The sequence below is a fragment of the Cnephaeus nilssonii genome (genome assembly GCF_951640355.1).
Source record: "Cnephaeus nilssonii genome assembly, chromosome: 14".
NCBI lineage: Eukaryota > Metazoa > Chordata > Mammalia > Chiroptera > Vespertilionidae > Cnephaeus > Cnephaeus nilssonii.
The window spans coordinates 56624959-56741011 of NC_137085.1; the positions used below are offsets into that span (position 1 = coordinate 56624959).

The 116053-nt window shown below is 38.5% G+C and overlaps 2 protein-coding genes across 6 annotated transcripts; both read right to left on the reverse strand.

Annotated features, from left to right (window-relative positions):
• Nucleotides 1-11685: 11685 nt before the first annotated feature.
• On the reverse strand, nucleotides 11686-81562 carry ZDHHC21 (zDHHC palmitoyltransferase 21). Of its 5 annotated transcripts, XR_013814499.1 has the most exons (10): nucleotides 81268-81406; nucleotides 75361-75493; nucleotides 69302-69499; nucleotides 67937-68035; nucleotides 62789-62900; nucleotides 59192-59330; nucleotides 38997-39113; nucleotides 29926-29969; nucleotides 19717-29376; nucleotides 11686-11869 (listed from the first exon to the last, which is right to left on the reverse strand). XR_013814499.1 is itself a non-coding variant. In XM_079790215.1 (9 exons), the coding sequence occupies exons 3-9, from the start codon at nucleotides 69453-69455 to the stop codon at nucleotides 29244-29246; spliced, it is 798 nt and encodes a 265-aa protein (XP_079646341.1). In that variant the 5' UTR covers nucleotides 69456-69499; nucleotides 75361-75493; nucleotides 81536-81562; the 3' UTR covers nucleotides 17657-29243. The 5 variants fall into 5 exon arrangements, 4 of the variants coding, with proteins under 4 accessions (XP_079646341.1, XP_079646340.1, XP_079646342.1 ...); XM_079790215.1 differs by lacking the exons at nucleotides 11686-11869; nucleotides 81268-81406 and adding an exon at nucleotides 81536-81562 and having other exon boundaries at nucleotides 17657-29376; XM_079790214.1 differs by lacking the exon at nucleotides 11686-11869 and having other exon boundaries at nucleotides 17657-29376; nucleotides 81301-81423.
• A 15756-nt stretch (nucleotides 81563-97318) lies between these two features.
• CER1 (cerberus 1, DAN family BMP antagonist) lies at nucleotides 97319-100267 on the reverse strand (the record flags this gene model as incomplete). The annotated part of the gene is made up of 2 exons (XM_079790494.1): nucleotides 99597-100267; nucleotides 97319-97636 (listed from the first exon to the last, which is right to left on the reverse strand). The coding sequence occupies exons 1-2, from the start codon at nucleotides 100104-100106 to the stop codon at nucleotides 97319-97321; spliced, it is 828 nt and encodes a 275-aa protein (XP_079646620.1). The 5' UTR covers nucleotides 100107-100267.
• Nucleotides 100268-116053: the final 15786 nt, after the last annotated feature.

Here is a 116053-nt window from a genome sequence, read left to right on the forward strand (position 1 = left end):
ATGGAGAGCTGTTGTTTAACGGGTATAGTGTTTGAGTTTTGCAAGATGAAAAGAGCTCTGGAGATTGCAAACCATGTGAATATACTTCACCCTATTGAATTACTAGAGGCCTGGTGCACGAAATTCGTGCACTAGGGGAGTTCCTCAGCTCGGCCTGCACCCTCTTGCAGTCTGGGAGCCCTCAGGGGATGTCCGACTGACGGGGGAGCAGGCCTAAGCCGGCAGTCGGACATCCTTAGTGCTGCCGCATAGGATGTGCTTGCCAACCATGAGCCCAGCTCAGGGCTTCTGGCTAAGCAGTGCTCCCATGTGGGAGCGCACTGACTACCAGGGGGCAGCTCCTGCGTTGAACGTCTGCCCCCTGGTGGTCAGTGCACATCATAGTGACCGGTCGTTCCACCATTCGGTCAATTTGCATATTAGCCTTTTATTATATAGGATACACTTAGGAATGGGAAAGATGATAGATTTTATGTTATATATATTTTACCATAATTTTAGAAAAAATTTAAAATACAAATAAACAGATCAATGGCCAAATTTGTACTTCAGGCCTTCGTTTGCCAACTCCTGGTGTAGAGATCAGGAGGTAACGATTACTCAAGAGAAGAAATGAAAGGGTTGCCTGAGAGCGGTGAGTGCTATGAACAGGTCCTGCTCTGGCTCGCTGCATCTCCAGTGCTTAGTCAGAGATGCTCAACACCTATTCACTGAACTGAACTGAACTGTAGTGTCTCTGTGGGAAACTCCTGGCTCCGGAGGGCTGAGTCTGAAGTGAATCAAATGGGGAGGGAGAGGAGGAAAGGAGTCCAAACTCCAGCCCTCCGGAGGAAACTGGTTTCACTAACTCCCAGGTTCTCCCCAAAGGCAGATGTTGCAGTCGCCTACTTAAAAGTATCCTGTGTCCAGGCCTCTGTAACAAGCCTCCGAAAGGCCATCTCGCCTGAGTCCTCCACAGAGCTGCTTTGTTTCCAGTGTTCTTTATAAGGTGCCCCCAAGAAAAATCTTTTGAGAGGATTTCCAACTGTCCTGCTGTGCTGCAAACGTAAGGTTTCCTGGTTTAAAATAAGCGGCCAAAGTTACTGGTGACCTGCAGGCCCCCATTATAACATCCTCTCGGGAGCGGGTTACCTGAGGCGGGGAGGGTGGGGGCGGGGCTGGCTCCATTTCCCATGCACAGACACTAGCAGCCAGCAGCCTTGGGATGGCATTGAAGTCCCTCCGCATAGGCCCAGGCTTCCCGATTCTCTTTGAACTACTAGTTGCCCAGTAGCTTCATCAAACCCATTTTCCTTACAGGCCACCGTCCCCTGCAGTTTGGGGAAGATTTTACTATGAATGAGAGGATGACATAGAGGCACCAGCTCATCAAGGCACATCCTGCAAAGGCATTTCTGGAGCCTTCAGAACCCAGGCCCAGTTCCTAGCCTTCCTCTGGGAAAGCCAAACCCCAGGCAGGGAGCTGGGAAACTCTCCAATCCGTTGCCAAAGTCCGAAACCCGCTCATATTTTACAAGGTTAAATGTCGAAAGTGAAGGTTTGATTGTTGGCTCTGTACAAACGGGAAAGGAAGAAAAGGGACCAAAAAATGTGGCTTTTCAGGGTAAAGACTTTTATCGAAAGCAGGTACATGGTACGACTCCAAGCCGGGAACAAAGCAAGCCTTGTGGGGCTCCCTCCGCAGGCCGATCGAATGCTGCCCTGGAAGTAAAGGGAGTCGGGAAGGGGCTCTGCGCGCCCTGGAGAAGAAAGAGCGATTCATGAGGGCTGCACACAGGGCTGCTCAGAGTGCGCCTGCCGGCCTGGCCTGGCCACGGTCATGTTTCACCCTCAGGAGAGGGGCCTGCTGGGAGCTGGGCGCTGGGGGAGGCTATGGTCTCCCTGAGGCCAATTACCGCTGACAGCAGAGAGGAGGCAGCCTCCCTGCAAGCAAAACCAGAGCCGGAGCCCCGGAGGCCCTGCCCAGGACTAGCTGGGTGCCCAGGGAGGCGCAGGGGGGGAGACTGGCCACCCCGCCTCCCCGCCTGTCCCGGAGCCAGCCCAGTGCAGCGCACTCCGCCCAGGCAGCCGCGACTGGGGATGGAGGAGGCTGGTCTGAAGGAGGTGTGCTGAGGCTTAGCACAGACACTGTAACTTGCAGAAAGGTGTGTACAAAAAAAGGGAATATAAAATGACTCAATTTTTAAATTAATTCTCAATTCTCAAGTTTTGAATTGTTATGAGGGGATGAAATTTTGAACATACTGAGTTAAATGGAACATGAATTTATCTGCTTCTTTTTACTTTTAAAAACGGGGCCCTGACCGGTTTGGCTCAGTGGACAGAGTGTCGGCCTGTGGACTGAAGGGTCCCAGGTTCGATTCCAGTCAAGGGCATGAACCTTGGTTGCGGGCACATCCCCAGTGGGGAGTGTGCAGGAGGCAGCTGATCGATGTTTCTCTCTCATCGATGTTTCTAACTCTCTATCCTTCTCCCTTCCTCTCTGTAAAAAAATCAATAAAATATATTTAAAAAAATGGAACTGCTAGAAAATTTTAGGTTACCTATGTGGCTCGCACTGTATTTCCTTTGGAATGAGCTACACTCAGAATGACTCCGACATTCTCAACTAATCTGTTTGGTATTGGATAGAGGAGAGGCTGAGGAGGAGGAGGAAATTCTAGTGAAGAATGTATTTATGGTCCTCAGCCTGTAGCCCGTGGGTTGAGGTAGCTCATTCCCATGGCACTCTCCATCCTTTTCCCTTCCTTGCCACTGAAGCGCCTGTGTCGGGTTCACACTGTGGTTCCGACACGCAGCCCGGCATGAGGTGGGCCCTGTGTTTGTATGAGGAAGGGGCTCAACTTAGCTCCTTATGTGTGGTCCCTGCAAGGCAGCTAGGTGGCTGCTTCTGGGACTGAGTGGCTATCGGCGGGGACCACAGAGAAGACTGGACCACACGCCTCTTATCCTCCAGAAGGCCAGCTGAGCTTGTTCTCATGGCACCCGGGCAGGTTCCAACACAGTGCGTGGAAGATGCAAGCCCCGTGTGGCTCAATGAGAACCGTACATCATCTCTGCTGCCACCACCATCACACGCAGCCCAGAGCCCAGGGCTGAGGAACAGACTCCCGTCTGCTGGAGGAGGCTGCAGAGTCACACTGCAAGGCGTGTGCATCAAGGGAGGGAGGGATGGGTCCGTTTTTACAACCGATCTATCATCACAGGGGCCTTGCCTACTTCCCTTCGCTCTCCTGCCCATTTACCCCTTACGCCAGCCAAACGGCAGCCCCCATTTCCCAAACACCACACAAGACCCTTTCTGAAATCTACTGTTTGGACTTACTGTTTCCTCGACCTAAAATGCCATTTTCGTTCCCCCACTAATCACCCTTTAGAATGGAACTCTTGACTCCATGTTAAAAGAGGCGGATTGAAGATGCATTCTCCTGTGCCCTCATGGGAACGCAATGACAGATACCAAGAGGATTCTTTATAAAGATGCATAAGCCTGCAAGGGCAAAGAGAGAAGAACAACACAGGTGAAAAAGTATTCCAACAAAACGTTGGGACGTGGAAAGCAGACACAGGGACCCACTTAGCAGACCAGGAAAGGACTGTGCCGGAAGGTGCTGGGGAGCCAAACAACAAAGTGCATCTCATCCCAGAACCCAGAGGCCTCAGCAACGAGGGGCTGGATGCTGGGAGGCGGGGTGGGAGGAGCTGAACACAGGATTTGTTGGATGGACAACAAGCCACTGGTCCTTGGGTTTCCTCACGCTCTCTGCCCAGCCAGGTGAATACCCGCCTCACTCAGGAGCTGGAGGTTTAACCGTGAAGAGGCTGAGTCTGAGGGTCTCTGGAGTCGGAAAGAGCGGGCATTGCTCATGGTGGGTGCCATTCTGAGAACAGGGAGCAAAGGGAAGTCTAAAAGGTGAGAAATGCCCAGCCGTAGGCCCGACTCAGCTCTGAGGAAGCTGGCCACCAGACTTAAACATCCGAAGCAGTAACAGCAGGGTTCCTCTTTGGGAAACGGACCAACTCAAAAGACTTAAACACCTTGACCTTCGTGAGCTGCCCATAAAATGTCAAAATACCTGCCTGATTCCCCCACAGGGAAGCCTCCAGCCACAGGCCTACCCCTTCCATACACATTGTTCCAGGCAACTTGAAACAAGAACAATGTGCCAAGGTCAAGAAGACCTTGGAGCCAAACCTCCGCTATAACAGGCAGCAACAGAACCAACATCCAACCAAAGAGATGGGCGGCAGAGGGACCAACTTCGCAACCAATACATTAGGACCACAAATACATTCTTCGCTAGCATTTTCTCCTCCTTCTTGGCAATAAGGCACGAGTCAATACACAATACTAACCTTTGAAAAAATAAGTAGCCTCATAAGCATATTATTTAGAAATAGATGGGTGGCAGCCCCGCCAGCATGGCTTAGGGGTTGAGCATCAACCTTATGAACCAGGAGGTCACAGTTCAATTCCAGGTGAGGGCACATGCCTGGGTTGGGGGCTCAATCCCCAGTGGAGGGCATGCAGGAGGCAGCCGATCAATGATTCTCTCTCATCATTGATGTTTCTATCTCTCTCCCTCCCCCTTCTTCTCTGAAATCAATAATAATAATTTTAAAAAAGACCTACAGAGTCAAACTCTCCACTGGAAGTTCTTTAAGGGTGGAGCAGAATGGTACTAATGCATGGCGTGCTGATTCTGGGAAAGAACGAGTCTGGGCTACAAGACATCAATGAAGGTGGCTCTTTAGAGCCTCATTTCCTTTCGTGGGCCTCGCCAAGGACTGGCAATGCAATTGCCACATGCCATGTCCTCCAAGACGCAAGTGTCGGGGCTCTGCAGTGTGTGAAAGTCTGAAGTTACTGAGCACAGACTGTAAGGCCAGGCTGGGCGCTCTTATTGTGCCCACGTAAACCCCCCATGAGTGCCTGCGGCAGACAGAAGGCAATGCCAGGTCCCTGTGACATTCCCAGAATTCAGATGCTGTAAGATGTGCTGCTAGGGAGGGCTGCCGCCATGTGACCCTCCGTCTCCTTGACTGTCTTTTCAGCTTGATGGTGAGTGCTTTTTTGTTGGTAGGGTTTTTTTTGTTTTTGTTTTTAGGGGTTGGGGAGTGGGATGAGAAAGGGTACTCATTTCTACAAAGAGGCAGAGTTGAGGGTAACTGCCAACAGCTTCCCCTTTTTCTTCTTTTTGTTAACTCCATCTGTCTGGACCGATGCACAAGGAAAAAAGACTGACAGAATGGCCCTCCAAAGTTGCACTCTGTTTTAAAGCTGATAAAGGGTATGTTTCCCACAGCTTAGGAGAAAAATATATTACCAAGTGCCCGAGCAATTAGACAAATGGTATTTACAAACATCTGCCGTCCGGTACTGTTGCCTGTGTTCAAACAAAGCCTCACAGTGTCTTTGGCAAACCAGGGCGAGAAAAGCTGAGTGCCATTCGCCAAATGAACTCTTCCAGATTACAATTCTGTGGCCTGAGGGAATTAATTCAAATCCACATAGGGAAATTAATTCAAAAGAGGTAGTTATTCCCTCAGAGAACCAAAGAAACTGGGACCTAGAGTAAAGTTGGCAGTAAGTCAATGAGTGTTTTATTAACCTCTACTAGACCATATTTATTATTTATGTCTGAATCACAGAATCCTAAAATTGAAAAGACCCCCGAGGGGAAAACGAGACTTCTGCTTGAGAATGGCTTCTAACAGTCCTGGTGCTTCCCCTGCAACTTCTCCAATTGATACCCATAAACATTCACCCAAAGATGGCAACTCTAAATAGCATCACTAAGACTGAGCCAAATGTACAATCTTGGAAAGAATAGCACTGTCAGTTAAAAATACAGATTTTAGGTCTGAATTTTGGCTCTACCATTTAATAGCCAAGTAACCCTAATATTCTCACCTGTAAAATGGGGATGTAGGGGACAATTTCACAGACATAGAAAGAAGTAACTTCATAAGATGAAGAAAGTTGTCAATAAAAGTGAATGTAAAAATGACAGAAATGATGGAACTTAACAGACACAGGGCTTAAAACATAGCTGCTATAACCATGCATATGTATTTAAAAGAGGACATACAGGATTCTAAGAGAGCTACAGAGTAGGTGGAAGCTACATGAAACTGCTTCTGCCCCCCAACCCAGATTTATAGCTAAATTATGGAGCAATCAACCTGACTAACCTCCCGAAGACCAAGGATTTACAGAAGAAGCCACATAGAGGCTGGTAAGACGGATGGATACTCTGATGGGGCCAGCCCCTGCAGCCAGGTGCGGCAACAGGGATAGCGCTGCTGCAAAAGTCCCTCCCCCACTAGGAGTGTGGAGTCTCAACCCCACCCTAGGATCATCAACCTAAAAAGCTTCTGCACAGAAAAAGGAACCTTCAACAAAATAAAAAGGGAACCCACTGAATGGGAGAACATATTTGCCAATGATACATCTGATAAGGGGTTAACATAAAAAAAAATACTCCTTAACATCAGGAAGACAAACAACCCAATTAAGAAATGGGGAGAGGCCCTAAGCGGTTTGGCTCAGTGGATAGAGCGTTGGCCTGCGGACTCAAGGGTCCCGGGTTAGATAGATAGATGGAGGTGGGCAGAGGCATGGAAAATGGGAAAGAGAATTTGCCTGTGGCAATGAGCACACAATACAGTGTGCAGATGTTTGAGTTGTACACTTGAAACCTGTATGGTTTTGCAAACCAATGTTACCCCAATAACTTCACAAAAAAAGAAATGAGGTCAGTGCCTGGGTCCCATACTCTGAGCATCTCCTCAGACAATAACAATGACCTCACTTCCTGACAATGGCCCCCAATAGAACTTAGAACCCTGGTAACCAGGCAGCCACATTCTATAACATCCCCTACCCAGCTCACTCAGATAGAGACATTGGAGAGGACACCGTGTTTTCTTGTCTGCCTGTGTCCTGAGGCTGTGGCCTCCAAAAAGGCAACAGTGAGAGTATGTTCTGCCTTGGCCGCCACAGGTTCCAAACTCAGCCCAGAGGCCTGTGGTCCTTTTCACGGCAGGACCCAATGGTAACACAGGGAACCCAGGGTGGTTCTGTATGGGCCAGGCCACCACTGTGATCCCACTTCACCAGCCCTATGTCCCTGTGTGTGTGTGTGTGTGTGTGTGTGTGTGTGTGTGTAGAAGGAACAGCATGGGGGGGGGGGAGGGATCAGATGCCTGGTGAGCTTACCATGGGGCTATCCCAAATCCTGGAGGTGAATCTCATTCCCCCTGGGTGGAAGTCTATGCAGACACATGGCTGGGCCTGACCGAAGAGCAGGTCTAGTGGGCAGAAGCAGCAGTGACTAGAACTGGGCAGAGCTTAAGGACTCCCAACCAGCTGCTGGTCACTGCCATTGCAGAGCTCAACGCAAGACCTGGAGGAACAGCTTGACGAAGACCCCCGCCCCATGTCCAACAGTGAGGGGCCAGTGAACCACACCACCGAGGGCCAGAGCAGGCCTGAAAGTGAGGGAGGCCACCTGGGGGTCTGGGGAGCCAGGGCCCGTGGATGGCACGAGAGGGATTCCTCCCCTGAAACTGCCCAGTTTCCCCAGGCAGCTCATGATTTCTGATTCCAACCTGGAGACCTGTGCCAGTGTTAATCAAACCAGACCAGATGACCTAGAGCCCAAGGAGGCAGAGCCCAAGGGTGAGAAGGTCAGGGAGGTGGGGGTGGAATGGGAAGTGGAAGTGCATGTGGGGGTGGAGAGAGGGGAGCTTATGAGGAAGGGATGGTGCCAGACACACAGGGAGCACCCCCTGAGCCTGGCCGGGAGCAAAGACTGGCCTCAGACCACCCACCTGCTAGACTGTGGGCAGGGAGGTTGTTCTGTGGTGGGTCCTGGACTCTCGCTGTGTTCTGTCTTTGGGGGGCACATGGACATGCAGGCACGTGGATGATCTTTTCTTCTCTCTCAACTCCAGCACCAGCCCAGGAGGCAGAGCAGACTCCTGCTTTAACACTTGTTGTCCAGTCCCAGGAGCCTGATTCAGGGGTAGAGCTGGAGGGGTGTCACCTCAGTGGTCCTGCCACCTCCAGCAGCCCCTCCAGCTGCAGCTCTAGAGCTGGGGCCAGCCTGTGCAGCAGCACCTGACCTAACTGAGGACCCACCATCCCGGCTGAAGAATGCTCTCCGGAACCTGCCGAGGAGCAGCCTGTGGAAAACGCATCAGGGCCGGCTGGAAAATATTCCTCACAACCCAGGGCAGAGAGAGGTGTCACAGCCCTGAGGTGCAGAAAATGCTGGAAAGTAGGGTGTTTCTAAAGGGACACAGGGCAAACACTTGCACTTCCAATGAGAGGCAGGGCACCCATCAGTACATGTCAGAGATGCCCCCCTCCCTGATGGGGACACACGCACTGTCAACACTGGGGGGAGAGCACTGTCACCTTCAGACTGGCAGGCTTCTGGTCTGGTGGGGACCAGCCCTGGGGACATTGTGAGGCAGCAGAAGCCCCAGCAGATCCCCTGGGAAGAAGGCCCCTCCTCTGGGAGAACAGTGTGCTGGACCTGCCAAAGTCCCACAGGTGCACACCTGCACTGACAGGGCTCCCCCAGGAGGTTACCCCACAGAAATTCTTGCACAATTGTTCAAAGATGTATTTTTCAGACTACCCATCAGAGCACTGATGAAATAGCTGGGAATTGGAAAAAACACTAATGTCCATGGAGAGGAGATGGGATCCACCAATCTTGGTCCACATGGATGAGAGAAGCTGAGCAGCTGCTAAAGTGGGTGCAGAGGTCTCTATGTACCTGGAGATAAAGACCTCATGGGTCCTCTCATGTGAGACACGTGGACCCACTGTCTACATCCAAGATCCTACCTGTTAGACCCCATAGATATGATGTCAACAGGCAAAATCGCATATGTGAGAATGAGTCTGCCTGTGACAGAAACAAACAGAATGAGAGAGGCAGAGCCTGAGAAATACCCACCGAGCCACCTTTGCGGTGGGACTTGCAAATCTCTTCTCCTTAAGGTGATGTATATATATTTTTATAATGCATTGATGACTTTGATAGTTCTAAAAATATTAAAATCATACGTTCAATGTTATACATTTGTTGCTTGCCGCAACCTTTTGCAGAGAGGGTTCAGGATCTGAAGGGGCTGCGCACAAATGAAAATACTATACAAGAAATATGAATTTAGAAGGCATGGGGGGTCAGGTGGAAACCTCTCTCTAGTGGAGAAGCTCACTGAAACCCTGGCCTTGTCAGCTTTTATTCACTTAAATACACATTTGCCCTTTAGGAATGCATACAGGCATATCAAAGGTAAAGTTTGGTAAACAGTAAAAGGATTATCAGGTTAGGGCCATGGTCGGCAAACTGCGGCTCGAGAGCCACATGAGGCTCTTTGGCCCCTTGAGTGTGGCTCTTCCACAAAATACCACGGCCTGGGCGAGTCTATTTTGAAGAAGTGGCATTAGAAGAAGTTTAAGTTTAAAAAATTTGGCTCTCAAAAGAAATTTCAATCGTTGTACTGTTGATATTTGGCTCTGTTGACTAATGAGTTTGCCAACCTCTGGGTTAGGGAATTGCCTTGAGCCATTGAGCCCACAGCAGGGCAATATTATGCCGACTTTCAGCCCTGCTGAATATCGAAGTCCATTGGCCTTCCAATGGGTCTTTTGCATTAATATGCTAACTACTGTTGGTTTTAGCCTCCGGCAGTTGCTCATCTATGGAGTAACATACATTAGTTTTTAATTTTTAAAGAACTTAAGAAAAACAAATGTTTATTATAGTATAATAATGAATTCTAAAGCAAGTCAGAATCAAATAAAGAACAAAGTCCTTCCAGGGTGGAGAACTCTGACAGGGCTGTTCACTGTTCCAGTCCTTTCCGTGTGTGTGCACATGTGTTGGCATGTGCACTTGTATGCACCTGTGTTTCTGTGCCCATGTGTAGGTGCCTGTGCATGTTCGCATGTGTATGTGTGTGTGTGTGCACTTGTGGATGTTAGGCAGGAAGGATTCATGGGCATGTGCCCTCCCAGAACTTTATTTCCCTAGAGGTGGACACTGCCAGTCAGTCCTCTTCATCCAGTCTCCCCACATCAGAATTTCCAAAGCCCCTTCTGTGGAACATGAGCCATTTCCAGTTTTTCACTCCCATCATCTTGCTTAAGCGAACATCTGTGACCATAAATCTTTATTTAGGACAGGTATCTAGAAGTGGAGATTCCCAGTCTAATGTAAACACTATTTTAAGGTGTTGAGGGCAGTTCCCTATATCCGAGATCACCTTGTCACTGGGGCTGAGATCTCAGGGAGCGAGGGAGGCAGAGGAGCTGGGAGTGAAGGAGATGAAGGGACCTGGGAGTAACACATCCAGCTGGAAGGTCCAATCCATCCTGCCTGTGTCCTGCCCCATGTCCGGGTCCCCCATCCCTACCCCTAACCCACATCAGCCCCACCCTGCTCCATAACTCACCTGAGCTGAGCAGCACACCCAATGGGACATCTTGGAAGGCACCAGACACTACTGGGCTGAATTCCTCTTTGTGAGGTCAATCCCCACAGAGCAGCTTGTACACTGTGGTAGGTGCTGATCCTCATATTCAGCCAGCCCAATGGTCAATTCCACCCTTGGAAGGGCCAACAGTAATCAAGACTCAACTACAACAAAAGGGCTCACAAGGGACATTGCTGGAGCACCTAGCTCAGTTGTTCAAAGAGACTGCACCACTGAGCCCCATAGGACACCTACTGCCTAAGGCCACCCCACCAAAATGGGGAGACTCCCAAGCTCATTTTGCAAAGTCAGCATTATCCTAATTCCAAAACCAGATAGACACTACAAAGAAAATTATAGGCCAATATCTTTGATAACCATAAATGCTAAAAACCTCAACAAAATATTAGCAAACTGGATCCAATAATATATTAAAAAGATCGTACACCATGATCAAATATTTATTATGGGGCTGTAAGGTAGGTACAGTATACACAAATCAATAAATGTGATACATCACATAAAGAAAATGAAGGATTAAAATATCACATGATCATATCAATAGATGCAGAAAAAGTATATGATAAAATCCAGCATCTATTTATGATAAACACTCTCAGCAAAGTGGAAATAGAGGAACCATACTTCAACAAAATCAAGTCCACATATGACAAATCCACACAAACATTATACTCATGGGCAAATACTAAAAGCATTTCCCTTAAGATCAGGAGTAAGACAGGGTGTCTGCTCTCACCACTGTTATCTGATATAAAACTAGAAATTATAGACAAAGCAATGAAACAAGAAGAAATAAAAGGCATCACAATTGAAAAGAAGTAAAACTGTCATTATTTGCAGATGACATCACGGTGTATATAGAGAACCCTAAATATTTCCACCAAAAAAACTACTAGGACTGATAAAAGAATTCAGTAAAGTAGCAGGATACAAAATAAATATCCAGAAATAGGTTGTATTTTTATACACCAATAATGACCTATTGGAAGGGAAACTAAGAAAACAATCCCATTTACAATTGCATTAAAAAGATAAAATACCTAGAAATAAATTTATCCAAGGATGTAAAAGACAAATTCCCGAAATTTAAGAACAGAACACCTGAATAGAACTGTAAGAACAAATTAAATGAGTAATTGAGAATCTGACAAAGAAAAGCCCACGTCCAGTTTCACTGGTGAAATCTATTAAATATTAAAGAAATAATACCAATCCTTAATACTTCAGGAATTGAAATCAATAAGAATTAAGGATAATTCATACCATAGACTATCATTCATCAACAAAAGGAAACAAATTGATACTCACAACATGAATGAATCTCAAAACACATGCTGAGCAGAAAAGCCTGTTGGAAAAAGAGGACATACTGTATAATTCCATGTAAGTGAAGTTCTGGAAAAGGCAAACCTAATCTATAGTGAGATAAAGCTGATCAGTTGACTTTTAAGTGGAAGATTTAAAATAATAATATAAAATTCTAAACTTATCATATAATAAGTGGGAATGGGGAACAGCAATATGAAACATTTATTTCAAATAAATGAAGGTTATAAAAAAAACCAGGTTACAATTAGAAAAACATAGGTAAATGTTTCTGAAATTTTTACCAATAATTATTAGAATTAAACACATATTATGCCCAGCTGGTGTTGCTCAGTGGTTAAGCATTAGCCCATGACCCAGGAGGTCATGGGTTCATTCCCAATCAGGGCACATGCCCGGGTTGTGGCTCGATCCCCAGTAGGGGGCATGCTGGAGGCAGCCAATCAATTGATGTTTCTATCTATCCCTCTCCCTTCCTCTAAAACCAATAAAAGTATTTTTTTAATTAAATACATATTATATACCTTCAAGAACATAGTGACATTATAAATCAGATGTGAGACAAAGTAAACTGTAAAATATGTGTTGGTTGATAATTTGTACAACTAAATGTGTTGGTGATATTTGTACATCTAAAAAAATTAAAATTAGTCTCCCAGTATACCCTTATTACAAAAATAAAATTGTATAGAAATATACAAAACCATTAAAATTGACTAAATAAAGTTTATAAACTTCAAATGGATTCAGCAACAAGTACAAAAAAATAAGATGATTAAAGTTTTGTTGAAAAGAAAAATACATCATCTTGATTTAGGAAAGGCCTTTTTTTTAACAAGATAAAACCCAGAAGTCTTAGTTCAAGATCACTGAATTCTTCCATAAAACATAATGGTTATGATGAATTTTATTTTCCATAGATGTCCTCAACAATATCTCCCTTGCAAAATGCTTTTCTTGTGAAATTTGGCTTTGACACTCTTCTCAAGATGTGGAGTCTCCATCCTCTTTCACGGAATCTGGACTGGCTTGTGACGACAGCAGGCTGTGGTTTCTGAGACCAGGTCATGGAAGGTGATGTAGGTTCAGCCGGGTTCTCCTGGACCACTCTCTCTTGGAACACAGGCACACATATGGAAAGGCTCATGAAGGTGTTCTTGATGACAGCACCAATGAGGTCCCAGCTGACAGCCAGCATCAGACATGTGAGTAAATGAGGCTTTGGCTGGTGAGTCTCCAGTAATACTCTCCCCTTCACAGTCTTCAAGTATTTCTAGCTGAGAAAAACTATTGTGTCCTTTCTGAATCCCTGACACATAAAATCTGTGACCATAAAAGGTTGGTTGTTTTATATCACTAAGTTTGGGGTTATTGGTTACACAGCAAATAACATGTGGTGATTACCAGAACAATCACCATAAAGAAAAATAAGGAACAGCTAAAATTCAGAAATATATCCAGAAAATATTAAGAGTTAGTAACATTGAACATAGAGAAGTAAATGGCCCAAACAACATAAACAAGGAATCTGGAAGGGGGGGAAAATGAACAGATCCTCATCTCTATTAGATTGGCACAAATTTCTGAAAAATAGGATTAAGTGAGACTGTGTAAATTAAAGAATTTTAGAAGACAGTTTGGTATTTTTTATCAAAATTTAAAATGTCCACATCCTTTGACTTATTAATTTCATTTCTATGAATATACCTACAAAATACTAGCAATTGGCCACAAAGATTTTTGTACAAGAGTGTTTATTATAGCATTGTTATCAATATGGAAAAGAAGTATTTGATGTTTATTAAAGAGGCATGATTAAATTAGAGGATACTGATATGATACAATATACAGAAAAGGTAAAAAGAATGGGGTAGACTATTGTCTTGATAGGGATGATCACCACAATATATTATTTTTTTAAATGCAAATCACACAAGTTAATTTCACTAGAAAACCAAACAACCATGCATGTGACATTCTGAAGAGGAATAATAGATACCAAGTTACTGCCAGTAGCTACCTTTGGGAAGGACAGTGGGAGTGAGGATTTTTCATATTTTATTGTAGATGGTAAGTGCTCTAGAGCGTGGTTGGCAAACTGCGGCTCGTGAGCCACATGCGGCTCTTTGGCCCCTTGAGTGTGGCTCTTCCACAAAATACCACAGCCTGGGTGAGTCTATTTTGAAGAAGTGGTGTTAGAAGAAGTTTAAGTTTAAAAAATTTGGCTCTCAAAAGAAATTTCAATCGTTGTACTGTTGATATTTGGCTCTGTTGACTAATGAGTTTGCCGACCACTGCTAGAGGAAAGAAAGCAGGGAGTGCTATAAAGAGGTTTATATAAATTTTAGATATTGATCAAACTATTTTTCATGTTTATACACATAAAAATATAAATACATGTATGTGATGACACATTCCAAACTTAGAATTGTGTTAACTCCAGTGAGGGAAAAAGGAGAAAATTCTACAAGGGTATGAATATCATGATCATTCAAATTACTGAAATTATTTCCAAAACCAAAAAAAATGCACATGGATTATTATTTTCCATATTGTGGGTACTTTTCCATGTTGAGAATATCTGAAATGCTTTCAAACACTCAAGAACATCAAGTCATAACAAGTGTAGACTACCCAAAAAACTTTGAAATCAGTTACTTCTAGTTGCAATTTAAATGTGAACCTGTTCAATAGAATGAAGGTATTTGGCTTACAGCTACACAGCTTACTGTACAATTTATACAATAAATTTCATTAACTTGATAGTGATCACTTATTCATCAAGGATTACTCATCCATAGTTCAATGTGGAACTATAAAACCTCCACATCATATCCTTAATCATTTAGTTTTTGTCAAAAATCATCACAAGTTAGAGTTAGGGAACACTTCTAGTTATAAGAATAATAAATTTCAGCATTAAGAAGGATATATATCTAAACCATGCCACAGTTAAAGGACTACTGGTGATACATGTGTATATGTACAGTAGCATCTGAATATTTGGATATGTGTACTCGAAGTTTTCTATTTCCTGAATTACTCTGGCCTTTTTATGTGCAAAACACATTGCTATTTGGGTGTTTGGTCTTTAAGCAGAGGTGCTCTTTTGTTTGGAGAAGAGGGCTAATTTGAAAACCATGCGCAACCAGAAGACATACAAAGAATGTGCTGTGACTGATACAAATATTTTTTAAGCAAGCTTAGATCTATTTTTTTCAAACTCACACACATCCTCTATCCTTCCTCAGTCCTGTTTGCTCAGCTGGATGTCCACAGGGTCCAATTTTCCCTCCAATTGCCCTTGCACGCTAATATAATTGCTGCTCCTATGGGTAATTGGTCAGCCTCGAGCAGCATTTGCATGCATTTGTTCTTCTACAGGATCTGGCAGCTTCTCAAATGATTTTGCAGTATTATATTATCATGTATTTTTAGTTTTTGTCTGTTTTCTAATGCTAAATAGATATTAATCTTTAAGGGTGCTATATATTTTAAGTGCTTCAAAAGCAGTAATATACAAATACAAATGATGTCTTTAGTAATCCCCTTGTGAATCAGTATTATTAACTTTATTAAATCTTCATTTTTGAGTATATTTTTAATATTCTGTTTGTCAACATGGGCAGTACACAAAGCGTTTCACCTGCATTCCAAAGTACGATTGTTTATTCTTGAGGAAAAGTACTGGTGCGACTGTGAGCTGTGAGCTGAAGTAGCCATGTTTTTCACGAAACCCCATTTAGTTGAAAGAATAACTGACAAACTATGGTTTTTCACATGTGGGTATATGGCAAATATTTTCTAAAAAAATGAGTGAATATAACACTTCAAGGAAAACCACTGACAGAATGTGGTTGCCAATAATAAGATTCAAACCAAGTGAAAATCAGAATTGTGAAAAATGTAACATGTCATTACAAGCTTAACAGCTTTCCCATACTTACTTTTCTGACAAGATCAGTGGCACTATTAATTTTTTAAATTTAACTTAACCCAATTTAATATGTTATAGAATGAAATGTGTCAACACTTGGAAGATCAGCATTACTCCAATATTTCCCAAATGACCAATGAATGATGTCACAAAACCATGTATGGGTTAAGAGAACTTTCCAAAGTAAAAAAGAGACCAATAGATTTTAATATAACAGAATATAAAAAGTTTCTTTGTATTGTTTCTGGTCCAAAATTGTAACTAAACTTCAAGAAAACGTCACATGTTGAGTTTTTGTTTTGTATCACAGAAGAAGTGCACAGTCACTTGAAAAAACTATGAAAATATTCCTCATTTTTCTAACTACAGATCATCCCCAAGTTAAGGTATTGCAATGGTGCGAAAACAATGTACAGTCAGTAGAAACCAGCCAGGCTAAGCTATGATGTTCAGAAGTTTATGTGTCTTAGATGCACTTTCATTCATAATATTTTCAAACTATGATGGGTTTATTGGAATGTAACCCCATTGTTAAGTCAAGAAACATCTGTACAGTATTTACATGAGACTGGATTTCTCTGGAGAGTTCAACCACAATACCAATGCAACGGATTGAATGCAGAAGCAGTATGCAAATCCAACTTTCTTTTATAAAGGCAGATATTAGAGGTCTGCAAACAATGTAAAATCATGGGTCTCTAAATAAAAATACATTGTTAACATGCAATGGGCTTGTTATTATGTTCAAATAAATTAATAAGCATTTAAAATACTTCTCAGTTTTAATTTCTAACACAGTCAATACTGATCAAGACAACCTACATAAGGAAAAATTCTTTGGGGCCTGCAATAATGTCTATGAGCATAAAGGAGTCCTGAGACCAAAAAGATTGAGAATGATAATTTATCATTATAAAGAGAGCATAATTATTGTAAATGCTGCTTAGAATCAGAGCAAAGGAAACTGGAAAAGGAACAAGATTAAAGTTGTATAATCCTTGACAGTTTGTCAAAAATGCAACAATTTGCTTTTATTTACCAATGCAACAAAGTTTACAGTTTTATATGCAACTCTACCAAGTCATTTTAATGTACTAATCCAGAGTATTTATCAACTTTACTTTTCTGGCAATAAAAATTCAAGAAATTAAAAAAAAAAGTCAAGCCTCTATCAGCCTCAGTGCAGTTTTTATTTCTTCATTGTTTCTAAGATATACTGATTTGTCCTTTCAAATAATATTTTTGACAATTTATACTAATATACACTCCTCTGTGACAACTCCCATGTACAAGCAACTTTAAATTCAGACTTCAGAAATTTGTCAATAAAAAGCTATCCAGAAACTCTTAAAATATAACTCCATTAGACCAAAGGCAAAGTAATTCAATATTCCTAGATCTAAAATAATACCTAGACATACACTAAAACTCTATGCATTTTATGTAAATAACTTCTCAAAGAAAAAATATTTCCATACAAAAGTGGCCCAATAAATGTTCAATTGTGTGATTAAATCTATCCATCTGGATTGTCTCTAAGACAAATATGCCTAATTTGGAATATTGCATTTGCCAATTTCATCCATAGTACGTCTACCTAGTTCTTCTTGAACACATAGTGAATTTTTGATTACGGTAGAACAATATCCTAAGGCTACTAATTTTGAATAGTCATCCAAATTGTATAAAACTTTTAAAAAATTGATCTGTTACACTGATAGTGCTATAGTCTAGAGTTTGATTTGATTTTAATAAATAAAGAAGTGGGGAAAGACAGTCCTATGTTTTTAAAAAATATTTATTTAAAAATAAGATTTCTAAAAATACATTACATAATACCTTTCAAGAGAAGTAAAAATTCCACAATTTAAATTAAAAACAATCTTCAAAGAAAAATAGAACTATTACAAGAATAAAACTAAATCACTAAAATAAATTAAACAACAACATTATTCTTAAGGTAGGTACATAGTTTGCTTTTCATTTTAAGAACCAGTGTAGACTCTTCATTTAAACAAGTATATCTTAAACACATGGCTTACACTTGTCCTCTTTTCCCTCCCTCTTCTCAATCTAGTCTCTTACTTCTCAACTATTTTCCATATTTACCATTAGCATCACCATCAGCACTGGAAATGGTAGTGAAGACTTTAAGTAATCTTAGGGGAGCAGACAAGGTGAAATAGACAACGTGGCATGGCACTTAAATGTAAACATATCCACTGAACAAAATAACTGCCTGAATAACTTAAAAATGGGATCTTTATATGCCAGTCAAAGAATGACAAGTATCACATGATCTCACTCATATGTAGAATCTAAAGAACAAAAATACACTGATGAACAAAATAGATCCAGAGACACAGAAGCATGGAACAGACTGGAATCTCTGAGGGAAGCCAGGGGTGGGTGGGAAGAGATTAACCAAACAACTTGTATGATATATGCATAACCCATGGACCGTGACAATAGAGTGGTAAAGGCCTGGGGCAGGGGGTGGGGGTGGGTTAGAAGGGGTCAATGTGGAAAAAGGGTGGACATCTGCAATACTTTCAACAATAAAAATAAATTAAAAAACAAAAATGGCATCTTTATATGGCATTGGAACATAACATTATTAAAATAGATGTCCTTTATTTTAGGGATATATAATATTAGACACAATTTGAGGTTGATACACAATTTTGGAAGTCTCAAAATATCACAGATTTTGCCTAATCATTAAACTTGCTAGTTAGATTTTTTTTAAAAGGCTAATTTCAGGGACATAAAGCTCATACAAGCACACTCACCTGTGCTCAGTCCTCCCAAAGCCTACCCTGTTCTCCCGTAGACCCGCAGCTCACATCCGAGTATCTCTGCTTTAATGTACCTATGCTACAGTAGAAATTTCTTTTTAATACTCATCTCTGGAAGACAGAGGATAGTGGTGAACTCTCTACTACCCAATCACTTGAATAAATAACTGCATTCAGCCACATTAATTTAAATAATGCTTTAACAAGCTGAACAACTCAGTACTAATATTGTGGCAACAAAATCTAAGAAACATATTATTGACAGAGAGACATATTGTTGCTTCTTCCCATTTTGCTTTCAATTTTGCTTTTGCCTCTAATGACATGTATATCTGTATTTCTACATATCATTCAAATGATCCTAAGTCATGTTTCATATAAGTTTCAGACTTGATTCTTTTTTCCATTTAGAATTCACTGCAAAACCATATATTGTATCTACATTCAATGAGAGAATATTTGTTGAGTGAAAATGATGCAAAACATTCTCAAATGTGACTGTCTACTTTTCCAATACATACATACTGTTATCTTCTTGCCAGAATTTTTAACAACTTCAGCCACAGTTTTAAGGTCACCCAATGAACGTTTTGAAAGTTTTAGGAAACATAGAAAACCAGAATAGTAAACATAGCAATATTACATTTGGACAATTATAAGTACTTTTCTAAGGTTTTTTATTTCTCCCATTTTTTATAAAATGAATTACTGAGAATTAAGTTTTTAAAATACTCTTACTCTTAATTTTTTTTATGTTAAGTGAATAACAGCATAGAGACTTTTTTTTTAAAGTTCAATTTTCTATTACAGTTTTGCTTAAATCAAGTATATTTGCATTTCCTCTTTGGAAGTATTTATATATACAGGGTGTTCCCAAAAATGTATACACACTTAACAGCTGACAGCTCATTTGATTTTTCTTTCTTTTCAGATTTAACCAATTGGAATTAATAATTATTCCAAGTGTGTACACATTTTTGGGACACCCTGGTATATGTATATTTTTAAAGTGTTCTTTAAGTCTAACCTTGTTTACAAAATAGACAAATGACAGTATCACTCCTTAATGGCATTACGGATTACACACAGAGCAAAAAGCAGAGTTCTTCATTTGTAATCAGAAAGGGCCCTTACCTTTTCACTTTATCATTTTGTTTCAGCATTCATTAAAAGGGCCCAAAAGCTAGATAGTTCACTTATAGAAATAAAGGTAGACTTCTTATTATTTCTCACTTTTTCCTGCAGAAATAAAGCAAGACCAAAATATCTTGTGAAAAATGCTTTATCTTTTGCAACTTCAACCTATTAAACTTTTACAGTAGTCAATCTATATTAAAATACAAAAACCATACTAATCTGCCTAACTAAAAAAAAGTTCAAATGAGAAACCTTTAAAACCAATTAAATTGAGGCAGCAGTGTGTAAAAACTAAGATCTATTAATCAAAATTGTTCTTAGTAACATTAAATTTTACTTTATAAACACAAGATGTGAGAAGAAAACTCTCAGTCAACCGAAAAGAAAATTAACTCTTTGGTACAGGAAATAAAAACGTCACTCAATGCTAAATGAGTAGCACCAGGATGTTTGAGTTGTTGAGGTTGTAAAACACTAACTTCAGGCACCAGCAGGTGAAAATGTCACCCAATGAACACTGGCAAGAACACAGAACTTGCAATATGAAGACAACCTTTCCCTGTAGTTAACAGTATATGCAAGTAAACCCTGTATTTCCTCAAACAATCAAGCAAAGTCACAAAAAGAAACATACCTTTTTGTTGCCATTTTGCCCCCATCACTGTTAATATATAAAATATCAATACTAAAAAGATCAGAGTGTTGAACCACTGTGGCAAGCACTACATTACATGTCCCAGGCATTCACAATACTAATAGGTATGGAGACCTTCAAGGTATCAAGAACACCAAATAGCCCAAATTTTAAAGTGAAAAATCATCCCTTATATATAAATTCTTGATTTTTACTTTAGTGACAAAATTTACTATAATACTTAGTATCCTTTCTTTGCAATAGGAGACTTGTGAAAAAGGTCCCAGTTTTTTCAATCAAACTCCCAGGCAATCTATTCATGTCTCCTCAGCATTAAATAGCTGCACCTTTCACATTATTCTTAACACTTTACTGTTTAAAATAACTTCTCAAAGGCATCTGACCAGCTGATGAGAATCAGCAATATAAACTCCTTAGATAAGATAGCTCAAACTAAATGTTCACATACATTAACTCTTACAATACAATGGTTAACAGTGAGAGATAAGGCTAATATGACTGTAGCAGGGGGAGTTTTTGATGCCACAGAACTCCATCCAGTCTACTCTGTTGCTTAGATGCTATTTTCCATGCTCTGCCTGGCTTTCTCACCATCTTAATAAGTACCCGTTTTCTTTCTCCAATTTTGTACTCTATGTCCTCTATGGTGGACTAGAGGAAAAGGACATAATAGTAAAAAAATATGGTAGTGGAAAAACACTGGCAATACCAAATGACTTAATAATTTTAAACACCATTGTTATTTCTGTTTCAAATTAGCACAATTACAACATCTAAAGAACAGATGAAAATATAGTAAATTTTGTTGTTAAAAACTGCACAATGATAATGAAATGGGATGTCTGAGCAAACAGTCACTCTCTTGAAGTTAAACCATCATCATCCTAAAAGCAGAGAATGCTAAACACCACACAGTATAACAACATCGGTTTAAAATACTTTAAGAAAGTTGCTTCTATTACTTTCTCACATTCTACTGCAGAATATTCTAAAATTCAGTTGAGAAGGGCTAACTTCAGAGTATAATGAAATTTGTAATTCTATCTAATAAAAGAGTAATATGCAAATTAACATCACTCCACTACACCAAGTCACGCCCACCAGCCAATCAGGAGCGAGTATGCAAATTAACCCAACCAAGATGGCTGTGGCCACAGAGCAAGCAGGAGGCTGGGGTTGTCCCGGCAATGGAGGAAGCCAAAGCTTTCCGCACACCCTGGCCAGCCCAGGACTCCACTCAAGGCTACAAAGTTTCAATTATAGAAGATAAATAAATCCCAACAAAAATGGCAGCAGCCATGGAGCTGGAGAGAGCAGGAGGCTTGAGTTGCCCCCAGCGATGGAGGAAGCCAAGCTTCCACAGCCCTGGTCTGCCTTGGCCTCCACTCAAGGCTACAAAGTTTCAATTATAGAAGATAAATAAATCCCTACAAAAATGGCTGTGGCCATGGAGCAAGCAGGAGGCTTGGCTCCGCTCAAAGCTACAAAGTTTCAATTATAGAAGATAAATAAATCCCAGGTACCAGGGCCTCCGCTTGGGTCACCGGGGGGCATGGCTGGCCTGTAAACCACCACAGGCCCCTCACCCAGGCCGCCCCACAACCCAAGGGAACCCTCACCCTGATCTGGGACACCCTTCAGGCAAACAAGCTGGCCCAACCCGTGCACCAGGCCTCTATCCTATCTAATAAAAGAGTAATATGCAAATTGACCATCACTCCAACACACAAGATGGCTGCCCCCGTGTGGTCAAAGATGGTTGCCCCCATGTGGACACAAGATGGCCAGCAGGGGAGGGCAGTTGGGAGAGACCAGGCCTACAAGGGAGGGCAGTTGTGGGTGATCAAGCATGCAAGGGAGGGCAGTTAGGAGAAAACAGGCTGGCAGGGGAGCAGTTAGGCATCAATCAGGCTGGCAGGGGAGTGGTTAGGGGGTGATCAGGCTGACAGGCAGAAGTGGTTAGGGGCAATCAGGAAGGCAGACAGGCGAGCAGTTGGGAGCCAGCAGTCCTGGATTGTGAGAGGGATGTCCCAGATTGGAGAGGGTACAGGCTGGGCTGAGGGACACACCCTCCCCCTGTGCATGAATTTCGTGCACCAGGCCTCTAGTTTATATATAGATTCAGAGGATGATTCTTAGAAGGTAAAAAATATGAACATGAAGTAACACATTAATTCATTTGTTAATTATAGGTTAGTAAGTAGCTCTCTCCCTCCCTCCCTTCTCTCTCCTATCCTCTTTGTCCTCTCCTCTTCCCCCTTTTGATAAGAGAAAATGCATTACATTTTTTAGAAATAGTTATATCTAAGCTGGGAAAATCTGTTATTCATCTAAAGGGAGAAACACTTTGAACAGTGTAATTTCAGCCACTAGCGACAAGCAGAGGGGCAAAGAGAGCTGGTTTAGAAGGCCTCTGAAACGGGAGCACGTTAGCTGTCATATGCTTCATCTGCTTAGAACAACTGGCCTATCTAGATTCTAAACATTCCTACTGCTGAACCCCATTAAGAGCATGGGAAGAAAAAAACACCACACCTCTGTGGAGAGGGGGAAAAACTTGATAAACCTTATTTACACATGTGGTTCCAGGATCCTAGAAGTGATGAAATGGTATTTTTAATAACAATAGTAATCATTTACTGCACTCCTAGTATATATGAAACATTTTACATACACCATTTAATTTATACAATCCAACAGTGGATGTCATTTTTATTTTGTTAATGAAGACATTAAAATTTAGAAAGATTATATATAACATCTTAGCAATGTGTACTATCTTTCATGCAACTCTTGAACCTGCTCAGATCGGGGTCTTAAAGAGAAGGTATTATCCTGCATGCTTACACTCCTCAATAGAAATTTGAATATAAGAAATGGAAGGGGTACGAAAAATACAATAATCTCTTATAGAAGGGAATAGCTAACATCTCCTTTGATGTTAAATTTGGTAACTTGTTTAACATCATCTAAGATATTCATGTTAATATGCCTACTGTCAAGTGTTCTTTTTAAAATCTTCAAGTTGTTAAAAAGGGCTCCTATGACATGGTGTCTGCTCTGCTCAAACTCACCACCAGCCTTGATCAGCCCTGTGTCAACAACTGTCGGCCATGCATGAGGCAGCCAAACAAGGCTACAAAGACCTATGCCTGGCCGGTGTTGCTCCTGGCCGGTATTGCTCCATGGTTGAGCATCGACCTATGAACCAGGAGGTCACGGTTGGATTCCCAGTTGGGACACATGCCCATGTTGTGAGCTCCATCCCCAGTAGGGGGTGTACAGGATGCAGCTGATCAATGATTTTCTCTCATCACTGATGTCTCTCTTGCTCTTTCTCTCCTTTCCCCTCTGAAATCAAGAGATATACGTGTGTGTGTGTGTGTGTGTGTGTGTGTGTGTGTGTGTGTGTGCAATATATATACATATATATTATATATTTTAAAAAGATCTCATAGACCCGCTGGCAATGTCACCTGAGACAGTTTGGAGTCACACCATTAGGTGCTACTGCTGGGTATGGTCTCTGTGATGTGCTGGAACATATAATCCTCAAAGATGGTGATGTGTCTGCTTTGGCGAATGATGGGACATTAGTGTTGTTTGAGGCAGCAGGAGGGGACAATCCTGATTGCATTTCTCTCCTGCTGGGATACAGAGGAAGCAGACATGTACCTAACAGAGAAGGACATCTTCCTTTACACCGAGCTGCCTGTGAGGGACATTATCTTGCACTGAAATATCTTATCCCAATAACATCCAAGCATGGAATCTGGAAATGTGAGCTAACACCAATTCACTCAACAGCAGATGGGCAAAAGCACAGTGCCTAATTGGGAATGGTTTTGTCATCAATACTCTGCTTGCTGACCACATTTCCAAAGAGCTATGACGACAAGAGGAGGACTGCACTGGATTTTGCTGTTTCTAATAATGATATCCATTGCACAGAAGTCCTGAATGCAGTGCCTGCCATTCAGTATGCCCTAAACGATGAGGTGATGCTGAGGCTGTTGTTAAATGATGGCTGTTGAGTGGAGCTGAGCTTTGAGTGCATGTGTGGAGACATATTTGGGAATCGTTTATGTGGTCAGAGATAGAAGAAGGAGTATTGCCGGGATGGACATCTTGTGTAATATAGGATAACCTGTCCGTGAGTGCATTACAGTTCCTTGGATGAAACACTTGGTAGCCAGTGTTATTCGTACATTAATAGATTACATGGATTATATGCTTCTGTGTGCTAAACTGCAGTCTGCACAGGAAGTACAGAGAGAATGGCCAAAAATCCAGCACATACTAGGTAAAAACAAGTTTTGCCTAATTTTTTTTAATGAAAAATGTCTATAGGGGAAATTTTTTAATGTCACCTTTGATAGCTTTTCAGTACTACTTTATTTTCAGAATTATGTTTTTTAAAATCATCCTTAATATTTCCTCTGGTTTAAGATACTAATTTCTTGCTTTTCTTGATACTTTCCAACTTTTTAATTATATAATGGGTAATATTATAATAACTATATTAACATTCTAACTAGAACCCCTTTTTTTTTAAGTTGACTTTTATAATATCATACAGTATGTAGACTGTAATCTCCATATGGGCAGGGATTTGTTTTATTTTTATATTCTCAAAGCTTAGCATAATTTCTAGAAGTGGTAAAAACAATAAATACTGAGTAAATAAAAAAACTAGCAAGTAGAACATACTAAATGCACATGATTATTAACTACATTTGCCAATACTTATATTTTTTAAAGCAAGAGAGCTGGGTAAAAATTCCAATACCTGTATCTATTAGTAAATTATTTAATGTTTGTAAGTATAAACTTCACCAAATAAATTCTAGGTAGATCTATGTATATTAAAAGTCATGTAAAAGACTTATTGAATGAAGCAGCAATAGTATAGTAAACTTGAGCTAGGTGAACTATTTCTCCATGAAGCATAAGGGAAGCCATTGGAGACTAGAGAACAATCTAGGGGAAGACTAGCAGCTTTGTTAATATTAATGCCATTGTAATCCAGGGCTGCACACATTGTGATTTTATAGCAATTCATGTGAAAACACTCCAACTGCCCCATGACCTAACACATAAAAGACTGTGTGGCCATAAATTAAATTACTTCACACTACCTGGCTGGAAGTGTTGTCCTAACTTAAGTCTTCATGGTTAGCTTTCAGAATTAATAAGCCCTTTTGGTTGAAACATATCTTCAACTAATTGCCTGTACAGAAGTGGCCTGAAAAGGCCTGATGAAGTATAGTTATAATTAGCTACCATACCTAGAGAAAAATACCTCTAAACATTAGCAAAAATTTACTGATGTTCATTCTCACAGAAGTTTTAACTTCACCATTATACTGAATTTTATGTAGCTTATGTTCTCTAGCACTATTACTATTAAAAGTAAACTATGCTTTCTTCTGTTAAAGAGATTAATACATAAACTAGAAATTTAAATATAGCTATCTCATGTTAACCGCAAATATTTTTAATACAACTCTTAAGCAAAATAGTATTTTTTAAAATAATGGAACATCAATTAACTTAGTATTTTTAAACTGTAAGTCTTCGTTACAAAGTACCAAAAGCACTTTAACTGAATGCCTACTGTTTGGGGAATGTGAACTCAGTCAATTTTTGCTTACAATCTTCAGCCCATAAGTATTTTTTGTTTAAGGAAAAGAACAACAACAAATATAATTGTTCAAGAGGTATAATATATAATATCTATGTAAAACTCATCTCCCGAAGCCCAATTAATGACTTTGATGAGTAAAATATCCTTTAAAATACATTTTGCTTCAAATGAAATGTTTATAAGGAACTACTTCATCCAACAGCAGCTCATAATTATTTTCTAGTGGTCAACATCATTAGTTATTTTCATGGTTATCCAGAATACATAATAAATTGACTACTAAAGCTACAGCTATAACTATGAGTAGGAAAGTTTAAAAAGAATTATTAATCTTATTATTTTAGTGTAAAAGAATCAGCAAAAAAAAAATCATTCCAAAACTGAGATTAAAAACACTAAATGTATTTTTTTAGGTACTCAGTAAAGCACATTAGATACTTGCTTACCACTATAACAATAGATTTCAGTGTTTCCTAATAAATTGATAATTTTAAAGTAATGACTTTTCTAATTCTAAAGACTTAATTTGCCAAAATAAGGTTTAAAATAAAATTCATGAAATGTTTACACTTATTTATCCTGATCTGATATAAACTTGTAAATGACAGCAAATATATATATGTATATAGAAACATACACAAATGAAGCTAACTAGTCATCATTTTGTATGAACTATATGTCATCATAAACAGGAACACATTAATTTTCATAAAATATAACAGCCTTGCACATACACTCCCCTAAGCTTGTACCTCTGCTAGGTTCAGAATTTGGCCATACAATTTACTTGTGGGGCAGTAAGTCTCTAGAGCCAGTATAATTACACCAATTAGCCAAAAGAGGGCGCAGAGAGAGCACTAGAGTTCATGCACTCCCTAGGAAACTACCCGCTGGTTTTTCTCAAGTTGTCTAACAAAGGCTAAACCCACAGTTAGGAGTGCTAATTTGAGAATACTGAAAATTAAAGCACATGTATATATAGATATACCTTAATACAGAATCTTATATAAATATATTGATATGTAGCATTTTTACCATTCAAACAAAAGAAATATATGCCTTGCCTAGTGTGCTAGTTTGTATTCCAGTACCAGGGGAATCAGGTACAGAGGGATCAGATCAGCGAGGGTATAAAGAGGGAAGAGAATGTGCCCTAGAAATGGTAAATCTAAGGAAAACAAAACCCTGTTAGAGTGGGAAAGGGACCACCTCTGGTTCTCATTACGGAGGCAGAAGTTGGCTCTGAATACCTCCCAGATACCGTTCAAGGTAACTAGTACTACTACATGAAGTGTAACTCTGCCTTTAAGGGATATAATGCTCTTTAAGGGATCTTCACTTCATACTTCGCTGTTTTCTCAAGGTCCAGTTAGTAGAGCAATCAATTGATATCTATCTGCATTATCTATACATTACTTCCTTATAACAGTTCCCCCACCAGGCCAAATTTGGTCAATATGTTTTACCTTGCACAAAACCCAACCCATTTCCATGACATGACATACTAATTTTGTGGTTCATTAAGCTCTACAAATAAATTTCTCATATTAAATTTACTATGCATTTTGTCAGCACCAATACATATTTTCATCTGCCACTTCTATACTTTTAAATAATAAAGCATTATAATCAGAACACGTAAGACATGGCACTTATATTTCTGAGAACAGCTAATTCTATTCTTTTGGAAGATAGTTTCTGAAAGAACTAACCACAGTATAGTTAACTGGCTGATATGGCAACTTTCTGTTTCATGATTTCTTAGGTGTGACTACCTACCATCAAAACTAAGTAAAAGGAAACTACTGATATGTTCCAAGAAAAGTAGATCCCTTCAATGTTCTTTAAGATTCAAGAGAAAGACTGTGAGCACATACATTTTCAAAAAAAGATATATGGATTTTGCAGTATTCTAATGGAAAAAAGGCTAAAGCTGATTTTTTTTCTCTTAGTATAATAAAGTTCTTTTTATACAAATATTCTATGCTTTCCAAGAGACCATCATTGTTAGCAATTTAAATTTGTGTAAGGCTAATGATAAATGTAGATCATTATATTTTCTTATTTTAAGGCTATTTCCTAACATTAGCTACACAAAAAAGGTCTCTCAATCCAAATTATAGTTGGCTCATTAAAATTTAAATTCAATTTGGCTGATTGATTGTAGGTACACAAAAGTTATTTACTTTTACTAGTAATTTCCTATAGTTTTGTTTCAGGAATAGTTGGCCAATATTTATTATATATAAACCTTCATTGTGTAATTTTTAGATCTACTAGTAGGTAAATAAAAGCAAAAAGTATATATATTTTTCAAAAGCACAATATTCCTCTTTATACTGTACATTATATATTTTCTAGTTATATTAGCATTTTAAAAACACGCATTCTGGTTTAATTGCACTAGAAAAGCTATCTGTGGAATTATTGCAAATTCTCTATCCATTTGCTCACCAAAATCTTAGGGTAAAATAGGAATACATGCCCACTTAATCAATGTTTTCTCCTTGGAACAAATATATTAACAACAATCAATACTTACAACAGTACAGGGAAAAGAAATGGAAAAATTAACATGGAAAAACATTTAATCTTTCCTTTAACATAAGGTAGATAGTTGGTGCTTTATTTTAGTGGTATTTTTATTTTGTTTTTGAAGAGAAAACATTAGAAAGCTACTAAGAAAACACTGCCCTTTTTCTGTTGTTCAATCCTATGCTGCATTTGCAGCATATATAAAAGTATTAACATATTTTAAATTGTACTTGAAAAAGAAATTTCACATATAAGGTGTAAAACCTTTTGTAAAAGCTGAAGAATTAAATTCAGATTTGATTAGTACTGCTCAAGAGTGAAAATTTTAAATAAACATCTGAAAATTCCCATAAATTAAAATCTGTAATATTGTCAGTGCTAAAAGAAACTATGTACAATTATTTCATCCCAATCACTGCCTTTTGAGTTTAATAACAAAAGCACTTTAAGAAATCCCCATGGAAAGCTAATTTGAAAGTAAACATGCTTTGAAACTTAACTATAGATCTTGTGTTAGTCCCACAACAGGATCAAGATCACTATTAAAATAAAGCCTGGGGCACATTATGATGCCTAAGATTGGTGGGTGGATTTTAATTGACTTGAAGACTGTCATCGTTCTATTATCAGAAAACCTGTAACGCATTTCCAGCATGGAGGACCCATCTGTGCCCACCATCCATCTGTTTAGACGTGATTGGCAAAGTGGTAGGGAACTCGCAGTGGTTGCCTCTGCCTGAAAGGAATAAACCACAGGATCTTCCAACGAGTGCCAAAAACTTCTGAGAAGGTCTGCTGCCACGGCTTTCGGGGCCTCGATCTACAGAAGACAGCATTATTAGTGAAAGACAGCACTCCCATGGTGCACTTCAGTCAGCTAAAACAATACCGGTTGGCTGGGGATCCATTACAGGACTCTGATGAATTGTGTCCCAGCATCACAAATACAGCTTTTCTTTCATTATGGCATGCAGCTGAGTTTTAACTCTGGAGAGCAGATATTGTATCTGTGTCGTCAATCAACCTACGGCAACTTTTGAAGCAGAGGAGAATCTCAGTACTAACAGAATGTGTGTCAACAACACAGTAGCAAATCTCTTTTGATGTACTTTCAGGACAAATAATTTAACTTACTTTAGTGAGACAAGTAACAAGAATGATCAGTACTTATTTTGTATGAAAACTAGCATAGCTAGAAGACCCCAGATGTAAGACTGGGTTATGCCTGCCTAGCTGAGGCCTTAGACAAGGCTCCAAGAAAAAAAAACATCGTTCTATTATCTTTCCTCTACATGCATACATTTTTTCAAATGTGGCCAGTTGTTTCCATTTTTAATAAGAACTCTATAGACTTCACTTTTATACTTACATTTCTTCACAACAGTTTGACATCTTTTCAATAGATGTTGTATCCTATTAAAAATTAAGAAAAATACTCAGAACAAAGTTATTAAGGCTTTATTCTATATTAATTTTTAATGTTTTAAAACCATATCCACAGAATATTCTGAAGATTTAAACAGTTTATACATGAGTAATACGATTTCTAAATTATCTACAGACATTGCTGAAATTCCTTGGAAAAAAACAGAATCAAAATTACATTGTACTCCCACTCCACAAATATTATTCAATTACAAAACCTCACAAAAACTGTAGGAGTATCACTTCATTAATGTAATATTTTTTATTATACTTGCTTCCTTGACAATTCTTTTAAAAGTCCAGTATCTATTTTTAATTCAACTGCCATGAATATGCATTAAAAAATAAATAACAAAAATGACAAATGAAAGGCACTAATGCACAGAGAGCCAAAGAGTGCTGCTGGGCTTGCACTTCTGAGAAGACACAGATTCAACAAGGCCCCTGCACCTGCCACACCACAACACCCAGTGCTCTGAAAGTGAAGTGGGCTCATCAGAGTCCTTTGGTGAAAAAACAATTTCCTTTTTTCCAACAGAAAAATCAGCCTCTTCATAATAATACAATTTCTTATTATATGCTTTATATAAGGCTCTAACGAACATATAAGAAAAACAAGTCAACCAACAAAAGGTAGTTTCCAGACATGCTGGTTCAACTCATGTTAACAGATCTATCATTAGATTGAGAAACTGATTATCTAAATAATAATCAAAACAAAGTACATAATCTTAGTTTAGATATTTACGTTTTAAATATACTTTAAAGTAGTATAAAAGAAAATAGCTTCTTTTAAATATACCAGAAAGTTATAGAAGTTATTCTCCTCTTCCCCTCTACTAGCTTGCTCACATACGGCAGGTGGACTGTACTGCTATTAAGCAGTACTATTCATGCAAATAGTTCTGGTTTCAACTGCAATCCCAAGAACTTTTTTGGTTGTAAAACTTTCCTCCAATGAAACTAATAAAAAGCACCTTCAATTTAAAAGACTCTTTATATAAGTTACATAATTAGCGATAATATTAATTTCTTACACATGAACAGTAGAATAACTACAGTTAGCCCATATACAGAAAAAAAATAATCTTTTTTTTTAAGATGTCTAAGTAACCAATAACAGAATTTTATTTCCAGGTTACCTAGGAATTTGGGACAAGACTGCAGATTAGCTACATACTCTCTATTAATTGGTTTTCCTATTATGCTTTGAAATTCATGATATCCAATGACAATTCTACCTATAATGAACCTTTCTTGGTTCTGTTGCATAATTTCCTCAAAATAATGTTTTACTTTGTGAAAACAGAGTCTGCAAATACATGACAGCATTGATTAAGGACTTAAAGGAAAACTGAGCCTCTGGTTTCACATCTGTACAGAAAGTGACAAGTAATTTTAATGGTGTCTTAGAACTGATGGGTGACAGGTTGTTCCAAAACAACTGAGATAGTTGTGCACAAAAACAAAAAGATAAGAAGTCAAGTGCTATTAGTTAAGGTACATATAAATGGACTAAAATTGCAGTTGTGGATAATACTTAAAAATAGAAACTACCCCTAACCGGTTTGGCTCAGTGGATAGAGCGTCAGCCTGCAGACTGAAGGGCCCCAGGTTCGATTCCGGTCAAGGGCATGTACCTTGGTTGCGGGCACATCCCCAGTAGAGGGTGTGCAGGAGGCAGCTGATCAATGTTTCTCTCTCATCGATGTTTCTAACTCTCTATCCCTCTCCCTTCCTCTCTGTAAAAAAAACACACAATAAAATATATGTTTTTTAAAAAGGAAACTATTTCAGGATAAAAAAGCAATTACAAGATCAGCCTAATATTACAGGAAATTTTTACTATGTAGAAATTTACAACCTGATTACAACTTTGAGGAACTTATTTGTGGCTATAAAAGCATCAACTTTGCCCTAACTGGTTTGGCTCAGTGGATAGAGAGTTGGCCTGCGGACTCAAGGGTACCAGGTTTGATTCCAGTCAAGGGCATGTACCTTGATTGCGGGCACATCCCCAGTGGGAGGTGTGCAAGAGGCAGCTGATTGATGTTTCTCTCTCATCGATGTTTCTAACTCTCTCCCGCTCCCTTCCTCTCTGTAAAAAATCAATAAAATATATTAAAAAAAAAAAAAAGCATCAACTTTGCCTGGCCTGCGTGGCTCAGAGGTTGAGTGTCGACGTATGAACCAGGAGGTCACGGGTGGATTCCCATTCAGGGCACATGCCCAGGATGCAAGCTCAATCCCCAATGGGGGGTGTGGAGGAGGCAGCCAATCTGATTCTCTCTCATCATTGATGTTTCTCTCTCTCTCTCCCTCTCCCTTCCTCCAAAAATATATTAAGAAAAAAAGAAAGAATCAACGTTAAAGACTTTGGATTTAGACTTCATATGGGAAAAGCTTTTCTTTTCAAGTGCTTTTGACATCTTTCTAGAATCTGGTTCAAGAAAATAGTAGACTACTGCCTATTAAGTCATCATAAACAGATGGATATTTTATCAGAGGATGGGACATTTATCATGACTTTATGAACACTATTAGTGAGGGTAGATATAAGGCTATTTTTTCCTCTAGAAATAGCAAATGCTTACCTCTCTGAAACTCAGCTATCCTGAATCATGTTATGATATAAGAAAAAAGTACAGTTTGTATGTGAACAACTAAACATGTCACAAAATTTTTGCACTGACATTTGCACACATACTCAGAGCAGCAGAATTTATTATGCTATCACAGTCATAAGCACAACAGAATCAGCAAACTAGAAAAGAAAGAAGTTACTATTGGTTAGAACATGGAAAACCATAAGCTATTTCCAATTGCCAAATCAGATTTGATATTCTTTTTTCTGCTTATAATGCAAGGAAATATGTAATATTATAGGGAAAAACACACAAAGACTAATTAAAATAGATTTTGGTGCACATAACTAATTCCATTCAATACAAAAGATTCAATGCCTTTGGTGGCCATCAGAAAATGACAAATAAGATAACTGCTATCCTTATGGAGGACTATAAATATAAATTATTAATTATTAGCTATTAGAGGCCCAGTGTATGAAATTCGTGCACTGGAGGGGGTTGTCCCTCAGCCCAGCCTGCACCCCCTCCAATATGAGACCCCTCGGGGGATGTCCAACTCATAATCTGGGACTGCTGGCTCCTAACCGCTTGCCTGCCTGCCTGCCTGCCTGATTCTCCCTAACCGCTTCTGCCTGCCAGCCTGATCTCCCCTGCCAGCCTGATTGACACCTAACTGCTCCCCTGCTGGCCCAATCACCCCCAAATGCCCTCCCCTGCCAGCCCAGTCGCCCCCAACTGCCCTCCCCTTCAGGCCTGGTCGCCTCCAACTGCCCTCCCCTGCAGACCTGGTCACCCCCAACTGCCCTTCCCTACCAGCCATCTTGTGACTACATGGGGGCAGCCATCTTGTGGCAGCCATCTTGTGATGATGTGGGGGCGGCCATCTTGTGAGGGTTTGAGGGTCAATTTGCATATTACCTCTTTATTATATAGGAGAATATGTAAAATTCAGCTATCCAGAAAAATTCATTCTTCAAGGAATAATATGAAACATTTTTATTTTATGCTCTCTACAATCAGAATATCTATTTCCAGAGAAATATTTATGTTTTGATTATGGTCTAATGATCAAATAGCTAAGACTTTCTTCAGCCTGCATAACTAAGAGATATGAGAATGCTTTCCTATTTTTAGAAACTGAAAGTTTATTTTCTAAAAAAAAAATGAATAAACTAGAAAAAGCAAGACTTATAGAAATGTAGGCCTTACTTATATCAATCAATACTATATAATTTTCCTGATGGCTGACCTTACCCTAAGAAATTATCTTTCAGACTCAGCCTAAGAAAATATGATTATTTAAAAAAAAAGCTGTATCCTAACTAATAAGATTATATCTAAAGTGAAGGGGAAAAGTTCCTAGCAGAAAATAAGAGGGAGGTACTCATTGCCTACTAGAAAAGTTAGGAGTGGGAGGAGCAAAGAGGAAGAATTTATCACCAGAATTTTCCTGGTTGACAGACCTGAGAAGTTAGTCCTCTTGAAATAGATACTTGGATGATACAATCCATCCAACTAGCTTATCCTGCTTAGAGTTCATTCTCACCAACACTTTGCCATATATGTTGTCATAGGGAGGAAGAATGTAAAGAGTCCTTTGACACACGTGACAATCTGGTTTATATCTATAACTATCACTTTTAAGTCTGGAAGCAAGAATCACTGCTTCTCGGCCTCATTAACTCTGGCAACATTTTCAATTGTAATAATTGCACCTCGGATAAACCTCATTAGCTATGCTACTACCACTGCGCAAAACTCAAAATGGAGTCTCTAGACCTGCCAAACTGAAGACTTGAAAAAGTAAGAACATTCTATCAGAAAACCTCCCCGAAGACAATTCAATCTTACCTCAGTCATCGCCTGCACTCTTTGCTCTTATTATAGGTCTTGTCAATGCTTTTAACGCTGTTGTACATACCTGATTCTGTTGATTTAAATTGAACTAATAAACTATTCAAAATTTTTTTTCAGAACTAGAGATTGTATACCTGTTTTATTTATTACTAATTTCTACTAATTCTAAGATAAACTTTTGCTTGGCTTTCTAGCACCTCTGATCCACATTCGGATAGCAAAAAGCTCATTTAACTTTGCATCTTCCATAGCATCTACCAGTATATATTGTTCAAAGTGAGTACTGAATATATGTTTGCAGCACTAAACTAACTGAACACAGACAGAAATAGCATGATTCCTTAATTTTAATTTATATCAGCAGTGCAAAGAGAAAGCATTTCCTGATACTATCAGCTCTTTCCCCTCCTCTGAAGCCAGAACTCACGCTATCCCTCATTTGAAATAAATGGTTCTTTAGGCATCCATCTCCAACAGAGGGCCAGCTATATAGTTTATTAGAAATCTGAAATTCACATAAGGATTTAATCAATCATGGAACTAAAGTGAGAGGACAGGAGATCTTACATGTATATAGTCACTGAAAATCTCTTTCCAAAATAATTCCCATACTTCTTTTTGGGCTATATAAAACCTTAGGGAAGTTACTAAAAGTCTGTATATCTCAATTTTCAAATAATAATACTTACCTCATAGGTCTTTTACAGTGACTGAAGGAGTTAATATACGTTAGAGCCCTTAATAACTACTCAATAAATGGCGGTCCTCATTCTTATTTCATATTGCCTACTAAATACTTTCTGAAAATGCTTGGAGATACAGTATCTCAATTCTATCAGGATGCAATTTTTAAAAATTATTTTTAAATAAAAGCGTGGATTTTATCATAAAAGTTAAAATGACCAGGACTGTGGGAGACTATGCTAATAAAATCCAACGTCCGCAAGGGACTTACAACCTAGTTGAAAACCAAGTACTAAGTACATAAGCCAAGATTCATTTACTTATTAACCCATCTATCAAAAATTTACTAAGTAACTATTATGACATAGTCCTTAGCATCAGGAGCTTACAGGCTAGTGAAATCAGTCAAGTTTACAAGAAATAATTTTACAGAAACATGGAGGATGCCAGAGAGGATGATTACACACACTAATATATTGTATAAATAAGCCTTACACTAAGTACTGGGAACAGCTGAAAAATTATGTTTGTGATCAACACATAGGTTAACTACTCTTACATTTTTAATACAAAATTATACTTTCAGTAAGATTTTTGGTTATCAATAGAAGTAAGATGAGCGAATGTGCTCCTTTGGCTGGGACATGGGGAGTAACTAACCTATTGATGGAATATGACAGAGAGAAAATCTACAAGTCACTGTTTTCTCCAATCCTATAATGTTTTAAAGTCATATTAAAAACCAATGTGTGGAAAACTGCAAGTAAAAGGAAAACTCGTAAGTGTTTAGCTTCCTAACCAAATAAGAAAACATCTATTTAATCACTCAAGCAATTAGTAATGCTTTAAGAAAATTAAAATGCACTATTCCCCTACACTATTACACAAATAGATTTAAATTGTTTTCCAAATACGCAATGCTGGTTTGGAGTTGAGTAAACCAAACATAATTTGCACAGAGATTGTACTGAATGCTGCTAATTCGCCTCATTGATTCAGTGGGATACTTGGCAAAATTTAACTATAAGCATTTAATAATCTCAGAACTACATTTCTGGGTATATATTAAAAGGCAGGTAAACCCACTAACTGTCTGTTAATGAGAATGGTATTTAATAGATAATCTCATTTAAACTAATTTAACATTGTGAACATAGATACTTTTCATTGCATAACATAACCAAGTTAAAATTAAGTTACCCCTGCATTGTAATTCTTTCTGTATTTATTTAGGTAACCATGAGCCAGTACTGGGGCGGGGTGGGGGGAAGACATTTTCCCCTTTTAACTGTAAAAGCTTTGCTTTAAGCTACCTTTAGTAATTCAAGCAGAGTCCAACAATAGTACCTGTGAGACAAAAGCAAAAGCTCAATTTTTTCTTTGAGAATTTAAAGCCTTTTACAAAACTGCCAGTAAGTACATCTTCCCCAGCCTACCCCAAACCTCACCACAACTGAGAAAAACACTAAGCTCCAGAGACCCCACCAAAAGCTTAATCTATTATATAAACTCCACGGTGCCCAGAAAACAAAAATGCTTGTATACAACATTCAGAGAAACTGTCAGAGCACTGTCACACGTACAATAGCTCACTGTCAGAACCTCGCCAGAAGAGCTGGGCCAGCTGTTACTGCACTTCTTGATTAACTCTCTCCAAGCCCAGTGACTGGAAACATGACTGACACAATCACCCAGCACCATGAGTATTGGTGGTTGTCAGATGGACACTATTCTTGGCTGTGTGTGAACTACTGCTCAATAAGAAATTCTGACATCAATTACATTAATAACTACCATCACTATCCATTTCATTCAGAAACAGAAAAAAAAGAAGACTAAACAGTCTAAGAATAATTAGAATAATCTGTTCCCTTTAAAGTTGATTGCTTTGAAAACACTTTAACTTCAATATTAATTTTAGTAAAAATATACAAGCACATATATTTAAATCCTGTTTAAAATCAAAACTAAAAATAATCAAAGATAATCCTTTAAAATTGGGCTTAAGATCAGTCTAGTCCACAGAAACATCCGGTTGTGTTGACTTCTAACCTTGAAAATGAGATTAGAAATCCACTATTTTTAAATTTAAGTAATTTCTAATTATTTTATCTTATTCGCTAAATTTTGTTAAAAATAGCAGTAAATGAATAACAAACACAAAACCCTGTTAATTTAATTATAAGCAAATCTTTGTTAAAAGCATTTTAAAATTAAAAGGGTGTTAATTTTCACATATGAACTACAGACTGGAAATTCAGTCCGTTAAATCTGAAGTCCATTAAATTGAGGTCTGCAAAATCGAGGGTTTACTGTAATTGTGAATTACTTTATGATTGAATTACTACTCTATAAGCACTTTATTATGAATCACCGTTTGTTAGTGTATTTTTTATTATAGCCATCCTAGTGTGTGTAAAGTCAAAACCTCATTATGGTTTTGATTTTCATTTCCTTTATGACTAATGATGTTGAGCATCTCTGTATGTATTTATTGTCCATTTGCATATATGCTTTGAAGAAATTCCCATGTAGGTCCTTATCCCATGTTTTAATTAGAATGTCTTTTTATTATTGAGTTATAAGAGTTCTTTATATACTCTATATACAAGTCCCTTATCAGATACATGATCTGCAAATATTTTCCCCCATTCTGTGAACTGTTTTCTCACCGCCCCCTTCCCACCCCCACATTCTTAATAATGTCCCTTGAATCACAAAAGTTTGGAGTAAGTCCAATTTATCAATTTTTTTCTTTGGTCATTTGCACTTTTGGTGTCATATTTAAGATACTACTACCTAACCCAAGACTTGCTCCTATGTTTTCTTCTATGAGTTTTATAATTTTAGATCTTACATTTAGGTTTATGATCCATTTTGAGTTCATATATGTCCATGGCGTGAGGTAAGGGTCTAATTTTATTCCTTTGCATGTAGATAGCTAGTTGTCCCAGCAGCATTTCTTTGAAAAGACTTTACCTTCCCCCATTAAACAGTCTTGGCACCCTTACTGCAAATAATTGTCCATAAGTATATGTGTATACTTCAGATCCTCGATTCCATTTCATTTATCACTATATCTATCCTTATGCCAGTACCATACTTTCTTGAATACTATTGCTTTATAGTAAATTTTGATGTGTTTTTTTCTTACTATACATTTCTTTCACTGAATACATTCTGATAATCACTTAAGTTTTCATATATAATACATACATTATACATAGTATAATAATGAAGATCTTTTTTAAATTACATGTTTATTTACATATACTTAAATAGTCTCTATAGAATAAATTTGTAGAGAAAGGACTATGCATTTTAAATTTTCAGACACTGATAATTTGTCCTTCAAAAAGGATATAGCAATTTACACCCCAACCAATATATGAAAAAGTCTGTTTACCCTACATCTTTTGCAATGCCATGTATTGCCAAACTTTTAAGTTCTTACTCAATATTTCTCACACTTTTTGATCTTTTCTGTTGTGCTAAATCCCATTTAGCTAATATGTACATGCAAAAAAATATTTAATTACTAATAAAATGTTTCTATCAGTAACTCCATTTCCTCAAAGTAATGTTCTTTGTAATATAGAAAACAATAATTGCACACTGACCCTGATCAACAGGGGAAAGATTACTTATGGAGTCTACAGCTATATAAAAATATTTTATGCTAAATTTTAAAGGTCTGATGAAAAATTGTATGTATACCCTGTACACTGATTATAACTAAAATTACAAAGGCTTCTGGAAATGGGGATAAATGACTCTGGGTAATTTTCCCCTTTAAATTCTAAACTCTCTGTAACATTTTAGAATTAAGTTCATACTTAGGAAATATGTTCATAAATATAATATTTTACATTAAAAATATACTTACTGTGATGATGCCAATTAGTTGAGTATAAAAGAGTCCAGTTATTCCAACTAACATAGTAATGCCCATAAAGGCCGCTAGTCTCATTATGGCCAATTCATGTCTAACAATGAAGAGGTCCTATAAGAAGAAAAAGTAAGTCTTAAAAACAATTCAAGAAGTTACTTATATAGTTGCAATAATAATCAAGAATTGAGCCGTAACATTTCCCCCTTATTATCTATGTATTCATTTACTTATCCTCACCTGAGGCTATGTTTTTACTGATTTTATAGAAAAAGGAAGGTAGAGAGAAAAACCTCAATGTGAGAGAAATATGGGTCAGTTGCCTCCCATATGCAACCTGACCGGGGATCGAACCAACAACCCGGCATGTGCCCCAACAGGGAATTGAACCCACAACATTTTGTGTTGATGCTTCAACCAACTAAGCCACCTGGACAGGGCTCTCCTTATTATCTTAAAAGAATTACTCTCATCCCTTTTAAGATGATTTCATTTAATCAATATATTTTGTTTTAAATTTCAAAGCAGCAAGATTAAAAATAGGATTTTACTATTCTATTGTGCCAAAAAACCTCAACCCAAAGGTTGCAAATCAGCCATGCTTGTTCACTATTTATAGCAAAAAACCTCCAAAATACAAAACAGATGGTATAGAATCACTGGTTCCACAAAAGTAAATTTTTCTATTGCACTGCAAAAACCCTTAAGATCAAGTGACCAAGAACCAAGAGATTATGTAACTTAGTCAAAATGGGGGGGAGGGGTAGAGTAAATTATCATATGGACAGTTCTCTTCAACCTCACTTCATTCATTCAACCATCTACTCACCTAACCAGCATTGCAAATACTCTGCTATATAGAAAAAAATGATAAAAATATGGTCTGTGCCCTCAAGAAATATGCAGTTTATTCAGAGAGACAGCCCAACTTTGCAAAACACAGTATGATCTATAATAAAAGTGTAATACGCTAATTAGACCGGATGTCCTTCCAGAGGACCTTCCGGACGAAGCTGGGGCTGCGAGGGAAGCCCGGTTCTCGGGTGCCAAGAGGGAAGCTGGTGCCAGCAGCCAGGGAATTTCGTGCATAGGGCCTCTAGTATACTATAAGAGGAATGCATGCACAGAGGACTAAGAAAACAAAGAAATGCCTCGATGGGAAGGGGAATGGAAATGCTGTGAAATAAAGTTGATTTTCTGTGTGGTTCAAGCATCAACGTAAGGGTCAACGTAAGGGTCTTAAAAGTTACAAAAAACAAAAAACTGGTAAAAAAAACAAAAAACAGGAAAACGAAGGGGTAGCATTTCATGTGCCCGCACTGTTACCAACCAGATATGCAAGAGGAGTGAGAGAGAATGAAAGAACAAGACTTCCCCAGGAAACCCGTTATTGCTAAACTTTGATATAAAACAGCCACAGTGGATAAAAGCAAGAAATGAATGGGTAGGATCCCCCAAACATAACCAACCACACACTTTTATAATATTAGTTCAGGTTATGGTTTAAAGGTATTCTGGTAGCAATAATGAAAGCCAGGCGGCCACTGAACATAATGCACTTGCTTGAAACAAAAGAACTGATGTTTTCCTGTGTATCACAGTGATTACCCACCAGACTTAAGCAAAAATCTGATTCCACTCCCAAGTTACTCAATTCATTAGCCTGGAAAAAACTTAAAATACACCAAGACACTTAACGTGGTATGTAGTATTACATTAGGCAGTCATTTCAAAAGCTCAGTAAAAAGAGCCCACGCAGAATCTTTACAAACATGTGAAGAGAACAAGATGTGGCAACAAATGATTTTTTTAAAATTACATCTAACAAGTTCTGCTATTTGGAAACACAAATATGTTCCAACACGATTAAGCAATAATTTGAGCACATTTTTGTTTGCTTATGCATGATTTTACCTGTAGAAACCCTAGATGAACACAAAAATCACTACGGCCAGCTAAAGCAAGCCATATAGAAATACACAAAACACACACATACCTCCAGTCACTTATCAGCTACCTCAATTTATCATGAGCCACACTCATCTACATCTGTTATTTCAACTTACCCTCCAATTTCAGGTGACCCGCTTCACTTCACAACAACTGACACACTGCAACCTTTCCAATGCCCACTTCTCCAAGAAAACTTTGGGTATCTTTTAGGGTAAAGTGCCATGTTCATTATAGTATTTATGTATTTCTTAAGTATTTAACATGTATAAAACTATGTTGCTGTTTCTATTAGGTTCCTACGCTTTTAAGTGTCACTGACAATGTTTTTGAGTGTTGTGTCTCCAATTGCCTATAAGCCCTGTGGTTTTCACTGCACGATTTTACACAGTGGAGTGGATTTTAGGAATACAAAAACTGTGTTACAATAGAGCTCACTGTAATAAAAATATAATAAATGACCAAATAAAATGCATCCTCTCTTCTCCCAGTGAAACAGACTTAAATTTTTTTTTTTTTTTTTTGCCAACCAGAATTTATAAGTGTAGGGATGAAGATGAGATTAAAATTTCTGCTTATACTATCATTTACTCATTTGGTTATACACTTATATTTAAGAGTATTTATAAAAGATACTTTAATTTAATTTGAAATTGCTGTTTTGTGTTCCACATTTGGCAATATATATGGCCACAGTGTGAGTCTGTTAGCACAGTTCTCCAGAGCACAGCACCTTTACTTCCATGTTACTTGTTGTTTTTTAGATATAGGACTTTTTTAATCCAAAAATTGGCTTGGGAAAATTTATCCAAAATCACAAAAACCCATTTACTATTCAAGATCTTTACTACATAATCAGTGTTGTGGCTGAATTGTGTCTCTCCTAACACAATTCAGAATGTCATTATATTTGGAGACATGGCCTATAAAGTGACGAATAAGTTAAAATGAGGCCTTTAAGGTAAGCATTAATCCAATCTGACTGGTGTCCTTATACGAAGAGGAAATTTAGAAATAGAGACACCAGGAATGCTCATGCACAGAGGAAAGACTATGTGAGGACACAGCGACCTGGTGGCCATCTACAAGCCAAGGAGAAAGGCCCCCAGAGAAACCAAACCTGCTGACACCTTGATCTTGGACTTTCAGCCTCCAGAACTGTGAGAAAATGAATTTCTGTTGTTTAAGCCTCCCCGACTCTGGTATTTTGTTCTGACAGCCCTAGCAAACTGACATAATAACTATTTGTTTTCATTTCTTCTCATTTGTTAAGAAATGTGCTTATATTCAGATAAATGCATAAAACGTAAGTTCAAGTTAGAGGAAAGTGACGCCACCGTTTCAAGAATGAGAACATTTGAAACCACATAGAGGCTTTCCTCTGTGCATTCCTTCCCCATCACTCTCCCTCATCCCTACCCTAAAGGAAAAGGTTACTGATTCATTCTTCATACATTTTGGATACTACAGTGTTACAGCTGCATATTGCAAATATCTTTTCCTATTCTGAGTCTACCTTTTCACTGTCTTTATGGCATCTTTTAATAACCTCAAGTTTCTCACTTTAATACAGTCCAATTTATCAATCTTTTCCTCTAGTGCTTTTTATTTCCTGTTCAAGAAATCTTTCCCAACCTGGAGATAATAAAGACATTCTCCTATATTAACTTCTACAGCCCTGGAAAACTTCATAGCTTTACCTTGCACATTTAGGTCAATAATCCACCTAAGCTGATGTTTACACTTTTGAGCAGTGAAACATAGGGGTCTCAATTTATCTTTACTATGTGGAAACCCAGTTGTGCCAGGTCAGATTATTTAAAAAGCTGCCCTTCCCTCAGAGATCAGCACCCATACATGCATGAGTCTGATGTGGACTCTTTTTTCTGTTCTCTTGATTTATTTGTTTATCCCCGTACAAATGACACATATCTTAGTTACTATGGCTTTGTAATAACGCTTCATACTTAGTAAACCAAGTCATCCCATCTCGTTCTTTTTCATGAATGTCTTGGTTATTCTAAATAAATTATAGTTCCATAAATATTTTTAAATTAGATTTTCAAGTTCTAACACACAATCAGACATGCACACAAAAACAATATCTCCATGAAGCTTCACAATTTCCCCCTAGAGATCTTGCACTTTTTCTGTCAGAATTATTTCAGGAACTTCCTGTTTCTTGATTCTATTATAAACTAGGGGCCCAGTGCATGAAATTCGTGCACAGGTGGGATCCCTAGGCCTGGCCAGTGATCAGGGCCAATCGGGGCCTTTCGGCTGCCAGCTGGGGCCTTCCTGCCAGCTGCCAGCTGCTGGCCAGGGCCTGCTGGCAGGGGCAGGGATCAGGGGAGGTTGTCTGTTGGAGCACACCAACCACCAGGGGGCAGCTCCTGTGTTGAGTGTCTGCCCCATGGTGGTCAGAGCGTGTCATAGCGACCAGTTGTTCTGGTCATTCTGGGCGTTCCGGCGTCCCAGTTGCTTAGGCTTTTATATATATAGATAGTCTTGCTATTAATTTCATTTTTCTAAAGAAGTACATATTAGCACACAGAAATAGAATTTTTTAATACTGATGTGTAGTCACACTTCTTAAACATTCTAAAAAAAAAATCCAAGAAGATCTAAGGATAAATCATTTACATAATCATATCATCTAAGAGTAATGAGAGTTTTATTTCTTTCAGAAGTTATACTTCTTTTTTTCTCTTCTCTTGCCTCACTTCACTTGCTAGAATTCTTAGCACTATGTTTATTAACAATGGTGATAGGGGGCTTAGTGGGATCAATGTCTTAATTTATTACAAGGTTTTTGTGTTCCATTTGTCACTAAAAGCACAGACATATATTGAAACACAGAATTGACAATTGTTTGAACAACAGGGTATTCTTAAACTGTTTTCGCCTACAAATATAAAATAATTATATATCTGACCTTATTCCTCTCAAGCCAAAAATAAAAGGGAAAAATGTTACCAAGGGACAATCTCACTAGCATTTCAGGATACATTAACAAAAAGCCAAATTAACTTCATACTAGCGTTAAAAATAACTTTCATTTCGTATTCATCTTAAAGCCACACTATTCTTGGCTATTCTTGCCTACTATTGTCAAAAATCCAAAATGTTAACTACATATTTCACCAATCACAGCCATTCTAAAGTGACACAATGAATAAATGACCTTAGGTACCAAAAAAGAAAGGAAAAAAAACACACCAAAGGTTATTGAGTAAAGCCTAAAATATTTTTATAAATAGCAATAAATAACAGAAGTATTCAGTATACATTAAGATTGATTATATAAAATATTAAAATAAATTATAAAGGGATTTATCAATATGCAAGCTATCTGCAACCAGGTCTTCTAGATATTTCTATTCTTTATTAGCCAAAAAACTAGGCAAATAATTCTGTGACATGGTTAGATATCTGACATCAAATCCCTAGCAACACTATTAGATATGAGCTCATTGGAATAACAATAATGTATCTTCCTAGCTGAAAAGCTGGCTGTTCTGCTAAATAAACATTATTTATTTTCCTCTTTTGAATATTGGCAGCATGTCCTTTATTGAAATTCTCTCCCTTCCTTCCTCCTTCTGTCACTCTCCCCATAACATTAAATGCAGTTAGTATATTAGTTTTTGAACCTATAAAAGTTGGTATAAGATAATCAATTAGAAATTATCTGAATCTATTTAATCTAAAAACAATTGAAAAAAATGTAACTTTAGAATTAAAATGGTATGCCATAAATGGTTAGTTGCATAATCTCTACACTAACAGCCACAATTAATTCTTTTTAAAAATCTCATTTTCTCATGTGGAGAGACAATATTGCCTATAATATGTGACTGCCAGCAGGTACATATTTTAAAAATATTTTTAACCTACTAAAATGCCTTTATAAGATGTTTACCTTATAAAGTTTATCTTCGTATTAGATAAAGTAGTAAAAATTGGTCACCTCAATAAAAAATGAAAGCAGCAAAGTATAAATTTGGCAATCAGGAGCTTTCTCTGAAGCACAGATTTTATGCTGCTTGAGCATTTTCTAATTTTTTTTTTTTTTTAAAGAACATTGCTACAATAATATAGGCAAAAAAGTTGCCCAGGGGAAAATGCAAAAAGTGGAATAGTAACTTGGTACAATTGAAAGAACAGTAACTTAGAGAAAAAAAGAAATGGGCCTAAATAACACCTCTGCCTGGTGAAAATTCTCTGAGTAAACAAATTATTGGGCCTCTTTGAATCTCAATCATTTATATGTACAATAGGAACCTACTACTTATCCTCTCAGGAATATTTTAAATAAGTCGGCAATTTTCACTCATCAAAGGCTTACAAATCTAGAATAATATAAGGTAAAAATTCTGAAATATATGACTAATGAAATAGTTAGGGAACAACACACTAATTAATGAATTTTAGAAGTATATTCTTTAAGTATAGTGATACCTTCCTTCACATTTAATTAAAAAGCTATAAATTTCTGCCCTGGCCAGTGTGGCTCAGTGGTGGAGCACTGGCCCTGTGCACCAAAGGGTCAAGAGTTCAATTCCCAGTCAAGGGCACGTACCTGGCTTGTGGGTTTGTTCCCAAGCCCGATTGGGGTGCATTAAGGAGGCAACCAATTGATGTGTCTCTCTCACATCAATATTTCTCTCTCCTGCTCCCTCCCTTCCACTCTCTCTAAAAATAATAATAATAATAATAAAAATCAATGGAAAAAATATCTTCAGTTGAGGATTAACAACAACAAAATCATCTCATGGTTTGGGTCTGTCATTAAAAAAAAAGCAACAAAAAAAAACACACAACTTTAGCCTTAGCCAGTTTAGACTTAGGCTCAGTGGATAGAGCATCAGCCTGTGGACCGAAGGGTCACAGGTTTGATTCTGGTTAAGAGCACATACATCGGTTGCAGGCTCCTCCCTGGCCTGGGCCCTGGTTGGGGCTCATGCAAAAGGCAAGCAATTGATATGTTTCTCTCACATAGCTATTTATCTCTCTGTGTCTTTTCCTCTCTCTTCCACTCTCTTCAAAAATCATAGGAAAAATATCCTCGGGTGAGGACTAAAAAAAACAAAAACAAACAAAAAAAACCTTTAAATTTCTAAATTGGTTTTGGTAAGCAATTAGCATGCAATAAAGTGGAATATACTATTATAATTTAAAAATGTATCAAGAGAGCAGGCACTTGCTTATAAACATTTAAAACAACTATGTGAAAAATAATCAAATATGGACCTTGATCAAAGAAAATTCATTTCTTTAATATCTATCTCTTTGATTTATTGAAAATGCCAAATCACTCTCCAAATGATAGGTTTCTGAAATCTTCAAAATGATTTTCTTCCCAATAACTAAGCAAGCATTAGTTTCAGGAAAGATTGTAAAATTTAACATTATATTGGCATTACACATTCAAACAATGGTCAAACTAATTTAACACTTATTATCTGAAAAACTTTTCCAATTATCTCAAAGCTTATGCTCTTTATTGATTTTAGAGTCTGTGATTCTAACAAAAAATATTTAATTTATCCCATTTAGAAAGACAACTACACCTTAAGTTTCTGAAATTTTTGTAGATATGAATGAATTTTTGTCTTATTATTGAGAGTTTTGAGATATTTTTAAGGTACTATTTATAAAGAAAATAGTAATACTAATTCTCCTTAGGTTTGTAGGCCTCTTTTAGTAGAAGACAGAATGTAAATATTTACAGCTTAAAAATAAATGCTTATTTTGGGCACTGATTCATGATGAATAAATTCCTTATCTCAATACCTGCTACTACCTCCTTCCATCATTAAAGGATATATTAAAGTATCTCCTCAAAACTTCACATGGCGAAAACACATATATCCTTAAAAATCCATGATAGGTGGATATTTTAAAAGTACATATTAAGAAAAAAATCTAAAAAAGCATTAAGTTACTCTAAAAACAAACAGTGGGGCAGTTGCAAAGCAATTAAAACAATTCAGCATAGAAAGAACTCGCCTGAAAAGAAAATGCTAAGAGGAGAGACCTAGAAGAAAATCAAGGGTCCCAGACCCGCCTTTCCCAGAGCCTGTGAACAGCCTGCTTTCTTTCAACTTTCTCTTTCCCAGGAGCCTAACCAGAATGTACCAGTTTTCTACTGAATACAGGTTAAGTGTCATTACAACAAAGGTTACAGGGCAATTCATTTTTTCTTTTGTTTAATGAATAAACATGTTCACCTTAAAACAAAACAAAAGTAAAATCTGAGTTAACACTTTCTTTTCCCATCTAGAGAAGAAGCACTCTGGTTTAGAATTTAGAGATGGGCTACAGAAGATACTATGCTGCCATCTACCTGCCTGAGAGGGCATAAAGGAAAATGTAGACGAAAGCTTTCCCTTCCCCGGCTGACAGAAATACACAGGGCAATCCACGACATGCTTTAACTGTGCCATTATTGCCACAAGAAAGATGCACAGTAATCATTAATACAATCTCCAAAGATAGCTAGGGTTATGGGGGAATCTTTATGTCATATCCCAAATAATGAAGAGAGTAACGAGGACAATGAATAAGATTTCTAACACTAAGCCAGCTTTACAAACAAAGCAAAGGGCTGGATAGAGTATTTTGGTCATTTCATTGAAAAATGACAGAGACACAGGCAATGACTCAGAAAAAAAGTGTATGGGGCAGGACTGTTTGAAGACTATTCCAATATAAAAATTTATTTTATTTTATTTTTGTTTGTTAATCCTCACCCGAGGATATTTTCCTATTGATTTTTAGGGAGAGTGGAAGAGAGAGAGAAAGACAGAAAGAAACATCAATGTGAGAGAAATACATCAATTGGCTGCCTCCCGCACAAACCCTGACCAGAGCCCAGACAGGGGATAAACCTGTAACCAAGGTACGTGCCCTTGACTGGAATCGAACCCAGGACTCTTTGGTCTATAGGTTGTTGCTCTATCCACTGAGCCAAACTGGTTAGAGCTAAAAATTTATTTTTAAAAATGTTAATGGTGCCCTAACTGGTTTGGCTCAGTGAATAAGAGCGTCGTCCTACGGACTGAAAGGTCCCAGGTTTGATTCCGGTAAAGGACATGTACCTTGGTTGCGGGCACATCCCCAGTAGGAGGTGTGCAAGAGGCAGCTGATCGATGCTTCTCTCCCATCGATGTTTCTGACTCTATCCCTCTCTCTTCCTCTCTGTAAAAAAATCAAAAAATATATATTTTTTTTTAATTTTTTAAAAAAGTTAATGGTGACGTTTGTACTGAAATTACTGATAATTTTTTGCTACCTTTATATAAATACAATAAATGCCATCCTCAAAAGAACTGCTACTGTAAACACAATGTTCTATTATTTAGTCTTAGAAATATTTGCTACAGTATTATAGAACAGATCTGACCTTAAAACCAGTTATTCCAATTACTGTCTCAAGCCTTTTATTGTTCCCTTATCCAGCAACAACTTCCTTCATGTCTCCATCTGGTTAATCTCTATCTATACTATAAAGTCCATCACAAGTCTCATTCCCTACAGCAAAACAGTTCTCAACCCTGATAGCCAGAGAAGTACTGCCCCGCACCACTCCCCAGGGTACTATTTACAGACTCTGACGGAGTGTTGCCTCCCCGAGTTGTAAAGTTAGGCAGCACTGATTAGAATCTCTTGGGAAGAAATGTTTAAACAAAACGCTAGTGCCAATGACACCTATGAGGGAAGAGATTGTATGAGACTAACCCTCCCAATAAGAACAGTACTAAAAGCCAGATAAAATCTATTGAAAAATAAACTGCTTGACTGAAGACACTGGAAAATAGCCAAACTAACTAGGCCTTAAAGGGCCAAGATCCCAGAGAGAGTAAAAATGCATTAAGGTGATTCATACATTCTGCACTGCTTTATTACCTTAAAGTACTTGGCAATTCATAAGCAGTACTTATGAAAGATTGAGTAAAAATGGAGGCTCAGAGCTCTCTGCACTATCACAGAGCTGGGAAAATAAGAAGGCACAACCTACATTAAACACCTAAGTTTTTTAGCTGAGACTCCTGAAGGATTACATAGGTGTACCGGTTAATAATGGCGGATTTTGTAATCAAAGAAAACATGGTAATTTCAAGAGAAACATCAAAAGTGCTTTATTCAAAGTAATGTCCATTGCTAGCTACACATTTCCCCATCTTTCAGGTAATTTGTGGATACCGTCCCAATAGAACTTTTCTTATTTTGAGGCCAAACCATTCAGAGACCCAATTTTCCACTTCTTCCTATGTTTTGAAGTGCTGCTCAGAAAGTGCATGTGCCATCGATCAGAACAAGTGGTAATCTGAAGGAGCAAGGTCTGGTGAATACAGCGGGTGGGTTAATACTTCCCAGGCAAGATCTTTTAACGTGTCTTTAACTGGTTTTGAAGTGTGTGATGGTGGGTCATCATGAAGCAAAATTACTTTGCCGTGTCTTCTGGAACATTCTGGTCGTTTCAGGATCAAAGCATGGTTCAAACTGACTATTTGTCATCGGTAGTGATCAGTATTAACGGTTTCAACCTCACCATACCTTCCTGATCCCACCAAACTCAGAGCATTGTCTTCTTTCCGAAGTGATTTGGCCTTGCAGTCGATGTTGATGGTTGACCTGGATCAACCCGTGATTTAGGCTTTTGGGATTCTCAAAATAAATGCACTTTTCATTGCCAGTCAGAATTCGATGCAAAAAAGACTTTCTTTCGTGCTGTTGAAGCAACATTTTACTGATGACTTTTCAGTTTTCCATTTGTCTTTCGTTTAGTTGATGTGGCACCCATTTTCCTTCCTTTAAAATCTTTCCCATTGCTTGTAAATGATCGGAAATTATTTGCTGAGCAACGTTTAATCTTTCTGCAAGTTGTTTTTGAGTTTGACAGGCATCTTCATCCAATAATGCTTGTAATTGTTGGTCTTCAAACTTTTTTGGTTGACCTGGATGTTCTTTGTCTTTCACATAGAAATCATCACTTTTAAAGCATTTAAACCAGCGTCACAAGTATCTTGAGATGGAGCATGTTCACCATAAGCTTCCCAAAGTATACGATAACTTTCTGCAGCACTTTTCTTCAAAATAAAATAATGAACTAAAACTTCCCACAAATGCTCTTTTTTTGGCACGAAATTTGACATTTTTTAAATGTAAAAATATCTATGATGTTAGCACCTTCAGCAAATTTGACATATGAAGTTTTGAAGCTTATTGTCAATACAACAAAATAGCATACATATCAAATCGCATATATATCAGAATATGTGTAACTCCATCTATTGAAAAAAATCTGATTAACCGGTACACATAGTATAAGAGAAAAGACAAACTGAAACTAGTCTTTCACGAAAACAAAACCCAATAATCATAATTCCTTACAAAATCTCAATAAATTTAATAAATGTCATCATCAAAAGAACTGCTGTATTAAGACCAATGTTCTGTTATTTAGCTTTAGAAATGTTTGTTATATATACACTGTTGGCTGAATCAAGATGAACTTTCTCCTATTGCTTGTTCAAAAAAAAAGGAGTAAATTAGAAAAAGAAGAACCAAGCCAAAAGTTAGAAAGAAATGACAAAGAGCAGAAGTAAATAAAATAGAGACTTAGCCCTAACCGGTTTGGCTCAGTGGATAAGAGCGTCAGCCTGCGGACTGAAAGGTCCCAGGTTCGATTCCAGTCAAGTATATGCACCTTGGTTGCAGGCACATCCCCAGTAGGAGGTGTGCAGGAGGCAGCTGATCGATGTTTCTAATTCTCTATCCCTCTCCCTTCCTCTCTGTAAAAAATCAATAAAAATATATTTTAAAAAACATAGAGACTTAAAAGATGAGAGAAAAATAAAAGCTGTTTTTTTTAAAAGATGAAACAAAATAGACAAACATTTAGCTACACTCACTCATAAAAAAGAGAGAGAACTCAAATAAAGTAAAAAATGAAAAGGAGACATTACAAATGATACCATACAAATACAATGGATCATAAAAGACTACCATGAAAATTATATACCAACAAGTTGGACAGAAGAAATGAATAAATTCCTAGAAACATAAAAGCCATCAAGACCAAATCATAAAGAAACAACAAATTTAAAAAGACCAATTACTAAGTAAGGAGACTGAATCAATTATCAAAAACCTCCCCAAAAAGAAAAGTATAGGACCAGATGGCTTTATGGGTCAATTCTACCAAACATTTAAAGAAGAATTAACACCAATCCTCATCAAACGTTTCAAAAAAATTAAAGAGGGAATACTTCCATAATCATATTGTAAGGCCAGTATTTACCTAATACCAAACCTACATAACAGAACAAAATAGAGTCAACATTCCTGATGAACAGAGAGGCAAAAATCTAAAAAATATCATTCAACAATACATTAAAAGAATCATACACCATGATCAAGTGGGATTTAATTCCAAAGATGCAAAGATGCTTCAACATCTGCAAACCAATAAATGTGATTTACTACATTAACAAAAAGGAAGACAAAAATCATATAATCACCTCAACAGATGCAAAAATAGCACTGAATGAAATTCAACATCCACTTATGATAAAACTCTCAAAAAACTGGGTATACCAGGAACATACTTCAACATAATAAAGGTTAGATATGACAAGCTCACAGAAGCCTCATACTTAATGGTGAAAGGCCAAAAGCTTTTTTTCTAAAATCAGGAAATGACAAGGGTGCCCACTTTCATCACTTTTATTCAACATAATATTGGAAGTCAAAGCAATTAGGCAAGAAAAAGAAATAAAAGGCCTCCATATTAGAAAAGAAAAAATAAAATTATCTCTATTTGAAGATGACATATTATATAGAAAAAAAACAAAGATTCTACCAAAAAACTCTTTAGCACTAGTAAACAAATTCAGTAAAGTTACAGAAGACAAAACACACAAATATCAGTTGCATTTCTATGCACTAATAACTATGAGGAAAAAATATTAAGACAACAATCCTGTTTTCAAATAAATCAAAAGGAATAAAATACCTAGGAATAAATTTACCTAGAAGGTGATAGATCAGTACAGTGAAATCTATAAGATATTGATGAAAAAAAAAAATGAAGATACTAATAAATTAAAAGCTGTTCCATGGATTATATTAAACTAGAGGCCCAGTGCACGAATTCGTGCATGGGTGGGATCTGGCTGGCCCGGCCCCAATGGGGCAGATCAGGGCTGGGCCTGTCGGGAGGAGGAGATGGTGGGAGGATGGCCTGCTGGCCTGCCCCGATTGGGGCCGATCAGGGCTGGGTCGGCTGGGGAAAGGGACTGTGGGTGATTGGCCAGTGGGCCTTGCCCCCAATTGGGGTTGGGGGGCCAATTGGGGACGGGGCCAGCAATGGGGAGGGGCTGTGGGCAGTGGGCTGGCCAGCCCCACCACTAAATGGGGTTGGGGGTGCCGATCAGGGGCCAGCGGCCTGGGGGAGGAGCCATGGGTGGTTGGCCAGCCAGCCCTGCCCCTGACGAGATGGGGGGGGCCGATCTGGGGTGGGCCAGCCGGGGGGAGGGGCTGCGGGCCAATCAGGGTGGTGGGGGCCCATCGGGGGCATGGCCAGCCGGGGGGAGGGGCTGCAGGAGGTTGGCTGCCCAGCCCTGCCCCCTATTGGGGTGGGGGGTGCAATCAGGGGCGGGCCGGTTGAGGGGGAGGGGCTGCAGGCCTATCGTGGTGTGGCAGGCTGATCGGGTGCGGGGCTGGCAGGGGGGGAAGGGATGGGACGTTTGGCTAGTGGCCCGCTCTTGATCAGGGTGGGAGAGTACAATCAGGGGCAGGCCGGCAGGGGGCAGGGGGCCGCGAGGTTGGCCGGCTGGCCCCACCACCTGATCAAGCCGGTTCACTGGCTACAGTGGGCATCATAGCGACTAGTCATTATGGTCGTTATGGTCGCTGGCTTTTTATATATATAGATACTATAGATACGAATTCGTGCATCTTGAAAAGAACTGTGGGCTGCAAGGCTGCAGCAGGCACAGGGACGGGTCTCAGCCCATCCTCCGTGCCCCCACCCAGCCCCTCCCGCCGTGGTCCCCGGTCCTCTGTCTGTAGGCAGCCCTGCTCCCGCTGCCACCGATCCCACACACTGACGGCGCCGGCCCTACTCGCACCCCGATGGCGCCGAGTGAATGGAGCTGGCACCAGCAGCAGGTATGAGCAGGACCAGTGCCATCAGCGGTGCGAGCAGTGGCTGCTGCCCTGATCGCCCCTCAGGAGCAGGGGGAGGTGAAGAAGCCCTCAGGGGCAATCAGAGTTGGTAGGTGCTGCTCGCACCCGCTGATAGCACCAAGGGATTGGGACCAGCGCTGGGCACTGGCTGTGGGTGCAAGCGGGGCCAGCACTGGCAGTGGGTGCGAGCAGCGGCTCCAGCACCAGCAGCAGGTGCAAGCACCAGCAGCGGGAGCAAGCACCGGGCAGGACCGCAGTGCGTGGGAGCAAAGAATTTTCAGTAACCACCAGAGGCTCGCCCCGATGACAGAGACTGGCAGCCCCTGCTCACCTGCACCACCATCCTGCTGTGGCCAACGTCTGCCATGTCCCTTGGCGGTCAGTGCATGTCATAGGGACCGGTTGTTCGGTTGTTCCGCCATTCAGTCTATTTGCATATTAGCCTTTATTATATAGGATTCCAAAAATGTTCACACTACCAAAGTGATCTACAGATTCAATACAATCTCTGTGAAAATTCCAATGGTATGTTTTATAGAAATAAAACAATTCTAAAATTTGTATGGAACCACAAAAGACCCCAAATAACCAAAGCAATCTTCAGAAAGAGTAAAGCTAAAAGGCACCACATTTTCTGATTTTGAACTATTTTACAAAGCTATAGTAATCAAAATAGTTTGATACTGGCATAAAAACAAGCACATAGATCACTGGAACAGAAAAGAAAGCCAAGAAACAAACCCATGCATATATGGTCAATTAATTTCCAACAAAGGAGCCAAGATTAGTCAATGGAGAAAGGACAGTCTCTTCAATAATAGTGTTGGAAAAACTGTATAGCCAAATGCAAAGGAATGGGCCAGATCCCTATCTTACACCATACACAAAATACAACTCAAAATGGATTAAAGACTTGAATGTAAAACCTGAAACCATAAAACGCAGGGAAGAAAACATACTGGGTAAGTTCCTTGACATTGGTCTTGACATAGACTTGAATTTGACACCAAAAACAAAGCAACAAATAAATAAAAATAAACAAACCAGTGAGACTACATCAAACTAAAAAGCTTCTGCACAGCAAAAGAAACCAAAAATGAAAAGACAATCTATGGAATGGAAAAAATATACTTGCAAATCATTTTTCTGATAATGGGTTAATATCCAAAATATATAAAGAACTCCTACAAGTCAGTAGTAGAAAAAAAATGTTTAAAAAATGGGCAAAGGAACTGAATAGTCATTGTTCCAAAGAAGTCACACAGATGGCCAACCGTTACATGAAAAGGTGCTCAGCATCACTAATCATCAGGGAATTGCAAATCAAAGTCACAAGGTATCACCTCACACCTATTAAAATGGTTATCATAAAAAAGCAACAAGAGGTAAGTGTTGGCAAGAATGTGAAGAAAGGAAACCCTTGTTTACTGTGGTGGGAAAATAAATTGATGCAGCCACTATGGAAGACAGTATGGAGACTCCTCAAAAAAATTACAAATAGAACCACCACATAATCCAGCAATTCCACTTCTGGATATATATATACACACACACATATATATATACAGGATATCAAAGAGATATCTACACTCCCATGTTCACTGTAACATTAATCAAAATAGCCAAACTATGGAAGCAACCTAGGTGTTCAACAGATGAATACATAAGGAAGATGTGGAATATAAATGCAATGGAATATTATTCAGCCATAAGAACATTTGTCACATATGGATGCACCTGATGACATTATATATGCTAAGCGAAATTTGCCATATGGATGCACCTGATGACATTATATATGCTAAGTGAAATTTGCCAGACAAAGACAAATATTTCATGGCATCCCTTAAATGTGGAATTTAAAAACTTTTCTTTAAAAGTTCAAACTCATAGGAACAGAAAGTAAAATGGTTGCCAGGGGCTGGGGCTGCAGGGAATAGGGAGAGGTTGTTAAAAGGGTAGTACAAACTTTAGCTATAAGGTAAGTAAGGTCTGAGGATCTAATGTAAAATATGGTGACCATAGTTCATAACACTGTATTGTATAATTAAAATTGACTAAGAGAGTAGAACTCCAGTGGTCTCTGGACATACAAATTAATTAATTAGTTTTTATGTCTTAACTGGATGAAGGAATCCTTTCATAGTGTATATGTATTTGATATGTATATCAAATCACCATTATGTACAATTTAAATATTTATATTTTTATGTCAATTATACCTCAATAAAGTTGAAATAAAATAAATTAACTAAATCATAAAAGCAGCCAAAGAAAAGATACATTATTTCAATGAAATAACAATAAGACTAGCAACAAATTTTACAATAGAAATAATGGAAACTATGAAACAATGGAATAACACCTTTAATAACAGAAAGTAACTCCAGGCTATAATTCTACTTCAAGCAAATAAGTCCTTCAGAAGTGAAATAAAAACATTTTCAGGTGAACTCAAACTAGGAAAATGTGGTCCAGCAGATTTGCACCAATAGGCAGAAAAAATACTTCCAGAAAGAAGTTAGATATTTATGGAGAACTAGGAGAAGCATTGATATTTGAACAACTCTAAATGAAAATTGACTTCATATAGCATATGCATTATAGCACATAATATGTAAACAATAATAATATCTTGCGTCTTTTAGTTCTACATTTATATTATACCCCAAATTAATAACAGAAAAAATACTTTAAGGAAAGAATCTTTACTACAGATGAAGAGGCATAATTTATAATGATACCAGAGTCAATCCATCCAATCCAGATATTCTAAAATAGCTTCAAATTATCAACATCTAAATCAATAAAATGACTAGAATTTATTTCAATGAATATTAAGTGCCTTTTGAACATTTGGTTTGCTTCAGATCACTAGGATATTTAGGAATATATAAATTATAAAATATGTTCTCCAGGCTTAATTATGTAATAATTCTGGTCCTAGAATTTAGCTTTGCTCTAGTAAACTAAAGTACTTTAGAAACAACAATAATAAACATTCTGTTCTTATGAATTTAACTTAGTCCAATAAAATTGTCTTTTCTTATATTGGGCAACATATGGTAAAGTTCCCCATATATCTAACTTGATAATATATGAATCACTTCATGATTCAGAGAATATATAATAAACAAGGTTAAAACATACTAGATTCTTCAATATGACTTTGGGAATGTCATAACATAACCTCTTTGGGTTTCAATTTCATTATGTCTAATATGAAGGTAATTATGAAAACATCTTATTTAATACAATAAGGATACTTGGTCTAGAGAACAATTCCTGCTCAACGCTTCTAGAATATCTCTGTCAAGTACCTAGAACTATTTATAATTTATTGCTTATTACTTAAGACGCTTATTTACAGCCAACATGAGCTAGCTAATTATTTGATTTCTATTTGATAAACCCATTGGTTAACATTCTTATGATTTCTTAAAATTAAAAATCACCTGTATTGCTTCTATAATTGACTGCTTTAAGGAAAATCTGGTTTGAATTTTCAAAACCCAACTTATACTAATTTTTATCTTTTCCCCCTCGATTTTTAATCTCTTAATAAACTTTTACTATGCTGCTAGTCTTCTATTAACATCCAAAATGAAGGTAAATATATATATTTCTAAGTACTCAAATATTATCACCTATAATCAGTTTTTCCATTAAAAATGTCAATTGGTAGTAATAATTTTCCCAGAGTTTCTACCTTTAATTTGGAGAGAAAATTGTATTTTGTAATTTCAAATGTCTAATCCTTCAATTGAATATTACCATTCTATTCTTATTTGGTATTGGAATTTCTTTAGTCTATGGTAAATATCCCAGTAATGTTTTCGAACAGTCTAAAAATAAGCAAAAGATAAATTGGCCCTTCCATCTGAGAGCTTTCACAAAAATCAAATGTAACATAAATTAAATGTATATTATATACAAGGTACTTTTATACATGTGTTATCTTATTTAATCTCATAATTATTTACATTTTTCAGAAAAAAACACTGCAATTTCAGGAAGATTAAACGATGTGTCAAAGGTTATACATATAATAAGAAATGCCAGGCATTGATCCTAGGTATATCTGTTTACAAATCCAAGATCATTCCAGTACGAGGGGTTGGCAAACTCAGTATAAAGATCCAGATAGTTGCCCTGGCCAGTGTGGGCTCAGTGGCTGGAGCATTGTGCGGTATACCAAAAGGTCATGGGTTGATTCCAGATCAGGGCACATACCAGGTTGTGGGTTTAATCCTGGTTCTGGTTCATGCAGGAGGCAATTGATCAGTGTTTCTCACTCTCTCCATCCCTACCTACCGTCCTCTCTCTTTCTCTCCCTTCTCCTTCCCTTTCTCTCTAAAATCAATAAAATAAGTAATTGTTTTTAAAAAATAGGTGGAGAGTCTAATTTAACCCAAGGCCCACAGTTTGCCAATTCCTCCAAGATAATACAATGCATTCCCTCCTAGAGAATTTCTATTAGCTTTTCTTTAACAGCAATAAATTTTCTCTCTCACTGTTAAAAATGTTATGACTTTAATCTTACTGGGCAATTTTATTTTAATGCTTTCCTTATTAGACTCAATTATTTGAAACAGGTTATTATTGGGAAACTATGCACAACCTTTTACAAAGTATAAATACAGTACCAATCATATCAGAAATTATTCTACAAGATGAAATATTCCTAAAACTATATATAGTACTGGCATACACAAAATACTTAGTGTGAAAATATCAATATTTAAAGTTCCTATACTGAACTTTTTTCACTTACTTGTATATAATTTCAATTGCTCAATCTATATATATTTAATAAGCATAATCACAGCCCAGAAACAGTGACAAATGTCCTTATAATTACATAAAATAATGTATACAAGAAATATAAATATATAGAACTTAAAAGACCTTCTCTCCCTTATTCCAAAATTTAATTATGTGTACCAACACTGAACTTATTTTTAATATAAAAGATTTAAATAATAAAGAAAGAAAAATTTCCTATCAAGATTTTTCTTTCTTCCCTCTCTCCTCCCCCTCTTCCTCACATGCACATTTGCACACTTGTGCATTCTCTGTCTCTCTGTCTCTCTGTCTCTCTGTCTCTCTCTCTCACACACACACACACACACACACACACACACACACAGTATTTTAAAAACACAAAGTCTAAATGACATACAATCTGAGACTTAAAAACCAGCTCTATAAGAAAGCACACAAAGTAAGATTCAGAAAACACAGGATCAGGTTCAAATCCCAGCTCTCCAACTAAAACTAGTTGAATCATCACTTCTTAGCTTTGTGCCTTTAACAACTACTAATTAAAAGTCTGTTATTAGTTATTCTACTTCCTCATCTATGAAAGTGGGCAAAACTGTACTCACCTCAAGTAGTGGTTATGAGTATTAGAGTGAGAACTCAAATGACAAGCCATAGCATAGTGTTGATATATAGTCAAAGACTTAAAACTCCTAGGTGCTGCTATTACCAATACCACCGCTACCATCACCATTTTGGGCAAGTACTATTAACATCGGTTGTTTTTCCTCTACAAAGCAAGAAAAGTACTGCCTTTCCTCAAATGATATAACAACGTTTTGAAGCATCCTACAAATTCTATTATTATATTATATATTGTTCAAAGTTAGGGGGAAATGTCTTTTTTCCCAATAATTTAAAGTTCTTTTGAAAAAAATTAATGTCTATTTTTATTCCTGAAAAGAAATAAGTAGTTAACATTTTTCACTTTGTTTCTCATTATTGTAGATATTTTAAACCAAAACATATACTGTATATCAAAAGATCTATCTATTACATTGCTTTTTAAAGAAAGTCATCCAACACTAATAATCACAAATGGATTTGGTTAAAAGGTAATGTCCGATTTGGGTCTACTTTCTCAATCCCAATATATCTTAAAATCCATTAATTTAGGGTTTATTTTTATTGCTTTTGTTTTCAATCTTCTGAACATAAAGGAAACATGTTGATAAATGTATGCTATAGCTGCTCTAACATTAGTGAATATAAACATTTCTTACCAAGTTACGCTTTTTTAGTGGAAGAAAGTAATAATAGTGGCAGAAAGAAAACATCAGTGCATAGCAAGTAAGAAGTTCAGTGTAGAAACACAACTGCAGAAAAAGCCAATGATTATCTTCACCAACACAATTGTTAATCCTGAAGAAAAAAAAATAAAAAGAAATTAAACTTTAATAAGATGTTAATTTCAGAATTGGTAAAAACAAACACAAAAAACTTCTTATATGGGTAACTTCATGGAGACAGGCTAACATCACTCAAACTTAAAAGCAAACAATACATAGGAAAATATATAATATCTGTAAAGCACTTTGTACTTTACAAAGGAAGTCCATATATATGATCCTTCTTTAACTCACAACCACCGCGTGAGGCAGGAAGAGCAGATGTGAGAACAGGAACAAAGGCGTTAAACTTGCCAGAGATGTACAGTTAGAACTTAAGACACTTGCCAAAGCAAGTACAGTTAGCGATGAAGAGAACAAGAACCTTCTCCTACACCAGTGATGGCGAACCTATGACACGCGTGTCAGTGCTGACACGCGTAGCCATTTCTGATGACACGCGGCCGCATGCCGAGGATGAAACATTTGCTGCTCCTGAGAATGAAACATTTGCGACTAGAGTCTTGGAGTTAGTTTTTTCCTCAAAGTGACACACTACCCGAGTTATGCTCAGTTTTTTGGCGAAGTCTGACACACCAAGCTCAAAAGGTTGCCCATCACTGTCCTACACAGTGCTCTTCTATGAAGCATTCTAGCTTCGAGAGCAATTTGAATGATGTGAAGTAAAATAACTTAATCCTGCCACTCTGACGTAACTGCTAAGCATTCACAATTCTTCTTACTTTTAAAAGCTATCCTTGGTTGCTAAAAATAGACATATATCCAAAACTACTTACAGATTCTTATAGCTACACTTCCAGCAATACAATAGTGAACTATAACTATGAAAAACGATTAATGTCATAATCCCCAAAATTTCAAAGCTAATGCAAGCTAAATGTTTTATAGTTCCAAAATTTACTGTACCCAAATTTTCAAAATATTTTACAATTCCAGGAGAAAACCCTAGTTCAGAACTGTAAGTTAACCTGTACAAATGTTTTTATTTCAATATACTATACTGGCACTGTTTTGTGGGGATTTTTTAAAAAGAATGTTTTGGGGTTTTGTTTTTTTTGTGTGTGTTGTTTTCTTTTTGGTACATATTTTTATTGATTTTGGAGAGAGGAAGGCAGAGGGAAAGATAGAAACATCAATGATGAGAATCATTGATCGGCTGCCTCCTGCACACCCCCTACTGGGGATTGATGCCGCAACCCAAGCATGTGCCCTTGACGGGAATCGAACCCGGGACCCTTCAGTCCTCAGGCCAATGCTCTATCCACTGAGCCAAACCAGCCAGGGCACTGGCACTGTTTTTAAAAAACGATAAAATAGGTTCAATTCCTAATTTAAATTGTTGTTTTAAAAGTGTGTTATTAAAGTATTTTTTAAAATCAGATATAGAACTAAATGGAAAACCGTGCAGAGGCATTCCTTAGACTTAAGAGCTCATTCTTTGTTAATAGAAAATGTCCTGTGTTTTGTTACTCACAAGCAGGGCTATCAGTGTTTATGTATGTACTCTTCAACAGAGACTGCTTGAAAGATGACTTATCCTTGTCCTATCCTTCCTGTCCCCCTAAATTTGAGAACAACTACTATGATACTGGCATTTTTCTTAACCAGAGAGCTCTAAGAAGCACTAAGGTTCTTAGTTTATATATGTAAGTTCTCTTGGTAACAATTATTCTACATAGAAAAAGTGATCAGATTCAGATCAGAGAAAATCTTATGGTGACCTGAGAATGACCTCCAAATCTAAAGCTTTAGGCAGTTAGAACAACGCCATTTCTGAAAATAACAAAAATTCTCTTTGCTTCCAATTTACACTGTATAGTTTCCCTCACTCTGAGTATCTCAACAACATTCTATTAGGAAATTAACTCACGAAAATCCCTAAATTTATTCAGGCCCCTGGTCTACCCTCTTTTCCTATCCTCCAACTCTTTCTACTTCCACTCTTCTTCCCAGTATTTTGAGAAGTTGACTAAATTGGAAGCAAGAGGCCTAGAAACAGAGAACTCACCACAATCTTCGAGTTTAGGCTAAACAGCACTTTACTGTATTTTGTCACTGAGTTAAATCTTTATTCTTTAAAAATAAAAATATCACTAATCTCTATAGTACCAAAATATTTCCTTATTCACTGTTTATCTTTTTAAGCTTAAACTATTGCATTCTTTTAAAGGGAAATATCAATATCCAACCATATATGAACATTTATTATATTTTCAGTTAATCAGAAATATTTCTCTAAAAAGTGTATAAAATGGAGTTTTTCAGTGTGATTACAACTTACCAGTTTACCTAGCTTTTATTATCTATTACTATTATAATTATAGAAGATCAATGAATTGTAGAAAACACTTGAGGATTAACCAGTATAAATTCTAGGCACATTTTTAAAGACTATGTGTTATAAACTATACTATCTTATTGGTGAAATATATATAGTAACAAAGTGCTTTTATCTAAAAGTGCTTTTTATCTACTTAAATAACCAGTTTATAGTAAAACTCAAATTTCCACTAAAACCTTGCTAATAACTTGTGCTATCAAAATAAGTTATCAAAAAATAAGGGAAACTCTAAATTGATTAGCATTACTAGACAAAAAAGCTAAACTCTTCCCTCGAGTCAGCTTTAGATATAAGCAGTTATAAATTTAACAAGCCTGCTATACAGTTAACTTTGTATATATGCATGCATGTATGTACAAACATAAACATAGATATACACAGATATGTTTACAGAATGCTACACTATACCAGTTTAAATATTTATATAGCTATCCCATGCTAGAAAAACATTTAAATACAGTATCTTGTTCACAGATTCTTGTGACAGCTTTGAAATGAGATACAATGCAGAATTCTCACAGCATTTGTTTTAAAAATTCGATTTTTTAAGTAAACATTTTCTTTAAATATTACAAGAGAGCCCCCTATTGACCAAAATTGTTGGCTGTTCAGCAGAATCAGCTGATTTTCACTCACACACATCCAGCATGTATGTAATCTTAATACCTAAAACATGTAATACTGAAAAAGGCTTAAAGGGAGAAGAATGAGGTTAGGGTACCTGAAATGTATTATTCTTCAAACAAATGGAAAGGGAAATATAAACAATGGAATGTATACGGTTTATTACAGTTAGAAACAATAAGAGCTATTGTTTAAGTACTTTCTAAGTCTCAGACACTGTATGTTTTACATACATGCCTCATTTAATATAACCACATTAGTCCTTTGTATATGTGGCTGTATGTTAATTCTTAGCTTTCTATTAGAATATTTCCTTGTTAGAAAAGATAGGATCTCTGTGGGGAAAAAAATGATTCTGGGAGTTCATAGAACCATATAAAAAAATGTATGCTTATTAAAAGGTGTTTTTAAACTACATCACCTTCATGTAACTTTTGTTTAAACCTGCTAAGTACTAAAATTTAGTTTTACTAGTTTTTTCTAAAAGTGAATTATTCATTTCTTACCATGGACAGTGATGATCCATTCTCCTAACACAGTGGCCGCAACGGCTGCAGTGGTGGGAACGCTTTGGTCTCATCAAATTACACTTGTTACATAATTCCCAGAACTCCCTTTCTAGGGAAAGAAATTAAAATCCATTTAATGAAGGTAAATGAGTAATATCGCAATTTAGCAACAACTGTTTAGAGATTTTATAGAAAGTCTTCAATATATATGTCTAAGAAATTTTTCCTCTATCTCCAGTATGTGTTTCACATAACTGTTGTTGCTCTGTTCTATGTATGTCTGATTTTGTATGTTTCTAATTTTCAATACTATAAAAAAATAAGACACTATTATTAGTCAAACTAAGGGATAGAAAGCAATGTATTTGGGTTTGGGACATATTGCTATAAGTAAAATTCAATGACAAACCCCTAAAATACAACCAAATTATTATATTAAAACAGAATTTTATTTAAACAAATTTCTAGAAATTTTGTTATCTAAAGTCTCTAAAAAAGGAATAATGGTGAGTTCTGGTTTCATGGATTAATAAATCAAAATAAATCCTATAATCTCATTAGAGAAACAGAGATTGCATTCCCAACCCTCAAACCATTTTATTTTCTCATATTAACAAGTTCATTGGGGAAAGTTTATGGGGGAGATTTGGAAAAGATTTTCAGATGGGTTTAGGAGATTATTAGAATAGTTTCTACCTACATATCTGTAAATCATGTCTTGGTCTTCTCTCTTTCCTTCTTCAGGTGTATGCATGTGCAAATAGGACCGTGGTGACCAATATATTCTGATGTCTGATAACTACCTACAATACTATTGTACTAGCCATCTCAAAATCCTCTCTAATAAAATGATAATATGCAAATTAACCATCACTCCGCTACATAAGCCACGCCCACCAGCCAAGCCACGCCTATCAGCCAATTAGGGCAAGTATGCAAATTGACCCCAATCCAAGATGGCTACAGCCACAGAGAGCAAGGTTTCCCAGGTCACAGAGCAAGCCAAGCTTTCCATAGCCGTTGCAGGCCTAAGCCTCCACTCAAGCTACAAAGTTTCAATTATAGAAGGTAAACAAATTCAAACAAATGGTGGCAGAATGGAGCTTGAGAGAGCAGGCCAGGGTTGCCGGCGGCAACAGGGGAAGCAAAGCTTTCCGCACACCCTGGCCGGGCTCACCCGCTTAAGGCAACAAAGTTTCAATTGTAGAAGGTGAATTAACTGCCACAGAAATGGCTGCCGGAGCCCCAGGCTTGGCTCCGCTCCAGGCTACAAAGTTTCAATTGTAGAAGGAAAATAAATTCCAGAAACCAGGGCCTCCCCTTGGGTTGCCAGGGGGCGTGGCCGGCCTGCAAACCACCACAGGCCCCTCGCTCAGGCCGCTCCACACCCCAAGGGAACCCCACCCTGATCCAGGACACCCTTCAGGGCAAACCAGCTGGCCCCCACCCGTGCACCAGGCCTCTATCTTATCTAATAAAAGAGTAATATACAGATTGATCATCACTGCAACACACAATATAGCTGCTCCCATGTGGTCAAAGATCCTGCCCCCATGTGAACACAAGATGGCCACCACAAGATGGCCAGCAGGAGAGGGCAGTTGGGAGGCACCCGGCCTGCAAGGGAGGGCAGTTGTGAGGGACCAGGCCTGCAAGGGAGGGCAGTTGAAAGGGACCAGGCTTGCAAGGGAGGGCAGTTGGAGGTGATCAACCCTGCAGGAGAGGGCAGTTAGGGGTGACCAGGCCGGCAGAGGAGGGAAGTTGGGGGCAAACAGGCTGGCAGGGGAGCAGTTAAGCATCAACCAGGCTGGCAGCGGAGTGGTTAGGGGATGATCAGGCTGGCAGGCAGAAGCGGTTAGGGGCAATCAGGAAGGCAGGCAGGCAAGCAGTTGGGAGCCAGCAGTCCTGGATTGTGAGAGGGATGTCCGACTGCCCGTTTAGGCCCGATCCCACGAGGATCGGGCCTAAACGGGCAGTCGGACATCCCTCCAGGAGTCCCAGATTGGAGAGGGTACAGGCTGGGCTGAGGGACAACCCCCCGCCGTGCACGAATTTCGTGCACCGGGCTTCTAGTATAAAATAAAAGCCTATGGGAGAGAAAGTCCAATTTCTAATTTATGATAACTATAAATAAATTAAAAAACTCACAAATATATTTTTTAAAAGAAAAATCAAAACCTAAAACTAATCAGAGAAAAAAAGACAAATTCCACAAATGACTGAGGATTTTAATATAAGTAAACCGCATCACTTTTTTTTTTTTTTTTTTTTGTAAGAGAACATTTATTTGGTAAATCATAGTGGTAGAAAAAGTAATTCCTAGAAGAAATGGACTTAGGAAACAAGTTACCTGGAAGGGCCCTGGAGCTTGGAAGTGAGGAAGCTAATGGTAATGGGCCTGGGACAGGGAGGGGAAGAGGAAAGAGAAGGGGAAAGGCAAGGGCGTGCTCCTGAGGAAGAGCACACGGGTCCTCCCTTAAGGGCTTTCAGGGTGAAGATTTTAGGGGAGGTCCCATGGGAAGATCTCAAGGGAATATTCAGCAGTTTTCCAGGTGAGCACAACACTGTTTAACATGGATCCTTATTAATGCTGTAAATACATGAATGAATATAAAACAAGGTTTTATTTTATTTTGTTTATCCCTCAGAAAGGAAGGAAGCACCTTCTGTTTTAGTCTTTTAAAAGACTCGAATTGCTAAGGGGCCCTCGCTCAATTACTGCATTTCAAATCACAAAGTAATGTTTTGGAGAAAAATATAATTTAAAACTACCAAAATCAATACAAGGTTTGGGTCTTAATAGTGGTTTCCGGCCCTAACCGGTTTGGCTCAGTGGACAGAGCATCAGCCTACAGATTGAAAGGTCCCAGGTTCGATTCCGGTCAAGGGCATGTACCTTGGTTGTGGGCACATCCCCAGTAGGGGGTGTGCAAAAGGCAGCTGATAAATGTTTCTCTCTCACTGATGTTTCTAACTCTCGATCCCTCTCCCTTCCTCTCTGTAAAAAAAAAAATCAGTAGAATGTATATTAAAAAAAAAAAATAGTGGTTTCCTGACAGAACTGGTTGCCAATGTAGGAAATAAATGTTAGTAAGTCTCCTACAGATCACCTTTAAAAAGCAATACAAGCCCTGGCCAGGTGGCTCAGTTGGTTGGAGTATTGTCCAATACAACAAAAGGTTGCGGGTTCTATTCCCAGTCAGGGCACATGCCTAGGTTTTGGGTTCCATCCCCAGTCAGGACACCTATGGGAGGCTACTGATTGATGTTTCTCTCTCACATCGGTAGTTCTCTCTCTCTCTCTTTCTCCCTTCTGCCCACTCTAAAAAGCAATAAAACAGCATATCCTCATGTGAGGATCAAAAATAAAAATTTAAAATAGAAAAACAATATAAGCCTTGGCTGGTGTGTCCAGTGGTTAGAGCACCGGCCACACACCTAAGGGTCATGGGTTCGATTTCTGGTCAAGGGCACATACCTGGATTGCAGGTGTGATCCCTGGCCCCAGTTGGGTGCATGCAGGAGGCAACCAACTGAATTATTTCTCTGACATCAATGTTTCTCTCTCTCTCTCTTCCCCGCCCCTTCCACTCTATCTAAATATCAACAGAGAAAATATCCTCAAGTGATAATAAAAATAATAATAATAATAAAATAAAAATAAAACAATATAAGAGGGAGGAAAAAGGCAAAGCTATGAGTGAATACATGACCCTCAGCATTAACAGCGTGGGTTAAATTTCAAGGAACAATATCAGACAAATTTAAAACATGATATATTTTTTAAAACTTAGAGGGAAGATTTTGTTCTCTAACCATGTGTCAAAAAGTAGCTCTAGTGATGACAAAAAACACTAAAGTCAAAATTACTAGTTAAGAAAGAGCTTGATGATGAAATGTTCTAAGACTGATTGTGGTGACAGTTGCATAACTCTGTAAATATACTAAAAGCCACTAAAGTGTATAATTTAAATGAATAAATTATACTGCATATGAATTATACTCAATAAAGCTATTTTAAAAAGTTAAAAGATTGAATAAAATCATTTCATGAAATTTGAAAGTGACAAAAGTAATATTTCTATATTTCAGACATGTGTGAATAATTTGAATAATATAAAAAGACATTTAATTATTTCACTTGACTATTTTATCTGCATGCCGAAAAGCTTGTAAAATCAAATTCTGGGGCCTAGACAGTGTTGCTCAGTGGTTGGGCATCGACCTTTGAACCAGGAGGTCACAATTTTTTTAATCTGTATTTAAAGTCATAGTAAAAGCTGGTGGAACAAGGATCTGTGCCTCAAATCTGTTCTGGAATATTCTGCCATGTGACCTATAAAGCATAATCTATGCTCCTGATCACGCAGGCTACCTACCTCATGCAATTACCCTGAAGATTATATGACATGAGATAGATATCAAGAGACTTTGAAAACATTAAAATATGATAAATTAACATATTTTTTGATTGGACAAAAAGGAAATCTTCTGAACTTAGTGAAGAAAAATAGGCCAAATGTCAATGGGACCAAATATAATGCAGATATCCAAATAGTCTGCAAGATGGTGTCCTCCGTTGCTACAGTCTATAAGCTAAAGGTAATAAAGTGGTTTCGTGATTCAATTAGGCCCACAGATATTAATCTGCTTGGTATTCATTTAAAAACAATTTTTAAAAATTTTTAGCTAGTTGCCAATATTTTTTTAAATCATGAAATTTCTCATAAAAATTATTATTAAGTAAAAATGTAATTTCTCAAATAATTACATACCACTCAACAAATATTTACCCAGTGTTTACTAAGCGACAGAGACTGTTCCAGGCACTGAGGATACAGCACTGAACAAATGAAGAAAACGAAACAACAAATATTCACCCTCACCGAGGTCATACAGATCTAGGGTGGGAGGACAGGCAAACCAATACACAAACTGAAAGAGACAGCCAAGGAGTGGGGGCATGAGGAGTCGGCTGGGATTTGCAATTTTAAATAGAGAACTCTGGAAAGGAAACATCTGAGAAAAAACTTGAAAGTTGTAATAGATGTCATGCATAACTAATGCATACTAAAGGCAATAAATACATTAATAAAAAGAGTAATTCTGGAATAGTAAAACTGATAAATCTGAAGAGTACCATACCTCCATGTGGGATCTTAGGGTTCTCAGGGAGTCTTCCTGGATCAGTTACTGAGGCCCTTACTAAGGCAACCAGACAAAATATGGCGATGCCATAGAATACTAGAAGGAGAGGGAAAAGGAAAGGTAAGGGGTAGGAGAAGGGCAAAGGGAAAGGGAAGGGAGGAAAGAAAATTAGTCACTTACCCTTAGAAACATTTTTATCAACAAGCAAAGTTTAACTGCCTATTTTAATTAATACCATCCAGATAAATAATTTTCAAAAGACAGAAAAATTAAATGATTAATTCACTTGGTTCATCAAATAATACTGTCAAGAGGACTATCTTAAGTATACCACTTTTAAATGTTACTTCGCATAATAACCAATAAACTTGTTGTAAATCCTATTCTTTATTAATAGAGATTCCCAATAAGCAATGGTATAAATGAATGGGTACCCTACTAAGTACATGTACTATATTTGAAAAAAATTAAAACAGCATTTTTAAGCCTATCCTACAATTAAACTTTTTCATTAATTCTTAACTGGCTATCTTCAAAATTACTTTGAGTTAGTGATGTTCAACTGTTCCTTTCAACAGATTTTAAGATATTTCATTTGAAAATAAAGAATCTAGAAACTTTTTTAAAATGAAAAACTAGATAAAGTAACAGTAAGAGAAAAAAGATTCATTCATCATAATTCAACCTTTTAAATGAAAAAAAACATAGGCATTTTTTGAGGGTGGGGTGGAGGAGAGGGCACTGCACCTGTAATAGGAAATTGAGTTCAAGTGTTAACTACAGAGCTGACTGCATGGCACTGGTCAATTTTATCATTTATGTATCAAAAACCATATTTCTCACAGCTCTTGTGAGGTCAAAATGACATAATGTATATGGAAACTGTAAATGCCATGTACATGTAAAATATGTCATTTCAATTTTAATCATAAGCAAGCCATCATCAATGAACTATAGCAGAAAATAATTATGTAGAAGTTCAAACTGTTATAATGAACATTTGTATCACAAAAATCTTAATTCTCATTAATGTATACCATCTTCATTCTTAAACTCTTTATACATTTGCAGTAAGTACGTAACAGAAATATTAAAAATACACAAATTGACACAATTGTATCTTTTTTTAAAATAAAATGATCTTTATATATTTTGTAGAGTTTGATATCTAACCTATTTATCTAACCCTGCAAAATAGTATATAAAGGACATTATTTTTTAAAATTTCCATAATTCAGTAAATAACAGTATTAATAACACTAATATTAAAAGGAAGATTAATATAGTACCACTATATTCTAAAAACATTCACAATGAAGAAAATCTTTAATTATATAAAGAAATAAAGACCTAGAAACTTACTTATTATTAATATGCCTGGAATATGTCCTTCTTCATAGTGAGGAAAGAGGACAATTTTGGGAATTATAACAATATTGTATAACCAGACAAAGACAATCAAACCCATGCAGCACCAACCATGTGGGTCAACAACAAAGTGAATCCGGAGACCCATTTTGCAGTCCTACAACTGCCTGCCAACCCACAGGAAAGACAATCCTATGGAGAGAGAAAGAAGAAAAAAGTCACTTACTAGTATATAGAAAAAAGTATTTGACTAAAACAAAATTACCTTACTGGCAACTATAACGTAATACTTGTTTACTTTTCTTTGTATATTTTTGACAAAATAAAATACTTTAGAAAAGAAAAAAATGTTTCAGGATATTCAAATTTCACTATAAGCTTCAAATAATTTAATTTTGATTTTCTTTATGAATTGCTATCATGGAATATAAATCGGCACTACCTTCTGAAGTTAAATACAAGTCTGTCCGTAACCCAGAAATTCCATGTGTAAACCCAAAAGAAATGAGTACACATATCCACCAAAAGATATATATATATTATAATTTTTTAGTAGTTTTAATCATAAGACTAACTGATGGTCATCCAAGTCAAAATAGCAGTAATTTTGTGGTGGGAAGGGTGTTTAACTGGAGAGGAACATAAGGGAACCTTAGAGGGGTTAGAAATGTTCTCTCTCTTGACCTGGGTAGGTTACATGGGTATATACATATGTAAAAATTCACTGAGCTGTCCACCTAAGATTTGTGCAATTTAGTTTAATTTTAAACCATAGTAAATTGCTTATAAATCATTTTGAAAAATTATAATAAAAACTGAAAAGCAATTAAAAGTTGCCAAAATAATTAAATTTGAATGAAGACCAATTAATCTTATTACTATCAAGGCTTTTTTCAGTTGAGTGTTAATAAAATAATGAGCCTCAACGTTAAGATACTTCTATACCTATGTTAAAAAAAAAGAAAATGACTTTAAAAATCCATTCTTTAGATGTAACTTATAAGCTTAAACAAATTATAATATAAAATACAATGACATAATACATTAATATACTACGTTGATGTTTCGAAAACCAGAATCAACTGAGATTTTTAAAAATACTATTCTCAGACCCTGATCCAAATCTATGGAATCATAATTCTTTACAAAGTAAAGCTCAAAAACCAACAAAATGTTAAAAATGTTCCCCAACTGTATATGACACAGCTGAGTGATATCAAGGAACCACTAATTCAGGAGCTTCACTCAGACTTTACTGTTACAGCAATGAGTTGAACTCAGTTCAACAAATAGTCACTGAGCCTCCACTATACAGCAGTTACCTGTGCAGACACAGTAATGAATAAGACATGGTCTTTGCTTAAAGCAATTAACAGTCTAATGGGGAAGAGAGTCATAAAATGGTTTTAATATAATATGGTAAGTTCCAGAGATGCGGACAAATTGTTACTAGAGGCACAAAAGACGAGGACTAATTAAATCAGGGCAAGACTTCCTATAGGGGGTGAAACCTGAGTTTAGTATTAAAAAATGAGTAAGTTATTCAAGTAAAGCAAAGTGACAATACTGTAAACAGAAGGAAGAGCAAGAGGTATACAAGGGTAAAAGTTGTAGGAGGTATTACAAATTGCCATCATAAATCACAAATCTTGCCCTGACTGGTTTGGCTCAGTGGATAAGAGCATCGGCCTGCGGACTCAAGGGTCCCAGGTTCGATTCTGGTCAAGGGCATGTACCTTGGTTGCAGGCACATCTCCAGTGGGAGGTGTGCAGGAGGCAGCTGATCGATGTTTCTCTCTCATCGATGTTTCTGACTCTCTATCCCTCTCCCTTCCTCTCTGTAAGAAATCAATAAAATATATTTTAAAAAAATAAATAAAAATAAATAAATCACAAATCTTTCAGTGGAGAGAGAGTCAGTGGTGAGAAGGTGCTATATCAAGATGCCATGTTAAAATATTAAGAGTTCATTCCTGGAAGGTGTGGCTCATCCTGACCAGGGCACAAGGCCGGGTTTCGCAGATCCCCAATAGAGGGTATGCAGCAGGCAGCCGATCTATGTTTCTCTCTTGTATAGATGTCTCCGTCTCTGTCTCTCTTCCTCCCTCCCTTCCTTTCCTCTCTCTCTCTAAAGCCAATAAAAACATATTTAAAAAAAAAAGAATATTAAAACGTCATTCTGAGGCACTGGAAAGCTATTGAAGCAGGGAGTTAACGTAATGAGATAAATACATTAAAATAAATTATTGACACTCTGGTGAGGAAGATGAAAGATCAGTTGGAGAAGAAATCAATTGAAGAAATAGTTAGAATCAAACCAGTAATTTTACTGGATATTAGGGGTCACAGGGGAAAAAGTCAAGGATGACTCCCAGGTTTTCAGTTTATATCCCAGACTACTTAATTCTTAGAATAATTTATCATTAGTTGAAGTGCCTCAGGGTACCAACTCTTAGAGGCCTTGACAATGTTCTTTAAAGCTACCAGAAGAAAAAAAAAAAAAAGATTAAGGATTACTTAATTTTAAAAGGACAACCCTATGCTATCATTCCTAGAAGCTACAAATATCGGGACAGCTAAAAATAAGATGGGAACTCAAATGCACCACCACTCAACTGATGAAATCAGATATGGTCTAAATTAATCCTTATATATGAAATCTAAAACATGAATAACGCCTAGGTCTTTAAAAAAGTAAAAGTTGAACTTCAATACCTTTTAATTAGAAAATTAAAATACCTATCAGTATCCTTTAAGCGTGAAAAGTCAGAGAGGATAAAACATCCTATTTAACTTACTAGGTATCATTTTAAAAACTAAATATGCTCAAATAAAAATGATAAGCTATCTACCAAGCTAAAAAGAGAAACACTAAAAAAAGTTTACATTTACAGTCTTGCCAACCATCGAGTGGTAAAAGAAATGACAAAAGGCTCTGTCTCTCAACACATTCAATATTATTAACTTCATGTAACTTCTCTAAATATTTCAGTTCCATTCAGGACTAAACAACAAATTATGAATTACAATAATTATACAGAACAGAGTAATTTAATAACTTATTTCCAGATTTATTAATATTAGAAACAGAAGAGCAAACAAGCCAGCAAAACAAGTAGCAAAATTATATAATACTCATTAATTTTTTTAACTTTATTTTTATTCTCCTCTACCAGAGAACAAATTTTTTATCACTAGAAAAGAGAGATTCCTCACAACAGAAAATATTAGATAGTGAAAAGTATAGTTACAATGTATCTACTTTCCTGGATGTAAACATATAGGTAGCAAACTCTAAAAGAACAAGCATGCTCGAGGAAAAGTGAGCAAAAGATAAAAAAATAAAATAGTAAACAAATAATATGTTGAATATTTTTAAAATACCTGATTAGTGAAAATTAGTGCCACATAACCCTTACAACTGGATTGTAGAGAAGAAAACAGTAGTCTCCCAAGAGCTCCAAATCAGATTACACCCAGAAACACTTAACTGGTAGAGTTGTAGGATCACTCCACTCAGTTAATGACAACTAGGCGTGGCTTATGACTGAACAGAAACTATTACACATCCTGAGCAACAACCGAACTGACAATGCTGCTACTCCGGTGGCATTTGTAAAATACTTTCATTAGCCAAAGATCCCAACATATTAATTTGTATATTAAATGATGAGCTTATAACTAAACTTTGATGTAACTAGTGGACATACTGGTACTTCAACATTTTTAAAGATTGCTATCTGGTAACTAAATATACTTGAGTGCTGTGTCTACATAATTAATGATGTAAATTACTACAGCACAAACTTTTTTTCGAGAAACTATAATTCAACCCTAATAAACTGGACTGCATAAATATTTACAACGTTCAAACTATTCTGGTAGGAAACCATCTTTCCTTTTTTGCCTTTTCAGATTTTAGAAAATGATAAAAGTTAGCCAACATAATTTACAAGAAATATAGTCAAACATTTCTGTCTAAACTTACAGGTTTAGCCAACTCTCCACATCAGCCAGTGGTCTTATTACTGTTCCATGAATATGGAGAATGTATTCCATCTCCCATTTCTCCTATCTGAAATGTTCTTACCATTCTGCTTACTCTAAATTCAACTCATACTTCAAGGTCAATTTGAATCTCACTCTCCATATAAAAATTTTCCTGGTACCTCAGTTCACAGTGATTTCTCTTTCTCTTCTATTCCAAATAAAAAGCAAAACCAGTAGAACAAAACAGCAAGTGGTTTTATAATTTTGGAATGAGGTAGGCCTTCACAAAGGAGACCCATAAGCCAAGTTTGACCATATAAAGGAAGAAGTTCTGAAGCCAAAGACACATCAAAAATGAAGTTAAATGACAATGCATCCCTGGAAAATAATAAACATATGACTAATAAGCATACAAAATAAATACTTAGCGAGGCAAATCACAGAAGAAAAACGCAATGGCAAATCACTAGTGATTAGGAAAATGTGAAATAACTAGGCATATTTTTCATCTTTGGTACTGACAAATTTTAGAAAGATGACATCCAATGTTGAGAGGACAGAGAGAAAAGGACACACTGGTAGCATGTAAACTGATACAATCATTTGGAGGGCAATTTGGCAGTAAATGCCAAACTCTTTAACCCAGCAGTTTTATTTCTAGTAATACCTAAAAAATACTCATTAGAGTGTACCGGTCTGTGCAAGGATGTTCTATACAGCACTTTTTTAATCATAATAGTATGGCACAAACTAAATGTCCATGTAGAGGAAGAGGAATGAGTAAATAAATTATAACATCCATAGTGTAAACTATTTCCAAGTCACTACAAATTTAAAAGGGAAAAAATGAGGTAGCTCTAACTCTCCATATGGCTACTCACATATAATGTTGAGTTACATAGGCAAAGTCTATGGGGGCGGGGCTTGTCTTAGTGGTTTCCTGAAGAGAGACAAGAAAAAAGGTAGACTAGGAAAGGGCATAGGGAACTTTTGTGGCACTGATAAAGATCTCTATCTTGATATAACTTTGAGATACACAGGTCATGAACTGTCAAAACTCAGCAAATACACACTGAAGAGTGTTGCATTTCATGGTATGTAAATTTACCTTTTAAAAAATCCTGTAAAACAACATTGAACTCTAGTTAATAATATGTTTGCTGAAGTATTGGGGAGAGAGGGAAGAAAGGGAGGAAGTGTACTGATAGCTACAATTTACTTTGAACAGGATCCAAAAAAATTAAAGTCGATTGCTAGATGGACAGAGGGATGGATGAGTATATGATGAAGTTCAGTAAAATATTAGTTGTGAATGTAGGTGATGGGTATTCAGATGTTACACTATAATTCTTTCAACTCTCCTGTTAAATTTTTTTATAATTAAATGTTGAAGGAGAAAGCAAGTTATAGAAAATTGTGTACAACATGATTCTGTTAGAAGCAAAGTATATGTATGAGCCAATTCTGTAAAATTCTGTATATGGATCAGAAAAAAAGTGTGGAAGAGAACACACCTCCAAAACTGTGAACAGTGGTTATCACTGGGCTGAGGAAGGACTGAGCAATGAGAAGGAAGGCTTTCACGTTTCATGTATGTGTTTTGTGTTCTCCCATGTTTATTGGTAAACATATGTACTGCTCAATTCTTTTCAACCAACTGAAAAATAAAGATAGCCTACAGCCTTACAAACAAAATGTTTAAATTAAGCCTCTCTTTATCATTATATAATTCCCTTATCTTAAATGCTTTTAAAATTAATATTTTAAAAAATGCAATGCAGAAGCACCAGGTGTAAAGCCATATAAGATTTATAATCCTGAAAGATGTTTCTGAAACTTGTATTACTTAACAGATTATTTTTCTCTATGGAAAAGCCTAGACATTTTCTTATCCTCTAAAAAAATGTTTAGTTAAAATTTAATGTGAATAATTTTAAATAAACATAAGAAAACTACTTTTTTGCAAATGAGCAATTATTAAATGTATCTAAATATAAGCATTAAGGATACAATGCCACATAATTCAGAAACATATTCCCATGTAAAATTAAATGCAGACTTACCACTTGCAAATTCACTGTGATGTGTTGTAATTTTTCTGGTACTTGCATTTAGAGGTTTTATCTTGATTCATTCTTTTTTTTTTTCACATGCCAACAAATGGATCTCTCTTCAATAATAGTTCTCCATAATAATCTATTAATGATTTAACAAATAATTATCTCTCACAAAGATAAAAATTGTAAGCAGCTAAATAATCTGAGAAAATGCCAATTACAAAATTTTAAATTAGTAAGATGATCCTGTGCTTTCAGATCCCACACCATCCCCCCAAAATGTGCATTTGATTACCATTGTACATGAAAGTTCTTTTTTTTGAAACCACTCAGTTCCCATAAAATCAAATCAGCATTATGTGTACAGCATTTGGGCTTCATCAAGCTTCCTGACCACAAATCACAAAATGACAATCGATTCTGAGATCACTGATGAGACAAAATGCAATGTAATGTCTATCATAATGGGAGGCTGAAACTATGTAATCACAATTGATAAACATAAAATTAAGAGTTTAAAATAGAAGCAAGTTTTAGTTTAAAATGTTGTAAGGAAAGAAGTTATCCTCCTGTAATAAAACCATTAAGAGAAGCAATCATAAAAGTTAGTTTCTACAATTCAAGCTTAAATAATAATACTGTAAAGAGTTCTCGATAACACATACTGATTCAATATTTCATTAATTTAATCAACATCCACTGACTATATACTGTGCTTTGGCACTGGATATAAATATAATAGAGAAGCCCCTATCTCAGTGGAGAAAGACAGTAAACAGACAAGACCAATACCAGGTAAGACAGAGGGGCAGGGGAAAGAGCATCTCATATAGGAAGGATGTTGTTGCATGGCACTTTTTTCACTTATGTGAACATTTACAAGTGTACCAGGTTGTAATACAAAATGTATTTCTCATGGTAAATTGCCATCAGGAAAAGGTTTCTGGAGAGAGTGAAATCTGTGAATTAGCTAAAGGAAGAATGGAGACTCGTCTGAACTAGGGAACAAATAAGCAAAGGTATAAAGGCAGGCAAAGAAAATCCAATTAAGCTGAAATGACAAGAATCACTGCATATGGAAGAATGGAATAAAACATATCTATCCTTTTGACCACAATCAACTCCAAAAAAATATATTTCATAATGTTACTAGTACACACAAATATGTGAGATATGTAAATATATATTTGAAATATATATCTGGAAAAGTTTAATAACATGATTACCCTTACTAGATGTGATGCACTATGATATTATTTCATGACTTACAAGCAGAGAATGATCCAAAAGTGAAAAACACTGCTAAACCATGCCAATGAGTTTGGATTTCACCCTGAACACAGTGGAAACCACCGAAGGATTTTTAGAATGCCCTGATGAACTTGCATTTTGGAAAGAAGAGCAACACCTTGAAGTATGGACATAAGTGGGTGGATAAGGCTCCAAGACTGACCAAGTGAAATAAGATCAGTTTACCGGTTACCCACATAAGAAATTAGGGCACCTGGTAAACAACCCAAAAGTTGTAACTTATAAGAGAAGTGGGGAGGGATGGGGAGAGGAAGGAAAAGTTAAGATAGCAGGCATGTTGGAAAAGGGCAATTAAGAACTTAATGAGGAAAACCTATACGAGCTGGTGAACAAGTGGAAGCAAAGAGCACATGCCAGGATGGTTCCCCAGTTTTTGGCTTAGGGATTAAGTGAATGGTGGTACCATTCTCTGAGACAGGAAATAAAGGACAAGTTATGAATTTGTTAAGCACACTGCTTATCATAGCAATGAGAAACTATTATATACTGAGAATATAAAAAATACATAAAAATCATTATCATTACATTTCCATTCCCCTTAGATACTTATGAAAAAAGAACTATTTTCTCCCAGGGCCAATTTTTCTATGGTCCATGATTGCTAGATTGTCAAAGGTAATTTATTTCTACTCTAACTTTCTAAGCTAAGTTAAAGTGGTCTCCTGGGCTGCACCTTTGTTTCTTAGAGACAAAATATGGAATGAGAAAGTAAAGGAGCTGCTGCTCTAATGGAAAATGGGTGAGTTCATTTTCTAGAAACAAATCTCAAGCAGAATTAAATGTGGTACATCAAAATGTCCTGAAACATGGCCAAGGTCAACAATGCTGTGAAGGCTATGACTCCATGGTGGCTTCCCAATGTTTTAGCACAGCAGTTTCTGTCAGCAGCATTAGGAAATAGCACAAGTCACCCATCCATGAGTCAAACCCCAGTCACTCACTGGCTTAAAATCAAGAAAAAATCCAACTTTATACTTATAGTTGTTAGAGCTACACTGCAGCTAATGTATCCAAAATGACTTGAACATTTCATCTAGTTCAACAACATCACCACCATTGTGGAATCAAATCTCCTCTACGTGGTATAAAAGCAATGTTAGTCTTAAGAATTCAAGAAATTTTTGAGATAACAAAGAATATTCCAAACTCTCATAACTATACAATGTAATTAAATTTGTAACATTGCTAGGTCTAAAAAAATACAATCAACAAGTTATAGGGCATACCAGAGAGAAAAAAAATTACCCACAGGGACAAAAGAAAAAAAAAAAAAAATATATATATATATATATATATATATATATATAATTGCAGCTTAAAATAAAATTTAAAAACGAAGTTACAACTATATAACTTTAAGCATAAATTTATAAAACTATTTTACTTCTGATTTTATCTACTTTGAAAATTGATCAAGTTAAATAATTCTACTTAAAGGATCAAGTATAGCTATCCTACCTAATAAAATGGTAATATGTAAATTACCATCACTTCGCTACGCCCACGATTGGACCAGAGGAAGGCGCAGGGGGCGGGACTCGGGGTGGCCGGGGTAGCCGATTGGGCCAGCAGGATGCTGAGCTCGCGTCGCCAGTGGCGGCGCGAGCTCAGCGTCTGCGCCATGCCTGTGCTGCGGAACAGAAGGGGCGAGCTCACGTCCCGCTGCAGACCATCAAAAGTGGGGGGTGAGGGGGGGGCTGGGTGCCTGTCTGCTCCAGCACCAGGCACCCAGCTCCCCTGCGATTGAAAGCGAAAGCGTATAGGGGACCCTACACGTGCATGATTCAATCATGCACTGGGCCTCTAGTCCTTAAAAATTAGCCAATGAGGTATTCATTTTTTAAAAAACCACATTGGTATTCAATTTATTTCAATAGAATAGGAAATTAATTTTGTATAAATATTAAAGAGAGCCACATTCCAATTATTGACATAGCCTCTTATTAGCTCTCCAAGCTTCAGTTTCTTTTCAGAATTCAGTTAACCATCTGTAAAATGGTAATAAAAATATTAAGTCACAGGGTAATTGTGGTGATTAAATGAGAAACTACAAATGATAAGCACCTCCAAAAATGAGGAAGAGAAACTTAAAGATGAGTTCTACTTCTAGTCTTACAAACTCCAGAATGAAAAATGATTCTGGTTCCCCATCATTAAAGTGGTGGTACAACTTAACCATATGGCAGCTACCTACTTTCTCTAACACTGAAGTCTGAGAACCACTGGTCAGAGATGAAAAACCTCAGATGGTACAGCCTTTCAGCTAATATCATAACATAAGCATGTAGGGAGGTTGCATTCCACATGTTGGCATGAGGTCTCTTCAAGCATAAAACCAAAAACAGAGATGTGATCTAAAATAGAGAGACTGAACTGAAGCCTGTAAACTAATTCTATTTCAGTAAAAGCAGAAGGACAGGTGAGTTACAGAATGAAGCATGGGAGAAAATCAGGACACAATTTTCGAAGATAATGAAAAATGCATAATTAAAGAATCCTGATTCAATTGCTGAGTTCTCCAGGAAGACTTTGTGAAAATGTGAGCAGTGTTACTTCATGTCTATGAAGATGGGCTTTTTAAACTAGGGCTAACTCAATTTACCAATGATTCTTAACCAAAGAATTATTATCGTAACGATAAGCAAGACTGGTGTTTTTCCACTCTTGTGTTTCACCTATATTTTTTACTGATTCAAAAGCAGTTCAAACGTTTTCAACTTAAGAGTTATTAATGTACTGATTACTCTACTATATGATAAAATGCCGTTTATATTTAGTGCATTTGGAAAGTTGAATCTAAGCCCTAATAGTTTACTAAATAAAAAGTCTTTATTCTTTAATATAAAAGTAAAAGTGATCTTAGGGAACAACTTTCTGGTAATAAAAATAGCTTTTCCTCTGCCTTTCCCGATATGCCTGATAATACTGACACCACCACCACTGGCCTTCTAAACTGAAAAAGATTTTATTGACTCACACTCAATTATAATGCCAGAATAAAAGCTCCATGGAGACATTACTAGACTTTTCAATTCACTTCTTCACTAATACATGGCATTGTTTTATCTATACTCTTTTTGAAAGTTCTGAATCAGTCCCCATCAATTAAAGAAATCAGGAAGTGGGCAAATAAGTAACACTTTTATGATTCACTGATTACTGCTTGTTTTAGAACCTACCTGTTGGGCTAATGGTTCTGTGCATGCATTTTAAAATGCTCAAATTTCTTTTACTGAATTAAACAATCCAGAGGTAGACAATGTATCACAGTTATCACCATTTTATTCAAAATATGCTCTATTTCATTTACTCCAACTACAGCTTCTAAGGTATGTTAAGCTTAACAGAAATCACAACCATTTGGAAGGGACCTTATATCATCCTGTTGCTTTACCTCCAAAATGAGGAATTCTGGAAGAGCACTACACCAAACACTACTCCAAAAGTATGGAATTATACATTTTTTTTACTCAAATTGGATATAATTTTATCAATACTTCTTCAAGGAAATGTTTTAAATGTACCTGTAACATGTCAAAGGGTCTCAAATTACTTACAAACATACACATGCCAAGTAAGAATGAAAAAGCGAATGAGCCTTACAGAATTTAGCCTGACTTCTTGGTTGTAGAGATGAGAAAACAACATGGGTCACTGCCCTACCCATGACAGCATTGGGACTGAAATCCAGTTTCCCTTCCACAACACTAAATCTCATGCGGTTCCTCCTTTCTGATTCATTTCTCACATCATCTCATCTTCAAAAGTCTTTTTGCCATTAAGATATAATTAAGGCAAAATAAAGCACCTCGCTAGGTTTTATCTTTAAAATAAATAAAATCTGTAAAAGTTGGAAGAATTTAACTAGATATTACATCAAACGCATTTTATTCCTGGGATGGCACATACTACATTATTATTATTATTATTATTATTATTACTATTACTATTATTACCATCACAAGGAAGGTAGTGAATTTTTTTAAGCACACATATTAGCATACGAAGCTGAGGATCCATTCGACACGTTTTTAATTTACCCTTCATTAGCCTTAGTCCTCTTTACTTAAGACTAACTTTGCACTATGAATTATGACCCGCCCACAATGACCTTGATTTTTTTTCCCCCCCTCCTGGACTTTTATGGGCGACTATATTGCAATATTTTCAAGTAATAACCGGTCAAGTTCTCTCAGCCCTAGAGATACAGACATCCTCCACTGACTCACAAGGGATCATAAAACCGTGACCCAAATATAGCTTGAGAAAAACCACAACTTTAAATGGACTCTCCAGTTAAAACCCAGACCTATTAAAGTGAATGGTAACAAGTGCAAACTGCTGCCATCCCTAAGCCCTTTCCTCCAAACCACGCTAGGATCCCGGGGAGGGAGGCGGGTCAATACAGGAGTAAACTCTTTCTGCTCCTGCTGCTCCTCGGCAGCCCGGCTGCACCCGCGACCTGGAAATGAATGGAAGGCGATGGCAGCCTACACCTGAGACCGGCGATCCCGGGTACACAGGGGGGAACAAGTAGTTCATAAGCGAGAAACTCGGGGCAGAGATTCAATGAATTAAATAACAACAATAATAAAAACGTACCCAAATCCCCTGGACTAGAGCAGGAACCCTCACCAGCTACTGGGAGGAGCAGCGGGCGGGCGGGCGCAGCTCGGGCTGAAGATGCTCCAAGGAAGGCCGGGCCGGGCGAGCGGGGCGCCAGGACCCCCGGCTCCGCGGCGCGGGCGCGGGCGCAGGTGCGGGGAGCCGGGCGCGGCGGGAGCGCGCAGGTGAGGGCGGCGGCGCCCGGAGCGGGCGCGGAGGTCGGGGAAGGCGGGGGCGCGTCGGCCCCGCGCCCGCACACGCTCACCGGCGCTGGCTGCTCTCCTCTCGCCGCCGGTGCGCGCGGGCGCCAGCGGCTCCTCCAGCTCCTCCTCCTCCTCCTCCTCCTCCTCCTCCTCCTCCTCCTCTGGCGCCGCCGCCGCCCAGGCCGGGCCGCGCTCCTTTTCCGCTTCCGGGAGCCGGAGCGCCGGACCGGTGGGGTAAGCCTCCGCCCTTCGCCCGCCGCCCGCCACGCCGCGCCGCCGATGGAGCGGCTGCGGCCCGCGCCGTCCCCCTTCGCCCCGGGGGCCGCGATGGGAGCCGCCGAGGCCCGAAAGACCGCCCATCGCGCGCGCGCGCGGACCCAGGCCGCGAGCGGGCCGGACCTCCCATCACCTGCACACACCTGGGCGCCCCTGCCCTCCCCCTATGCCACCTTCCCAGCTCTGCCCAGGCCGCCTTCCGCTTTGTCCCCACACCCAGGGGGACAGGAGAGAGCCTTCCTTTAATGGTGGCATTTACCCTTTTTCTTTAAGGGGAGATTGCTCAACCGGCCTCTCCCTTTAAGGCGCTCTGAAGGTCCTGCAACCTCTTGCTTCAGAGTGCAGCCCGCAGCATCAGCATCCTGCGGGAACTTCTTAGCTGTGCAGTCTCAGGCCTGCTGAAGGGCATCTGCATTTAACACCATCTCCTGGCCATTACTACGCGTGCACCTTAAAGACAGAAAAGCACTGGACTCTAGTTAAAGGTCTTGCCCACTGCGGACACTCTGTGGGACAAGGGCCAATGTTGCCCCAGCCATCCAAAATTTTTCCTATTGCTGTCAGCAGCCTAAATGGAGACCCAAACAAATTTTACTTAATATCTCAGGATATATCCAAAAGTTGCCGGCTTTCCCGTCCTGCAACCTAGGAAACATAAATTGATTCAACAGCAAATAATCCACCTCCCAATCTAAATTGGTTGATTCAACAGCAAATAATCCACCTCCCAATCTAAATTGGTATCTTATCAAACACCAGGGGTACCCTAAAACTCTCCTCCCTCAGCTCAACTGAACAGTACTTTGGGAAGGTTAAATATTTGCAATAATCCGGAGCTAAATATTTTTTGTCTGCATGCCAGCGGAGATAACGTATGAATGGAAGAAATATTAACCTGCTGCATAAAATCTGAACTCCTTACAAGGACGGGGTGTCGTCGAAAGCCCTTCACAAACGGGTCTCTACCTTCCTCTCCAGTTCTAGCTCTAACTACTGACTTGGTTCATTTACCCATCGAGAATGCTCTCCATCTTCCACTCCGATGATCTTAATTCTATCCAAACTTACGAATTAGCTCAAATCCTGCCAGCCCAGAGTTCTCTCACTACACTTATATCATACACACTGTAGCTTATTTTGGGCCCTTACGTTACCTTGTATTGCTTGGTATTTTTAAATGTGTTATGGTCTAGTTTCTGAATGGATTACAAACACCTTGGGACCTTAAAGACCTAGTCAGTGGTTATCAAAGTGTGGCCCCCACATCAGCAACATAAACATCACCTGTGAACTTGTGAGAAGTTTCATATTCTCCAGCTCCATCCTACATCTACTGCATTAGAAACTTGGGGGTAAGCCCAGCTGTCGATTTTTAACAAGGCTTCCAAGTGATTCTAATGTTCACTCAAGTTTTAGAATTACTAACCTAGAATATTGTCTCTACCCCCACAGGAATTCAGGGGCAGGGTTTGATTTTGCTACAGGCAAGTTTTATTGCCTTTCAGATTAAGAAATAACCTGCTCAGCTCATGCATAATTAGTTGGAAAGCTGTGGCAATTCCTTTTGGAAGAATTATCTCTGATTTTCACTGTAGTAGGATGTTTCTTTGAAAATAAAGAAACACTACAGATAACTAGTCACTTTAGGGGAAAAGGAAATATATGGAGTTTTATCTCCTATGGTCAGGTAACTGAGTTGCATAATGTTGCTCCCTTAGCCAACCCTTGTGACAAACAGTAATTTGTGGCCAATGATCTCAACAGGTGCCAAAAGGAGAATTAGTGGACAGACATGTGAATGCACAGGATAGTTGAAAGTGTACATATTTTTCATGCCTTTTTTCCCCATGAGTTAATTTGTCTCTTTTCAGTCAAATCAATGCCAGAGAATTTTCTTCAAAAGGCATGGAAAGAGAGAATTAGCAAGAAAAAACACCCTGAAAATCATGAGCTTTATTAGCATGGGGAGTTAAGAAGTATAATTAAGGCTCTGTCTCTATCAATTCCTTATACTGAAGGTCAAGTCCTCTAGTTCCATCATTTATGATAAGCATGACTATATTGTATTGCCACTCATAGAGGAAGACACCTGATCATATTGAGAGAAGAAGGGAGATACAGCATCATGTAATCTTTTGGGGAGCTCTTCTATTTACTGTGAGATGGAGAGAAGAGAAATGTCATGCACTATTTTTTTCCCACCAGAATTCTAGTCTACTTCATGGTGCCTGTGACTGATGGAAACATAATTATTAATCAAACTAATATTTACCTGGGAATTGAAACAATAGACAAGGACAAGTAGCATTGCTACCACTGCCAACTTAGCTTCTCAACAAAGGGCATTTATGTGGATAAACTCAGCCAACTACTGTGCTCTGTGCCGTGACTGAGGAGGACTGGATTTTACCACCATTTCCAAAAGTGAGTGTAAGTACAGTCCAGAGTTTAATCAGTACCGGCTAACAGCCCTTGGCAGCTTTGGGTGGATGGCGTTCTCCACCTGCCCATCTGGGTACCATGCCCTACGCACCCACGTTTGATGCACATTCAGGATTTCTTGCTTGCTTATAGTCATCCCCTCCATCTGTTGGAGTGGCAGAGTGCCCATCCCTCCACAGTCTAATATTATAATAGTGGTCCTCAGCCTCCTGTGGGTTACACATCTCTTTTGGCATCTGATGAAGGTTGTGGACCCTTTTCTTAACAAAACAAACACATGCACACACACACAATGATAGAAATTTGTACATATATATTTATATGTAGAGCTTCACAAAATGTTCCACCTCCCCACATCTGCAGAGACCACAAAGAAGTCATGAACAGCAGGCTAAGAACTTGCCCTCGGATGAGGAGAGCAGGTAAAATAAACTACTTTTTCCCCCCTAAATGTTAAGGATAACTCTAAAAACCCACTGTGCACTTAGGAGACAGAGCAAAAGCAATGCTACACAGAGTGACAAGCAAAGTGCTCTGGGGGTGCTAAAGAAGCAGCTAGTGGGATCAGCAGGTGATTCAAGAGTGCCTTCATGCCCTATCCGGTTTGGCTCAGTGGATAGAGCGTCGGCCTGCGGATTCAAGGGTCCCAGGTTCGATTCCGGTCAAGGGCATGTATCTTGGTTGCGGGCACATCCCCAGTAGGAGGTGTGCAGGAGGCAGCTGATCGATGTTTCTCTCTCATTGATGTTTCTAACTCTCTATCTCTCTCCCTTCTTCTCTGCAAAAATCAATAAAATATATTTTAAAAAAAGAGTGCCTTCATGAGGGAAAGTTCTTGCATCAGACAAGTGACAATAGTATTTTGAAAGGACAAAGGATCCCTCTACGATGAGGGATAAGTATAAGCAAAAGCATGGAGACATGAAAGTGCAATGGCCCATCTAGTGTGGCTCAAATGCAGATTACACGGAAAGATAGAGAAGGGCGCGGAAAGGTAGAACAGAATCCAATCAGATGAGCTTCAAATACAATGCTATTTTCAATGAGGAGCCATGAAGCTTTTGGAGTAGGGTAATCTAATGTAGAAAGACAGTGAAGGCAGTTAGCAACCCTAAAAAGCTGAGGCCAAGCCACGTGGCTTCACCAACAGGTTCCAACTTAGGGGACTAATAACCTTTCCAAACGCCTTCCACTCTGTCCGATGATGCTACTGCCCTCGCTGTATCCAGGTGAATGACCAGGTGAGTGTAGAGTCCAGGACCCTAAAGAGTTAAAATCTGTTTGGAACGGAAAGAATGGCAATGGCTTGTACGGAAAAGAGAAGAAAAAAAAAAAAGCCTTGCCACTAATCTTGGGCTGGGAGAATACACACAGATAAAGCCAGCTGCAGAGTTAATAGAAAACACTCTTTCTGCCAAGGTCATGCAGCAGTTCTACGTTACCACAATGACCCTCTCTTGGGGTGATTACTGACCAATGATGCCACAGGCTGCTTGCTATTTTCATTTATTACTAGGGATTCCCAATTTCTCAGCCACCTTCACCTCATGACAGCACCCAGTTCCTAGTTCATTCCTTCTATTTCGAATCCCAATTCAGAAAAAAAACTAATCCAAAACTGATCTCTCCTTCCCGTAGATTACCTTCAAAATCTTTCAGTGGGAGCCCAAGTCACAAAAGATTGCTCCTCATGCTTTGCTAATGGCACTCCTCCGAAGTGCCCTCCCGCCGTGCAAGGCAATAGGTTTTATTTTATCAGGCGACAGGCTTGCTCCTGGTAGTCTTTGGCTGATTAAGTTTTAACTACACATTTGATAATGAGAGCCGCCCATAGTCAGGGTTCAAAGTCAAGGTTCTTCAGGAAAGAGGTCTCCCTTTGCTGTGACAATGGCAAAATAAAGTAGCTGCCATTCTCAGCAATGAAACTCAGCCATTTCACTCTTCCAAAATGGGAGGAAGTGATGCTATGGGCAGGTCACCCTGATTCCTCACCCTTTGGAGAAATGTGTGTGAAGTTATAAGGCAGAAGGGAAAAGTGCTTTTAAAAGCTATTTTTGTAGCAACTTTACAGCATAAATATCTTTCAGACAAAAAAAACAACAACTATATAACCAAAGATAGGTAACTAAGTTAAAAAACAAAACTTGACCCTTTGAGGGAAAAAACCCACTATAATTTTTTTATGTTCTGTTCAAAACTCAGTGGCCTATTAAAGCTCAAAAATAATACACGTATATATTTATCATAACGATTTCTCACCAGTTAAATGCCATGACAGCCAAATGGTAGGACTAAATGTCAAGTAACATTTTTCTATGAAACAGATATTTCCAGGTATGATGTCAAAATAACTTGTAAAAGCAGTCCATTAGCAGATCAATACAACTATCAGAACTCAAATGTGTATTTCTGAATGACTAATAATTCACTTGTGAAAAGTACATACGATTTTTAACAATAAAAATATTTTTATTTTTAAAATAAATACTTGTCTAGCCTTTAAAAACTATTTTTGTAAGTAGTCTTTTTTAGAAAACAATGAATTTAAGTGGGATTAACAGAGATTCAAATAAATAAAATGGGTCCAGAGGAATGAGGAAAAGTACTGCCCTGGTTCAATGTAAAGAACACCTTAAAAATGAGAACACCTTCCTATTTGATGGTGCCAAACTCTTTGATGAGTGAGATTTTCATTGAGAGATTTCATTATAATGAAGATAGCAAAAAAAATGTGGGAAACCTGGGTTTGTTGCCAAGACAAGAGAAAATAGAGAAAAGGAAGACAAGCTGAAATTAGGAACTTAAAGTATGGGCAAAGAACCAGCAGACTCAAGAGTCCAAACAGGAAGGTTATCTTCAGTAGAAAAAGAAACAAGTTAATTTTCAAAGTCAGAATACAGTAAGAGCCAGAGGGTGGCCAAGGGGGAGATTTTGAGTGGAGAGGAGGGAAGCTGAGATTTAAAATTCAATGGTTTCCACCTCCATGTAGACAAAAGAACAGGAGGTACCCAGCTTCCAGAGAGAGAAAGGGAAGAGGGGAGTGAGTGTTCAGCACCAGGAAGGAGATGAAGAGGCCAAGGGCTCACAAGGCTCATGTGGGGAATAAAATAATCTGAGTGCTTCAAGGAAAACCCAGGTTTCAAAGGTAATAAAAACAATATTTCCTGCTACAGCATATGCCTCCAAAACACTTTGGAGAATTAACTTTTGTTGCTTTCCAAATATACTAACTCAAGGAGCCTGCTTTGGGTTCATGAAATCTACATCTAACATGAAAAATTTAGGCCACCTGATATTTCAACTTTTGACACCCTGCAGTACCACAGCAGGAAGCCTTAGCCTTAGCTGGTAAAAATGTGGTCGACATTGAATAAAGAGAGATATCTGAGAACATTTCATAGGTGGTGCAGGCTCAGAGTGTCATAATGAAGAACAGCACGGGGCAAGCAAGCACATAATTGAGGACTTCAGGCAAAGCGATGGGGAAAGATTGGCCAACTACTTAAAATGCACTGACTGCATCTTGGGTTTAATAAATACCTGTGCTGCTTTGGATAGCAGCCAAATCATAGATATGCATCACACACACACACACACACACACACACACACACACACACACACACATACACACACACCATTTCTGCTGGTATCTTTGTCCTTTGCTCTCTCAGTCAAGGAGTAACTTTCACTGGACCTGCATTACAAACACAGAAAGAAAGTCACTCCCAAGTTCGTATCTGTTCTAGCAAGCAATCTTCTATATTCCCTTTTCCTAGTCAACTCTTGCTGTGTGGGAAGGATGTGGACATAGGACCTTATGGAATGATGCAGGCAGTGAAATGGGGATTACCTTAGGTTCAGAAACTCCCACACCCAGGAATCACCCCCAGGCCTGGGTCTGTGAAAACCTGCATTCTCAGACACTCTTTTCTGAAGCAATCTGACCACAGGTGCACTGCCATGCGCCAAGTGCCACAGGAACCACCCGATGCCATCATGAAGTCTTTTACGGGCACACTGTCAACATGAAAGGAGCCTGTTAACGTGGCACATGTGCGGCAGCAGCTGATGCTGTTTTATGGAGACACTATTAGAGCGCGCACAGAAGTGTCGCACTACAACTCCCACGATCCCCATTTCCTACAGCTCCCCTGAAGCATGACTCTGAGCCACACTGATTAACTCTTTAATCACAGCCCAGAATCATTCAACTGATCGTTTCCACTGAAGCACATCGTATCCCTTAAACCACGTAGGTGGTTAACTCTGCAGAAAGTTGGCTCAGCAGTCAACTTCCTATTGTAAAAATGAGGGCAGGAGGATTTCCTTTGAAGTGTTTCAGGGCAGGAAAGAACATCGCACCTTTCCGATAGTTAAAACCAGTGTGTGGGAGTGCATCCCAGGAGCTGCCTGACCTGCCTGGCTTCTCTTAGACTCTGTGTCAAGTGGAATGAATGGACATTCTGCACGAGTTGTCTGCTCTGATTTGTAAAATCTACCCAGAGTTAGTTCAAGACTTATTTGGTTCTGCTTGCTCCCCAGTGATCTCGGTCATTAGTCCACCATAATGTCTGAAACTTCCACCCCCAAACTCGAGAAGGAGAACTAGATTCAGAAGGTGTCTGTGAAAATGCAAATGGCTAGAGGATACTTTGGAAATAGTGTTAATTTTCTTAAGGGTAATAATGATATCATTATCCTAATTATGTAGGAAAGTATCCTCATCCTTAGCAGATGCATGCTGGAGTATCAAGGGAGGAAGTGTCATGATACCTGTATTTACTTTCAAATGGTTCAACAATCTAAAAACACATAGTGAATACACATACCCACATTCATAAGAACAGAAATAAAAAATACGGCAAAATGTCAACAATTGTTGAATTAAGGTCGCAGCTAAAGATATTCTTAATACAATTTTTTTCAACATTTTTATATATTTTAAAATCTTCACAATTAAAAAAATTAGAAAAATGCAGGTCCCTGAGCATACCAATAAATCAGTGGTCCTGGGTGTGGAATCAAGAAAGCATTGCTATAAGAACCCAAAGTAAGTTTTAGGCCCACTAGTATTTGAAAGTTATTGAATTACAGTTCTAAATACTAATGGAGGAATAAGTGCAATAGGTATGTGATTTTTATTTTTTTTAAAAAGAGCAACTTATTTGGGGGAGAAAAATCAACTCAATTTAACACCTCTATTTCCTCTGGGGAGAGGGGAGAGACCTGCAATTTCATTAACTGGGCAAGAGTAGTATTACTTACAAATCACACAGAAATAAAATTTGAAGAACAGAAGAGAGTTTTGGAACAACAGGAAGCTCAAGAAGGGTTGGGAGAACAGCACGATGTTTTCATTATAGAGAAAATCTGAGCAAATGTTCAGAATTCCTGTGACCAGAATACTTCCACGATGCCTACCTTCTCATTATCTGGCCCCGGTGGCAAAATCACCTGCAAAGCTTTAAAAATATATTGACTGTTGCCTACTACTCCCTATCCTTTCCTCCACCCATTGAAACAGAATTTCTATATTTTAAAGGCTCATAGGTAATTCTAGGTTAAGAAGCAATCACCTGTAGAATGAAACTCTCCAGCCAGGTAAATTACGTCTCCTCAAGGGCAGGAACCTGTCATAGCCATCTTGGTAGCCCAATGGGTCAGCACATTGCCTGGCATTCAATAAGTTCTAAATATATGTTAATTGGGTACATTTAACATATCGATGGGCCAGATAGGTAAGTGGACAGGAATTAGAAGCACTGGGCAATTGTAGATCATTGAATATCCTGAAATGACAGTGAGAGAGGGGAAGGGAGCTCAAGGGAAAGATGATAGGCAGAAAGAGGAACAGTAGACGCCAAAGGAAATTCCACCTTCTCTGCTATTATCGAGCTCTGCCTGGACTCATAATCTCCTTTACATGCAAGCAGGAGGACGGGGGCATAGTCTCTTTCTGTGATAGCTGCACCTTTGGGAGAGCCTTCAATGACAGGTTCACACCGAGTTCTCATGGTCCGGAAAAGATACTTCTTTTTCTGATGTTCAAAGACACTGCAAAATCCCATGAAAGGGGCATCTTTTTTAGTGTCTTCGTTGAGCTGATGTAAGATGTGAAATCTGTCTATCCATTTATGTTTTCACCTATTTCTTGCCCGAGGTTTAGGCAGGATGCAGGTTTCCTTTTAGTAATAGAATTATGACTGATAAAGTGCTGACTGGAAATTCTTGTTCTTTGGATATTGGACAGAAATAGGTGAGCTTCCCTTAGCTGGTAGACAAGAGGAAGTTGTGATAATTTCTTTGAGAAATACTAGTATTAACCCAAGTCCCCACCCACAGGTAGGTCACTGTTGTTTGTTGTTGTTGGTTTTTGTTTGTTTGTTAGTGTGTTGTTATTTTGTGTGTGTGTGTGTGTGTGTGTGTGTGTGTGCGTGTGTTTTGGGGGGGAAGGGGGAGGAACAAAACAGAATTAAGAGGGAGGCAGGCAATAAAATGAAAATGGGAGCTCCCTCCCGGAAATGTGGGTGGATAAGTAGGACCTGGCTTTGGAAAAACTAGTATGACAGGAAAGCCCATTCCTTTGTGCAGGGTATTATTACTCACCCATTTCATCACTGCAGGCTCCTGGATGTGAACATTAGATGAAAGAAGGTGAAGCGGACCCTCTGGTGAGTATTTAAAATCCATCCTTTGTTCCTAGAATAGAAACCTGACTTTCCTGAGTTCCAGTCAGAAGCCGGTTGTGCATATAATTTCCTAGGTTTCTTCCAGCTCCTCTGGCATCCCTGCTTTCTCTCCATTCTGATTTATCACACCACTGCTAGGGTTTTTGACTCATGGAAATCTTGAAGCTCATGAAATTCTGGACCTTCTCCCCTGAAGTATGCCCATGCACACCACGTTTGTGCACATTTCAGGGGTTCATGAGCCCCTCTGAAGCAACTGTTATGAACTGATACCATCCTAATCTGCTCAAAAACCTTCAGATACTCCCCACTGCCTACCAAATACATTTTAAAAACTGTTGGCTGACATTCAAAACTCCCCACACTATGTACACTACCTTTTTTTTCCAAGAGCCGCTCCCAAAATTCACTGATTTAGCTTACATATGTTGAGTATTTATCCCTTATAAAATATAAAATTATACATTTTATGCATGTATAAATGCAAATGCATAAATATTAAAATATAAATACATATTTATATTCTAATGTATAGATACAAAATGTTAATATGCATATATGCAAATACACATATATTATAATATATAAAATAATATATTTAATGTATTTAATAATATCAAAATATTAAACAGAAAACATTACATTAGAAGCAAAAGGATAATAAAAATGTTTAATATACAGGATGCTATTAAGGAGTTTACAACCTAGAAAGAAAAAAAAAATAAGTAAATAAATAATGATAACATAAGTTGAAATGTGGCTAAGGCTGTGGCAGAAGAAGGCTTTCCTATTTAATAGCTGTGTTCTCTTTATACCTTGCTGGCAAAGATTTTGTTCCATTGTATAATTTTCCTCAATGTAGCTGACTTTACTCAGCTCTTTGAAAGGGACACTGCTATGGACATTGATGTGTGCATGGTGAAACATGATGTCTGGAACCACAGCAGCCATACTTTGACTGAGGGGAGTTGTAGCTGGTGGAGAACACACTGAGAATGGCAAAGCAGAAAGATGGAAGGAACCCAAGTCATTGATGGAATGGTGGAATTTCCAACTTGACCAACAAGTGAACTGGCTGCCTTCCTGACTTCTTATTAGTGAAATAAGAAATCTATTTATAACTTTACCAGAGGCCCAATGCACAAAATTTGTGCACAGAGCAGGTGGGGGTGTCCCTCAGCCTGGCCTGCACCCTCTCTAATCTCGGACATCCCTCTCACAATACAGGACCGCTGGCTCCTGCGTCTGCCTGCCTGCCTGATCACCCCTAACCACCTCTGCCTGCCGGCCTGATCACCCCCTAACTGCTCCCCTACTGGCCTGATCATCCCCTAACTGCTCCCTTGCCAGCCTGATTGCCCCCTAACCGCGCTCCCCTGCTTGCCTGATCGCCCCTAACTGCCCTCCCCTGCTGGCCTGATTGCCCCTAACTGCTCTCCCTTGCTGGCCTGATCGCACCTAACCACCTCTGCCTTGGCCCCTGTCACCATGGCTTTGTCTGGAAGGACGTCCAGAAGATGTCCAGCCTAATTAGCATATTACCCTTTTATTAGTATAGATATATTCTGAGTTGTGTTTTCTGGTACTTGAGTTGAAAGCATCCTCACTGGCATAAGTGCCTTAAGACAGCCTTGGATTATGGGCTGTGGGAATCAGAGAAGGAACAGACTAGTGGATGAATCAGGTATTTAACCCTGATTTTATATTATGTGTGTGTTCATACATGCATGTATATGTATTATATGCGTATATATGTTTATATATAAACACTAGAGGCCCGGTGCACAAATTCTTGCACGGGTGGGTGGGGTCCAGCTGGCTCGCCCCGATGGGGGCCGATCAGTGCCAGGTCGGCGGGGGCGGGGGGGGGGGGGGCGGGGGAGCCGATCAGGGCCCTCATCGGGCTGGTTGGCCACTGCAGTGCGCGTCATAGTGACCGGTTGCTCTGGTTGTTCCACAGTTCCAGTCGCTTGGCTTTTATATATATAGATATTTATTTTTATATATTCTTTTATTTTTGCTATCTTGAGGCACTGCAGCATAGTAGGAAAGATATGGGACCTTGAAGTCATTCAACTTCTGCTACTATGTAGCAGAAGTAATTAGGTAGGTAATTTCATTTATATGATCTTCATCTTCCTCTATAAAATAATATGGTAATCCCTACCTCATAGGATTTCATGAGGGTTAAGTGAAATGATGTGTATAAAGTTCTTGCACAGTACCTAAAACATGTATACCTCCAACATATTATAGCTGTTGATATTATTTCTTTTATTCAGACAAAAATATTTCTGGAGTACCTATAATGCGCTGATTACATCGCATTGATTAGAATGGTAAAAGAAACCCCATATAATTCCTGCTTTTATGGAGGTTACAATTTGACTAATAATGATGCATATAAAGGTATAATTATAAACTGAGATGAGTGCTGTGAAGTGAAGGTATATAGCATCATGAAATCATAGAATAAGTGAATCTGACCTTGTCTGGGAATTAAGGAGGCTTCACTGGGCAAGTGGCGCTTGAGTTGGTGTTGGGGTGTGGTAGGGGGAAACGTCACTCTAGCTTTATAGAAACAAATGCATTGTTACTTGTTCTTGTACTGTAAACTTCTTAAAATCAGAAATTATATTCAGATAATCATATATTTATTTATTTATATTCTTTGTATCCAGCGCAGTAACCAGGCTCAACACAATCATAAATATTTTGGAACTAAATAAACGAGGCTCACTGACTCTTACTCTCCTTGTCAAAAAAAAAAGGGGGGGGTATAAAATGTCTATTTCTATGAGATGAGGAATATAAAGCACTTGAACTTGGAGTAAAGACTCAGTAATTAGTAGATGTTAGTATTATTACTATCATTATTGATGTATAATTTCCATATATTACCTCTGCTACTATAATGTAAGTCCCTTTACCTTTGATTATCCCAGAGTTCTCAGCACAGGGTATTGTATAGAATAAATAATCTAAACATTTATATGATACAGGGCATTCTTAATTAGGAATTAAATTGACAGATTAAAGAGACTATGAATGTTAAAAAAATAAATCATCAAAGCTAATTTAATCACTCTCTGTATGAAATACTTAATGCCAAGTTTCTAGAATAGAGATGAAAATATATCTAAAAAAAACTAAAAACATAAATACAAGCCTGAATCCTGTGTGGAAAAATAATTGTAGAACAATTCATATAGAATATCATGCATGTAATTAAAAACTCATTGCACTTATAGCTATCCAATATTTGGCCTTTTCAGTTGATTGGTCACTGAATTAATTGATTTTCAAATTACTTGTCTTTCCACACTCAGAGCAGGTTCTTTGCTATATTCATAGTTGCATCTTGCACATAGCTGGTGAACAAATAAATACCTACGGAAGGAAGAACATATACACAAAAATCATACTATATTATTTGTGGAGGTATATTCACCTTTGCAGAAATATAAAAGGATATTAGAATTATAAACAGGAATATTTGGGTTGGGGGTGTTGAAGGGTCAGGGTTTGGGGGATGGGACTCAGCATGGTAGTTAGAGGGGACTTGACTTATATGTGAAAGAGTTTATTTCTTTTAAAAATAGATAAGAAGCACAAGATGAAAAAATATTAAATATTCTAGTGGTGAAAAAATTTAGGTGTTATGTTATTCTTTGCATTTTTCTGTCTTTTAAATTTCTCAAAACAAGTCCTGGCGGGTAGCTCAGTTGGTTAGAGCATCATCCTGATATGCCAAGGTTGTGGATCCCATCCCTGGTCAGGGCACATCCAAGAATCAGCCAATGAATGCATAAATAAATGGAACAACAAATCAATGTTTCCCTCTCTCTCTTAAGAAAACACAATTAAAGATAAATAACTTGTTTGTTTGTTTTTTAAATTCTCAAAACAAAAATCAGTTTAAACGTCTGGATGGAGAAGAATGAATTAATCCCTTGTAGTTATACGGGATCTAAAGTTCTCCATTGTGCTATGAGTTACACTTGGTCATCACAACAATTTTGAAGAAATCATTATCAGCCTTATTTTAATCAGGAGAAAAAAGAGACAAAAATTGATGAGGGGGCTGGCCATGACTACTGCTCAAGTCAGGACAATGCTTGTTTGAGGACCAGACCTAAGCATGATTTCCCTTTCAAGAGGTAATATCAATGTCCTTCAATCATGAGAGCTAGGAAAGAGGTAAAAAGAAATTAGCTTTGAGACCTATAGTCATGAGACCTAGAGTTAAATGTAAATTGATGGACGATGAATGAGCAAATATTTGAATACAAGTAGAAAATACACTTAAAAATTTTAAGGCTTATTTTCCTCACCTATCAAATAGATAGATTTTGTGAGGAATGTACAATTTATCTGTTTATGACCCAGCACGGTATCTGGCACTTAATTAGATGTTCGATATTGGTGTGTTTCCTCTTGTTTTCCTATGTTCCCATATATTATGTGGAACCATTGGAAATTGCCTTTTTTGTAAGGGAAAAGATTGAATATGGGCAATTTCATGAGTTTCATGCTGTTACTCTATGAATGTAAGCTCTGATACCCCTATCAGCTATCTCATCTTGAATTCACATGTGAGGGAAACGCAGACCAGAGTTTAAATAAAGCTGATAACTGTTTGGGGCCTGGACTAGAGAGTCGATTTGCAAGGATAGATAAAAGGGATTTGCAAATGTGTGAGGAGGAGAAGGATAGCCCAATTGGCAGAGATAGGTTTACACAATCAGGGTTAGGCAACTGCAAACCAGACAGCTGCTCAATAGTTTTTGGCACCAAAATATATTGACCAGCTGGGATATCATTAACGCTTAACAGTTCTATTCGCATGACCATATCTTGGTCAATTGGGTTGTCTTTGGCTACCAAAGGGTATAATATATTCCGATGTAAATGCCACATGTGTATCTGTGTAGCACATATTCTATTATATTGATGTGTTGTAGAATATACACTAAATATAAATGCATTCACTTCTTCAGAACACCAGGACAGTGTGAGCAAAGAGGAATAAAACTAAAATATGCATTGATTTCTTTTTTAAAAAAGAAAATAATCATTATTCTGGGAAACATTTTTTATGTGCTTACTGAAAACAAAGGGGTCCAAATAATTAAAATAATGTCTAAGGTGAATTTTTAAAGAATGATTATAGAAAAGGAAATATGGCTAGAGAAAGCCAGTTCTGCATACTGCGTACATATAAAGAAACAAATGCAGAAGAACAAATATAACCACAGAAGACAGTGGTTGAAGGACCTTCACAGAAAGCTGTTTGAAGTGTCAGAAAAAGCCATTGTCATTTGTCTTGAAAGCCATTTCCAAATTGTTTCTAGCTAGATAATCTCCAGATAGTGCCTTCAAGTTAGGAACAGACAAAACAAATAAAGACATAATATAAGGCAATCGAATGTCATGACATCTCCCAGAATGCTTCATACACTAAAATTTAATACACTAAAATAATCTGAATATTTTCAGAAGTTGCAATTGTGGCATTTGGAGAATAAGATTTTTAATACAAAGTTTTATACAGTAGCAAAAAACAGTCATCCAAACACTGAGCCCTTACTATCTAATCCAAAATGCATGTGGATAAAGGATTTCACCTACAGATTGTTTCCATTCTAAATCATTTGCCGTTTATTTAATTCTACATCTACCGGAATTTCTTGGTTACATTCATTGGCATCTCTGGATTGACCTTTAATTCTGGATTTACCTATTTTTCCTTCCCCATAAAATAGGTACTTGCTTGGCTACCCATGATTGTTCCTCATCTCCGTGGAAAGCACTAAAAGTAACATCAATGTTCCTCTTCAAAACCAGAGAACTTTATATGGGGAGTATCAAAAATTAGGAGGCAACCAAGCAAGTTACTCCTTACATCTGTGGAACTACTTAATCATCCGACAGAACTCAAATAAACTACTGCCTGAAATGCAAAGGCAGCTATAAATATGAGGAATCCTTCTGCGAATGTTAGGTCTATATACATTTGCTGGTGCTTTCACGAGCTATTAGAGAAGCCTAGTTTTATGGTCTACTTTATTTCCTTTCCTCCTTCAGAGGGAGCGATTTTACCAAAACTTGGAGACAGTAGATCACTATTGAAACATTAGTCGTGAAAAGGACTTTAGAATCATCTAGTTCAAGTCCCTCATTTATAGATGAACAGCTCCAGGTGGAGAAAGTTTCCGCAACTTAACATTCAATGGCTAGTAAAGCAGCAGAGTCAAAACTAGATACTGTTTGTGCACTGATAACTAGATGAATATCATTTCCTCCAAATTGTTCTTACTACTTTTTAATCCACCTTTCAGTTAAAAGATTATGTACCCACTGAATATTTCCAGACTGAACAATCAGCAACTTCGCTATGTGGTTTTGCTTTTCCAGGTAATAGTGGGATAGCGTTTTAAGTTGAAAACCCTGGGATAAAGGGCTCCTGGGCATGGGATTCTGCCTGGGAGCCTGCCTGTAGGAGGTGTCCATGCTCGCGGTGCTCCTCCTTCACCTTGCATTCGCACTCCTCCACCAGCATCACCACCTTGACCACGGGGGCGAGGCCTGAGCAGTTCATCTGCAAGTGCATTGTGGTGGACCTGGCGGGCGAGCAGTGGAAGCAGAAGGTATGGGGGTGCTGTGCAGCTCCAGGAAAACGAGCAGACCCGCATTTCCCAAAGCAAAGGTTGTTCTGTACAACCACTTCCTCACAGCCTTCATGGGTGATAGTCTGAAAGGCAAACACATCTCTATTAAATCATCTTGTGTCATTTCATGAACACACATGATGCAGGTACTATAGACTGTCAGTCTGAGGATGAGCTAGACTAAAATTTCAAAATACTTCTAAATTTGGATGTTTGTCAATGTCCAAGTAATGGTATCTATAAGGGCAAAAAGCCATCTCAACTAAATATTTATTCTACTAATATAATAAATTAGCCTGTAAGAAATCCCTAAGTTGATATGAAAATATGTTACTCTATTTTTTAAAAGCCAAACTTTAAGAAATTCTGTCTAATTGGATGTTACCAGTAAAAAATATTCCAGCAGCTGGCTTCTTACGTAAGTGATGTGCCTTACCTTTCTATTCCTCACCGAGCATTGTGCATAATAGATTCTCAGTACATGTTGTCCAATTGCTCATAGAATAGATCAGAATGTCATGAGATTAATTCTATCCCATTCTGCAGCGCCTATAGTACATTCAAGTCTATGAAGTTGCAACACCTATGCTCGCAAATCATCATGCATGACATCACCTTTGCCTCCCCCGGAACCCCAGGCCCTTAGCTTTATGTGGCCTTCAAAATATGCAAGAGTCAAACACCTTAATTTGAATTTAATCAGCAATAGAATTTAAAATAAAAGTTTCACAGGAAATTTGATTACACGATTCTTAGGAGCAGTTTTCTAATTGCACATGACCAACAAAGCAGTCATTCTTATTTGAGAGTTTACTTGCTATTGCTACATACCCTTGCCTTTTAAGGCAGAATACTTAACTGCCTTGCACACCCAATTACCTTATAGTACTGCCTGCTTAATTAGGCAGCATTATTGGGCTGTAAAACTTTACCCTGCATAGCTTTTGGTTCAGTATCTTTTTAAACATAAAGGACCTGATGTAATTTCTCAACTTAAATTTAACATTTGGAGTATGAGGGTTGTCAGGACTGACTGGAGGAAGTAGAGAGTAGAATGCCCCTTTGTCTTATAGTGTGGAATCAATCAATCATGATAACTACAAATCAACCGACACAACATCAATGAGGAGATGGGTGTTACTAAGGAGAGAAAATGTGATTTCACATTGAGATTGTTTTTTAAAAGCTTATGAGAAAATAAGTGAAGTTAAATCATTTTTGCTATGGTAATACTAGAAATGATATGGGAACTTATGCCTAACAACCTCAACATATCTTACAGACCTATGAAGTAGTTACATGTGAAATACAGGGATTAAGACCATCAAATGGGCCCTAACCAGTTTGGCTCAGTGGATAGAGCATCGGCCTGCAGACTGAAGGGTCCCAGGTTCAATTCCTGTCAAGGGCATGTACCTTGGTTTCGGGCACATCCCCAATAGGGGGTGTGCAGAAGGCATCCGATCAATGATTCTCTCTCATTGATGTTTCTAACTCTCTATCCCGCTCCCTTCCTCTCTGCAAAAATCAATAAAATATATTTTTTAAAAAGACCATCAAATGGGCATGAGAGTGTTTGGGGACGAGTCCAATGTATTCCACCTTATCTACAGATGGAGTTGACCTGATCACCCACGTTCTAATAGAATGTGGAGATATAACTAGAGAGAGTTGTGGTGGTAGCTCTATATTCCCAGTTTCCTGAGGGTGCAGTCTTATCTCTCTGGGAAGGCCATCCCTCTTGTAAAAATAAAGCAATAAAACCACATGAAACAACATTCTATGCCATCAATATGAATGATTCCTAATATTGGCAGGACAATCGAACCATTCCTGCAGCATCTGCAGAATACCAACAAACAATGGAAAGTTTCAAAGGAAATTTAGGGATTATGACCCTCCTTTGCCAAATCCTAGGATGTATGGCCAAGGACCAAGTCTGGGAGTTAGGTAAGACTAACTCCTCTTTCCCTCCTCCCCATCTGCCCCAGCGGTCCACCCGCTTTCTCCACACCCTGATCCCTCTCTCCCCAGAGCAGATACCTGGCTGAAAGGCAGGGTCCTGCAGGTCTCCTGGTGCACTTCATGGCTCTTGATGGGCAAGATGACCCCCTGAGAAGCCGGACTCATTCTGAACATGAAGCGGTGCCAGAATTTCTTGGCTTCTTCCTGAAGAGGAGACTTCTTTATCTGCATCCCATCCTTGGACTGAGGAAGGGCCTGGGTCCCAGGTGGGCTGTGCTCACTGATGGGGTCCTGGGTTGGGTGGAGTTCTCTCTCAGGCTTCTTCCAGAACCTGCCAAACCTGAATAGCATCTTCTCTCTCTGCCACTGGCCTCCCGCAGAAATGCTGGCACCTACCAGGTGTGGCAGGGCTACGAACAGATCTGGCTTCTCCTCAGCCTCCCCGTGGTTGCCCAGGGGAAGCTCTCTGGGACTCCTCTCTAGTAGGAGCACCGGGGGAACAGAACTCTGACTCTGGCCGCCATCCTGGGGCCACGCAGCCTTCCCCAGTGGCAGGAGCACCAGCAGCTGAAGTAAGGGGAGATGCATGGTGTCGGGGCCCCAGCTTCTTTCAGATTCACAGATGGCGAGGCCCAAAGGAGAGGCTCCCTCCCCTGGGACTGTGAACGAGGAGATGAGATCCCATATATAGATAGCTGCCTTGTGGGAAGGGAAGGCAGGTGGTCAGTAGCCAGGCAGTGTAAACACATTTGTTTGCTTGAATTATGTAGTGCTAATGGTGTCCTGCCTTCACTTGGGTTTTGTGTATTTAAGAAGGCCCCCGGGAAAGGCCGGGACCCAGGGGGTCATTAGCTGACACTTTAACGTCTGAGATTGGAAGAGCAGTATTAGAAAAAAACAACACATTCTTTGCCTGGACTTCCCACCACGGTTATTAGAAGGACCAGACTCAGCTAACATTTGCAGTGCATCTGCTTTGTGCTGGGATAAAATAGACCGACTGTGTGTTTATGGGAAGAGAAAGGAAGAAATAGATGTTAACTTTGTTGAGCAGAGGGCTCTCCCTCATACTCAAGACGTGATTGCGACTGTTGATTTTGTGTGGTGGCAGAGTAAAGGGAAACTCACAATTTCCAAGCTATTCCCCTCACTTCAAGACTCAAACCCTGGGTGCTAAATTCACAGCTGGTCAGATAAACTCTTTCAATTGTTCACAAATTTCTCAACAAGATACTAAGTAGTAGACTGATGCCCATCAGTCTTCACTGGGGATGGGGAAGTGTCTCCCTATTGATTTTTTTTTTCTTTTTCTAAACAAAGAGCCAGACTTGCAAACGTGGATTCTAAGAACCAGGTTTGATAGCTTTGGGCATGAAGCTGGCTGGTCAATTCTTTACATTATAGAATCCACATCGTTTTCCTTATTCTATGACTAGGATAAATAAAAAAAATTTGCCAGGTGACTATCATTCAAAAACGTTGTAAATCAGGCCAGGATATGAGAAACCTATCCACAAAACTGAAACCCCAGAATTGAGTCCAATCGACCTTCCACACCATTTGAACAGTATTTCCATTAAGAATCGATCCAATACTTGCTTATATTTCTGCCCTTTTAGTTTAATCACCATATTCCTTACTTTCAGTAACACATGCTGGATCATGCTCCCTACCACATTTTTTACTACTGATTGTTTTCTTTTTGAAGACTTAATCAGCCCAGCCAGTGTTGCTCAGTGGTAGAGCATTAACCCATGAACCAAGAGGTCACCAGTTCAATTCCTGGTCAGGGCACATGCCCGGGTTGCAGGCTTGATCCCCAGTAAAGGGCATATAGGAGGCAGCTGAATGATGTTTCTATTTCTCTATTCCTCTTCCTTCCTCTCTCTAAAAATCCATAAAAACATATTTAAAATAAAACAATAAAAAGACTTAATCCCATTGGATTCTTTTTCAGACACGTGTTCTTTTTAATAGTCATGCCCGATTCTGTGAGATAAAGCCTACGATGATAAGCTATTTTTAAATGGAGCATCATTTTTCCAGAATTCTATCAGATGAGATATACAGGATAGGCAAAAGTAGGTTTACAGTTGTTCATATAGAAAAAAATATAACTAATAAATATTAATACAAGAATAAACTGTTTTGAGTACTCACAACTGTAAACCTACTTTTGCCCCACCCTGTATTTTACTTGTACCAAATACCACAAGACCTGTGCGAGTGGTACAGTTGATTCATACTAAATGAGCATTAGCGTTTGCCATTTCTTTTCAAGTATTTTTCTCACTTGATTCTGAATTCCCCTGAGTAGCCAATGCAATAGACTTCCCAGAGCTGGCCACTCTTCCCTGATTATAAATAAGCATGGAAGCCAATTATGATAGGTTTCTTGATTCTTTCTAAACTTTACTGTAGTGCCTGGAGTTTCATTGCCATCAGACACAGCATCTAGCATTTCCCCCAAATGAAGACTGTCCCAGAGATTCCACTTGGGGCCTCAGGTGACTTGGCTCTGAACATAGGATACAATGGAAGTAATTCTGTTGAATTAAAATTTGTAGAAGACTCAGTTTGTTAGATACTAGAAGATGATAGCAAATGATAAACACTTGGTTCTTGCCCTCAAGCAAGTTGTAGAGTTTTGCCATACATTTTGTAACTTTATTACATTAGCTGTAAGAATGTCAGTTATTCACTTTTAATTTTCTTTTGTCCTAAACTCCCTTCTTCTGATCTTAATTTTGGTTGTTTACAAATGCCATTTTAAAAGGACTCATGGAGAATTCCCTTTTGCTGATCTGTCATTCCTGTTGGGAAAATGTGCAAATATTCCAGCGGGTTAATCTAGCCAAGGAAAGCCGCTGTGATGAGAACTATGGTGCATAAGTCTGTCTTCATCCCGTCTTTCACAGGTAAGGGCAGATGGCATTCACCTTTCGCCACCTTTCATTAATTCGAACGCTAAGCATGCGATACATTGCAGCTTACTCTTAAGAGCAGAAACGTGTTGCAGCTTTCGGCAAAAACATGCTGCTTCGGTGGGTCCTTAGTGACACAGGTTATCTGGTCGCCTCCCAATTTGGATGAAGCCAAATGGAGGTAGGTCTGGAGGGGGCCTCCAGACCCAGCAGGAAGCTGCTGTGTGGAGAGAGCACCACAAATTGTTGGTGTGCTTAGTACCAAATGCCACAGAAAGGCAGGCCTGAACTCCCACGTGCCCAAGCCTCCTCCGTCCACTTCTTGGGAGGACTGCCTGCTGTGTGAGAGTCAGTGGGGCCAATCTCATAATCCATTCATTCATTCATTCATTCATTCATTCCAATTAACAGCTCATGCTCAGCATGATCTGAACTCTCTGATTTCAACTTGACCTGGTTTTCCCAAGCACTGAAATGTCTTCAGGACCTGGTTGAGCTCCCAACGTGCCCCTGAGGGGACAGTAACAAGCCACGTCTTCAGTCCCTCTTACAGACTCTCAGAAGGGAGCTAAAATGTGGTCTAGCACTCTCTGAGGAAAATCAGAGAGGCCACGTTCTTTCCTGAAAACCCCAGACCTAAATCAACAAAAGGTGAGAGGCAGTGTTAGGGAAGAAGGTGGGCATCGGAGTTAAACTGAGAGACAGAAAAGGGAAGTTGGGTTGTTGGATTTGCGAAAGAAGTCTGCTTAGGGTGCATGCCATTGCCTCATAACTACCTCTCTTTTCAAAATATAGAACAGCAATAGTGTTGAGAGACTTTAGACCAGTGGTCGGCAAACTCATTAGTCAACAGAGCCAAATATCAACAGTACAACGATTGAAATTTCTTTTGAGAGCCAAATTTTTTAAACTTAAAACTTCTTCTAAGGCCACTTCTTCAAAATAGACTTGCCCAGGCCGTGGTATTTTGTGGAAGAGCCACACTCAAGGGGCCAAATAGCCGCATGTGGCTCGCGAGCCGAGCCGTGGTTTGCCAACCACTGCTTTAGATTATTTAAAAAGAGCCCAAAAGAAGGCAGACTCTTTTCCTCTACAAAAGAAAAAATAAATAAAACTAAAAAAAAAAATGAGGGCAGAAATTAGAGTAAGTGGTTTCTTCTTGAACCTTTTGTCATGATTTAGTTGACTAAATTATTAAAAACATAGACCACTCCCCCATGCACTGCCCTCCCTGCCACTTGCGATGGAAAGAACACATCAGAAAGAGCTCATTCCCAAAGCTGATCCACTCATAGGACTCGTGGATGGGTTCATTCATTCACACAGCAGGTATCTGAGTGCCAACTCTGTGCCCGGTCCCGGGGATAAAATGGTGAGGCGATCCTTGTCCAGGCCTGGTGGATTTGCAATGAACTGGGGAGAGACTAGTTTTTTTCAAAATAAGTTACACAAGGAACAGCTAGGCAGACACCATTCCTGTACTAAGCAGGGACGTCCAGATCCATGTCCCAAAGGCACAGTGGACTGCTACACTGTGTTTCTGCTCATTTTATTCACAAGATATTCGTTAAGTTCAAGGACGGGCAGTAGATATGCAATCATTTCCTTTTGTTTGATTAGGTATTAAATATATGTAGTAACAAAATTCAAATGATACCAAGTATACAATGAAAGGGAACCCTTCCTCTGACCTCCCAGGCTTCCCATCCTGCCATGGAGCCAATCACTGTTATCAACTTCTTTATATGGAATATTTTGAAGTTTTCACCTGTCCTAGGCTGAATTATGTCTTCATATGTTGAAATCTTAACCCCTAGTGCCTCAGAATGTGACCGTCCTTGAAGACAGGGCCTTTAAAGAGGTAATTAGGTTAAAATGAGGTCAGTAGGGTGGACACTATTCCAATAAAAATGGTGTCCTCATAAGACGTAAATGGTGTCTTAAAAGGAGATTAAGACAAAGACACACACAGAGGGAAGACCATGTGAAGATACAGAGAGAAGGTGGCTGTCTCCAAGCCAAGGAGAGAGCCCTCAGAGAGAAATTGCCTTACCAACTCCTTGATCTTGGGACTTCCCGCTCCAGAACTGTATGAAAGTGAATTTCTGCTGTTTAAGCCACCCAGTCTGTGGTACTTTGGTATGGCATCCCCAGCAAACTAATTATATCACACTAAGAGAACAAACGGTATAGCCAATGGAAAAGAACTAATACCAAATGGTGTCGCATGTCACAAAAATCCCCCATTTCCTCTTTTAGGCACCGAGTGACCTTTTAACATCTGATTATTCTGTTTGCAGATTCAGTCATCTTATTGATCTCTGTCCAAAACTGACTTCGTGTCCCTAACCATTGCCCGTTACAATAACACCTGCTCTGCCTTCCTCATCTGGCTCCTTGCCTTTCTTTTCACCCCTGGTCCAACTACCACTCTGCACGACTTCAGTGACCACCTGGATGGGTCTGATCCATGACTTACCATCGGTATCACATGATGTCACATCCAATACCCTGGCCAAAAGGTGATGACTCCTACTCCAACTGGTCTCCCCATCCCCGTTACATTTTTTAAAAAAAAAATATATATATATTATTGATTTTTTACAGAGAGGAAGGGAGAGGAATAGAGAGTTAGAAACATCCATGAAAGAGAAACACTGATCAGCTGCCAATAGGGGATGTGCCTGCAACCAAGGTACATGCCCTTGACTGGAATCGAACCTGGGACCCTTGAGTCCGCAGGTCGATGCTCTATCCACTGAGCCAAACCGGTTAGGGCCCTGTTACATTTTGACCCCGGTTATTGCCGAGAATTACTCCACCTCTAAACTGTGGCTTCCACGTCCCAGTCTCTCATACCATATTCTGTTGTTTCAGTGCTCTCCCACGCTATTCCCACAGCATCTGTTTTCTGCTTCTTCCTTACAACAGTACTACTGCATTTGTAGTTAAATCATTATTGGTGTGAACGTTTGTCTAACATCTGTCTCCACTTTGGATGTAAAGTCCATGAAGGTAGGAGCTATATCTTTCTTAGTCACCATTTCAGGCAATAGAACGGTTCCTTCCATGTAGCAGATGCCTCAAAACATTGGTTTAAAGATAATGCATGAATGAAATCTGTAAGTTCTCTGCTTCACTTCCTTCGCTATCCAGGTTGTATTCATGGCCATTTCTTCAAACTTTTGCAATATTCCTAACTCTATTGCCCCCTTTCCTTCTCTGGTATGTGTCCAGTAAAATTCCAGCCCTGGAGACACCCAGCTGTCCACCTTCCTGGGGTCACACCTGGGCGGTAGAATGCTGGCAGAAAGGATAACAAAATGGCAAAAATTGATTCTACATAAATTAACTATCTTCAGTCTTCACTGAACCTTCAATTCTGCCCAGCAATCTTTCTCATTGCTCTAGTCAACTCTCCTATTTTCCATATAGATAATTTTAAAGCTTCTCTATTATTGCAAACCATTGACTGCTCTGCCTCTTTACTAATTTTAAGCAAATGATCTCACCCCTTCTTGCTCAGGGAAAGATAGGAGCCATCAGATGGGACAGTTTCCTCCCATTTGACCATCAACCATACCAATTGATTTCTCCTTTCCACTCTGCTCTTGGCATTCCATCCTGCCCAGCCTACTTTATCGAATAGTCTCCCCGCTTATTGTCAAACCTCATTCACTCCACTGGCTGCCTCCCATCAGCATTAATATAATGTTTATTTTGATTATTTTAAAAATGCCTCTTGATTTCATAAAAGGTTTCAGGTTCTGCACTTCAGTGCTGTCTTTTACTTTCTGAGGCAAATTTTGGAAAGAATTACCCAAACCCCGACTCCACTTTCTCTCACCCACGGACATATCAACCCACTGAGGTCTTGCTTTTCGCTCCAGAAAACCTTTGCATCTTTCTTCCCAGGATCACCCACACCTTCTTGTAGCTGTTGGAACTCTCTGAAACATTTAACTCATTTATCATGAATTTGGTCCTAAATAAAACGGAGAAAGGAAAAAAAGGTCAGAACAGGCAAAAGAACGATGAGAATCCTGAAGTCTTAAGCTACAAAAGCAGACCTGCTATCCAGCCAGCTCCCTGGGTAATAGAAGATTTCACTCATAACACCAGGGTTTATTTGGGTCAGCAGTAAAGTGCCTTATTGACTCTCCCATTTAGCGATTTCCCAGACTTGGCTGAATAGGGGTGCACGTGTGTCCTCCTAACCAGGAAAGCAGGCTCCTTAGAGGCAAGGTCTCTGTTGGCCAGGCACTGTCAGCCACGTTGAGAACAGGGGTTGTGCTGAACACATCTGCCTGTTTCTGGCCCCTCACTCTACACTTAGGAGGGGAGTGAACGTCTGCTTTAACGTACCCGATCCAATGGAAATGTGGACAGAAACTTCTGACCCACGTCTTCAGCGTGCTTTACTTTTGAAAAGGGATCTCCTTGTCCTGGAGAACATATCCTTAATTCTCTGTGTCTAGGCCCTATTTTTAAATCAAATTTCCACAGAATGTGGGAAGACTCAGAATACACCTTTATTTCCCCACCTGGCCACAGGGTCAGAGTAGGTCTTTGAACTTCGTCGTACCCGCCACTGCTCCCAGGCAAGTCTCTGCGGAAGGAGAATTACACTCCTAGCAAAGGCCACTCAGACCCGAGGACTCCCAGTCTGTGTCAGTTAACTTTACGCAGGCTGTAAATCGTTGTCCTCCAGTTGGAAGATGGGGGTGGTGTATCACCAACAGGAAGGAGTGGAGGGGCATCTGTCTGAGAACCGTCCCCCCACTGGCCACCTTGCCAGTTCCTGCTTATACGGTGCAGGCAGCTTGGGGGAACCATATTGTCCCTATAAGTTCATAACACATGAACAAATGATTAAAAGCACATGGAAAACAGTTCCACCGCTAAGCTAAAATTCAGATGGGAACGGAAAATCAACTTGCAAAGCTTTCAACTGACTCAGGGCCAAATGTAGGACAGAATGCGAGGAAAAGTTGCCAAAAAGAGAGAGAAGTTGGGGAGGAACGCGAGCCGTGGATCGGAAACCTAAAACAATGACACCTTGTATTGACAACCCTTCTGAGGCTCTCTCCGAGCGAAGGCACCAAAATCAACTCTGGAAGTAGTAAGACCATTTCAGGAAACGTTTTGGACGGATTTCCATTTTCTACCCTCTATAAATAAAGGTTGGCTTGACGCTCTTGGCAACACCTATGCAGAAACATAATGTTAAGTATCTGTAACATAAATATTAAAATATTACACATTTTTCCCTCCGAGGTGTGGGGATTAAGTAACACGGTGGCATGAGACAAAGTGTGAAAAATCATGACAATAAAACGCAAAAGCAAAGCAGAACTTTCCAGGAAGCCTTGCCTTCCGCTGTGTACTGACCCTGAGCCCGCGAGTTTCATAAAGCTCAGCTGGCCGTAGTCACATTTGCAAAAGTTCAACTCTTGATTCAAATCTGAAACTCTAAGTAGCCTATTCTTTGTGGCCAGGCACTGAAATGGCCCAAGGATTGAAATGGGTAGGAAATCTGTAGGCAAGACAGTGATTCACTGGGAACCAGTGTCTGCTGGTCTTTTCTGTTCTTTAGCTTCTAGCCTGAATCCTTCCTGACTCCCATATACCCTGAACCACCTTTCCCTTCACTTAGCATCATTTTAGTCTTCTTTGGGGGCCTGATGAATGCTCAACATATGCAACAAGTGTGTTCCTCACATACTGAATGCAAAGGGACATTTTGAAAATCAGGCTCCATGGAAAAACCATTCTTAGAAAACATCCCTAAGTCCTTAGCAACAAACAATCCTTTAGCAAAGCAACCAATCCTTTTTGTCACGTGAAAAAAATGATCCCTAACTTGACTCCCTTTATAATCAGATCATCGATATGAACTTTGTCATACCTGTCACAGTTTGTAGACGTATCATAGATCACGTCTGAAAGTAGGGCATATTGGAGTTCTAAAGAGAGCTTCCTCGGTCACCCAGATTTCTTCCAAAACTGGAACTATTGTTCAACACAAATGTGCTAACATGTGGGAAGTTCTCACCTGTAATATGGAACTTAAAATCCCAATTCTCCTTCCCCCAGCTCCTCCTTCCCTGCTTACGGGTGAGGACAAGCACTGTTTGAAGTTTCACCTTCCTCCAAGTAGTTTGCACCCCTCTCTCTCTCCAGCTTTTAAAAAGATCTTTTTATGGAGTGACTCCTGTGTCCCAGGTATATTCTTTATAGTTTCACATTTAACTTTTACAGCAATTTTTCTAGGGAGTTATAGGTACCCCCATTTTATAGACGAGAAACCTAAGTTTAGGTAGTAGAATTGAGATATAAATCTACCTCTTGTTCTTCCCTATCAGTCTGCCTGTTGCAACATAGCTATTAAAATGGTGAATGTATTATTTTGTATTCTGCTATTTAAAATTAACATTATGTGATAGAATTATTATTTCAATGGTGGTAATATAATATTCCATTAAGCATTCTTCTTTAATTGGACATTTAAATCATATAATTTTGCTCCAATTTTTAGTGCCCTGAAATAAAGTAGCAAGTAGCTTTCATTTTCTTTTAAAATATTTCTGCCACTTTGTAGAAATGATTTTGGTTTTCTTTCTTTACTGAAGTATAAAATTGACATAAAATAAACAACATGTATATGCATGTATGTATTTCTGTGAAACTGTTACTATAGTCAAGATAGTGAACAAATCCATCGCTCCCAAGTTTCCTTGTGTCCCCTTACAATCTCTTCCTCAGCCCGTTCCTATCCTCCTCTCCCATTCACAGGTTAACACCTGATTTCCTTTCTGTCACTATAAAGCAGTTTTCACTTTCTAGAATTTCCTATAAATGGGGTACATACACGCTAAGCATTCTTTTTTGTTGGGCTTTTCACTCAGCATGGTTATTTAGAGAATCATCCAGGTGTTGTAGCAATATCTCATTTGTTTTTATTCCTGAATAGTATTTGAAATAATTGTTTAATCCACTCACATGATAATGGGCATTTGGTCGTTAATGGTTTTGGTTGTTACAAAGCTGCTATGAACATTCATGCATAAGTCTTTGAATGGAAATATGCATTCTCTCCGCTTGGGTAAATACCTAGGAGTGGAATGGCTGGTATACGTTTACCATTTTTTAAAGAAACCACTATTTTCCAAAGTGGTTGGACTATTTTATATTTCCACCAGGAGCATGTGAGACTCCCAGTTCTTTAAAGCCTTACCAATACTTGATATGGCCACTCTTTGTAATTTTAGCCATTGTAATAGATGTGAAATACTATCTCATTTTAGCTTCAATTTACAATTCCCTAATGAAAGTATGTTGACATATTTTCATATATTTATTTGCCATTTACATGTTTTCTTTGATGAAGTATTGGTTCAAATCTTCTGCCATGTATATAAAGTCTGGATACAAGTCCTTTATCAATATACTAGAGGCCGGGTGCATGAAAATTCATGCACTGGAGGGGGGGGTCCCTCAGCCCGGCCTGCCCCCTCTCACAGTCTGGGAGCCCTCAGGGGTGGGAGGCAACCTGGTGATCAGGGGAAGGCGATGCTCCATCACACCTCTGCTGCTGCCTCTGCCAGCAGTGCAAGCCTTGGCCGGCCCTGGTTACCTGAGCCTCGGGCAGCCCTGGGCGGCTGGGCAGCCACCATCCAAGGCTTGCCTGTGCCTCAGGCTGGCCCTGGGCAGCTGGGGGGCTGAAGGGGCTGGGGGATTCGGAGGCAGGTGCACGGAGTGGCCAGGCCCATCTGGGGGTGGGCCTGGCCTTGCTGCGCGCCTGCCACCCCGGCGGGGCTGAGGGGACTGGGCGCCGCCATCTTGTGGCTGTGGGCACCACCATCTTGGAGGGCAGGACAGTCAATTAGCATATCCCCTCCTTATTGGCTATGGGCGCCTCCATCTTTGTGACAGTGTGAGGGTCAATTAGCATATTCCCTCTTTATTAGATAGGATGCATAGAAAATATTTTCTCCCATTCTATGGCTTGTCATTCTCTTAACAGTGTCTCGGTGAAGATGTACTACCTTTTGTATATATTATTGGATTTGAATTGATAAAATTCTGTTTAGAATTTTTCATCTATATACAAGAGGGGAATCGATCTGTTGTTTTCTTTTGTTATAATATTTTTGTATGGTTTTCAGAGTAATAACTGGCCTCATAGAACGAGTTAGAAAGTAGTCATTTCTCTGCCATTTTCTAGATGAGTTTTGTAAAATTGGTTCTATTTCTTCCTTAAATATTTGTAGAATTCAATAGTGAAGTTATCTGAGCCTGGAATTTTCACTGTGAGAAAGTTTTAAACTGTAAATTTAGTTTTTGTAATAATTATAGGTTACATGGTTTTAATTTTTTTGATTGAGCGTTGATAGTTTTTCAAGAAATTTGTCCATTTTATTTAACTTGTATATTGGCACAAGCTGTTTATGATAGTCCCTTATTGTTTGTTTAGTAGTGTAAAATCTCTAGTGATGTCATTTGATATAACTTCTCATTCCTGATGTAACTTCTCATTTTCATTCCTCACTCATTTTTTCCTGATTGGCTTGGTTGGAGATTTACCAGTTTTATTGATATTCTCAACGATCCAGCTTTGGTTTCATTAATTTTCTTTATTGTTGCTCTGTTTTCTATTTTATTGATTTCTACTGTAATAATTTGTTATTTCTTTACTTCTGTTTTCTTCTTTTTCTAGTTTCTTAAGGTTGAAACTAGAGGTTAAGACCTTTCTTCTTTTCTATTTAGGCACTTAGTGCTATGCAATTCCCCTAAGTAAGGCTTTAATAGCATGCCACAAACTTGGATATGTTGTGTTTTCATTTTTATTCAGTTCACCATACTTTTTAATTTCCCCCTTCACTTCTACTTTAACCCATGAGTTAAACAAATCTATAATTTAGCTTCCAAACATTTGAGGATTTTCCAAAGGTGTTCCTGTTGATTTATAATTCAATTCCATTGTGGTCGAAGAACATATTTTGTGTGATTTGAATCATCTTAAATTTATCGAGGCTCATTTTATGTCCCAGAAAACAGCCTGCCCTGGTAAATGTTCTGTGTGCACTTGAACAGAATGCATCTTCTGCTCTTGTTGGGTGGAGAGTTCTATAAATGTCAATCAAGTTAATTTAATCAACATTGCCCGCACTTCTACGTCCTTACTGATTTTCTGCCTTCTTGCTCTCTTCGTTACTAGGAGAGGGGTATTAACATTTCTGACTATAATTACGGATTTGTCTATTTCTCCTTGCAGTTGTATCAGTTTTTGCTTCATGTATTTCTAAACTTTGTTACTAGATGCATAAATGTTTAGGATTATCGTGTCCTCTTGATGTATTGGTCCCTTTAAATGATAAAATAACCTTCTTTATCCTTGGTAATAATCTTGGCTTTAAAATATACTGTGATATTAATATAGTCACTCCAGCTTTATTTTGACTAGTTTTAGGACAGTATATCTTTTTTCTTTTTCATTTTTCTTCTGTAGGGTAAATTCGGATTGATTGCCTTTGGGAAGCAAAAATACAGAGAAGGATAGAGCAAAAGGTAAACTCATACTTCACTGCTTGGAAAAAGCACTGCAGGTTACCGTAAGGCCTTTAATTAAAGTGTTGGTTTATTTTTGTTCCTTTCTGTCTTAAGAGAAACTAAACTTTATTGCCTACTAGAACATAAGACCTATAAAAATGTTCAAAAATAAACAGTTATGTGTGTAAGTTATGAGGACAGTATATTCATTTCCTGCATGATCCTGTTCTGAAGACTTGTAAAATTAATTTAAAGAAAATCATGGCATTCAGGCCATTACAGACATCCAGACACACTCTGAATCACTAACAGTTCTCCCCTTGATTAATGGAGAGAAAGGGAAGGAAAATCACTAACACAGTACTGTAAATTTAAAAATATGTTAAATAAGCATTCTCTCCCCCTTAACCAACCATATAAAACAAGATAAACAAAAACCTGGGTGAGCTATGGGACAAGGACTGGGAAAAGTATCTTGGATGAGTCAAATACATCAAGCCATTTATAGCTTTCTAAAATAAATATTTTATGGTGATTTTAAATAACATTTTTATGGAAGTGCACTTCCTATAACATAACATTCACCATTTTAAAGTGCATACTTTAAAGGTTTGCAGTTTATTCACTATGTTGTGCCACCATCACCACTATCTAATTCCAGAACATTTCCACCCTCTCAAAAAAGAAACCCCTTACCTATTAGCAATTAGTCCCAATTTCCCCTTCTCCTCATCCCCTGTTAACCACTCATCTACTTTCTGTCTTTACAGATTTGCCTGTTCTGGCCACATGCAATACTAGTATGTGGGCTTTTGTGTCCACATTCTTTCACTTACAGTATCTTCAAATGTATGGTGAACTTTATCATATCATTCTCATTATTCAAATATATGTTAGTTGACAACAATAAAACCACTTGCTCAAAGTGGTAATAGATATGTGGAATAATTGGAAGACCCAAGTTCTGGTGGTGATTTCTTCCCACTTTAACTTTCAAGGACTTTAGTCTCCTCTGTTGTACAATATGGATATCAGGTGAGATGATATCAAAGTTCTCTTTTTTAAAATTCCTGTTACTCCAGACATCTCAAAGACACAGAGAGACATACTAGTACTCCTGTCTTTTGGGGGAAAAGAATAATAGCTGCAAAAACAATTAGCTAGATTTGAAAACTTTAGTTTCTAACTCAATCTGGAGACAGGACATTTCAGATAGCTGCTGTCAATAACACTTTGAGCTGATTATAAACTCACTGAGTTAACAGCAGTGTCATAATCAGGAGAGAATACAACAAAAGACAGGCTGAGCGGTTTTTATCAGTGTGTGTTTTCCTCCATTTCTGAAAAGAGATGATGTAATCAGTGATTTCCTCTGTGACATCTTCCCTGATAAAAAGCTACACACACACACACACAAATCAATTAGAAATTTGCATATATGAGCTATTCAGGGTTGGAACTCATGATTCAGTATTTGTTGAATGAACAGTGGATGAGTGGCTGGGTGGCTGGGTGAATGGATGGAAGCCATATAACTAAAAGCTGATCTAAAAGTAAGAATAAAAAAGATGCCCTAGCCAGTTTGGCTCAGTGGATAGGGCATCGGCCTCTGTACTGAAGGGTCCCGGGTTTGATTTCAGTCAAGGGCACGTACCTCGGTTGAAGGCTCAATCCCCAGTCCTGGTTGGGGTGCATGCGGATGGCAACTAATCATTGTGTCTCTCTCACATCAATGTTTCTCTCTCTGTCTCTCCCTCTCCCTTCTACTTACTCTAAAAAAATAAAAATAAAAAAATCAATGGAAAAATTATCCTCTGGTGAGGATTAACAACAACAAAAAAGACATGCTGAGTTTTCTTCTCCATCCCTTCTTACAATGGATAGAATAAATATAAAATGTTGAAAACTAAAGGAACAGTGGTTCAGAAATGTTTATTTTATTGATTTTGATACAATAATAGATACAGTACATTTAATAAGCTGCTTTTTTGCAGAAATTCATCAGCACCAGTTCATGGTTTAAATTATACAGAACTGTACTGTTAATGAAAATAGGTGCATGTTACTTGGGGCTGTATTGAAAATTAACAAAAGCAGAAACGTAAATAAATGTCACCCGGTTCATTTTTATCACTCCTTGCAAGGAGATAAAATAATGTTTTACAAGTTTATGCTGAGCAAATATATGCTGTATACATGTCTGTTTTGTTAAAAAACCAAATATCACAATATTCTGAAAAGCTACACACTATTGTGTTGGGTTGACGCCCTTGGACAAAGTGGGTCTCTTCCTGAGTTAGTCATCAATGTGGGGAGAAGAGCGTGGTGGCTCCAGGTCCTTCTTTCTGGTGCTTTTCTTCTTGGCTACCATCAGTCCCTTCCTCTTCTTACTCAACCCTCCTCTCCTCTCTTCCCTTTGCTCTTCTACAATCTCCCATTCCCATTCTACCATTACTCCACTTCCTTCCTTCCTGCTCCACCCAGAACCCGAATGGCGACAGTGACCAATCAAGGTGGAGAGAACCATGACAATCATTTAATTCTTCCCCCGACCCGGAGTCAAGCCCAATCTTGAGAAAGAAGTGAAGATCATGATGAATACTGCCCAGCGCCCACACTTGCCTGAATTTTTATATGTCTCTTCTTTCAATTTCTTGGATTTTTACAACTTGATTAATGCTTTCATGATCAGGAATATTGTTAGCATTCTTGTGGTATTTCTAGTTGCTATAAAAATTCAAAACAGTCTCTCTTTGTGCTAACGTTGCAATTATATTTAAATAGCACTGTCACTGCAGTTATATTCATTGTATAATAAAATCTACCATGCCAAACAGGTTCTACGTGGTTGCCATGGTTCTGAATTTTCAGTTTTAAATAGTTAATGTAGTTCTAGAGTTCCAGTAGGAAGGTGTGGCCCTTGAATTCCTCATTCCTTGAACTTTTTCTTTCTCTCCTAGGATATCTAAATCTTATCTCAGCCTCTCTTTATAAATATTTCTATTAACCAAAATCTTGATAAGTGAGCAGAAATAAAACAAGCTTGTGCTGTTTTACATCTAGAAATTTGACTGAATTTCTTCAGTCTTTTTAAGTTTTGCCCAAAGAATTATTATAATAAGCCCTGCACTGAAGCACTGGTCTTCTGGGCAACCTCATTTTGATGCTGAAGTTACTCTGGTGCTCATGTAGCAAGTTACATTTGGCACAACCATATTTTTTAGTGATTATGAAAAGAGGAAAATGTTGAGTAAATGTTTCAGAAATAAACTTGTAATTTCCTGTAATTAAACCTTGATTTCAGAAGGGAGTTCTTATAAGTCTGCGACATGTTTCACCACTACAACGTTTCACTCAGATGACATTATAAATTAACAAGGTACCTTTACATCAGAGAATCGCGTCATTATGGCATTTCTAAAGATATTACAGGTTTAAGGGCTCAAATTTGCATCAAACTCCTTTCTGAGAGTATAGGCTTTCAAGGGCTTTGTTTTCAGTATTTTTGTTGTTGTTGTTGTTGTTGTTGTTCATCAGCAGAGTTCACTGGGACACTTCTGAGGAAGCCGTATTTTTCTTCCATATATTAAGCATCATTTATATATACTCTTTATTCCAAAATGTCCTTGACAAATCCTGGTCAGTATTATAAACAGAAATGAATAGAGAGGCTCATGTTCTTTCAAATTTCTCATGACTCTGTAAGGCTGGGGAAATGCAATCATTAGCCTTGGAAGGGCACGAGGCCAACATTCTTATCCCGAAAGGAGATCTGGCTCCTGAGCGCTGACGGGTAGACCTCCTGGAGCACAGGTGGCCTCTGAATTCTCACCTGAGCTAGAGCTTTGCAGATGAGCTCCCATCGGCAAGATTCTTCCATCCAGAGCTTTCCCTTTCACCACAGAGAATGCTCCTGCTGGTCCGCAGCCTCTTAGCTCGGGTTTCACATTTGAAAGGGCTCCAAAGGGACAAAGCAGCCCTCGGCAGTCCCACCCCGATGGAATGAACTCGGGTTAGCCTCCCTCAGCCCCCAGTGGCAGAAGCCCCTGCAGTATGGAT

What these genes read in the sequence shown, in the direction of transcription:
- ZDHHC21 (XM_079790215.1), bottom strand. Translation starts at nt 69,455, where the DNA reads ATGGGTCTCCGGATTCACTTTGTTGTTGACCCACATGGTTGGTGCTGC. An exon ending in CCCTAAGATCCCACATGGAG is followed by an intron (nt 62,901 to 67,936) that starts GTATGGTACTCT and finishes TTCTTTCCCTAG; the next exon opens with AAAGGGAGTTCTGGGAATTA. An exon ending in CACTAAAAAAGCGTAACTTG is followed by an intron (nt 39,114 to 59,191) that starts GTAAGAAATGTT and finishes TTCTTCTTATAG; the next exon opens with GACCTCTTCATTGTTAGACA.